The 144,179-nt window shown below is 40.4% G+C and overlaps 1 protein-coding gene across 1 annotated transcript; it reads right to left on the bottom strand.

The window, feature by feature from the left end:
* Nucleotides 1–23,782: 23,782 nt before the first annotated feature.
* On the bottom strand, nucleotides 23,783–111,930 carry ANKRD55 (ankyrin repeat domain 55). Its single transcript, XM_039244532.1, has 11 exons — nucleotides 111,873–111,930; nucleotides 88,191–88,313; nucleotides 79,799–79,929; nucleotides 76,010–76,119; nucleotides 66,193–66,253; nucleotides 55,191–55,319; nucleotides 42,261–42,445; nucleotides 38,011–38,178; nucleotides 33,952–34,604; nucleotides 26,142–26,234; nucleotides 23,783–24,207 (listed from the first exon to the last, which is right to left on the bottom strand). Exons 1-11 carry the CDS (start codon nucleotides 111,928–111,930, stop codon nucleotides 24,086–24,088), a joined length of 1,833 nt encoding a protein of 610 aa, XP_039100463.1. The 3' UTR covers nucleotides 23,783–24,085.
* Nucleotides 111,931–144,179: the final 32,249 nt, after the last annotated feature.

Raw genomic sequence — 144,179 nt, 5'->3', positions numbered from 1 at the left:
CAGCTCAAAGTGGAGAGTGCCGCTCACTGTATTCCCATAGCTGATAAGATAAAAAGGCCAGTGGCCAAAAATAAACCAATCATTCTTGGTTCTAAGACCAGACAAATGCTTTGGAGAGTCCCCTGAAATAGGACAGTGTGAAATGCTCAACAATGTGGTTGAGATCTATAGGAGATCCAATGATAAGCTCTTTCTAATAGCATCCTTCATTATAACAAATTCTACTCTGGGGAAGGGTGGGTGGTGGTGGTGGTAGTTTCTTTGAAACATTAGTGTGTGTTCATAATGTTGGAAAGTCAGAAATGTATTGCCAGTTTAGGACATTTCAATGTTTCAGTGAGAAAAAGCACTAATAAGAGTCCATCTTCTAGAAAAACAAAGTCCTGTCTTTGGAAGCCCTCATATCACTGTTCCCTTTCCCCACCAACACACACAAACACATGCGCGCGCGCGCACACACACCCACACAGACTTCTCTAAATTCTCATTCCATGGCTTGGCTAAATAAAGGAAAGATTATACTATAATAACTGTTTTTAAAATTAAAAAGAAGCCACCAATTAAGGAAACTAGGCAGTAAATTATAGTGAAAATGATTCACTCTTACATAATAATAGTAGAACCAGATTTTGTGGGTCCTGAAGCTTATACAATTCAAGGCCCTCTCTTTAAGGAACATGATATAAAATTATGAATATAAAAATTGTATGAACATAAAGACAAAATAAATCACAACAAATTACTGGTGCCGTGGAGATTTGAGTTCTTTTCTTCTGAGATTGGGCAATTTACCAGAAATGCTTACAAAGGAAAGCTTCCTGATTGCAACCTGCCCTCCCCTTCCCACCAGCAATGAGCTCCCAGGATTCACAGGGGCCTGGGCAAGTGAGGGGCCCTGCAGCCTAACCTTCATTAATTCATGACTTGATAGAAAATCTTCTGAGTTCCCGTCACTATGTCTACCCGCTTTTCGTAGAAGAGGAAGCTGCTGCTTCTCTCTTCCTTTGATAATGTGAAATTTGAACTGTAATTGACAAGACCCCAAAGAAATCAATGTCTTTATTTCTTTGAAAATGACTCCCTTATCCATCTGGAAGAATTAGTAGCTCCCAATCTTGTTCTTTTTATTTTTTTTTTAAATTTTTTTAATGTTTTATTTATTTCTAGGAGAGAGAGAGAGACAGCGTGAGCAGGGGAGGGTCAGAGAGAGAGGGAGTCACAGACTGAAACAGGCTCCAGGCTCCGAGCTGGCAGTCAGCACAGGGCCCGACGCGGGGCTCGAACCCACGAACCGCGAGATCATGACCTAAGCGAAAGTCGGACGCTTAACCGACTAAGCCACCCAGGCGCCCCCCAATCTTGTTCTTTTTAAAGTGATCGTTTGCCCTCACTCACATGTCAGGCTCTAAATATGGGGTATCCTTGGCTGTCGTGCAAAAGAATTTCCAGAAAAGTGTTTGGAGCCAAAGAGAAGGAATGTGAGATCTGTTTTCCTCTGTGAGGCAAACAGCAGGAAGTTGGGAAAGTCTGATATTTCTGAATGCATTTTCTGTACATCTTGTCCTTTAATCAAATTAGTTTTACTTCGCTTCCTTGGATGCAGAGCTGGGACAATTTTGACTCCAGCTTTGTAACAAATGAATTTGAAAGTGGAAGAGCCAAATGGAAAAATAGTCTCCAATCTATAAAGAAAAACTTAATTCTAGAAAAATATTGCATGTGACTCAGAAAAATTAGTATTATTTAAAAGTGAAACCTCAAGGACACAGGTTTTGCTGAAAGTGTTTCCCCTTTGTTTCTTGTAATTTTACTCTGGAATTTGAGCAGTGTTAGCATATTTGGTACACAATGGATTTCCTGTAGTAATAGGAAAGAGTTGTAAGTTGAGTTTAACTGAAGGAAGGCAAGTCCCTTTGATGATTAACACAAAATGTAAAGTGGTCAGATTTTTTAAAAAAGTCAACAAGTGGTTTAACAGAGCAAGATTCCCTTACATGCATGCTATGGCGCTTTTGACTAAACGAGCTCCTGGCAGTTGCTAAATGGCAGTGATTTCCTCCAGGTCCTTAGAAGGTGATGTGTGATGGGAAACTGGGTGAGTGGGAGTGCCCAGGGGGAGGCCGGGCTCTGAGCCAGGCCTGGAAAGCAAAGCCTGGGGTTTTCAGAGCTCAATATTCAACCTCTTGGCCCAGGGGGCTCTGGAGAAATTAGGGAAGCCTTTTAGAATTGATGTCTTTGCGTAGGAGGCTGTAGAGCTGCGAGTGAGAACCTATCAAGTTGATCCACAGGATCACTGCATACAGGGAAGGAATGGGAAATGATGCATAAGAAGGAAAAAAGGGCAAGAAAAGAAAGCAAATATAAGTTCAAGCCTCCAGTATGGAGAAGAAACACTGACAGACTGTTCTGAGGCATATGACTACAATAAACTCTCAGTGACTCAGAATAGTGTCGAATGGGTCTGATGTGGATGAAAAGAAACTATAATTTTTATAGTAAACATAAATTTATGATTTTAAGGCATATTCTTTCATAGTTAAATAGCTGAGGAGGCATGCAGAAATCCTCCTGAGAGTGTTTAAATGCTTAAAGGGGGGGAAATAGAGTAATTGAGTCAATTAATTGTCATTAAATAGATGCTGCTAAAATTACTTAAAGTACTTGAACATGGTTTGTTTCCTTCAGACGGCTAAACATGATTTCAGTGTTTTGCAAATCTTGTTTTTCAAAATATTGCTTTGATGGAGTTTGACCACCTCTTGAACTTATTCTGTACTCTTCAGGAGGTGAGAAAGATTGTGGGCTTATCCTGGGTGGAATATACTAGTGTAACGCAGCAATAATAATATTAGAACTTATTTTGTGTTTACTATATACCAGGCTCTCTACAGATCTCTTTCTGACTATGCTTTTTGAAATTTTCTTTTAAATTTCTTTTAAATTCATTCATTCATTCATTCATTCATTCATTCAGAGTACATGAGCAGGAGAGGGGCAGAGAGAAACTGAAAGAGAGAGATTCCCAAGCAGGCTCTGAGTGGCGAGACTCAAACTCATGAACCAAAAGATCATGACCTGAGTTGAAGTTGGACACTTAACCAACAGAGCCACTCAGGTGTCTCTGAGAATTTTTTAAATTGATAATCTCCACCCACTAAAAAATATAAAAGAAATTGAAGGGCACAGAGTGAGATGTACATAAGGTTAAGTTTCTTGTACCCTGAATGTTCAGGCCAGAATCACCACAGCTCATCAGTTTCATATGCTTGCCTTCCAAGACAGTGTGATGAGCATTTAAAACACATCACCTCATGGGGTGTCTGGGTGGCTTAATCAGTTAAGCATCCAGCTTCAGCTCAAGTCATGATCTAGCAGTTCATGAGTTCAAGCCCCACATCCGGCTCTGTGCTGACAGTTTAGAGCCTGAAGCCTACTTCAGATTCTGTGTCTCCCTCTCTCTCTGTCCCTCCCCCGCTCACACCCTATCTCTGTCTCTCTCTCTCTCTCAAAGATAAACAAACATTTAAAAAGTTTATCTTTGAGAGATAAACATAAAAAAAACCCCAAACAAACCCGACATCACCTCATTTACTCCTCACTACAACCCTCCATGGTGACTACTATTATTATCTTTGTTAACAGCTGAGGAAACTGCAGCACACAGTGTCCTTGCCCCAAATCACAAGATAATAGGAGAACCGGGATCAGAACTCACATCCGTTTTATCACTGCTGTACTTCCTTCCCATTATCCTCACTCCAGATGGCCTCCAAGTCAGGACTCTACTCTCTCCCCCATTTGCTGGTCTAAACTCGACCTGTTCTCTAGGGTCTTGCTCAGGATATTACTATTAGCATTTATTGAGTGCTTGCTGTGTGCCAGGCGCTTGTACAGTCGATCTTATTTAATCCTCATAAAAGTTCTACGAGGTATGTTGCTATTATTATCCTCATTAACAGAAGTGAAACTGAGACTTCGAAAGTCACACAGCAGAGGCAACACTCAGCCAGGACAGTCTCATGTGAGGCCCCTGCCTCCCAGCTGGGACACACCCATCCCACAAAGCCCTCCTAGCCTCCCCTCGCTCCCCATCCCCCCCCCGCCCCCCAGTTTGCAGTGATTTCACTCTTCTGGGGACAGCCTTAACATTTCTTATCACAAACCAAGATGTTATCTGTCTGCTTGCAAGTCATCATGGCAATTCAGCATTCTAGATTCTTCTCCTCCAACTTTGCTGTCACTCTCAGAGAGCAAAGACTCTATTTTTAAGGCTTGGTCCTAATGCTTCCTAACTGCTTGGCAAACATGAAGTGTGCAATAAACAATTGGCTTATTGTAAAAAAAAAAAAAAAAAAAAAAAAAATTAGCTCCATGTGAGCATTTGCAGAAATCCTAATGAGACTTTACAAATTGGAACAAGAAAATGGACTAATGAAAATCGAACTCTAAGCTTCTGTCTGGAATTATGTCATCAGGATACTTAATTTCTGAAAAATCAAATATATACGTGGTAGGAAAAACGAAAGAGGAAAAGGGGCAACTGAATGGTGTGGCGATTGTGCCTGCCACTGCTCTCCCAGCACCCTGGCCTCCATGTGGGCATGCCACTGGGTGCTGTGGGGCTTCAGTAAAGCAGGGAACCTGCATGGCTCCCCCGATAGCTGCCAGCACAGCCACATGAAGCCCCAGAGCCCATAAAACATGCTGAGGACAAACTCTTGGAACTTGGGGTTCTGAGTCTTTGTTATGGATAGCAGCAACCAGAAACCACCATTTTTAATGCAATTTAAACCCTCTCTTTCTAACTTCCATGAACTCAACAGCCTCTCAGATTCAACCCAGAAAAACAACCTATGTTCTAAGTGATGGAAGATCCAGCAGCACCAGCCCCCAACCCTCTTGCCCCAGACAGTCAGTCTGTCTCCAGACAGTAAATCATTCACACTGGCTGCTCTTGCCGGCAAATAAACAAAGTAGAAGAAAAGAAAAAAAAGGCATTTCCATTGATTCGACTGAGAAAGAGGAGGGATTCTGGCCATAGTTTCTGTCATAAAGTCTACAGGGAGTTGTCTTGGCTGAGATACTCCAGCCAATCAGCGAGGAAGAGGGGGAGCTACTTCTCATTTCAGAGGGAGGGGAAGAGGTGGGCAGCCTGGGGCAGAGAGAGAATGGAGTTGGTGGCACGTTTTGGAATGACTGCATGTTTGAATCAGAGGCCCTGAGCCAAGAGCAGTCAGAGAACATGAAAATTCCAGGCACAGAGAGGATTCCTGAAACTGTCAGTCCCTCTTTAGGCAAAGAGAGAATTGGAGAAGTAGTCATGAAAGCAGGAGGTATGAGCTAGAAATCCTGAGGGATAGTTTCCTCCAGTCGGATATGAATGTCTGTTGACTTTGGTACAATGGATTTCCATGTGTGTGTGTGTGTTTTAAACAAGGAAAAAATCTTTCCAACAACTATATTTCTAGTGGTGCAGTGGGTCTCCTTTCATTCTTCCCAAACATGGTAAAATGTCTGATAGGTAATAAAGGGGAGAAAAGAGAGGACTTTATACTTTCATACAAAATTCGTAATTTAGCGGTCAGTTAAATGTTTTTATTTTTCGTTTCTTCCTCTAAATAACTCTGTTTCCTGTTTTCCCCTTTGTCCTTGAGGTTCCCCTCCTAGCCCCTCCCCCCCTTTCCCACTACTTCCACTCTCTTTCTCTACATTTATTTCAGTGGCTGGGTAAACCAGAACGTTACTTGGTTTTGAAATAGCCACCGTAGAAGCTTATGAAATCTTTATATCCAGAGGTTTTATTAAGACAGGCGTTAGCCTCTCTTTTTTTGCAACAGCTTACAGAGAGCATGCATGTGTGCCCATGTCCATGTGCACGTGCATGCGGGGAGAGGGGCTGGTGCTGGTGACAGATCAGGAGACCTCTCAAGGACTCTCCTCCTTGTGGTACAGAAACACCTGGTCCCCAGAGTAGGGGCAGAGCACGGAAGTGGGAAAAGTTCCTCTGTTTCCTCCTCAGGATCTGGTAGGAGGCCTGGCCATTTTGGCATATAACTTGGCCATCGCTTTATTATGTGGTTGATTTGGAAGGCAGATTGCAAGGAAAGGCAGAACCTTGCCTTGAAAACTGCTTTTGAGCAAGGGCCCTCCTGATGCACACTCTGGGATGGGTCTACATCACCCAGGGGTGAATGCAGGGGTGCCTGCAGCCTTTTGGTGTCAGCTATGTGGAGTGGACAGTCTCCTTCCTGTGCAAAGCCACACTGGGTCTGAGGCAGCTTCGGCTTTCTGAGAATATATCATGAAAGCAACTAAGCAACAGGAAACAACAGCTTGGGCCGTAAAGCAGACTGGTACTTTACTGAAGCCAGTGAATACAGAAAATGGTCTAAAGAATCATAAAACTATCATCAACCTGAGAGAGAAGGGAGAGAGAAAGACAAGTGTGCATCTTCCAGTCCTGGATACACTACACTGATGGTGGTAGTCTTCAAGAGGACGGCACGTGCCCTTTCTGGACTTCTACCTTTACTCTATTTTCCTTCTCCTGGGTCTCTGCTTCTCTGAGGTCAGCCCCACTTCTTCAGTAATCCTTTCCTTGGGCTACCAGGTCCCCTTGGGCTTCACAAAACCCTCCCTTCTCTGTCCTTCTACAACTTTCTAGTGATTGGAGGCTTCCTAGCCTCACAGCAGTCACACAGGTGATTTGAGGTGGTGTCCAGGATTTGTCATAGCTGTGATGGCCCCCACAATGCTCAGTGAGCTTGGCTAAGGCCTGCCCTGACCCTACATTTGGTGCCTGGGAGTTAAAACCTACATTCTATTCTATTCTGAGACAGAGGGCCCAAGTGCGCAAGGGGCAGAGAGAGAGGGAGGGAGAGAAGCAGGGTTCACTCCAAGCAGGACTCAAGCTCACTGGATGTGGGATTCATGCTCACCCAAAGCAGAGGTCAAACTCATGACCCATGAGATCATGACCTGTGTTGAAGTCAGATGCTTAACTAACTGAACTATCCAGGCACTCCAAGGCCTACTTTTTAAAGGAAGGAAAGAGAATGACTGAATGACGAGATTTATTATGTTTTCTATTTATAAGCAAAACCACATTCAGAGAAAATTTGTGACCATAAGAGTGGCATCTATCTATCTATATGTCTGTCTATCTATCTATCTTTTTAGTCACTCTTCTGTTGGGAATTTTTTTCTTCTACTTTTTAAGAGAAAATAAAAGCCAATGGAATGAAACTCTCAAATTCTTGCCACATACCTTTCTTCTGCTCATCCTTTCTTCTGCTTCCTTCACCACAGTTGAAGAGATTGCTCACTGCCAAGGTCAATTGTAGGGCTTTCCCCTGCAGCCTGATAGACTTAGGTCCATTCTACATCCCTTTTCCTTCCTGTTGCCTCTCTCCAGGTTAGTTAACTCCTAGAGAATTAAAACAACTCACCCAGGAGTCTATCTGTCCCATGCAAACTAATCAATTCAGAGCCCATACCCTAACCACCTCTTTTCTGTGGCTCTCACAAGGCTGTTACACTTGGCCCCCTATCCTACCCTAATCACTGCAGGGCCGGGTAGCAGGCAGCTTGAGACAGGCCCTTAGCTTTCAGAGCCTGATGGAAGTATTCCTGCCAGCCAGTCCTAAACCTGCTCACGCTGGCTTGCCTTCCTGTAAAAACCAAAATAAAGTGTTCCATCCATGTTTCCCCCCATCTTCCTCAGCTTCCCACTGACCCTGGTGTTTCCCCCATATGGCCCTGTGTGGTCTGGTGTGCCTCTTCTCTACTGAATTGTAAAAAACTATGTTTTCAGTGACAGTGTTCTCCTAATCTGCGGACTCCCAATTACTGGAGTAATAATGAAACCTAATTTTAAACCATCTGCTCTCTTCCTTATTTGGTTCCCTTCGGATTCAGGCAACTATATTGAAACAGGTGTCTACACTCTTCATCACCACTTCCCTACCACCTCCAATCTGAAGTCTCCTAAAATTTGGCTTCTTTCCCAACACTCCTCTAACACTGCTTCTGTCAAGATCATGAATGATCTTGTTGCTGAAACTTAAGGTGGCTTTTCCGATATTATTTGATTTGAGATCTAAGCAACATCTCATGCTTGGTAACTCCTGTGCTTGTGAAACTGACTTCCTTGGGCTTTAGTGATATCTTTTTCACCACTATGTCTGAGAATCTTTTGTGGGATCCATTTCGGTTTATTTGTTCATTGCAGAATACATACAAAATTCAACAGTATACTTGTCATTTCCACATGGACATCCATCATCATTCTACAATGGGGACATCCTGAAATTTTTTTAAATATTTATTTTTGAGAGAGACAGACAGAGAGACACAATGCGAGTGGTGGAGGGGCAGAGAGAGACGGAGACACAGAATCTGAGGCAGGCTCCAGGCTCTGAGTTGTCAGCACAGAGCCCGAGGTGGGGCTCAAACTACAAACCGTGAGATCATGATCTGACTGGAAGTCAGGAGCTTAACCAACTGAGCCACCCAGGCTAGAACGGGACATCCTCAATCAAGATCACATCTTCACCTCAAGCTCACTCCCCTACTGTATTTTCTTTCTCAATGAATAGCACTGCCATCCATCCCTGTAGGTGCCCGAGTCAGTATCCTGATAGCGTCCCCAGCTCCTTTCTCTGCCACATTCCCCACATCCAGTCAGTAAGGCCTATAACTTTCACTACTGCTACTTATCACTTTTATTTCAAATCAATTTCTTTCTCTCTATCCCCGTTGTCCCAACATTTAGTTCAAGTTATTTTACCTCTCACTTGGCTAATCCAACAGCCTCCTAACTAGTCTCCCTGCCTCCATTTTTGTCCCCTTCTTTCCATTCTTCTCATTGCAGCCAGTGGTCTTTCTATGCATTCACATCAGAGAAAACAACTACTTTCCCCACTGTACACCCCTTTCATTGTGCCTCACTACTCTTAGGACAAACTCCAATTTTCTCCACTTGGCTTTCAAGGACTTTCATCTTGAGTTCTCTGCTTGCTTTTGTCTCTGATCATCCCTACTACCACCCCATCACACTAAAGTATTGGCAGTGTCCTATCTGTGCAATTCCATGGACTCTTTTTCCTTCTATTCTTGGCCAACTCCAGGTCATAATTATAACCTAGGTTAGAGATATGAATCCCGCATTAAAGCCTTTTATGATTTTTTAGGTGCCTTTAGAGCCAATAGAGTACCTCCCTCAAAAGTCTTAACTGTACTATAGTCAGTGCCTGTCTCCTGGTAGTTATAAGCACCTTGAGGGCAAGACCATCTTTGGTTGACAACACTGTTTCCAATGCCCTACACAGTGTTGGCCCAAATACTTGTTGAATAAATGACAGTGATCCCAACCAATGCTTGTGGGCAAGAGTGGTTCAGTGACATGGCCTGTTCTGAGCACACTAACACTATTGTCCTCATGTTCTTTTCATCATCAAGAATAACATTCATTGAGTGATCACTGTGTGTCATGCTATTTTCCAAGGGTAGGGGAAAAAGGCCAGACCACTTCCTTATTTATTCCATTGAAATGGTATTTAAATACAGTCACTTTCATTTTTCTTTTATTTCAGTGGTGATTAAAACTGAGATCATTCTTGTAGGGGGTTGGTGTATAAAAGCCCCAAGAACTAATCATTGACCTTAAGCAACAGTGACCTCAGGGGGTAGATTTCTTAGTTACCCATGATATATTTTGACCATATGCATTTAACCATTCATTAGAAGCCTAAAAATGTTTAAGGCCAAATCATTGCCACTTAAAAACATACTTGTTTAGGGACTATTTTTCAACTGGTTGAACTGGACCACATTTTTCATCTCAAATTAACTCCCATAATTAAATAATTGATACACTAAAGTCATCTTTTGGTTTGCTTGTAGAAATGCAATTGTTAAGATGATATGCTGATATTAATTGCTAATATGAGGAAAAGGAGGTCATTGTAGGGAACAATGAAGTCACTATTTCTGAATTAGTGGAATTTTTGACGATTTCCTAGAGCAAACAGATGTTTATATGTCTGACATTTTGAGCATATTTGCCAGAGGCTATAAATAATACTGTAACTTATGTATCTGACATCTGCCATTGCCATCCTCAGAGACTTTGGCCACATTTGTAATCAAACAGTTTGCAAAGCCCTAACAGGAAGAGCCAGACAGTCTAGGATTAAATGATTCCATTTCATCTTACAGAGAAAAAATTGTAGTATTTTCATCACCATTTTGTGACTGGGCAGGAAAGGTTGCCTTAGTCCACTTGGGCTGCTATACCAAGTACCATAGATTGGGTGGCTTCTATTTCTTACACGTTCTCAGTCTGAACAGACTAAGACAAATGGGTCTTGCCCAGGAGAACTTTCTACAGAGGAGACCTCAAAAGAAAGGTGGACAGTTAGTGGCATGGGGCTGGTGGGAAGGCCTAAGCTGCTGGCCAGAGAATTGTTCTCAGCAAGAGAGACCAATTTGGATAAGCGTGAAGTAGTCCCAGGGGAGAGAGGCAGCTATGCCACAGCCAGCACCCTGGGTGCAGGGGGTGGGGGAGGACGGGGGAGGTGGGGAGAGGCCAAGCACAGCACTATCAGCCTTGAGGATGCATCTTTGCTCGCTCATCCCCTCTCTCCATAGGGTAGCCCTGAGGGGTGTAACACATATACTAGGAAGTTGGAGAAGAGGTAGATCAAGGAGGAGAGAGCAAGCTAATGACACTTCATGGCAGGCTCCAAGCCTGAAGCCAATGTAATCTAGAAGTTTAGAGGAGGATTCGATTGCAGTTAAGATGTTAAACTGTTCTGCACTTTTAAAATGACAGACTGTTCTTGGGCTTGAAAAGCTATGGGACCTGCCTGAGATTTTATCTACAACCTGGAAAAATGGTCTCTGCTTACCAGGGAGTGATGGGCAACATTAAAATTGCTTTCATGCACAGTTTGTGGAGACTGACTTCTTAAAAGAAATGGGTCACATATACATTTTGCAATGTTTGCTAAAAAGAAATTCGGCTTCATACTTTATGGCTTTTTTGTGTGTATATGGGTATGTACGTACACATGTATCATACATACAGAATCATAGACTTTTACAGTTGGAAGGATACTTAAAGATGTTCTAGTCCATCATACTCATTTCACAAATGAGGAAAATTCAGTTTCTTTAAAATCACTTTCAGTTCTAAAGTTCTATGATTTTGCAATATTGACAGCTGCTCTTAGAAGATATTGAAAGTGAAGTAACCTGTGGTGTCAGAGAGGCGCCCTAAACACCATTTCGTTCATTGCTTCTGCAGGAGATACAAGGATGCTTGCTTCTTCTTCTTCTTCTTTTTTTTAATAGATGGGGGATCTGTCAGCCTAAATAACTGCAATATTTGACCAAGAGCCAAGCCTGGAAGCCCAAAAACAGAGTCCAGATCTGCCCTTGTTTTACATGAGATCATTTGTATTCGCCTTCAGAGAACCTCTGAGTCCCACCTGTCTAGAGATTTACGCTTTCAGGCTTACAAGATGTCAGTCTTTCCACAGAGCCTTGGTTCTGCCTCCCTGAGCTTTTCCCCCACCCCACCAGCAGAGGCAAAGGTAGAGGGATGTTTCAGAGATCTTCAGGCAGGAAAACAGAAGAGTAGGCAATGATCATAGTCCATTAATCTCATTCCTTCTGAGTTCTTGTACTACTCATGAACCAACCATGTGAATCTCCAGGTAGTGGCCCTGCCTCTTCGAGGACCTCAGAGTTCTCCACTGGGGCCTCTGCATCTTACTCTTGGTGAAGGAACAGAAAGAGCATGAATGGCTCTAGGAGAGGTTTTAGAGAGGTCGGACACATCACAGCCACTCATATTCAGAATCTGCCCATGCCTAACTTGCTGCAAGGGCCAGGGAAATGTAGTTTTGCTATGTGCCCAGGAAAAAAAAGGACATCATGGTGTTGATGGCCACTGGCAGTCTCAGCAGCAGCCTGATATCCCTGTGGGGGATCAGTGTGTGCAGGGATTCTGCCCTAAATGGCACGGCAGGGAGCGTGGCCCCGCGAGGTAGAGCTGTAAGGCATGGTGATGGTCCTTACCTTGTATGACTGTTGTGAGGTTACACAGGAGGACTCTCGAGAGTTCTAAATTTAGAACAATGGCTGCCCTTCGTAAACAACTGAGGAATAGTAGCTATTTTTGAATGGAAAGCACTTAGACAAGGTCTGACAAAAGAACATTAGCTGGTGTTTCTCCTTTCTCTTAATTATGGTTTCAACTAAAAATGTTATTTTCTAATGCTTGAGGTTCTTCACTGACCTCCGCCTGCTTCTCCTCTTCTTTCCTGTTGTCTTCTGTGCTTCAGCTTGGGATGGTTGTTTCCGTTCCGGATTTTTATTTCCTCCATCACACACACTCTGGCTGTAAAAGTCTCTTTTGCTTATGCTCGATCTTGTGGCCTCCAGTTCCTTCCTCAACATCAAATACCTCCTGAAAACTTCCTCTTAATGAAACCTTGTCTTTATTGCTCACTTAAAGATTCTTTCTAAATTAAGTGGCATGGTCCCTTCTGGTTTTCTGCCTTTTTTCCTGTATATTTCATCAATCCTCACGGAAATAAAACCCAGGAGAAACAGAGCTATTAGCAGTAGCGATGCCAGTAATTGGCAATCCGATTTTATGGAGTTTCTTGGATACTGATAGGACAAAGTCAGAAAACAGAACCCAAGATAATTAACAGTTTATGTCACTGCTTTACTCAGATACTCCAACCTGGAGAATTTTGGTTGGGATCCTCATCAACGATGGGCTTTAAATTTTTTAATGTTTATTTGTTTCTGAAAGAGAGAGAGAGACAGAGAGAGACAGAGCATGAGAGAGGGAGGGCAGAGAGAGAGGGAGACACAGATTCTGAAGCAGGCTCCAGGTTCTGAGCTGTCATCAGTTAGCACAGAACCTGATGCAGGGCTCGAACCCGTGAACCGCAAGACCATGTATGACTTGAGCTGAAGTCGGATGCTCAACCAACTGAGCCACCCAGGCACCCTGACAATGAGCTTTAAAAAGGAGGCATTTTGTTTTATTCATACTGTAGCTTCCTCACCCTGGAGCAATGTACAAAATGGGTATTCACACCCTTTTTTGCTTTTTTTTTTTTTTTTTTTTAATAATCTTTATCCGGAGAAGGGAAAGTTAACAGCAGAAGGTAAGTGGTAAATGAAAACAAGGGAGCATTTATTAAAGACTACTTAGTCTCTTCTGGTATTCTCTACCACAACTTTTTATGGAATTTTTAATTATAATATTAAAGCCATTATGAAGAAGTACACTTCTTAGAATCAAAAAGTATATTCTTAGTGTTTGAAGGACTAGCACACTTCAGAAAAATGCTGGTCTTAGGATCTAAGTGGCCATTATTCTTCATCACATTTTCTCTTAAAACTGTTAATAAAACACCCTGTCCAGATTCAGTTTAATTGAAAAAAGGCAATTACCTATATGTTCTTGCCAGTGAAATTTTAAGGTAATAAAAAATCTCAGGGCAAAGCACTGTGTTCTGGTAAGTTAAACCTGATTTTAAAATGGTTGGTACAGATACCTTTCAAATGTTGAAGATAAAACACACGAGAAGCTTCCTGACATTTTGTTCTAAGCTTCTTTTCTCATAAGAACCAGCATGCCGTTGAAAGCAAAGAAGAGGCAGATGATTTTTAACTTTATGCTTAATGTCTGCACGTGCACATATTTGGGTCTATGCCACTCAAAGCCAATTCTCTATCAGCGGGGGACTGCTTCGAAAGTTGACAGATCTTCCCAGGCCTCTTTCTTTCCTTCTCATTCTTCCAGAGTTCATAAGCACATCCACAGATCAGCTGAGAGGTTAAGAGAAAGGGGATCATGGAAATCGGTTTGTTTTGCTTCTTGTGAGCAGCTGTGTTGAAAAGGTTTGTGTGAACAGAGAAGGTAATAGATAATCCATTAAAAGAGCTGTGCGTAAGGAACACCAGAAACACCTCTCTACCTTTTGCTGTGTTAAGTACCTTTGATCTTGCTGTCCCTCCACCGTGAGAAACTGTCATCTTGGCCCCTGCGCTGGGCTGAGAATGGCAGGGGCTTTCTGGTGAAAGCATTAGTTTCCAAGTCCCCTCCTCCCCCACCATCTTCACACTTCCTACGGAGTTGCAGAAGTTGGCTCTCCTTTCCTGACTAGATCTACCGATGAGGAAATATGATGAAATTAGTATGAAGTATCACTTTGAGAAGGAAATACTCAGCAATACCAACACTTTTGAGAATGGGGCAGCTTTGTCAAATACGTAAATTGGTTTCTGTTTCTGCCTAACCAATAAGGTTACCACTTTATGAGAACCATTCCAGATTTCCTCATACTCTGACTCTGTACCAGCTACAAAAAGACACTGGCTTTCATCTTCAGGATCTTGAAGAGGTACAATGTCAATACCCTGGATTATCATTTCAATTTGAATTCAAGTTTGCTCATGTCTAGAGGTTTTTTTGTTTGTTTGTTTTGTCTTTTAAGTTTTGAGACTGGGATTCTGGGGACTCTGTAACAGTGTGGAAGAATAAAAGTGGCTTCAGGAGAGAGAGGGACAAGTCTGCAGAGGTTGTCCTGTGCGGTGCCCAATGACGCAGAGCTCTATTTCTAGACGCCAGTGGCCAGACCTGCTCATGTGTTCGCATTTCTCCAGGTCTGACCTGTCCCAAGATGGTGGAAAACACCGCACATTCACCTGTCACCCAAACGCCATTGTGGTTCCTAGGCTTCATCTCTCAGCTGGACTCATGAGAAGGTTGGCAGTGGTTTGCTCCTGGGTTTAACTCCAGCTGTTGATTTGGACTGTGGCCCTGTGATGGACTACTCCCTGGCTGCAGCCCTCCCTTTCCATAGTCACTGGGGCCGTGGACAAGCAGTTACTGACTATGTTTGAGAGAATGCTTTGCAGAAAGCTGCCAAAGCAGGTGTTTTGGCATTCTTGGCTTTAACCTTGGCCGGGCTTTGATATTTCAGCTATCATGGTATGGGTATCACAAAGCTATTGCCATGCTGTGGAAGCTGTGACCTTTTTAACTTAATACCTTGAGAATGGGCTGTACTGTACACCTCTTTGCCTCTGCTCTGTTAAGCCATTCAACTCACAATAAGGAGGAAATAACAGAGAAATCCACTGGTAAGATGACAAATCTCTTGTCATCACCTGGTTATTTTTAGGACTTAGTCTTTGAGGAAAAGGTTTGAGAGGAACTGTATCCAAGAAATCTGGAGAATGAGTTCCTTATTCTGGTGAGTTTATGGGGTTGACTCCCAGCTTCTCAGAAGATTCATTGCATAACTAAGCATTACATATGAGCTTTTGCCTTTTAGTTTATCAAAATTTTAAGGGGAATTCAGTCTGGTTCTACCAATACCTGATCAAACTTCTGTATTTGTCCTGGGAATGATGGCGAAAGGGAAAAACTGTTACTTTTTTAAATGTTTTTAATTTATTTTGAGGGGGAGGGAGGGAGAAGGAGAGAGAGAGAATCCCAAGCAGGCTCCGTGCTGACAGCGCAGAGCCCAATGCTTGGCATGATCTCACAAAGTGTGAGATCGTGACCCTAGCCAAAATCAAGAGTCATATGCTTAACCAAGTGAGCCACTCAGGCACCCCAAAGACTGTTACTTCTTAAGTAAAGACTTTGCAAAAATTCGTCAGTGTTCAATCTTTGAAGACTTGCCTCTCTGTTCATTCATGACCAGTAACTGATGGTTACATGTTCTATGGAAACTTTAAAAATTAGGATATCCTGGGGTGCCTGGGTGGCTCAGTCAGTTAAACATCCAACTTAGGTTCAGGGTCACAATCTCCTGATTCCTGGGTTTCAGCCTTGCATCAGTTCTGTGATAGCAGCTCAGAGCCTGGAGCCTATTTCGGATTCTGTGTCTCCCTCTCTCTGCCCTTCTCTCTCCCTGAAGGAGCTCTGTCTCTGTCTCTAAAAATTAAATAAATGTTTTTAACTAAAAATAAAAAATAAGATATACTGATATTTCACATCACTAATTTCTTTTTTTTTTATTTTTGAGAGAGAGAGGGTAGAAGTGAGGGAGGGCAGAGAGAAAGGGCACAAGTGAGCTAGGGCAGAGAGAAAGAGAGTGGGAGGGAGGGAGATAAATGGGGCTCACATTCACCCAATATGGGACTCAAAGTCATGAACTGTGAGATCATGACCTGAGCTGTAGTCAGATACTTAACTGACTGAGCTACCCAGGCACCCACACATTACTAATTTCTAATACCTGGAAAGAAGAGCCTGGAGAGCTTCTGAGTGTAGAGAAATTCCATATAGGGAAGAGGCCCTCTTGTAGATGTCTCAAAAAATTACAGATTCTACATGGAGACTTAATCCTCAAATGTATTAATTTTACTTGTCCTAAAAACTCTGTTCACAAAGAGAACATTATAAGTAATAAATATTTTTCCTACGGTGGGGATCTCTAGTGTGAAAATGTATTTTATGAAAATGAAGTTTTTTAAAACAATAAAATGCTACATAATAATAACAAAAAGAATAAAGGTAGAGAGCTAATTTAAGAGTTAACATTTGGTTTTTACTTGTGAAAATGAATAAAGGAAACTTCATTTAAAGTGTAGCCAGGAAACTCTGATGGGGAAGCTGTCACACACTATGACTTGCCCCTGTTTGCAGAGCCCACCAAGAAGCACAGCTCAAAGTTCCCAGTAGGAAGTTTACTTTACTACCCACAGTGGGTTTTAGTTTTGGCCCAGGAACAATTCAGCCAATCACTACTGCAGCAACGCAGCCAACGAGAAGTTGTCACAACCCCCAACTCTTGTCTTCTTCCAATGGACTCTGTTCCCAACAGCCCTTCCCAACACCCTTCTTTCCTCTATAAAAGGACACTCCTCTCCTTAGTTCTCTGGACTTGCCTAGTTTGCATGTCTGGAATAGCAATTCTTCTATTCCCAAATAAACTCCTTTTGCTGGTTAACTGGCTAGTTTACTTTTAAGCTTCACATAGTAAGAGATAATTTATTGGCTTCAAATTTTAAAAATGACCAAAACAGAGAGCACACAGTTTAAATGACTTTTTTCCTTCTAATAAATACAGGAAAATCCTCATAACTTAACCTCGTATAAATTTGTTGTACCCTTAGTATTTTAAACATTTTTTTTCCACTACAGGGCAGTCAAAACATGTTTGCTGAGACAATGAACGACAGCATGAAAGCATTACAATCGAATGCTTCAGATCCAGAACATGCTTAGGCAAGAATGGAGAAAGGTGCTAGAAGTGGAAATAATTTCCAGATCTGGACATTAGAACTGAATGCTTAAGAGGCCTTTCTGCCTGAGTGATGTCTGAGTTCTTGGGTCACATGATTTAAACTAACCTTTTTCTTTACAAACAAACAGTGATTGTTCTTGCAACCTGCCAAGTAATTCAGACCCATACACATCCATTTCTGTACAAAAGATGTATAATCTCCCTGCCTCATAAATACAAGGAAAATATCCCATTGATTCTAGAAGAGTTGGCCTGAGGAAAGGCATTGTCATATCCATTTCCTACCTACCATGATTAGTTTTTATCTTTTAACGAGGAGGGCAGTTAAGGGGGAAAACATACATTTCTTGAGTGTTATAGGGTGGTGGGGTAACTACAAGATTAAGCATGAAGTTACAGAGTGTGCTGCCTACATTACCACCAGGATACCTACCTTGAACAAAAAAAAAACTGATTAAACTGAGCTGTGAGCTGTTAATAGGCTCACAAGGTAACAAGGAGAAACTGTTCTTTCATGAATACACTCATTAAGGTGTGATCTGACTCATGAAGCGCTCTAAGGTGAAATCCCACTCTGAGTACAGGGCTGAGTCATGCGGACACGCATCATATGGGTTTCCTTAACCCTTGGATTATATTCTATCCCATGAAATATCACAATTTAATACAGTAAGACCTAGACATGATTCCCGTGCCCCGCACCAGTGCTTTGCAAAAGGTTATGTTTTAACAATATTGAAATCTGCTGCACAGTTTCAGTTATCTGTCTCTTGCTTCAGCAGTGTCCGGAAGGAACAGACGGACCCCAGGACGCCGCTTCCTCCAGCCTCCCACCACCCCGCAACCTCTTTTCCAGTCGCAAGCAACCTTCGGAACCACCTTCTCCGCCATCCTGTGGCTCCCCGTAGAGCCAACACCGACTTCCGCACTTCTCTCCTTTCTTGCCCACCAGCACGAGCTCCCACATTCGTCAGAATTATGCCACCCGGGGGGCGGGGGGCGGCCGTGTCCACCGCCTGGTCCCCCCGCCTCTGCGCACCTCACCTCTGGCTGGGCTGCTGTTTTCCACCCGGAGGGCGAGGCTCTGTGCGCGCAGGCTGCCTTGCGAGCTGGCTGAGAAGCTCGGGGTCCCCGGCGTCGATGGAAAGCGCCAACCAGGCCGGGCCACCGCGCTGCTTCCAGGACGTACAGAAGGCGCGCACGTGAGCGGGGTCGAACCCCGGATGCCAAGGAGGCCCTCGCGGGGGAGGAACCTGGATCCGATCCTGTGAGTCAGCCGACCCGGCGTCTGCCCACTCCCACCTGCGTCTGCTGACCATCTGCCGGAGCTTGGCCAGCGGCGCAGGTGCGGCCTCTCGGGAAGATGGACACCACCTGCTTGACCCCGTGGGCCCACCCGCCGGCGGGGCAGGGGGCATCTCCTCACCTGGCTCCCCCTCAGGCACCGCAAGGAGCCTCCTGAGCCCACCGCCTTTCTCCCAGGGGACCCCTGTCCCCTTGCTGGTGTCAGGGCTTCTGCCTGGACCTCCTCCTGAGGCCACCAGGCAGCTCTTCAACCACCCTGGAGCCCCCTCCCAAGCCATTGACCAAATGGAAACAATAAAGCTTTTTGCAGAAGATAAAATTAATTTAACGTGCTCTTAAACTGAAAGATTACCCCCCAAAATGTTATACCCAGTGGTATGGTGGTAAACCAGATCTCAAATCAAAGAAAACCCTGATTTGTAGTGTTTTCCAGTTTCCATGGTGTAAATGTTCCCATCAGGGCCAATTTCAAGCCATCGATGGTGGATGGTAAGAGCTGGCCCCAGCACATCCAAGGAAGCAAAATCTTATTTACTGTATGAGCCTTTGTTAGAATAGTACAAAGGACTTTATGGAACTTTGACTCTTCATCCTGCCCTGGTAGAGTGTGGCAAAGGCGAGGCATTGCTCTCTAATCTCCCTGCTATGGAGATCGAAAGGGCTCGCTCTCAGGAACTAGAGATTCAAAGGAGGGGAGATTCCTTAAATCTTTTCCTTTTTAATTTGCATTTCTATTTTTTCCTCCCCCAAAGTCACTTGTTCAGAGAACATTGAGGTAGATATCCTAGAGTGAGCTACTTCAACACATGAGAACATTGCCTTGGTTTTTTAAAAAAAATTTTTTTTTAAATGTTTATTTTGAGGGAGACAGACAGACAGATTGTCAGTGGGGGAGGAGCAGAGAGAGAGGGAGACACATAATCTGAAGCAGGCTCCAGGCTGTCATCACAGAGCTCAACACGGGGCTCGAACTCACAAACAGCAAGAAGACCTGAGCAGAAGTCGGATGCTTAACTGACAGACACCCATGCACCCTGAACATTGCCTTGGTTTCTACCTTTTCTTGAATTCAGAGGCTTGCTTGGCTTTGTCATAGAGATTTGAGAAAACTATGTGATACCCTCTGCCTAGCTGTAAACCACAATGCTGACTGGTCTTGTCTTCTGTTTATTGTTATTCTCTCCCATACTTTCAGAAACTTCTCATCTAGCTCTGCAGCTTGAATCAATAACTTATACTTTCAAATATGGTTAGTGTTTGGCTCAATGGTAATGCCCCTGAAGTCCATTTTAAGCTTACTTTTTAGCCTGTTGGAGCATAAAGCTTGTAGCTCTGTATTTCATTGATAGGTAGGATTCAATTAAAGCTAACTTTTGAGCCCTGATGAAGTAGAAAAGATACCATTATGTCCTGGGACATCTTGGGGCAATGTCTTAAGTGTTAGTAAGGCAAATGGGTGTCATCTTCTGAGAGTGAGGCCAGTCTTGATTTGTTTATTGCAGAGAACAATTCTTTGGGCTCTAAGATGTGGCTTTGCTTCCTCATAAACTGTCTATTTATTATCAGTAATAGTAAATATAATTGGTTTCTCTTTAAAAGCTTTTTTGGAGTACTTTTTATATATCACATTAATGGAAATGATGAAAATGATTTCCTTCCTTCATTCCTTCATGTCACTCACTGCTGTTTGCCTTCAGTGCATCAAAGATGTTGTTCATGGTCATCTGTATCTGGGCTCAGCTCTGACTTTCATTGCCAATGTGCAGCCAACTACAGTCTCCTACACTGTCCACTCCACCTTCTCACCTTACAGCTGACCACACACCTCCAAATCTCCAAACTCCAGCTTCCCCTCATTAAAGTCAACATGTTAGATTTTACCTTGTCTCCCTGAGGGAACTGGCAGTCTTTCTTTTGCTCTCATTTTTCCTAGTTGTGGACCACTAGCAGTTGCAAGGTGATTTCCATTTATTGTAAACACAATTTTTACTAGGGACTTAATAATTAACAAGCTATTTCCTGTTTTTCACACATTAGTGTGAAAATTACCTTTGTCCTTCTGATGACAGTTGTGCATGCTGACTGAAAACTTTTGAGGGTTTTTTTTTTTAAGTTTATTATTTACTTTGAGAGAGAGAGAGGGAGAGAGAGAATCCCAAGCAGGTTCCATACTGTCAGCACAGAGCCCAATGTGGGGCTCAAACTCACACTGTGAGATCATGACTTGAGCTGAAATCAAGAGTCAGATGCTTAACCAACTGAGCCACCAGGTGCCCATTGAGATTTTGATACAATTTCCTCATTGACATTTCATATTTGGCCTTTGGGGATTTCTTGGAATTCAGCTGCCTAAAAGACCAAGATTGGGCTAAAATAGAGGTCAGAATCAGAAGGCATTTTCTTTGAAAACATAATAGTTTTGATAGAAACATACCATTTGTTGACAGTCTTCATCTACCAGTATTAACGTTTCTGTGCTAATGTCTAGGAAATTGAATCTGATAGAATTTTCTGATTTTAAAAGATCGTTTTCACATAGTAAACATTTAAAAAAATATATCATTTTCCCTGAAGGCAATACGAGAGGCTCGTTACTAGATGTGAGAGCTGTTTTGTGTGTGTGTGTGTGCGCGCGTTTGAGAGACAGAGCATGAGTAGGGGAGGGGTAGAGAGAGGTTGGGGACAGAGGATCCAAAGCAGGCTCTGTGCTGATGGCAGTGAGCCCGATGTGGGGCTTGAACTCACAAACTGTGAGATCATGACCTGAGCTGAAGTCAAATGCTCAACTGACTGAGCCACCCAGGTGCCCCTTATTAGTTTAGTTTTTAACTTGAGTGTTATATTGCAAGCTAAGGTCAAATATGCTCCTTGTAATCCCTAGGGTGGATTCCAAATGGTTCTTTGCAAAAGACCACCTTTAAAATGCCAGGGTGCTTAGAGACATGCATTGGAAAATTTCAAAGAGTAAGGGCAAAAGCAAAATCAATGGTTATGTTTGTATTTCTGGGTAGCAGGCACAATATTTCTAATCAGTCATTGGGTGAGATTTTGTAAAATTGTGTATCAAGCTGTGATTTAACAGAGTTGGAAAGGATAATAAGCTGGAGTCACAGAAAGCTATATGTATTGGCTGAATTCTATGAAGACAAGAACATTAGAATTTACTGTTTCCTGGGAGAAAGAACACCTGTATTAAACCAAGTGCTTATGGAAGGGGAATAAGAAAAAATGGTAGAAAGCCTGGCTTCCAACAATTGTAATTGCTTAGCACAAATTACTTAATTGGTTTGCTCTTTCCACAAATATTAACCTTAGCCCTACTATGCCTGTACAGCATATAAGCTAAATAAGTAAATTCAGAAAGGAAGGCTTTGCCAAAGATATGTCACACCAAGGAAATTTCTGGAACAGGAAAATGATGATTTGGGAATTATGTATGTGGACTATGGGACTAGAAAGAGTTCACTGCTAAGCCCTGTTCTGCTATTAGTTGTGTGACTTTGGGCAAATTAGTTAACTTCTTTCTTTGCTTTGGATTCCTTGTCTGTACTTGGACAATATAGGTTAATTTGATGTAATGATCTTAGTGAAAGTTATGATGTTTATGTGTGTAAATAAATCTATCTTAGCAATGAAAGGAAATATAAGGAGTAAAATAAGAAAAGTCTTATTATTTGGATAATTCATAAATATACCAATTCTCCCCTTTCCTGACCCATGGAAGGATTGCATTTCCTCACTCCATTTGGAGTTAGGCATGTCTAAGACTTGATCTGGTAAATGAAATGTAAAAGGAGGTGATAAGACTCATCTCACATTTCCACTGTTTTTGTCACCAAGGAGGTGCATGTTGACATAGAATCTGTATCAGCCAACTCTGCCACCTGGTATGGGGCATGTTTTGTGAATGGGAAAAAAAAATTGTCAGCCAATGAGATTTTGGTGTTGTTTATTATTGAAGCAGAGGTGAGCCTATGCTGACTAAGCTAAGCAGGACAGGGCCAGGTGTCTGTGTCTACTGTGAATGAACACAGACTCAGAAGTAACCAGATGACACAACAGGACCCCCTAACTGATACTTAACAGAGAATGATTCTTCAAAGATGCAGCCCATAAACAAAACAAAACGGAATAGAAAACCTTTCAGATTTGATGTCCCGAGAGCTCTTCCATTTGCACCAGGATTTGCCCTCCCTATCAGCTACTGTCTAGCTTGGGTGATGGACTGGTCACAGGCTGTCTCTTATATAATCCCTAAATTCAGACTACTAACATTGTGAAAATGAGACTGTGGACATAATAACCTTTTTATTATCACTTTCTACATCTCTTGATCTTGCCACCTCCCCCTCTACATCCTGACTTCCTTCCCTTCCTTCTTTTACGAGAAAAAAAAAAAAGACTGAGTGCCTATTATGTGCCAGGCACTGTACACATTTCTGTAAGTGCAAAGCCAAAGAACTATGATTTGGCTTCACAGGAGCTTCTGTTTAGTTAGTGGCACAGTCTGACCTCTCTAAACAAATAATGCTAATATAAAATGGTAAGCATGGTACTTGAGATATTTACAGAGTAACTTGTGGGCTCAGAAATAACATGAAATGACTATGACCTTATATGGCTAGGCCTTGAGATTTAAATCAGTCTCAACAACACACAAACATCTTAGTAAGATCTACAGTTAGTAGCCTTTCAAACTTCACTAAGTCATAAGTTTGGGAACGTCTTGAGCAGGCAGAGACTGTTATTTTGAAACAGAAAAAAGAATGATTAATACATATAGTATTTGAGGAATGTATGACAAGTGCCGATTTCATTCTGTTAGGCCAGGATGTAGACCCTTCCAACTCACATGATCTTCTCACTATTAGAACAATCCCATCTGAAAGTGACAATAGGTGGAAATAATTAAATAACAAAGAAGATACATAAACACTGACAAAGGATTTGGGCTGTTGCCAGGATTAGATGTTAGAAAATATTTTACAGAAGCTTATACATTTAAAAGCCATAAACTGTGACTAACCTGTGATAAAAGGAATTTGCTAGTTTAATTTTAATTAAGTTTCATCAACCTAAGGTAGAATTGTAGTGAGTGTGAAGAAAAAATACGAGATATGCTTTTTTGTCATTTTTTTATTCAGCAAAGCATACATTTTTAAAACATAAAATCATTCAGGAAAAAAAAACCTCTGCTGATACCACAACGCAAACCAAACATAGCTAAGTTTCCCTGCTGATAACATATTCGGACTTTTCATTTTGGCATGTAGAGGTCAGAGCAACTCACAGACTTAAGATATATGTACAATCAAAGATTCCAAGTGCTTATTTGGAAAATGTCATTGGAAGAAGGAGTTGTAAAACTGGGAATGGCTTCCAGAACGCAATTTACTAAATCAGTCTTTGCTCTCTCAAATCAGAGTAATCCCATCCCTTGACAGTTGAAAATATATATAATCTCTATTTTTACAGTCAGTGAGCCACAGCTAATTCTCATCATTGGCGGGATTGGCGAAGTTTTCTCTTTCTTTGGCTGGTGTGCCGTGTCCCCTTTGGGTTGGAATAGCAGGCAGCACTCGGTTTGTCCTCAGAGGTTCTCCAGAGAGAACTGGGGGAAAAGAACAGAAGGAGAGACTTTCAAGGTTTGCTTCTCTGAGAGTCCTCGCAAGAACGGTGGCGGGAGAACAATGCTATGTCTTAAGGAGTGGAGGCGTTTCTAAAGAACTTGTCTTGGTGAGAGCCCAGCTGCAGGAGAAAGTTGTGTATCTGTATCTATTCAGGCTCACCACATGACATCAGGGCTGTCAAACACCCACAAATACAAGACAAGGCCAAGTTTGATCAAAACATGATTGGGCTGTATGTTCCTGGCAGAGCTCTCTTTTCCTGGGGTGGAGCAGCTGTTGATGGCCAAGTCAGCCCAATGCTCTAAATGAGCCCCAACACATTAGTACTGCACTTTTATGCGAGTCTCAGAAGGTTCTCAGGTTTCTGTTAGGAAAAGCACTGTGTAGCTTTCCATTTCTTTTTCACAGAGCTAAACCTGATCAAAGTCTTTATCTTCTCTTCCTTCCTTAAACTGAATTGCAAGAGCAAAGCTCCTGGGCTCCGCCAAAGAAAATTCCCTCTCTGGCTTCTCCAAGCCCCACCAGGATTCAAGGCTGACTGGCTACTTAATTAGCTGTCTTTGTGAGTACATTTCTGTTTAATGACAAGGTCAGATTTGAATTTTATCCAGTGATTGAATTCACACCATCCAAAACTCTCACTTTACACAAATCAGTAAAAGCAGAGGAATGGATTTTGGTTTCTGCTACTGATTTGTTGTGTGAATTTGGACATGTACCTCCACCTCTCCCTCTCCTCATCTGCAAAATGACAGGGTTAGGCAAAGACCCGAAGACCCTGCGGTTTACTGATTTTACCTAAGGAATCCTAGAGCTCTTGATTGGTCCCTTCCAAACAGCCTGGGGCAGAAAAGACATATTGGATATTATTTCTCTGCAAATAGTTGCCAGCGTTTTCCCTATGTTATTATTTCATGTAATCCTCCCGACAACATTACCAGGCTGGCACTACTCTTAGAGGCTAAAGGAGGAAATTGAAGGTTAAGGAACTTGTCTGAACCGGGCAGCCCCTAAATCATCCAGCCTCTGATTAAGAGGTTATGGTGGGGGGTTGAGGGGATAGCACATTGCGTGCCTGCATACACGTTATAAATGAGTGGGCTGGGATAGAAAGAAAAGGAAGAAAATTAGAATCCAGTAAGTATTGCTTGTTTTCATGATGCAGCTGACTCATTGTCCTATAGTTTTGCTCCCAGCTCTGCTACTTAATACCTAAATAATGTTGGGCAAATCATGTAACCTCTCTGAACTTGTTTTCTCACCTCTGCAGTGGGAATAATAATAGAGCCTATCTCACTGTATAGATAACGAGGATATACAAACTCAGAATTTCTGAGTGTGGGGCCCAGAAATCTACTTTAGAACAAGTACCCCAGGTAATACTTAAGTACACTCAAACTTGAAGATCACTGGCTGAATAGAATATATTTAATATTTTATACTGTGAGAAATTTTTGTACAAAATATACAACGTAAGAAGCAGTATGGGCAAACAGCATCTACTTGATTATTCCTTTCTGGTTAGGGATCCATAGCCTCTGAGTACAGAGACGATACATATTCCATCCGTTCATCACAACAGAGAAGCCAGTGTCAAGAGACCAATCTTAAGAATTTTTAAAGCACCTTCTTAAACACCTTAAATGGTACATAGCAAAATAAACTTCTGTCATTGTTTTTATAATCCAAACATAAAAATTCCTCAAGGGAGGGAAGTACTCTTTTTTTTTTTTTTTTTAAACAAGCATTACCAAGTTGGATGAAGTTTTAAAGACTGTCTCTATTCTATTTTCCTGCAATTTACAAGTTTTGGCGCCTGATGGTCCCCTGAAAAATGAAAGTAAACTGAAGTAACAGTTGTGTCTAGACATGTTAACACTTGCAAAGGAAGCTGAAGAAGACTCACAGCACTTACATTTTTGGTCTGGTAGAGGAGCTAGGTTGTTCCGGGTGAAAGGAAGATCCCTGACTTGGGGTCTGTTTGTGGAGAGATGCTGAAAATTTTGTCCTGGGGACAAACATAATTGTGTCAATAATTTGAGATGCAACCAAGTGCAAATTGTAAAATCCAATGGATATGATAATCATAAAATTGTTAGAGATTACTAAACTTAAGATGCTAATAACAACAAAAATATTAATAGTTATACTTTGCTGAGTTTTTATTATATGCCAGTCACTAGTTAAATGAAAGAAAAAGGCATCAGAAATCATTTCTCAAATAAATCAATTTAAATAAAACTTCATAAACAAGTACAGTTGACAACCCACTTGGTAAAACTTAAAAGTTTAAAAAGGCAAAATAGAGGGTATAAAGTACAACCTATCAGTCAAATCTGTGCTGAATGATACAGATAAGGAGGAGATATTCTTCTAGACCATGGTTTCTCAATTCTGGCTACACTTAACAATTGTCTGAGGAGTTTAAAAACATACTGTTGCCCCAGGCAAACCCCAGATCCGTTAGAAAAGAATCTCTGGGACTGGGAGAGGGCATCAGATTTTCATTGGTTCCCAAGGGATTCTAGTGTGTCGTAGGATTGAGTGTCACTGACCTAGGAGATGGATCTGGGTGAAGTCACCTGGGAGATTGCTGTTCTCTAATTTAGACTATAAGTAGTGTTGTGGAGGGCCCATGTGTTCTGGCTCTTGGGAACCGATGGTTAAAATTTCAGGAATTTAATGAGCTGGTTGACATCACAGTGGTGGCTCGACACTAGCCATGGTGGAAGTATTTATACCATGAAATCAGCAAGCACTGATTTTTCTCCCAGAGAGCCAGCTGTTAAACATTTATCAACACACTACTGATTATAGGAGATAGATCTAAATATCTGAAAATAGAAAGAAATACCAAGTTATTTAGGTCCTTATAAATAGTGACCAAATGAGGCAGGCTCAGACCTGTTTGCTAGCTTGGACAGAGATGCTCCCTCTCTAAAATTTCCTCATCTACAAAATGGTGAAAATAATTGTATCTTTCTTTTTCATTTGTCCTAAAAATTAAGTAGGAGAACAAATGTAAAGCATTTAGCTTACAAGGTAAACACTCAATAAACATTAGCAATTATTACATTTTTATTCTGTAGAGTGTTTAACGTGATATTTGGGAGAGTGGGGAATGTATTCATTTGATTTTTGCCTAGTAGTCTTGTAAGAATCAGAACTACAGCGCTGCTTATAGGTTTAATTCTTCTGTGTGGACCAACTCATCCTTAGATAAGGGGAAATAGAAAAAGCATTAGCCAAGATCTCCTGTCCATCTCCTTAGGTAATAAGTCCAATGGCATATTGTAGGGGCAGTAATCTGAGCACTGGCATTTGATGAAGACTTAGCAAAACTTCTAGTCTCTCTGGTGGATATTATATTTTCATTCCCTTGTATCCTAAAGGTCAAATAGCTTCAAAAGTTATTACTTAAAAAGAAAACATTCCTGAATAGAGTAACAGTAAGTAGTTACAGTAAGTAAGTACCCTTATCAACTCATACCTTATTTATATATGAATTTGAGCAAAAATTTGCAAAACCAAGAAATGAGATAATGATAATTATGGATAATGTTTATTGGGCTATTGTCAGGGACTGGGCTGAATGCTATAAGCATAATCTCATTTAATCCTGACAATCACTTTCTCTTGTGAGATAGATACTATTATCATCCCAGAGGACACTGTGGCTTGGAGAAGTTCTTGAAAGTGCTCAAGGTCATATAATGGAAAGTGACAGAGGCTGGGCTTCAACCTAGGTTTGTCTGACCTAAAACCCATCCGGCCTCCCTAACAGCCAAAGCAATTTTCGCAGGATGAGAGGAAGTGGGCAGAAATGGGGTGTGACAGTGATTTGGGAAGTGAAAAGAGAGCTCAACTTCATTCTGTGCTGGCATTTGGCTCAGTTTTGAAGGACAAGGTGGAGCTGTGCACATTCCATCTGTGCTGCAGACACTGCAGGGGGCCTCCACCCTGTGGGGACAAGGTTGAGGACCACTGTCCTAGACTTAAAAGGCAGGAGAGGCTTTCAACTAAATTCCTTTGTTTAACAACTGAGTAAATTCAGCGCTCCTCTGTTGTGTGCTCACCCATATTCCTGAGTCTAGACTACAAAGAGAAGGCAAGGTGCTCAGGAGGAGATTACAGTGTACGTTGTCAGAAAAACAGGTTAACAGATACTTTTGGAGCCCACGAGCAGTGTTGTAAGGGCATCACATAGGAAAGAGGGGTCCAGAGAGGTGGAGGTGTCTGAACTCCCACAGAGCTCACTAGAATGTCTGCTCCTCCACTTCCCACTTAGCTCTGTGACCTAGCCTAGCAGGTGGGCTAACCTCTCTATTCCTCAATTTCCTCATTTCCAGAATAGGGATTAAAGACTTCTCTTCTGCAGTGTTATCGGAGGGGAAGTACGAAGTTCAGTTTGCCGTCTGGCCCCCCAGGAGGCTCAACAAGGTGGAGTTATTCTTCTATGATTCACAGTAAGAAAGAGCCACACCTCCTGTAGAGGTCAGAGTGACTTCCAGAGAAGTTTTGAACAGATTCTTAAAAGACTGTACAAGTCTGTCAAGCACACAAGTGGAAAGAAGGTAAGAATGACACGGGCATTGACATCAGAGTGAAAGGTATGGGTTGTCAGGGAACTGAGAGATGTTCAAGGAACTGTTAAGGGGGGTGGGGGAAAGGATTAGCCTGTGAGGCACAGTAGCTCACAACAGGAAGTGAGGCGCTGCCACTCTGGGAGGATTTTGTTTACTAACTCAAGAATCTGGCCTTTGTCATGGAAAAGACGTAGCACTTGATGAGTTTAAACAGAGGGGGGTCACTGGGTCAGCCATACACAGGGAGGAGCCTGCATTGTTGCTAGGATAGTTTAGAAAATTAGGGAAAAGGAAGTTCTCTTTTGAGGGAGAAGGGAAGTGAGCGCTTTCTTGCTTTCTGTGCGAAGGCTTGTAAATAACCAGGCTGGTAGCAAACACCACAGAGCTTTCTGTTCCATTTTCTCTGAAAGCTGTTTGCAATGAATTAAGCTGATGTGCTCCAAATTTCCTCATTAGGTTAAGTGCCTCATCACCCATCTCTCTCCATCTAGCCCGCTGACAGGCCTCAATGACTGTTAAGCAATAATCGTTACAGCTAAATGTCCAGGGTTGCTGATGCAAGCACAGGTTAATGGCTGCCAGGAATTCAAACAGTGGCAGTGCTAGCTAGCCCTTATTATTTCTACTAAATCCAGGGCTGAAAAAGAGAAAATCCTATGCAAAAGGGACTATCCAAGTTCAAATCAGTGGTGCAGTGGTATGATTTACAGTATCCAACTGCTTTACTGTATTAGGCTTTCATATCTAATATGGGAGCTCAATGTAGAAATCTGCTGTTTCAACCTGCCTAGACTAACATGAAAACTGCTTAAGTGAACCTCCCTAAGTGTAGTCCAGAAGCGTCAGTAGTTCTAAAAACACTGTTTCAAATTCAGTTAAAAATGTCCACAAAAATTAAATCCATAAGGCAGGAAAATCTTTTTTTGTTTTGGGGAGGACAATATCATTTCTGAGGCAAGTATACACTGTGGGTAATTGGTGAGCTTACTACCCAACTGGACTTTGAGAGAAGTACATTGTCATGGTGATACCTTACTATTTAGGAGATCTGGGTTCAAGTACAAAAATGTCATCAATTAGTTGTAAAACTTGGGGCAAACTGTTTTAACTCTTCTAGGCCATGTGAATCATAACTGAAAAAAGCCTCATGAAGCACAGTGGTCCCAGCCTCTGGGTGAGTAAGAAACTGTGGCTCAGAGAGATGACCTGTCTTGCTTGATTAATGAGTCAGGGCTCATCCAGGAAAAAAGGGACCTGGTCTGGTCTTTGAAACAGAAGGAATTTCATAGAGAAAGTTGGTTCTATTGGTGATAGAAAAGCTAAGAGGCCAAACAGAAGAGAGGGTAGAAGGACAACCCAGAGACCAGCCACTGCAAAAAAAAAAAAAAAAAGCAACCATCTTTAGGATGGAGAGATAGGGGAAAGGATGGTATTGCCAAAGCCTCAAAGCTAGGGGGACCAGAGCTATGGAGTGAGGAGCTGTGTGGAGGGAGCAAGAGATGGTCAAATCACCGTGGAAGCTTCTAGAAGAAGCAGAGGGACAGTGTGGACAACTACACTGTTTTCCCTCCTTCTCCTGCTATTCCTCTTCAGCCAGTGCCTCCTGGTACTTGGCCTGGTACCTTCAAGCAGCTCCAAGGGACCCTAAAAGTGTCATTCCCTGAGAGACAGAACAGAGCTGGAGGGAAAACCTAGAGGTGAGAGCAAGCAGGCAGTTGACTAGCAAATGTACTGAAGTTTCATCATCTTTAAAACAAGGTCATCTCCAGCTTGTCACTAAAGCATAGTGCTTAGTATAGCGTCTGGCACATAGTTTAAAAAACAACCCAAGGGGCACCTGAGTGGCTCAGTCAGTTAAGCGTCCGACTTTGGCTCAGGTCATGATCTCACGGCTCGTGGGCTCGGGCCCCGCGTCGGACTCTGTGCTGACTGCCAGCTCGGAGCCTGGAGCCTGTTTCAGATTCTGTGTCTCCCTCTGTTTCTGACCCTCCCCTGCTCATGCTGTCTCTCTTTCTCTCTCTCAAAAGTAAATAAAACATTAAAAAATTAAAAAAATAAATAAAAATAAAAAAAACAACCCAAATACGTTTGTGTGTGTATAATACTATGTTCAAATCACTTTTCTAAATATTTTACATGTATCACTTCTTTTAATTTAATAGCAACACACAACGCTATGGTTAGGTATGGTTAGGTATTTCTTCCCATTCTTTTCAGGTGAAGAAACAAAAATCCAGAGAGATCAAGTAAGTGACAGAACCAGAGTTTGAAAGCAGATGTCTTAGCCCTTGTAGTAGTCTGCCTCTTGACAGACACTCTAACCATTTCATGAATGAATAAGGTCCTTTCCATCTCAAAACCCTATGATCTTGTATCTAAAAATAAGAAAAGTATCTTGAAGTCAGTTGCATAATCAGTTTAGCAAATCCATCTTTTCAAACTCATTTATAAACGAAGGTTCTTGGGAGATTTATCTTATCACAACTCAGTTGCCTAGAATGGCTCCTAGTTATATTTTTCAACATTGGTTGAAAAAATAAATGCTTTGATGTAGCCACAGCTAATTATTTAAGGTTCCCTTGGAGAATTTTGCTTCTTCTCTGCTATTCTGCCGCTCCAGGACTTTTCAAGTCGCTTCACTGGCAAACGAAGCGAATTTTCAAACCAGGTTTCTTGAATTTCATTTCCAATAATATAGAAAGTTTTAGATGGCACAAATGCCATATTCTACTAGTTCCTTATCCAATATCTAATCTCCCTTCTCTCTTAGAAACAAAAATCCAATTTTTGAGGGACAGCCATGTCCTGAGATAAAAGACTGCAATTCCTCATCTCCCTTGCCAATAGGTGTCACCATGTGACTAAAGTTCTGGCCAATAAGATGTAAATGGATACGTGGACTTATGGGCAATGATGTCTAAATGGGAGCTGATTCAGCTGGGAAAATAAATGTTTCCCCTCTCTCTGCTCCTTTCCTCCTTCTCGGTTAACCTTAATGGACCGTGAAATAACCTGAAGAATAGAAGTCATATGGTAAGCTGTGGAGCATGCAGAAGGAAGGAGCCTAGGTTTTTGGTGATCATGGAGCTACTGAGCACCCAGGAACTACCTACTTCAGACTTCTTTCCTATGAGAGCAATAAACTTCTATGTTGTTGAAGCCATTACTTTGGTTTCTGTTAGAGGCAGCTGAGCCCAATTCTAACTGATAGGAAAGACAGAGGCTCTCTTGGGAACAGAAAAAGAACAAGATTTTCACAAATTTCAAAAGCTTTTCAAAAGAGGAGGTATTAGCCAGGACAGGACCAACTCCAGAAAGGAGTATGGATTGAGGTCCTGTAGGCCACTCAAGTATCAAAAGAAGATGGCTAATATCTTTGCTTCCTGATCCTTCTGTAGAACAGAAGAAACAACATTACCTATGCCACTAACCACATACTTTAGTGCTTTGTGGAGGAAGTAAAATGTTGGGTGGAGTTTTTCACAGACACTAGGATGTCTGTTTCCCACACATACATGTAAATATGTATAAGGGGAGCCATACCCTACCTCATGTGTTTCAGACACCGGACACACATAAATGAGGGGGGAGAGCCAAGCCCATGCTGCATATTAAACAGGAAGGAATAGTTATCATTTCCAAATACATATATTCCTCTACTTCTTTTTTTTTAAGTTTCTTTCTTTCTTTTCAGAAAGGGAGAGAGAGAGAAAGAGAGAGAGAGAGTGAGCTATCATGAGTGGGGTAGGGGCAGAGAGGGGGGAGAGAGAGAATCCCAAGCAGGCTCTGCACTGTCAGCTCAGAGCCCCAACATGGAGCTCAAACTCACAAACCGTGAGATCATGACCTGAGCCGAAACCAAGAGTTGCATGTTCAACAGACTGAGCCACTCAGGTGCCTCATCCTTCCTCCGCTTCTTACAATACAATAGCACTCTGTCTTTCATTTTTTTCTATGTTCGACAGAAATGTGGGCTCAAGATACATCATTCTTTTTCTCTTAACCCTACTATGAGAAAAACAACAGAAACACATTGATGAAGAACACTGACACTCCTTGGAGAAATACTAGAGAGTGTTGTGGATTGGGCTGAACTAGGGACAGTGATGTCCAGCTGGTGTCCAAAGAGACTGTGGGTATTAATCTCCAGCCCATTATTACCAAGTGGAATTTGGGTTCAGTGTTGCCAGACTTTTTAATTTCTCAAGAGAAGCTAGAATTTTCTATTTTTTTATGTAATACCTCATGATTTTTAAATATTAGCAATTAATTCAGTTGAAAAGAAAGGAAAATACTGTAGCAATGAACTAATTTTGGAAGCTGTTTTCCAGCAGCTGCTTTAGAACAATGTTTTCCTTTCTCTAGTGTGCATCAGAATCTCCTGCAGTCCATTTAAAAAATAATTATATAATGCTTGTATGTGTATAAAAACAACTTCTTTAGTGAGATACATTTATTTAAAGGGGGATATATACTTATACATTGTGTGTGTGTGTGTGTGTGTGTGTGTGCGCGCACGCGCATGTGTATAAAATATCTCCGGAAGAATAAACAACAAATAATATCAGTGGCTTTGGATGAGTGGCACTGGGTGGCTGGGGGAAGAGACGGGAGGAAGAATTACAATGTAAGCTTTTGGTATGTGTGGAAACTTGAACCATTAATATGTGAATGTGTTTCCTTTCTATCTGTAGACCTAGAAGGTATTGCCATTTTCCCTCCTCCTCACCAAACTTTTGCTCCTGTAGGTCTCAAATACGGATTGAACAACTGAATTAAAGGCAAGCCATCAAACAAACAAATCAGCCCCTCACAATTGATATTGCCACTACCCCTGGTTAAGAATCTTAGCTACTGGAAATAGTACTATTTCTGCTTTAATCTGCCAGTCACTACACATATCTGCTGGGAATATAAGAAGGCACATACTTTAACTTGATGATTGCTCTCAGCAGGGAAAAGCAGAATGTTTCCATAGCCTAGAGATCTTGAGTCCAGTGGATTCAAGGAAAAATGTTGGTCCTAATCATCCACTTTGTTCTGGGCCTGGCTTCCAGGCTGTCACCCCAGTTCCCAGCCCAGAAACATTTCTTGGAGAGAACCTGTTAGGAATGAGGAAGAGGGAAGCAAGGGTAATACCTGCTGAAGGATTATGTAGATGAGGAAGATGTGGCGGCCCAAAGACCTCCTGGTGACCAGAGCCACTGGTAAGCAATCTGTCCAGCAGCTTGTCAGAAGACGCAGTCCCTGCCTTACAGAACAGCTGGTTAGAATCACCTCTCCAGGGGTTATCTGGCAACACCTGGCAACCAGTTCTGTTATGCAGTAAGTCCTGCTCACTCCGGCTTTTCTGAGATCGCTGGGCCATATGATGACCACCAGAGCTCAGGCTAGCATGGGAAGTGGGCCCCTGGGAAGCTGTCAGGAAGTGATTGCCCAGGGTGATGGGTGGGAGACTCTGCGTTCTGATTGGTGGAAGCCCCTTGGGGCCCAGAGGCTTCTTTTCTGGCAAAATGTATTTTGAATTCTCTGAGGTCCGCTTCTTAAAGTCGATCATAGCCACCTGATCGCCTGGCCCTTCTTGGCAGTTGGTATCCACGATGCTGTCAAAGGTGGTGATGATGTCATCGACTTCCGAGGTGTGTTCCCCCCTCCGCTGATCCCGATCCTTCTGATAGGCCCTCTGATCTTCTTTTTTGTTTTTGCAGAAGATTTGGTTGAGCATGTTGAATCGTCCCTCCTTCTTCTGGGGTCTACTGCTCTGGGAAGGAAGGGGTCGAGTAGGCTCTGTTCTATGGGAATATACAATAACATTGACTCTGTAAGAGGACAGGAAGTGGACACAATCCCCTAACCAAAAAACTACCTCCCTCTATTCCATCTGCTTGAGAAGGTTGTCTCAGGTAATCCACACCCCAAAGCATTTTCAAGTCAAAGGTGATGTGGAAGAACTTGCAAAAACCCTGTGTTACTCCCCTCCTTGCCATAGTTAGACTATTTCTTAGATTCTTCTTAGTCCCTCAGGAGCTGTCCTTTCAAGATTTACCTCTAGATCGTCTATTTTCAGCAAGGGATAAACTAAGCTGAAAATAGCTTAAAGCATTACTGTTCTCACTTCTCAAGCACAATCAGTAGGAGTATAAGTTTTAAGTCACAGAGATGAAGGCTGAGGGTAAGTTCAGACTTCAACTACTGGAAGCAGGGGGAGCTTGTAGAGGTGGGAGAAGAATGGTTTCAGGCTTTCTCTAAAGCAAATCTCAGAAGATCTGGGCACAGCTCGGACACTACCTACCTCAGGAAGCCTGCCCATTTTATGCTATTTGAATGTTCTTTGTTTTCCTTTAAGTTTTTACTCAATTTCATATTGAAAAATACTTTTTAAAAAAGGAAACCAAGAGAAGAAGCTTTTGTCTGGGCTACAGCTGCACAAGAGGAAGTGTGTGTCCCAGGGATCGGGTGTGGCAGCAGGAGAAAAGTGAGCAATGCCCAATGGGCAGGCAAATTCTAAAGGAAAAAAAGGTCAGCAGTTGTCCGGCTGGCTCCTCTTATGTGGAGAGTTTCCCTGAGGCATCATTCTGTTTTTGTTGCTTGGAAAATTCTGTTATTCTCTTTTGAGGCCACAATTGACTTAGTGCTTTCTGTGGTACGAGTTAATGATGAAACCTGACCCATGTGTGTGCCCTAAAAGCCAGATTGCATGAGCACTGAGTGTTATGTAGAAACTAATTTGACAATAAACTATTTGTAAAAAAAAAATAAAAAAATAAAAAAATAAAAGCCAGATTGCAACATTACTCTTTGGAGTGAGATGCTGTAATTTGTAATTTGAAAAACATCACCACTTGACTGCATATAATTAGTGTTTTTCTTTACAGGTCACACGGTATGTAATTGAATCTTTATCTCCACGATGTATTTTTATCTTCGTTCTTTCACCGTTCAATAGGCTTTGTGAACTATTGAACACACCTTCTGGACCCCTAATGTTACCCCAGGGGATTTCTAACATTCTTCCAGTTGACCTTGATTGAATATGCCCCTGTGCAAACTAATCCTACTTTAGTATCTTCTATCATCTTTCCTCCTTCTGTTACAGATTGTGATTTAGACCAGTGGGGTCTTAAAGTGTGGTCCCCTAAACCCTGCGGGTGGAATTCCCAACCATCTCCAGGGGTTCTATGAGGTTCAAACTATATTCATAATATCAACATGCCTTTTTCACTGTGGCGCTTTTGATACCAAGAGTACAATTGAGATAGTGGATCAAAGTATGGTCTCCTTGGTACAAATCAAGACGGTAGCATCGATGGACTTACATAAAAAAATTGTCATTTAACTTATTAATGTCTAGTAAAAGTTATTAATTTTATTAAATATTGACCTTTGTGGGGTGCCTGGGTGGCTCATGGTTAAGCGCTGAGTTCAGCTCAGGTTATAATCTCATGGTTTGCGAGTTCGAGCCCTGTGTTGGGCTCTGCGCTGACAGCTTGGAGCCTGGAGCCTGCTTCAGATTCTGTGTCTCCCTCACTCTGTTCCTCCCCCACTCATGCTTTCTTTCACTCTCTCTCTCTCAAAAATAAAATACACATTAAAAAAATTAGGGGAGCCTGGGTGGCTCAGTCAGTTGAGCGTCTGACTTCAGGTCAGGTCATGATCTCACAGTTCGTGGGTTTGAGCCCTGCGTCCGGCTCTGTGCTGACAGCTCAGAGCCTGGAGCCTATCTTCGGATTCTGTGTCTCCCTCTTTCTCTGACCCTCCCCTGCTCACGCTGTCTCTCTCTCTCAAAAATAAATAAAACATTTACAAAAATTAAAAAAATTAATTGACCTCTCAGTATATATGTTTTGACAAAACAGGAGGTACCCATAAGCAATTCAACTATATGATGGTCGTCTTGAGGTAAAGCACTTGTGTAAGTGTTTGACTGCCAGCTAACCTAGATACATTTTCCACGGAACACCATTTTTATGACTCACAGACAATCTATGGTTATCTGCAATTGGGCATTTGTAGAAAGTTTCTCAAAAACGAATAAAATAAGCTTGTCATTTCAAGGTAAACAATTGACAGTAATTGCTGCCAATGACAAAAGTCCAGTTTTCAAGTAAAAATTAGAATTTTGAAAAACTTGTGTGCACATTGTAAGCTTGACAGCTTCCTGATACATAAGGCTCTTCCAATAACACTGGTGGTGATATTAACAAGTGTAATTTTTTAATATTGTATAATGCAATGTGTCATTTGGAAGATATTCCTAACTAAATGAACCAATATTTCCCAAATGACCACAGCAAGATCCTATAAAATCCTGTATGGCTGTAAGCCCCTTTTAAAGTGCTGGATAGACTAATGGATTTTAATACAACAGAGTATAAAAAGTTCATCAATACACTGATAGTCCACGTTGCAACTAACATTTGTCAAGTCTGGGTGTAATAGCAAAGGAAAAGTATCCACAATTATCTGAAAATGCTACTGAAATATTCCCTTCTCCAACTGCATATTTATACAAAGCCAGATTTTTTTTGGACACTTTAATCAAAACAATGTATTGCAACAGATTGAACGCAGGAGCAGATGTGGGAATATAGCTGTATTCCATTATGCTTCTATTAAACTATCAAAGAGATTTGCAAAACTTTGCAGAACTCTGCTGTTCTCATTACAACTTTCTTTTTGGTTTCGGAGAACAGGTTATTTTTAACTACAAATATGGTATTGATGTCAACATGTAAATGTAATGGGGCTATTACTGCTTTAAATGAATAGCTACACATTTTATTAAAAATTAGTTTTAGTTTCTAATGCCATAAATACAGGTAGGTATAACTCCCATAAAGAAAAGCTCCACGGGGTTCCCAATTTTTAAAGTGGAAAAGGATCCTGAGAACAAAAAGTTTGAGAATTGCTGATTATGGAAAAAAAGAAGATGAAGAGAACATGGCATACAGGGAAGAAGAAAGGGAGAAAAAGGAAAGAAGAAATGAAGTCTAGTGGATGTTAGGCTGATGGATCTGGGCTCACTACTATTGTTTGCTCCACAGAGTAGAGAACATGTCACGATACATTAGACAACAGCAAGCACAATATTAACTTATTGCTGGCTTTGTGCATCGGCAAGTGAAAATGTTTCATCCAATTTTATAAATTTTTGAGAGGAAGAAAACAATGAGTGCCTCCCCTCCCCGCTGCACTCACCTGCTCTCTTGGGAGAGGAGTCGGACGCAGGCCGCGTGGCCACAGTACAGGGCGTAGGCCAGGGGTGTGCTCTCCTTGGTGTCTCGAAGGTTGCTGTCCATGCCCAGCTCCAGCAGCGACTGTACACAGTCTGCCTTCCCTGCAGCTGCAGCCCAGTGCAGCGGTGTCCTGGGGAACCACATGGGAAAGGCACAAGGGTCAGGGCACAGAAATGGCACAGGGTGCTTAGCTGGCGACAGCTGTTCAAAGTCTGGATGTGGCATGAAAAATGTGTAGCTATTTACAGTGTGGAAATGGTAAGTATTAGATGGGGCTTCAGGAGATGGATCCAGTCTTCCAATTGTAAGCATTCTGGGGCCTTGTACCCTTCTCTGGCCTTTCTGACAATGTCCCAGGAGAGGAAGTAGTGAGACAAAGGCTATGGGCAATTTTAAGGCTCTTTATACATAGTGCAAACTGTCTTCCAAGAACATTGACTCAATTTCTCCCCCTACTAGCTGTGCCCCATCCCTTCCCTAAACTGAGTGTTATCATCATCACCTTTAAAAACCTTTGCCAATTTGGTAGGCAAAATAACACCTCAGTGTTGTTTTCTTTTGTGTTTTTTTAATAGTGAGGTTGAAGTTTTGAAACACATTTTTATTTGTCATTTGAGTCTTCTCACTGAAATCACTCTTAATGCCTTTTGGCCATTTTTTTTTTCTGTTAGATTGTTAGTTTTTCTTACTAATTTATGTAGGTTCCTTACATATTAAAGATACCAATACTTTTGCAAACATTTTCTCTAATTTGTTACTTGACTTTGAATTTTTATAGTGATTTTCCATTAAAAAAAGTTTTAATAACCACATGTAAGTATCTCTTCACTTTTGTTTCTTTCAGAATTTTATACTTACAAAGTCCTTCATCAGCCAGAAGGTAGATACATATTCCTCAGTATTTAAGCCTTTATTAAATCGTAAAACCAGTATTTTCTTGGGGAAAAAAAAAGCAAGAGGCTAGGAGAAAATACTCTAATTTTTAAATTGCCCTGGGAAAGGCTCAATCCTGAGGTAGGAAAGGAAGGCATGGAAAACTCCTCCTTGGCTTTGTGTTGGGGCTGGAACCCTGGGCAGAATGGTGGCCAAGCAGTCTCTCAGACGTGGAGGCAGCCGAGGGGCTAGAAGGAGAAGGGCTCAGGTGGAGCTCTCTGTTAAGGTGCACGGGCCTTAGTAGCTGGGAGAGTAGCCTTGTCCCCAGTGTGGCCATGATCCCCATATGTGGACTGTGTTTTCTGTCAACCAAGCATCCTCTTCCTCAGGCTATGCTATGGCCAGCAATTTGAAAACACTTAATAGGACCGTATTTTTTTTCAATATAGTGATCAATCACCCTGCTTATTTGAATATGTGGCAGATGTGACTGATTCCATTCTACTTGAGAGAGGTTTCCAGACAATATCTATTATGACCAGGATGAGGCCCCAGCCAGATTATGCCCTCCTGTTTAGAGGATGTATCACCAATAAATTCAGTAGATGAAGGGTTGGGCATCAATCTCATCAGATTCACGGACACCTGACAACTCACTTTGGAGACATGTGAAATACTTCTTTACAACAATTGTGAAGACTGAGTGTTTTAATTCTTCTGCCACCAACGTGGAAAAAGAGGTCCAGAAGAACAGGGAGAAACATAAATTATTCTGCAGAGAAACAAGGGGAGTATATAGATTGACTCCTAATTAATACACACAGAGCCTTTGTGGGCAATCTAGTATCCAATATCAGGCTATCTAACCCGTAATTCCTTTCTTGTCTCTAAATTTCCTGCAAATACAGCACACAAACACACCCTCACACTGTGATAGCTGGAACTATCAAAATGTGAAGGTGGAGGGTCAGGTCCATGATTCAGAAGAAATTTATTAGAGGTGGTTGATGAGGTAGTGTCTGAAGGGCAGGAAATGATTGGTAGAGATGTCAGTAGTTAAGGAATGATTTATAGGACATGTAAACATTCCCTAGAGAATTCCCAGAAACATGAAAGGAGAACTTGATAAAGGACTGTCTTTCTTGAAGACAAATGGGTTGGATATTAAAGTACAGTATGACCTCATGGGTTGATGAAACTTGAGACACTTATGCTACATGAGCTACTTCTGAGTTATGTGTTCTGTGCCATCGATTTAAGGCTAATTACACCATGTTTTAAATATCATAGATCTGGGCACCTGGGTGGCTCGGTTGGTTAAGCTTCCCACTCTTGATTTCAGCTTAGGTCATAATCTCACAGTTCCTGAGATCAAGACCCAAAATAGGCTCCATCCTGATAGCACGGAGCCTGTTTGCGATTCTCTGTCTCTCTCCTCTCTCTCTCTGCCCCTGCCCTGCTCTCTCTTTTTCTCTCTCTCTCTCTCAAAATAAATAAGTAACCTTTTAAAAAATAAATAAATATTACAGACCTATAAAATACTTTAATATCTAGGAGGACTAGTGCCCGCATATTTTCCTTCTCTCTTTTAATTTTTTTATTTTTAAAATAATTTTTAGTATTTATTCATTTTGAGGGAGAGAGAGACAGAGTACAAGCAGAGGAGGGGCAGAAAGAGAGGGAGACACAGAATCAGAAGCAGGCTCCAGGCTCAGAGCCATAAGCACAGAGACCACTGCAGGGCTCAAACCCATGAACCGTGAGATTATGACCTAAGCCGAAGTCGGACACTCAACTGACTGAGCCACCCAGGTGCCCATCTCTCTTTTTAAATCACTGCCTTATTTTTTTCCCCCCTTTGCTTCAAACACTTTCTTCCCACTAGGAGAAGAAGCATAGGGAAGTCACAATTCCTACAAATGGTTAGAGCACTTATACCTATGAAACTTTTGAAAAATTCTACTACTAAAAAAGATAAGCTCACAGTTTCAGTGTGAAGACACAGCTGCAGGCTACAGAAAACAAAACAAAGCAAAACAGAGGGCAGGATTTGGCCAGTTTGGACAACATGTGAGTTGAAATTTGGAGCAGGACTAGATTCTCCTGGAGATTTTGTATCACTTTGAACTCTCATAGGATCTTATCTTTTGTACTTTTTTCCTACCCTTGGTTTTACTTTCTTTCCTGAGGCCTGGGGAACTGGATAGCCTTTGCTAAGTGTATGATAATGCAAAATGGGAAATATCCTATTTGGAACTGGTTCTGAAAATTTTGAAGGAGGCAAAATTTTCTCCAGGCCTCCTTTCTTAAATGTGTTGCTTTCTTCTTTTTTTGGCTCATTCATCTTTCCTCCTCATGTAACTTCAGTCATGCTACAGTCTTACCTGCTCAAGATCAATATCTCTCCTTGGGAAAAGGCCTACTTTCAATGATCTATACTACAATTTAATTTTATAACATAAAGTTATCATGTTAACCATCTCCAAGTCCTAAGACTCATGTGCAACTCAAGAGTTTTCCCCATGTGTTATAAGAATTTCAGGTATCAGGGAGTAGGAGGTGCTTCTTGTGGTTTATCTGAAGTCAGGATAAATAGGTGGCTAATTTTGCACTTCAGCAGAAGAGGGCAAAAAACCCATTTACAGCATGTAAGCCTTTTACTTATTTTCAATGGTCTTGTTTGTTGTTATGTTATTCTTGTATTTCCACTGAATCAATGCCTAACCAAAACAAAGATTAGATAAGCAGTGTAATTGAAAAGCTCTAATAGTTGGTTACGGATGAAAAGTTCCATGTTTGAAAGAGGAGGGTGCAAGTCTTCCTTTCATTGCTAACTACCTCTGAGATAAGTCTCTTCCCTTTTCTGGATCCTACTTCTTCTTTATCAATGTATTTTTAATGGTTGGAAAAAAAAAGTAAAACCTGAAAAAGTCACATCTAGTTCTGAATACAACACCTCATTTATGCTCTTGTCTGGATAACAAGAACTTGTAGACTTTATGACCTAATCCAGGAATGAAGAAAAAAATAAGATTTACTGTTGAGAATAAAAAGAGCATATATAGCAGGAAGCTGACATACAGAAAGCCTTCTGAGAACATTTAGCAAAAAGTGGAAAATCTGACAATACTGTACAGTCACAGCACTTCTCTCCATAACAATGATTTTTCCTGCCCTGACTAAAATAGAGCAGTTTTTATTGTCAGAAGCACATGTGTGAATATTACTGGCAGTCAAGGATATAGTCATATAGGATAACCCCTTAACAATGTTCTTTTTTTTAAGATTAACATTTGAAGATGACTGTTAGTTCCGAACACTTTAAGTTGCCACGAATACCTGTCATCCATGTCCAGAGCCTGTAGGTTGCACTCAGGCACTCTTGCCAGTTCGTTAATAATGTCGCTGAAGCCCGCTGCTGCGGCGATGTGCACACATGTCTTCCCACTCTCGTCATCATAGTTGATTATGGAGGGGCCCTGGTGGTGGCTCAGGATGACGGAACACAGAATTCTATTTCCACTCTAAAGGAGAGTCAAAGGAAGCTCATTATGTATCATCCAGTGCTCTTCCTGGCTTATGCATGTTAAGATAAAATACAAAGAAAAAAATGCAAAAAAGAAAAAGAAAACTAAAAATGGAAGTAAATACATTTTATGAAACCCTCCAACAAATTCCCACTTGCCTCTTGTCACTGGAAGGATTTTTGTTTCCCATGTGAGCTAAATTGTCTTCCATCATTAGCCAACTAAGAAGGACTTAAATTAAATACGAGTGTGATTGACATGTTGGGGAGCTATCTAGATAACTAGTTCATCAAATCTATTTGTTTTTTTCACCAACTATGGCAGAAGTTGACCCCTGAGAAACCAGAAGGGTGAAAAAATTTCTTTAACAATTATTATTATTTAATGTTTGTTTGTTTGTTTGTTTATATTGAGAGAGAGAAGGAGAGAGAATCCAAAGCAGGCTCTGCACTGTCAGCACAGAGCCCAACGCGGGGCTCAAACCCACAAACCATGAGATCATGATCTGGGCCAAGGTTGGACGCTTAACTGACTGAGCCACACAGGCACCCCAAAGTGAATTTTCATGTTAACAAAATGACCATGATGAGTACTCACTGGTGTCATAATGATGACCAAGATGATCCAGTAATGCTCAAATTGCTACAAACTGCATGAAATTTAATCTCCAAAAATCCTTCGTGAAAGGAAATGGATCACAATCAATAAGAAATCAACAAATATGAGAAAGAACTTCAGGCAACCATCTAAATTGGGTCCATCTCTCTGTGTAGATCTATAAAAAACTTTTCATTCTATCTTTGAAAGGAGGCTATTCTATACTTTTTTAAGTAACCCACCCTAGTCTTAAAAGCTACCAATTCTTCCTTGAGAGCTTACACAAATAGGTTAGTAAAATCTGTGCATATTACTGGTGTTGAATATCTTTTATTGACCTGAAAAATCAATAAAACAATACATCAATAAAAACACTGCATGATCACCTGCAATTTCAGATGATAATAAATCTTCACTGGCCAATGAAAGAGATTCTCATTTTATTTATTTACTTTTAGAATTTAACTTTTAAATTTTTTTTCTTAAATAGTTTATTGTCAAGTTGGTTTCCATGTAACACCCAGTGCTCATCCCAACAAGTGCCCTCCCCCATGCTCATCACCCCCTTTTCTCTCTCCCCCTCCCCCATCAGCCCTCAGTTTGTTCTCAGCATTCAAGAGTCTCTCCTGGTTTGCCTCCCTCCCTCTCCCCAACTATTTTTCCCCTTCTTCTCTCTCACGGTCCTCTGTTAGGTTCCTCCTAATCTACCTATATGTGCAAACATATGATATCTGTCCTTCTCTGCCTGACTTATTTCGCTTAGCATAACACCCTCAAGTTCCATCCATGTTGTTACACATGGCCAGATTTCATTCTTTCTCATTGCCAAGTAGTATTCCATTGTATAAATATGCCACATTTTCTTGGTCCATTCATCAGTTGATGGACACTTAGGTTCTTCCCATGTTTTGGCTATTGTTGAGAGTGCTAATATGAACATTGGGGTACATGTGCCCCTATGCATCAGCACTCATTTTATATCATACAATAGAGAGTCATTTCTCTCAGATTCTCCTGATATCTCTGGAAAGATTATAAAAGAATCCAAATAATTCATTAGCATTTTAATTTTATGATTAAGTCTATACACAGACCCTGTAACTCCATGCACTAGGACTTATGTGTAGAATGGAGGTCCCTAGAAGGCATGAAGAGCAGATTAAGGAAATAGGAGGGGAAAGGTGTAGTTTTGGAAGCCCAGAGCTGAACCACATGTAGGGTCAGAGACCTGGGCAAGAAATAAGAGTTGGATTTTTAAAAAGCTGCTATTTTGATATTCTTCAAATGCTGTTCAACGGCTACCTCCTGATATATTTTCCCACATAAAATTTCCTGTTGGTCTTCTTCACACTGTGTTACCCTGTTTATTTAACCTCTGGGTCAGAGTCAGTTTTCACAATTCCATGGAACAGCACTCATTCACTTCACCTTTCCTCTTCCTTTCCCTCCTTTGTCTCTACACACTCGGCGCTCCGGATTTCCCATTACTAAGCTTGTTGCTGGCTCACAACGGGCCATGACACCATTAACCCTGGAATGTGCTTCCACTGTATGAGGGACAACAGCTGACATGAGTTCTAAAACCTCTTGCAGGATAAAGGCTGGAGACCCCCACAGCTCTCAGCTTTGAGGTGCAGGAGGAGAGCTGAGTGGGTGTTAAATGCTGCAACCAGGGCCAGATTCATAATTGTGGGGCTCAGAGCAAAATGAAAATGTGGAGCCCCCTGTTTTATATGGCAGGAAAGAAGCTCAGTCCTTTCTTCTTGTTGTCTTTCTTGACACAGCACAGTGATTTTTATTTGCTATTTTGTGTTGTGTTCCTTTGGGCTGGAGAGTCTTACTACTAGAGCATACCCTCACAGGTGCCTGGGTCTTCTTCCTACAACCCAGCACATGCTTGATCCTGACTCTCCTCAGGTCTGTGTCTAGACCCTTTTTCAGGAGGCTGAGAGTTTGTCCTAGAGAGGTGGGGAAGCAGTACTGTGTGAGCCACGGTGCCAGTGTCCTATCCAACTTCACTTACAAAACAAAAATTCAAAGATAAAATTAATGAGAACTTTCAGATGGTGATCACATGGGGCTTGGGCTATACTGGTCACACGCACATAAAGTGGTCCCTACCCACAAGTTTCTTCCTTCTCTTCCTCTCGTCTTCCTTCTTATATCCTCTTGCTCCCTCCATCCTTCCTGTGTAACAACAACTTTTACATTATTTGGATCAATTGGTGAAGTTCTATGGCATGCCTGGTTACCAGAGCTGGCTATACTGAACACATCCAAGCCTTTGTGCCTGCTTTATTGACTTTTCTAAGATTCTTTCACCTGATGTTACATATTTTGTATGTTACACCTGAAAAACATATTTTGAAGGAGTCTTTGATTTAAAACAATCAAGAGCACCCCACCCCCAACACTCACACCTTTAAAAAGTACCATTTGAGGAGGAAAACAGAAGCAAAGAGTGTCAGTACAATGTATTTATTTTGTTTATAATTTCCCGGGACAGCAAAAGAATTCAGGTTGCCAAGGTGATTCAAAGGGGAAGGTGCCCTGTCACAGTTCACCCTTTGTGTGAAAGGAGGAGTGTCAAGCACGGGTAGAAAAAACAAAGCCCATCTCCTCACCCAGTGTCTTCCTCTCTCTTTGCCTGGCTCTCAGAGCTGCCATTTTTGGAAGTGACCCTGAAGCCTGGGCTGCTTCCCAGGACTCTGCGCCAGCTTCTTCTGGACCCCAACCAGCCAGGCCCAGTTGGAAGTGCCCCCGATGGCTGAAGTATCACACAGCTTCTCTAGATGAGAACTCCAACCTCTTATCCATTTCCTCCAAAATGTCTTCTATCCTGAATTTTCCAGGCAACTCCTTTCCCTCTATACCTAGCTCTCCCTTCTACAACATTGTCACTGTATTTCCTCTTCTTTGAGAAGGTACTCTCAGGAATAAGGGTGATAGCTTTACTGATAGACATTGTGTGCCTGGCACTGTTCTAAGCATTGACATGTGCCAGCTCATTTAATCCTGATAAGAACCCCATAAGGTAGGTACTCCTATGATCCCCATATTATAGAGCAGAATATGGAGGTGCAAGGGGTCAAGCAACTTGCCCAGGTTGACAGCCAAGAAGGGACATGGCCGGATGGATAGCCTGTCTGCAGAGCCCTTGCACTTCACCACTACACCACTCTGTCTCTGCGAAAAGGAACGGTCTGTTTACTTGATCCTGCATGTTCATACTAGGGAAACAAAAGTAAAAACGCCTGTTTAGACTGCAACGTCAGTAGCGATGATGTTTGCCTGGCCAAATGAGACCTTTTACAGAGTGAAATATGAGGTGCTTTAAAAGCCTCTGCTCAGAGGGTTGCCATGGTGCACCCTCACAGGAATTTGAGGGGCCCAAGAGAGCACTAGTCTTTGAGCTGAGGCCTCCGGCTCAGTAGTTTCCTGGTAACAGCATTTCATTCTTGGCAAGCTGGCCATGTCAGCCAAAGGTAGGCTTCAGGCCTGGGAGGCCAGAGAGGGTCAGAGCTACCAAGAAGCACCAGGATAGAATGAATGGGGTGGTGCTTAGAAGAGCCCTCAGGAAGAATGGAGAGCGGGAGAAATGTCATTAAGCAGGGGAAGTAACAAAACTGCACAGATCCTATTCTTGGGGAGTTCTGGAATTCTGCATTCAGTAGCCAGATGTGGACTGTAGATTTGTTTGTTTTCTGTTGTATTTGTTTTCTTTCTGTCCATAGATAATCCATACAGTTGCCTTCATGTTCTCTGAAAACTGCTGGGAACTACTGAGTGCTAGTCATTTTCACTTTACACCTCGTGAGGGAGGGGTCCTAAGAGGCTTCATGTGATATAATGACTTATAAGAAATGTAACATAATCATTCAGATGAGCAAAATATATTTCTCAGATTCCTGAGAATGCTTCAGAGACATAAAAGTGAAATGGTGTCTTGTTAGTAATGAAGGTGAATTTTGGACCCCACCCAAGGGTGGGGCTAGTTGCCAGGAGGACCAACCATGTGATTAGAGGGTTGAAACTGTCAGTATCCCACCCTAAAACCTCCAGAGAGGGGAGAGGGGCTAGAAGTTGAATCGGCTGATGGCCCATGACTCAGTTAATTATGACAATGTAATAAAGCCTCCATAAAAACCCAAGAGGGAAATTTTTTAGTTCTTTTTCAGAGAGTGTCCATGCTCAGGGAAACAGAAGGTTTCCATGTGCTACCAAGCCAGGCCTCAAGGTCAATGAGGACAGAAGCTCCTTTCTTTGGGCCCTCACCCTATGTATCCCTTCAACTGGCTATCAATTCTTGTGCTTTATCATATCCTTTAATAAAATGATAAATGTTAATGTTTCCTTGAGTTCTGTGAGCTGCTCTAGCAAATTAATCAAATGAGGAGGTCAGTGGAACTTCCAATCTGTAGCTGGTAGGTCAGAAGCACAGGTAGCAGCCTGGGGCTTGAGATTGGCATATAAAATGGGGAGTGAGGGGCAGCCTTGTGGGACTGAACACTTAACCTGTGGAGTCTGATACTATCTCCAGAGAGACAGTGTCAGAATTGAGCTGTATCCTCAAACAGCCTTAAACACCTTGCCACAAAGGAAGTTAAGTTAATGTATAATACTTTTGCTATAGGCCGGGGCTGGGTGGCTCAGTCATTTAAGCTTCCGACTTTGGCTCAGGCCGTGATCTTGTGGTTCATGGGTTCAAGCCCTGAGTCAGGGTCTGTGTTGACAGCCTAGAGCCAAGAATCTGCTTCAGATTCTAGTCTCCCTTTCTCTCTCTTCCCTTCCATTGCTCACATGCTCTCTCATTCAAAAATAAACATTAAGAAAAGAATTTTACTATAGAAAGATTGCTAAAACCATTATAATATTCTGACTATAGACCCTTTTTATTCTAGGTGACCTTCCAAAGAGTCTTAGTGGGACATTTAGAACTAGTTGGTTATTTGTTAACACGTGTCTGGGGAATTAGCTGTATAGTGGCTTCTTCTTGGAGGGCACTCCAACCTCCTTTCTTCTTTTGGAAGCAGTGGCCTGATTGCATCACTTGTGTCATGATGGTGATTAGATCAATGGGAGGTTAGGGTTGTAGATCACACAGCCCTCTTAAAGTGAGAAGAATGAGCCCATCAATTAAGCTAGAGCCAGATGCTTCAGACTGGGAATGAAGCTCCAAGGAAAAATCTACTTATCTACACTCTCCCCTGGAGAGCTAGCACAACACAGAGATTGTAGGCATGGGGCAGAAGGCATGGTGACCCTCAGCTGCTGAACTACTTCATTTCATAGGTTTTCTTTTTTTTCTTTTTATTTTTTTTTCCTTTTCCTTTTCTTTTTTCTTTTTTTTTTTACAAATAGTTTATTGTCAAATTAGTTTCCACATAACACTCAGTGCTCATCCCCATAAGTGTCCTCCTCTATGCCCATCCCCCCCCCCACATCCATCAGTCCTCAGTTTTTGTCAGCATTCAAGAGTCTCTCATGGTTTGCCTCTCTCCCTTTCCCCCACCATTTCCCCCCTTCTTCTCTCCCTTGGTCCTCCGTCAAGTTCCTCCTAATCCTCCTATACATGCAAACATATGATATTTGTCCTTCTCTGCCTGACTTATGTCGCTCAGCATAACACCCTCAAGGTCCATCCATGTTGCTACACATGGCCAGATTTCACTGTTTCTCATTGCCACATTTCATAGGTTTTCTAATACTTTGGAAAACAATCAAAAAACAAAACAAAACAAAACAAAAACTATAGGAAAACAAACTACTATAGTTTAGGAAATAAAGAAACAAACAAAAAACAAAAACAAAAACTCCTTTATTGCTCTGTTAGTGTGTAGAAAGGGATTAAATACCACTTTTGGTTGTCTGACAAGCTGAAGGTCTCCAGGATATCTCTACTGTGTCCTTGCTGAATGTTATGACTGGGAATCTTTCTGCTGAAATGAACCCTAGCAGAGAGTAATACTCAATAAATATTTACTGAGCAACAAATAAACAGATGAGTAAAATAAGCCTTATAAACTATAAGCAAAGCCAAACAGAATACCCATCCTTTTTAGTTTCTCTCTCTTTTCCTCATTATCTTCCTCCTTTTACTCTTTTCACTTCTTTTTCTACTTCTGTTTACTCCTAGGTAAGTCCCTATCATTTTCTCCTTTTACTGCATCCCTTCATGTCTTTACTCGAGCACTGGGGAGCTGACACATGTGGCCACTTAAACTTAGGTTGCCCTTCAAGACTGCAGTTTCCTAAGCAGGTTGGCCTTTGCTCCCAGAGAGATGGATTTTGCAATTTCTTTCTTTGTTTACTTTGGGCTTAGTGACTTTGTAAGTCTTCCTGGGAGTCATATGGCCTGGGTACCTATGTAGGCATTGGGTATATCTGGTCAAATGACAACCTCCTTGTGTCACTAGTTTCTTTACCTGTGAACTGAATAGTGAGACTACATGATTTACTGTGGTCCTTTGCAACTCCAATATTCTTTCACCTTATGGTGGTCACTGGTATATGACACTTATCCATTGTTATTCTGAATATATTTAGGGTAAAAGTATATTTATAAGACTTTGACATAATCCAGAAGGTTGATCACAGATCTTCACCACAGGAAGGACGAGAATTCCATATTGGATCACCTGGACCAAACCAGTCTCAAGCACTAGAGGCTTAAAGGTTATATTAAAGAGCTATTAGGGTGTGTGTGTGTGTGTGTGTGTGCGCGTGTGTTTAATTTCCTTAACCACATAACCACATACTGAATGAACAAACATGAAATACTTTTTAATTACTGTAATTCTTTTCTTTCTAATCTCCCTTGAAAAATGTACTGAAAGAAAAGTATTTCTGAGGAAGATTCCAAACAAACATATCTTCTAGTAAGCAGAGGAGAGAGCTAGGGGCAAGATTTGAGGGGCAGTAGATACTTGGCCCCTTCACTGACCTGCCATCATATCTATCCTAGATCCTACCATTAGAAAAACATCCCTGGGTATTAAGACTTTTACACTCCTACAAGGCACAGTTAAGCTAACAAATGGTGTTCTAAATAAAGAACTCAATAAGCCATTAATCTCATTGATTTGAGATGGGTAAATTTATTGGACTGGATTCAGTGAACACTTCTTGGAGGACCTAAGATTCACAAAGATCTGTTTTGGGTCTTGAGAGACATCTACCTGAATAAGGCACATTGCCTTTAAGCACACTAGATGTGCCACTTAGAGGGAACAATTTTGAAAAGGAGCCTAACAAAGAAGGTGGCATTTAGTTGTGCCTTCAGGAATAAGAAAGAATATGCAGAAATTCTTCATGTGGAAGGGATGATGTGGGGAGTGCAAGAAGAAGGGTTTCACCAAGAGAAGAATGTGATTAAGGAGGAGACAGAATGAATCTCTAAGGTAAAGAGATTGCTCATATTTCAGTGTGACTGGAGTAAAGTCTATATGGGCTGAAGAAGAGAGGTCAGGGAGTGGGTGGAGGTTGAGGAGTGGTTGTTCACAACAGTAGGTGCTAGCCCAGGGAGTTTGTTCTGTATGAAAAAATGGAACTCACTGAAGGTTTTTAAACCAAGGACCAATAGTGACCGTAACTGTTTGGGTGGAAGAACAGTTGTATTTGTACATTCCTTTGGAATTTGTAGAAAGAGCACTTGGTGGCAATGTGAGAACAGAATGGAGAAGAAAAAGGCTGAAAGTAGGAATACAAATAGTGAAACTGTTGAGGTGAGAGATGGTAGAAACCTGAGCTAAGGAAGCGATGGCAGGTGTACAAAATTGTCTCCATTTGCTCTTCCAGGCTTACCCTCCTATGTTTTTCCATCCTGCTCTTTACTTTTTAGTCTGTATAAGTTGCATCAAATGGACTTTCTTGTCCTCCTGTTAGGTTTGGCCAGTGCGTGGCACTTACAGGAGATGGGTATAGGAGGACAGAGATTGGGGCGTTTATCATTTAGTTCTCTCCCTGCCAGGCCACAGTTTGTTCATTCCATCAAAGGCTACCTGTACTGTCCTGGACCCTCTGGTACAGCTCTAGCTTTCTCTGTCTTAGTAACCACTCCCTCCCACGCCCTCTCAGGCCCAGATGTCCTAAATGGCAATGTGCTGTGGTATGGAAATAGCCTCTTCATGAATCTCTGCCAATTTATACAATGTGAATGGGGTATGTTTCCTAGTACAACCATGACCTGTACAGTGGGGATAGAAAGGAGATAACAGAGATGTGAGAATGGAGGGGGTAGAATTGAGGGGTCTTAATAATGAACTAGACAGTGAAGGGAAATAAGGAAGGATTCATGGATCATGCAGAGGCCTTTTAGCTTGGGCTACTGGAAGATAGGAGTGTGGTGTGAGAGATATTGGGTTAAATTTGGACATGTCCAGTTTGAAGTGTCTGGGAAATGATGTGGAGAGGCTCAGGAGAGCTAGAAATATGAGTCTAGAGTACAAGAGATAGTTCAGATGGAACTCATTGAAGGTTTTTAAGCCAAGAACCAACAGTGACCATAACTGTTTGGGTGGAATAGCAGTTGTATTCATACATTCCTTTGGGATTTGTAGAAAGAGCACCTGGTGGCAACATGAGAACAGAATGGAAAAGAAAAGGGCTAAAAGTAGGAATACAAATACTGAACCTGATGAGAACCTTCTGGTGGGAATGATAGCTGAAGTGACAGGATTTCTGAGGAAAAAAGTGAGAAAGAGACTGGGAACTGAATTTCTGCCTTGTGGAGGAAAGACACCCATGTGGACTCCTGATAAACCGGTGTCCTCACAGATAGGCAACAACATGCCCTGAAGGGACTGAGCTGCCATCAAGGGAGATTGGATGGGATCAGGGCTCTGCTCAGTGTTGACCCGGACAGAGCCAAGTGGCAGGGTTTCCTGGGAAGACAGGGGAGGTGAATGAGGACAGTGGGCCCACAGGAAGGTACCACCAGTTACCAAGGGACCTGAGAGATGAGGCAGAAGCCCAACTCCAGATCACTTCATGAGCCTGATGTTTCCAATCTTTCCTGCCTTGGATATCTGGGTTGAATACAGGAGCTTTATTATTCCAAAGTGCTATAGCTTTAAATGTGATCTCATATGGTCCAAGAGAAGAGCAGCAAGTTCAGGGAAAGGAATTAATGACAAAGGGAAATAGACTCATTCCTGTGGAAAAACTATAAAAGGAGCACAATGCTGGTCCTATACTATAAATGAATGAGAAATGTAAAGGAGGCAAGTGTAATTGTGGTTCAGCTGACCTTAGCCTTCTTTGCAGAGTAAAGGCCAGGACACACCACTTCTGAATTTCACTGCTAACCACAAGGAGACAGAGCGTGCATGGTTCTCCCACAACAGTGATTCTTAACCTTTTGGGGTGTAGTTACTGATCCTCACTGAGGAAGTGAAGAAACTCATGGATGCCTTCCTTAGAAAAAAGTATGCTAACATACTCCCACACTCACACAGGGCATATTTCATACAGTTGTAGGGGTTTTAGAAGGAACTTGCTTTGTTAAGCTTTTGACACTCAATGCCAGATACACAGTAGGTACTCAAGAAATATATATTAAGCAATTAGTAAATAAATGAGTGACACAAGATGCTTATATAAAATCATGGTCAAAAATTCAAATATCTTAGGTAGAGGTAAATAAGGTTTTAGTGCCCATTAATATGAATTCATTTATCATAGTGTTTTTGATGGGGTTTTGGAGTGATGGGGGTCTGGAGCTGATGACCAAGAAAGAATTCTTTAGGTGTCTTCGGTGCAAAAAAGTGATTTTATTACAGCACAGGGACAGGACCAATGGGCAGAAAGAGCTGAACTGGGGTTGTGAAGAGTGACTCCATATGCCATGGAGGTGGGAGAGATAAAGTCAAGAGGAAGTTTCTTAAAGGGATTTCCAAGTGCTAAAGAAGACTCACAGGATACTGGAGGCCTCGCTATTGTCAGGCTATTGTTGTTTTTCCCTCTAGCAAATCATTATAATTAATAGTAGGGAGTTCCTGGAGATTAGGCTATTGATAAGATAGCCTTTTTCTTGTAATTTACAAAGATTTGGAAACTGATGGAGACTGAGGTCCTCTGATCTCTATCAGTTCAACCATTTGTTCTCAGTCCTTTCCTTTGTTCTTGGGCAGCCAGCAGTGCCTGAGGAATATCACACATATCCTACCCATGTGGGGTAGAGGGTAGGAGGTGGTTTGTGAGGCATCAGTTTGCTTTATGCTCCCTCATTGGTTTTCAGCCCTAGGTGCATATCATAGTCCCCTGAGATGAAGGGAAGCTTTAAAAATATGGATGCCTGGGCTCTACGCCAGAACAACTGACTGAAAATCTAAGGATATGGGGCTTCAGTATCCAATATCGCTTAAAAGCTCGTCAGATGATTTTAAAGTGCAGACAGGACTGAAATCAATGTAGCAGATATTAAAAGTGATATCATCTAGTAGGGAGAAAGATGATGATGTGGGTATCATAACTAAGCTGTTGTGGAAAAAATTGGGAAACATAATGAAAATGGCTATCTATTCTAATTACCTAGCACATTACAAAGTGCTGTCATGTGCACAATCTCACTCATATCCCAAAGATCCACTGATTGTTAATCCAAGAAGGTATTGGTGATTTTCCTCAGATCAAAACTACGTCTGTCAATACAAACAGATTTTCTAACTTTTCATTTTGCCAAACTGCCTCCTTGAGGGTAAGAGCAAGGGTTCCCACCCCTGAAGAGAGTCCAAATTAGGTGTGAAGTGGGCTCTGGGGACCTATCATTTTCCAAGCACTGCTGATGATTCCATTGCATGTGCAGGACTGGAGCAGCAGCTCTAAATTGGGGGAGGGGTGGAGGAAGTGGGAGCAGAGATGTGAGCCCCATCAGAAATCCGTGGGGTTAAAAGGCAAGGGTGATGAGGGTGAATATAGGAAATGGCTTGATTTGGATACCACTGTCACATCAGCACCAGCACAGCCAAGGGACAGCGCCTCAGGGGCAGGGTGGGAGATTAGATACTGAAAGTATGTAGGAGGATGCTATGGGCGGGTAGGGATGACAAAATAAGTTTTGCTCAATTCACAGTTTTGCTCAGGGCTGGTCCTTGTACAGAGTAACTGACACCAGAGTTGGAGGGACAAAACCAGAGCAGTTTCCAAATCACTTCTGTTTGCCTCTTCCCTCAGGCCTGAAAGTGCCAGGTGCCCATCTCTTGTATGACTGGCACGTGAAACAACTGAATGAAACCACCACCACTAAGGAAGGCAGAAACCCCTCTTACAAGGATGCTGGCAGCAGTATGGCAAGGGTGCCTTCCTGAGTTGATGAAGATAAACAGTGGAGGTGTCTATGTTTGGCTATCATAAGATAGAAAAGGTTAAGTTTGTTGAAATGATGCATAATATCGCTCTCCTCTGAAGGATGGAGAAGACTCTTAGTTAACCATTCTTCTTGCAAATAGAAAACATGTCAATAAATGCTAGCTATGATCATTCTTTCACCCTATTCTCTCTTTCCCCCTCAATAGATTTTGTGGGCCTATTCTGCTTTCTTTGGTCATGTGTACTGATAAAGTCTCCCTTTGTGATCGTGGTATAGCATTATGAGGCATGATTTTCAGTCCTCAGCACAGAATTCAGGATCATCTGGAATAACTCTGCTTTCGGAGATTTGGAAGGAAGAAGAGAGTTACAGTCCAAAGACTTTGAAGAGATTTTGCTAGTAAATCTTTGAAAGTTTTTCCTGGTGTGCTGTGAGCTACTAAGCAAGCATGCAGATGGAGAGAGTGAGAGAGCAAGTGAGAGAGGTGTTATGTGTCTGTTTATGTGTATGTGTGCATGTGTGTATGTGTGTGTGTGTGTGTGTGTGTGTAACACTCAAAGCAGGCTTTCTTCCTCCTCTGTATCTTGGTGGGGTTTCTTCTCCACAACTGATGCACTCCCATCCTCCAAATGGACAGGTTTGCTATTGCCTCTCTGGATATGAAGGACAGGAGAAGGGCGGAGAATCTTACTTGCCCTAGCACACAAACAACCTCCATTTCATGGCAGTGGCTGCACCTTTGATAATTCCATCTTTCAGGTCCAACATACTCAGAGAACTGTTAACATTGTTTTACACCATCTAAACTTGAGACAAGTTTGCTGACCAATTTCTCACCTGGACTGCCCAGTGCAGAGCTGTTTTAAAGTCTTTATCCACAAGAGTGGGGTCTGCTCCTTTCTTCAGCAGCATTTGGGTATGTTGAGGCCGGTTGTGGAAAGCTGCCCAGTGAAGCGGTGTCATTCCCTACAAAACCACAGTCAGAAAGGGGAGAGGTGAGCAGAGGCTATCAGGAAGGAAAATGCAACTCAGACTTTTTCTCCAGGCCCAAGTGCCATCAGCACATAAAATGATTGCTGCCTGTCAGTTCATTCCTTAAGTCATTCAATCAACAGGTATTTGCTGAGTTTCTGCTTTGTGCCAGCAAAGTAAGTGTTGAAGATACTGTAGTGAATTAGATAAAAAAGATCCTTGCCCTCATGGGAACTGCAGTGTGGTAGAGGAAGATGGATAGCAAATGCAAATGGGCAAAAGGATTTTCCAGATTGTGCAATGCTATAAAGACTGCAAGTGGGGTGCTGTGAGAGAGTAACTATGGAGTTAGTGACTATTATACATGGGCCTCTATGAGTTAGGCTTGGAGGAGCAGAACAGCAAGCGCCAAGCCACAGAAGCAACCACTTGTAACTGGGGTCACGCTAACCTGCCATATCCCACCACGAGGGATTTTACTGCAGTATCCCCAGTGGCTACAACAGAGACTAGATAAATAGCTGTTGAATAAAAGAAGAAATGGAGTGGGAGAGATAGCCATGTGAGTTGAGTCTTGAGAGGGAGATAAGGCTGATCCTGGGAATGTGGGGTGGGGATCCTAACTCTGAATAAAGCATTCAGAGTTTATTCTAAAGTCATTGGAAAGACAGTGAAGGGTTTTAAAATGATGTTGAGGGGCGCCTGAGTGGCTTAGTCGATTAAGCGTCCGACTTTCGCTTAGGTCATGATCTTGAGGTTTGTGGGTTCGAGCCCCGCGTCGGGCTCTGTGCTGACTGCCAGCTCAGAGCCTGGAGACTGTTTTGGTCTGTGACTCCTTCTCTCTCTGACCCTCCCCTGCTCACGCTGTCTCTCTCTCTCCTAGAAATAAATAAAACATTAAAAATAAATAAATAAAATGATGTTGACATGATCTGATTTACTTTCTTTAGAAGAACTCACTCTGTGGTAGCTTGGATGAGTCCATTTGGTGAATCTCAGCTTATTTTAGGGTTCAAGGTTACACACTTTAGGCATCATTTAATAATAAAATGAGCTTATGCTGGAAGATGGTAACCAAAAGGAACCACTATTGTCTGGGCATGTACTATAAAAAGATGGCCTCTTCCCCTTCCCCACATCTTTCAATTACACAAAATATATCTAAAATGACTCTCGATTAAGATGCCTGGTAAAGGAGGTAAGGGATATGGGCAGCTTTAAAGGTTTTTTTTAAAGTCATCTAGGCAGATAACATAAAGATACAAGTCTAACATTTTTTGATCCAAAGATCTTTACGAGTTCTTATGTATATTATTTCACTTAATTAACAACATTCTGAACTAAGTACCATGGCAAAGTCTGCTGTATGGTCACCAAACTCTATTTTGTCTCCCTCCAGGGCACACTGAGTACATTCCCCAGCCTCCCAGCAGATATATATGGCCATCAGACTGTGTCCTGATCATTGCAATGTGGACAAAAGGGGTGGAAGCCCCTACCGGGCCTGCATAGAAAACAAAACCCATATGGTCTTACATACCTTCTCTCTTTCCTCATCCAAAAAAATGAATGCAGAGAATAAGACTGGAGAAGATGCTAGAACCATGTTTAATTATGAAGCCCAGGACCCTAACTGTTGAGGGAGAATAAGCCTATCTTATTGACCAGTATTGGACTATGATTCTAAAGAAATAAGCTTTTGTGGCAACTGAGTGGCTCAGTTGGTTAAGTGCTCAACTTCAGCTCAGGTAATGATCTCTCACATGAGCCCCACGTGGGACTGTCTGCTGTCAGCACAGAGAATGCTTCATATCCTCTATTCCCCCCTCTCTGTCCCTGCCCACTCATTCTCTTTCTCTCCCTCTCAATATAAATAAATAGGCTTAAAAACAGAAAAGAAGTAAGCTTTTACTGTGTTAGGCCACTGAATTTTTGAGTTAATTGCTATAGCAGTTGACAAACTTTGACAGGTACCACCATCCTTCTCATTTTATAGAAGAGGAAGCTGAGTTCTAGAGAAGTTCTCAAGTCTGTGAACTTCGCCAGTCCTGTGAGCACAGAACTGAATCTAGGGTTAGAGGTTTGTGGGTTGCTGCGATTAAAATGTTAATCTCCTGAGAAGTTTTAAAATTCTAAATCATTATATTACAGTCTGCTTTCAAGTTATAGGAGACATATAAGTGAGCCTCCAGGTATATTCTTGAGGATAATTCAAGAAGCAATTGGTTTCATATGGAAAAGAATGCAGATAACTAAAGCAGAGGAACTTCTTGTTCTTATTCTGACAGCTGAATATTTGCTTGGGATTCAGAATAATTTGATGCATTTCAAAAAGTCTTCTTCATTATAAAATCTGGACTCAAGGGAATCAGATTATTTTTATTATGCATGGATTTCCCTTTCCCAGTGCTGATTCCCATTTGCTTCAGAGTCATTGGCTTCATCATGAAGGGCTATGAGTATCCAGAGTTAAAGACATCAAAGAAAATTTGAAGTCAATGGAGTGTAAACTTCATGAGGGTAGGCCCTTATCTACTGTTTGATTCCCTGGAGTTTAGAACAGTGTCAGGAACGTCATAGGTAGTAAATAGTAAGCAATTATTTAAAATGAATGTCTTCACTGTCCTTGATTGAACTTTTTGCTTTTGTAAAATCTAGCTATGCTTTTAAAAATTATATACATTTAAAAAAAGGCAAAACATGACTTCTCCTTTATAGAAAAATCAATTTTTCTGATATGGTCATTGTTACCAACTTTTCAACTGAAACCTGGTAGAATTTTTGATGAGCTGTCCAAATAGGTAGATGGCAATCACTGTATGTATAGATATGATTTAGTTATATGAGAACTCAGTGTGAAAATGTGGTTATGATTTTAAATTGTGATCATGCACTGCTAGTCATTATCTCCTAAACAGAACTGTTAAACTTCAGGAGTTATTTCCTTAAAACAACCCCAACCCCCTGCCAAAAAAAAACCTTAAAAGCCCAACTTCTGCATGTTTTGGTAAAGTGGCAGGGTGGGGAGGAACACTACCATTTTTTGTATATATACTTCCTGTCAAGAAATGTATATATACTACCTCATTGAATATTTACATACATACACAATCATAAGGGGTAGGTATGTTTAGGTCCATTTTACAGGTGAGGAACCCAAAATACAGGTTAAGTAATTTGTTCAAGGCCATGGGTACATGCCACAGCTGGGATTCAATTCCAGATCTCTCCCACACTGGAGAATAACATTCTCTCCCCACATCATGGTGGTAGGCTTTCATTTTGGAAATGAGCTCAAGTGTTGGAAATTATTTTCTTTGTGATTTTAACATGATTCAGGGTCTTCTAATTTTCTGGAATGATGGTTTTCATTAGAGTAAGTGTTGGCATCCTATATTATTATTTGCTTCATTTGGCATTGCCTCTAGGCTCTTACTAAATACACAGCTGGCAAGTATTTATTTTGGTAAGGTACTGAACTATATATTTTCTCCCCCCAGCCCTAGAATTTGGGTGTACTGGTCATCATCTGAATGACCCTAAATCAAGACTTGAATTATTCTATTCCTTCTTGAAATAATAATAATTACACACACACACACACACACACACTCAGTTTATATTATACTATATAACTATATAACAGGTTGCAAATACTCAGTCAAGTCAAGGGAACTTTTCTGTTGCTATTTTTTTCAATTGGGCTAATGAGAAATAAAAATAAATCCTCTTATAGTAATATGAAAACCAAAACTTTCAAAATCAGCTTTAGTGCAGCTCGTGGCACTGCACAACATACTTTGTTCAAGAAAATATACTTTTTTCTTACAACTGCCTCCTTCTCTTTCCTCCAGCTTCTGTTCAGCCAGCAGGCATCACAGTTGTGTTAAGACTGGTGGCCATTTAAGGGGTTGACTTCATGCTCAGAGACTGGTGTCTGCACTGAGTGGTGACAGGTCACGCTTCAGCTGTGATGCATTTAAAGGCAGAGGCCTTGCCTTATTTGATGTGGTATGCCCACAGCACTGAGCACACAGTAAGTGTTCAAGAAATATTCACAGGAAGAATCAGAGGATTATTGGTTATCAAGGCTCCCCTGGACTCATGGAGAGCATAAAATACCAGTTTGTTGAATGTAAACCAGCCATCTGTTTCCAAACTATGGAGAACTTTTCTACCAGCTGCTCTCTGGAATTTCACTGAGGACTCAGTTGGGCCTTGGAAGCATCTAGGAGCTGAAAAGCTAGGAGTCATTTGCAGACATGTTGCAACAAACACCCAGATGGCCCTGGTGACAGGAGAACCCCACTCCTTTGAAAAACAGAAAATTTTGGCTCAACAGCTGAAAAGTAACTCACATTCAGTTAAGAGCACAGCTCTCCAGAATGCTTTGAAGGGAAATGTCAAGTTTTAGTTGGCTTAGAATCCATTCTGAGACTGCTGATAGGGGTGAATGAATGTCCTAACTGTTGGATGGGTATCAGGGTTGCTTTGGAGCAGCACTCCTATGCAGAGGGGTAAATCTGTGCCTGGAGCCTGTACCACTGTGATTTTGTTTAAGGGCTTACAAGTCCTATCAGTGTCTTAGAACTTTTTGGTTTTTGTTTTTTTTCTAAAACCACTGTAACTTCTGTGTTTTCTGAACCAGAAATCTGAGTAAGTGTTCAGGGTTGCACCTTTAGACTGGCTCTAGCAGACACTAAAAGGCACAGAGAGAGAAATGTATGATGTGGCCCGGTGTTTGCCATATCCTTCATCTTGGTGCCTCAGAGCTTGGGGGTGGTGTAAAATTATAGCAAGGGCTGAAGAGTCAGCCAAACAATTCTAGATCCTTCAGAAGATCTAGATTTTCTAAAGGATCTAGAAGTTCACAGAAATCCAGCTTGGCTCTGGCTGACATTTAAAAATTCATGTACTATTAATATCTCAGTCACATATGACTACTCCTCACAAAAGTTGTCTCCTGTAGACAAACAATAGGAATAAACGCACACTCATTCCTACTTTTTGTCTACAGGACACAATAATAACTTTTGTGTGCTTTAGAAGATTAAAAAAATAGACAGTTATAAGTGCAGGAATGAAAGCCATTTTCTCCGATTTGTATTTTGAAAACATTTTATAAACTATAGATCACAAAGATTAGTAAATTTATTTTATTATCTTTGTTTTAGTGTTTTCTTTAAAAAAATTTTTTTAATGTTTGTTTATTTTTGAGAGAGAGAGAGAAAGACAAAGCATGAATGGGGGAGAGGCGGAGAGAGAGGGAGACACAGAATCTGAAGCAGGCTCTAGGGCTCTTAGCTGTCAGCACAGAGCCTGATGCAAGACTCGAACTCACAAACTATGGGATCATGACCTGAGCCAAAGTCCAACTCTTAACCGACTGAGCCACTCAGGCACCCCCTAGAGTTTTCTCATCTGGATAAGCAATTCACATCACAATAACCACAGATTATAATTGATAACTAAAAATAATAAGATGTTGGGTTTTAGGACAGTAGGAATGACTACTAATAATGATATTCTTCAAAAACGCTCAGCTCACTTTCTCTCTATTATAATGACAAAAACAATGTTTCCAACAAAAATATGAAAACCTTTAGGATGGAGATTTTTATAATTTAAATGAGGCATTAACACAAGCAATACAGATTAACTTAAGTCATGGAAGTGAAAGCGCAAATTCCAATGAGAACAAACTTATAAAACAAAGCCCTTAGAACAGAGACCTAAGTTGTTATATATATATTTCAACTAACCAGACCATCTACATTCTGCACTAAATTGTGAACTCTTAGAGCAGGAATCAAGCCTACGTGAGACAAGGTAGCTACTTAAATATTTTTGAGCAAATAAAACGACCATTAAATGACCATTGTCCCATTCCAAGCAGATCCCCTTGGGAGGCCTACAATTATTCTACTTGTTGGAATAATTTTTGGGAGTAAACCAAAGTTTTGGAATAAACGTTTTTGGGAGATCTTTTTCTGGAATTACCACCACAACAGAGGTTCTAGCCATGGACAGGACTCAGGCTTTGTGTGAGCTTAGATCAGAGAAATAAATTACATCTTCACTGTCATTAACTTCAAATTGAAATTCAGCATCTTTTTAAAATATGAATATAGGCAACAAACCACAGTACTGTTAATAATATCTGTGACTTTGCCAAATATATAAATCACAGATACTTTTGCATTGCATTAGTTAGTTCAGATATGTCAAAATGTGTTTTGTATGTATGACTAGTACAGTAGTTATTGGTCCCACCACTAAATCTTAATAAATGCATTAACAAGCAAGCTTACATAGTACTATTACAGATTTGATCTTTAATATTTTAGCAACTTTTTCAATATAATTGGTTTCTTTTGTAATCCTATGTATTTTATTTTATGTAATTTAACACATTTTTCTAAGGCGGGATCCAAAGGCTTCACCATCACACCGGCACACATGAACAAGGACTCCTGGCCTAGAGTCTAGAGTAAATTTCTTGAAGATCCTAAAGGATATAAAATCTTTTTTTGAGAGTAGATTTTGGAAATAATTAAAAGTCACCCGGAGAGTCAAGTCTGGTAAATAAAATGGGTAACTGCATTGGGTCAACAAAACGAAAAGAAAGGGCCAATAAAATAAAATATGACTTTCCCTTAAATTGAATAATTCAGTATCTATAATACATATGTACATATATACATAAATATATATTTGGGGTGGAGGCCCTACTATGTGCAAGTTCCTGAGCTAGATTCTAGAGATCCAATGATAAAAAAGACATGGCCTGTCTTTAGACTCTTAAGGGGAAAGGGTAATGTGATGGTTTGTAAATAGCAGTGATTCTACTCTTATTTTTATAAGCAGTTCATTTTTAGATAAAATTCTAGATAAATAAAATAAATAAAAATTCTAGAGCATTTTAAAAAATTTATTATTTTACCTTTTACTAACTGTAAAGTAAAATGATTTCTAGAATCAGGCACTGGTTTTTATTTTTTATTTTGCCTTTATAATGCACAGTCTCTGCTTATGATTATGCCTTAGGAATGCTGTAAGTGAATTTAGTTCTAAGAATTATATCCAAAGGTTCACATCTGTTTTTGCAACTTGGAATTATTTTCTCAGAGTACGGTTATAATGGAAGTTTGGATTGTCTGGCCCCTCACAAAAATCTACTTAGATCAGAATTTGAATTCAATATAGGATCAACAATGGATCCTAAATACAATGCAAAACAGTCCTTCTCTGGATAAATGCATTTAAAGCTCTAACCCAGACGCCATTAGTTCATAGCCCCTTTTAATGGTGTGTTCTTCTTGTCAAAGCTAAAATGAGAGCAAGAGGGATTAGATTCCTGGAGTTTAGCAACTTGTCAGCTTCCTATAACTTCAATAGACAGTTTCTCTCTACATCAATGATTCCTCTGAGGTCCAGAAGGACAAAGGCACAAAGGACAATCTGGCCCATTTTACCCTTCCTACAGTGTGAAACTCCATACTGTGGAGAGCTTCTAAATAAGTTACTTTACAATTAAGCTCTGTGGTTAATGAAAAACAAACAGACCATTAGCACAGGACAATTAAAAGAAAAGTTAGCATAATGTAGTTATGTCTTGTGGGGTTAGGGCCTTGTAGGGTTTAGGGGTTATGTCTTGAGAGCCTTCTTTAAAAATACATCAAAAACAAAAGCAGTAACGAACAAGAATGATCACTTTGATTATATCATACTTTAAAATTTCTGTACTAGAAAAGACATCACAGTTCTAAAATGAGCAACAGGTTATGAAAAACTATTTGCAATTCAACAGCAGATAAAGGATTGATGTTCAGAATAAAAAATGAACTATGAATCCATACAGAAATGACAAAGTAAATCAACAGATGAATGGGCAAAAGATCTAAATAGGCAAGTCACAAAAAAAGATATAAAAAGGACCATTATACATTTGAAATGGTACCCAATCTCATTAGTTATCAGGGAAATGCAAACTAAGACAAGAAAAACGTGACAAGGATCCTATTACGCTGTAGGTGGAACGATAAAATGACACAGCCATCTTGGCGAAGCACCAGGCATGTGTATTAAAAATAAAAATGTACACCCTAGTGCCCAACAATTATTCTCCTACAGAAATGATTGTGTAAAATACTCAAGGAGGCTTGTACAAGAACTCTCTAGAAGAGTGTTTGTTATGGTGAAAAATTGGAGACAACCCAAGTATACATTCATAGGGAAGTAGCAAAATAAACAGAGGTATTTTCCTAGTGTGGAACATCATGAAGCCATTAAAAGGAATGAGACAGATCTGTATATATCAACATGGAGAGAGCTCTTGGGTGAAGGAAACAAAGTTGTAGAACAACATACAGAGTGTGATACTCTTCATGTTACAGTCCACTTCCGTGAATATATAGAACACATTGGGAAAGAGACACATCAGTGATTACCTGGAGACTAAGACAGTAGGGTGGAAGTAATCACGGACTTCCTATCATTACCTGTAATATTTAAATTTTACAAATGCAAATGTGTCCATATATTACTTACCCAAGTAAAAACTAATAATATAAAAAATGGTTTTCAGTCACTGAGCTCAGATCAGGACAGCTGCTAAGGAGATAATCACTTCCCTGATATAAAGTACTATCATGTTTTGTTTTACTGGAACAGTTATAGGAGAGAGGCTTTCTTTCTTCCTCTCTCTGTTCTTTAGCTTCAGTTTATAATCTAAATTACCTCTTAATGAAGTTAGATTTCTACTAATTGATTCTTCAATCTTTAATCATTTATTTGATAAGCTTGGGGATCCTACAGTTATTCTTGGAAAATAACTTCATTTGGACTCTGTAGAAGTATGCTTTGCTCTTTTCTCTTGTATTAGAAAACCATAATGCTTCACTAGCAGCATTAACTTACCTTTTCTCTTATTTGTTTTTTCCTTCAATCTTTTTTTTCCTTCCTGTTATTTAGCAGATGTAGGGCATGTATGTGCCTACACTTTCATAGTTATCCCCTCAAATATAATGAAGACTGCATTGGGCTTGGAACTCACTGGCAAAGTGATTGAAGGAGAGGAAGAGCAGGCCACTGCTTGTTCAGAGCGCTGAGAAGCCAAGGCAGGAAATCTACCAAGGTAATCTTCTTTCCATTTCTGAACTGTCCTTATTTCCCAGTGGTAAAGAGCTTCTAGACCTTATAAATTTATATGGATTGACCATATTCACAAAAAAACACAGGCAAGCAATAGCAGTTAGCTTAAATGGATTTCAGACATGCTGTGACATGGTCCAAAGAGGAAGCTGCAACACTGGATGGTAGTGTCCTCTATGAGGTCCCTTCTCTTTGCACAGAAAAGCCACTGAGTCACAATGCTGGTGTAACAGTGGGAGGAATCTCCTCTGAGAGGTCACTTTGTATGAGAAGGAACTGGAGGCATTTCAATATTTAGCAGACATTATCCACAAAGTGTAACAATTACTGATGTTGGAAGGAGTTGGGTCTACTTTAACTGTCCCCACCAGCCAAGGGGCCTCCCAGGCTAGGGAAGAATGGACAGAGGTGAAGGCCTATAAGAGGAATTAAATGTTAGGGTATGAATGATTGAATTTGCCCCCTTTTTAAGAAGCCCCAGTTTTGGTGACTGAGGGTAGGAGCTGTAGGTGGGGGAAGTGGTTGTCAATGTTCCCAAGCTCTAGAAGTTCTGATCAGCCGACATAAATTGCACCACTCAAGCTCCCTGCTCTCACACCATGGGCAGAGTGATCAAAGTGTGCTTTCTAATCTCTGGTTCTCATTTTAAAAGCAGAAGTTTAAAACAGTACAATCTTCCTTCTCTTAGGGTTTTGCTTTAAACCCCTAAAAACATGGAGGGTGAAAGTGGCGTGTGACCACTGAGTCAGGGTGGTGTCCAAACTCAGAACTAGGTTGTGAAGCAGGGGCTTTTTGGTGTGGTCATTAATGGCAAGCCAGCTGGGAAGAAGCCTGTAATCAGAAAGTTCAAGAAAGACAAGGGGCCCAGCTCCTGTTAGGACACTTCCTCCCACACTGCTGTCTATGGCCACCTGGCTTCCTTTAAAACAGTGTAATTTGGTATTTGAAGCCATATGCATTTTCAGTGCTATCAGACTTTCTTAAACTTATCAGATATTCTAAGTAAAGTACAGCCAAACGAAGGATATATTATATTAAAGAAAAAGAAAATAAAAACCAGATATTTAAATCAGTTTAAAGAAGCGTGTTAAAGAAACCAGGCTGGGTAATGAAAAATCAGTCCTGCTTTTTAAAAGAGTTAAGCAGTTAGAATAAGATCCTAAGCTCCTCTGGGGGCAGCTCTGCCTGGTGTCTGGTAACACTCCTGCAGGAATTTTGCTTGAGAGTGCTGTATTGTCTTCTTGGAAGCCTTATGTTGCCTCTGCAACATAAAGGAAACATCAACAGTGATCACTGGCATTAATAACGTGGCCTCCGGAGCCTGGAATTATCATCTATCTGTCATCTTTCACTCAAAGAGAGAAAACTGGCAGTCACAGCTTGCCATTTAAATTTCTGGGACTCAAGAAGACAGGAAAGACTGATATTTATTTTTCCGTGTCCAGAGGGAAATTACAAAATTTCAGTGGTATGAAAATGCTTAAGTACTTAATGCAAGAAATTCTTCCCCAGCGGAAGGTATGCCCATAGTGGTGATAAATTTTTGCCTGAGGGTTAATAGTAAAGACACAAGCTCCCCTCTCAGGGGAGGCTCAAAAGAATGTGCTCCATCCCCTCCTTGAACCTTTATGATAGGAAGCACTGGATCAGAAAAGCCCTTTCTGCAATCCTAAAATGTGCGACGGCCAACTGTTCCTTGTGAGGGCAGGCTCACCTCATTGTCCTGGTGATTAATCTCGCTGAGATTTGACTGTTGCACCAAGACCGTTAGGAGCCTGTGAAAAAAACCAGAAGAGGCTCAAAAGAACAGAATATGTGTGAGAACATAACATTACAAGTACAGTCCATTGAAGGCCTCCAAGTAAAGACGAGTTATATAGGGGGGGAGATCCATAGAAAAGAAGACAGTGTGATCAGTAAGAAGGCACCTGAGGTGATTCCTCTGTCTCTTCTCATCCCACCTCCTCCCCATCCTGGTGCCTCTGGAGAGGCAGACAGGGACCAAGGGAATGGAGAAAGTAAATCTTCAGGCTCATCTTATTCACCAGACCTGTGTCCTTATGCGTGCACTTTAAGAACTAAATTCCTCTAGCATTTATTCTTCATTCTTTTACATAAACGTATTCAGTGGTTTCAAATCGCTTCACCACTTGGTACACGTGTTATGCCTTTTAAATGTACAGATCATGTTAGGAGACAGGCAGCATTTACAACTTTGCTTAGTTTTTGTAAAGCATGCAAATATCTAAGCATGAAATGACAGTAATCAGTGTGAAACAACGATCAGTGATTCTCAGGTTCAAGTTTTTATCTAACTTGGGTCCCACACTTGGCTGACAGAGGTCAACACTGTGGGAAAGAAGCAGTTGATAGTAGTGGGTAGGGACCCAGAGTCTGGAGCCAGACTGCCTGGCTTCATATCGCAGCCCTGCTTCTGACCAGCTTTATGAACGAAGGCAAGAAGGCAAGTAACTTAACCTCTCTGTGCCTAAGCTTCCTCGTCTGTAAAATGGGGATAATAAAAAGTGCCTACCTTATACCTCATTGTGAAGATTAAATGAGATAATACACACAGCATTAATAGCATGACTGGAACACAGCAAGTGTTATTTCTAGAACATTTAACCCTAGAAGTTTTAAACCCTGGCTCAATCTCAGAATCCCCAGGGGAAATTTTTTAAAACCACAAACACCTGGATTCTGTATTCAGTGTCTCTGATTCAGTAGGTCTGGAGAGAAGTTCAGCTTTCACAGTTAAAAGGGTTGTTCAGGAAATTCTGGTAAATGGGTCTGAAAACCACTGAGAAAGGTACTTAATAAATTAACCAATTGATACTCATTGCGATGAAGTGAATTGTGTTCTTCCCGTCCCCAAATTCATTCGGCTTTAACCTCCAGTGCCTCAGAACGTGACTATATTTGGAGATTGAGGCTTTAAGGAGGTAATTAAATTAAAATGTAGCCATTAGGGCAGGCCCTAATCTAATATGACTGATGTTCTCAGAAGAAGAGATGAGGGCCCACCAGTGGCATGGCTTGCAGAGAAGAGACCACATATAAGGCAGCCAAGGGGGTGGCCATCTGCCGACGAACGACACAGCCTCAGAAGAAACCACCTGCTGCCCCCTTGCTTGTGAACTTCCACCCTTCAGAAATTCGAAAAAATACATTTCTGTTGCTTAAGCCATCCAGTCTGTGGGTATTTTGTTATGGCAGCCCTAGCAAACTAACACACTCATAAAGATGATAAAAGACTGTCTATGGGGAGATAGGAAAGGAAATCCAGAAATAAGTTTTGGAAGAATTATTTGAAAAAATGAAATGGCTTAGCCTTCTTTCTCCCCAGTCAGATTTTCATTGTCTCTCATTTTAGACAACACTTAGTCCTTAGTCTTAAATTGCTACCTACAACTGAATAAAACAAAGTGGAACTGATCATGTTGCATTACTGGTAAATGCAACACAGAGGATGCGTTTCTGGTTATTTGCTGTGGAGGTGAAATAGCCAAGAAGCCAGGTTTAAATCTAGTCTTATCTCTTTTGGAGAGCCAGGATAATGCTGTGATTTAATTTAATTCTGTTCTCACTGCTGCATGTCCTCTCTGAGCTTTTGTATCCTCACGTTTATCATCAGGATAATAACAGTGGTGATGGTAAGGACTGAATAACATAATAGGCATAAAGCTTCTAGTAAACAGACTTTAAAAGAACCGTGGCATTGAATGCAAGCTTCTGAATTCTAAAATTTCTAAAATTTCTCCACCTAGTGGGAAGAGGCTATAATAATAATTGCACTTTTGGATAACACTTTCTATCTTTGTAACTATATTTCACTACTAGATTTTTCCCTTATAATTGCTTTAGAAGACTGGAGGGCAACTGGTGACTGACTTTCTTCTGTCTCTCATTACTGGCCATTGTTTAATCTCTAGGGTTCATTTGGTCTGAGGTGCAGGGAGAGAGTGGGAAAGTAAGGCAAGAGCTCAGCTGTGGTCCAATCAGGTTATCCTTGGCCAACCCTGAGCAGCCTGAGATCATACATAGCCAGGCAGGATCTTCTGGGACTGCTCCAGAGCAGTGTTCACACTGAAGGAAGTCAGGTTTTGACTTGATGGGAATGAGGGAGGGAAGAGCATGACCTCTTGTCACCTCCTGCTGGTGGTGGGGGTGCTCCAAAGTGAAGAACCAAACCAGCGCCATGACAGGCTTCAGAAGGCCCCAGAGATTAGAAGACCCAAGTCTCTGAGGCCTGACTCAGCAGGCTTGAGCCACCGCCCTTCCCTGTGTCCGAACCAGTCACTGGAGGTTGGGAGGTACCGGACATTCCGGCCACTATTCTGGCCCACCTTGCTCTAAACTCACCAATCCCTCTGCGCTGTAACAACCTCTGCCGTCACCTTGTCCGATCACGTTGTAGTCCCTGTCCATCACCCCTTTCCCGCCCTAGAATTAATAAAAACCCTACTCCTCCTTTGTTCAGGGCTCTCAGCACGGATCCATTGCATTGGTGAGGTGTGGGAGCCCTAGCTTAAGCCTGAATAAATGCCCTTTGTTCTTGCATACGTGACTCGGACTCCTTGGTGGTCTTGGGATTTTGGGGAGATCACGATCTGGGCATAGCACAAAGGTCATGGGATGAATCCTCTACCTGGATATTTTTCTATTTGCCTCTCAAATCCATTTGCTGCCCTGCAATGTCCTGCTCTGAGGTTGGCTTGCAATAACTTTATCGTCCGAGTTCCCTTGCCCTCTGACTTCTGAATGGGTTTGGCCAGGAAAACTGACTGGAGAAAGGGGAGAAGCCACTTTCCTTTCTGACAATGACTTTTCCTCCTTACCAAAGGCCACAGCTCCTGCCCGGTGGTCTTCTTCTACAGCCAGAGCCCAGCAGGTTCCAGTAACATCTCCCTTCCTTGATCCTTTTGACCTAGTGGTGGAACATTTTCCTGCTTTTTTTGGGGAAGTGGTGGTGGGGAATTATGTCACCCTCTCTTGTTAATTTTAAATAGCCTTCCATTAAACTTTCTTGAGTTACCTTTTAATATTCTATGACTTCTCTGTTCAGACCCTGATTGATACATGCCAACCTACATTGCTTGATTCCATATGAGTCCTAAGTGTCTCAGATTCTTTGGTCTCCAAAGATGGAAACAAATTTATAGATAAGTATTCTCTCTCTCTCTCTCTCTGCTTTTGTGAGAGCAAATGTTCTTGCTTGCAGGACCATCATACATTGTCTTGGTGGTGAGCCAGACTGGACTAGAAAGCAGACATTTGGTTTCCAGCCTGGGGCTTCCTTGTTGTTCCACAGTACAGGGTAATCTGCCAAGTGCTTGTCCCACATCTGTCTTAATTACCAGAGGACTTGAAGACCCCTTAATTTTGTTTTCTCAGAGCCCTTGTTCTGTGCTAAGGTATTTCAGAAGTATTCTTCCCAAGACCCCAGCCCAGTGTCGCATTAGCACCAGCTCTGTCTGTCCTCAGCTCTCTAAGAAGCTGGACAGGTAGCAGGATACCACATAGCAGGGTACCAGGCACAGACGCCCAGCAGGAGCGTTCTCAGGCAGCATGGTGAGTGGTAAGACAAGAGATGCTGGGGTTAGACTGCCTCCATCAGAATCCCGGCTCCATTACCAACCAGCCAGTAAACTTACACAGGTTATGAAAGTCTCAGTACCCATATTTTCTTATCTGTGAAACAGAAATGATATTAACACCTCCTTCTTAAGGATCTGTTGTAGTTTTAAATGAGTAAATACATATGAAGCACTTAAATGACATTTACATGCCATTGAATGTTCTGTCTCTATAATTTAATAATGTTTTAAAAGCTCCTACTCTTTATACTTTTGGATCCCCTGATCTCCATGAGGTGACTGGTAAGCCAGAGAGAGATCAGCTAGATGTATGCTGTGGGGCAGCTTGTTTCTGTGGGCTTCTCTGTTTTGCTGGCCCTTTGGGCTCACAGCCCTGGATCTGGCCAGCACAGTGATGGTTGGGGAAAAGGGTCCCTAAGCCAGCCGTATGGTCTCCTGTTCCTGAAGCTGCTGTGTTAAGAGTATCCTGTAATATATCATCCCCCCACAGGTTAGAATGCATCACCTGGTAATGAGAGAGCAGGATCCCAAAGAAATAATTTCCTTCCTCCCTCTATTTGTCATCAAGAGCCATGAAAAGAGGCAGAGCTGCTGGCACTCTGGCAGGGAAAAAAAAAAAAAAAGACTCTGCCAGTAACCATGGAGACCATGAAAAAGACCTCCAGAGAGCCCTGTGGCTGCTTTCAGAGGAAATCACTGCTTGCCTTCTAATGCTAGCATGTGCAGCATTGTACAAACACAACTCCTTTCTCTTTGGAGCTTCGTCTTAATGATCATGCCCCCTCTTTCACACTGGCGCCCTCTGAATGTCCTAGCCAAGGGAGCAAGAAAAGCCATAGGGGGCTGAAAGGGAAAAAGCTTGGACCTGCTGAGAAGCTCAGGGTTCAAAGCAGGAAAAGGGAATCGTGAGATGAAACCTGCATTCTTTTGCTTTTGCCCATCCAACTTGCTATCGTGTCTATAATTATAAATTCATTATTCTTGCATCAGCTTAAATCTCCACTGAGCTCAGCTTAGCTAAGGCTGTACATTGAAACTGGCTGATTTGTTCATGAGTTGTTTGCATCATAGAATCTTGCTGGAGGGCTAACTGAGGTGTCCCCTTGGCTTGTTTACAAGAAGCTACAGTTTGAGATTTCATTCTAAATAACCTCTAGTTGAGCACTGAGTGGAAGGAGTATGCTTAGATTTGGAAATCTAAGAGTTAGTAGATTTTAAAGTGAATATGAATACCTAAGTACATGGACACAATGTGGCCCATATATATGTTTAATATTAGGGGACAAATAGAGATGAATGTGTACTAGCAAAGGTAAGGAAGGGAATTTCAGGGGAGCTGAATGGTTGAAATTGATGCTCACTGGATTCTTAAGTCTAGTAATGCTCTTATAGGAGCTAAAGGCAGGTCACCCTAAGATGGGCCACTTTGGCATGGACATCATTTTAAGTTAAATGCAATCAAACCCTAGTAGATTTAGGGGTACCTGGGTAGCTGAGTTGGTTAAGCATCTGACTTCAGCTCAGGTCATGACTCAATGTTCGTGGGTTCGAGCTCCACATTGGACTCTGTGTTGACAGCTCAAAGCCTAGAGCCTGGTTCAGATCCTGTGTCTCCCTCTCTCTGCCCCTCTCCTGCTCGTGCTCTGTCTCTTTCTCAAACTTAAATTTTTTTAAAAAATTAAAAAAAAAAAACCCAACCAATAGATTCAGAGAAAACTCTTTAGCTCCCCGTCCAACTGCTTGCCTGTACCAGGAAGACTGCTATTAATAGAGATTCCCTTTTACTTATGGAACTTAACTGCATAATAGGGCAATCTTTGTTTTCTAAACATTTCCTCTTAACTTCCTTCTAAATGCCTTCCTCCCCTTTGTATCCTCTGACCCCCACACCTTTCCTTAGCTCATGCAAGCCTCATGTTGCCTGACTGTCTCTGGAATTTCCATGTCTGTATGGATTTCCTGTACATAAGCTACTAAATTCGATTTTTTTCTGTTAATCTGTCTCATGTCAATTTGATTCTCAGTTCCGTTAGAAAGACCTTGAAGGATAGAGGAAATTCCTCCACCCCAAAACACCTGTATGTGAACATATTTTTTGTGGACCTGTGTGTGCTAAGGTGAAGAAGGCTGGAGTGAGAGCTGGTGGGGTGGCACTAGCAGGGACTCATTCTTTAGCACAGATCTATGGTTTTTCTTTATTTCTATCTCTCTCCCATCGTGATCATCACCACTGTCATCACAATCACCAACACTTACTGCACACTGATGACTGACAGCGTTCAGTGGTTTTCACATATTTTCTCATTTACTTCTGCCTATTAACCATGAGATAAATACTGTGTTATTCCTACTTTCTAAGAAAGAAAGCTAGCTGAGTCTTGACAAGTTAACTTTGTCCAAGATAATATGATCTAAGAGATGGACCAGATTCAAACCTGGTCAGTTTGACTCCAGAGCTGGCAGTCCTGGGCATCCTTTACCTCAATCCATAAAGGATGTTAGGTGGTTTTTAGATACATATAGTAAAACAAGATTACAAGTGAAGAAACTAGGCAAAGAGAAAACAAGGGCAGGGTAAAGAAGATACAGTTATGGTCCCACATGTGTGTCAGAGGTAGGACGCAAACTTGAGTTTTTTAAACATACAGAGAGAAAAACATAATCATAAGTCAGTGTCCACAGAGTAAAAATAAATAATTTATCAGGAGAAGCACAGCAATTCTTCTTTTAGTAGAATTTTTTTTGGGGTTTCTCATTTTTTAGATGCTGTAACAAAGTATTTCCTGACAATGAGACAATAAGGAGTTTTGTAAAGCTTCTTAGGGTAGGGCTTAATGACAGACTGTGGCCATTTAAATACATGCTACAGGGTCCACAGCAGTGGATCCTAGGAGCACAGTAGACAAATAGGCAGGTTACTTAGCCTCACACATATGCTAGGCAATTAATTATCTTCTTAGTGCCTCTGCTTTCTTATCTATAAAATGGGGAAAGAAATATTACCTATCACATAAAGGTATGTGGTTAAGATTAGATGAGATAGTACAAGGAAAGCACTCAGAACTTTGCTCAGAACATGGTAAATAATCAGTGCTGCTTGTCTTCGTTTTCCTCATCATTCTAAATGTAGACCTATAGACTTTAGTGGTTGGTTAGCCAAACTCGTGTACAGTTGTGTCCAATTGGACAAATTAAGCAAAAAGGTTTGCATGGCCTACTGGAAGGTCACTCCTGCATTACGGCTGTGGGATTAGGAAGTACCCGCAAGCCAGATCAATATATATATATATATATATATTTTTTTTTTTTCAGAAAACAATTATGAGTTCATGCTGATACACAAACAAATGGATGATAGAAGGCCAACTTTTGTGCCAAAGGACATGGCTTGGCTACTTACTACTTGAAGCACTGAATGCAGATGCTATCAAACACTGCCATGGCCATAAAATTTCTTATAAAACAATGATAAAATATCTAATTTTAAGCAATGTAATGTTGCAGGAAATTTTTTAAGGCAAGCTAGTTTCTAAATGTTCTCTAGGTAACAAAGCCAGTTGCTTTGCTATATGGGTTGTTGAGGTTTCACCCAATTCAATTTTGGAGAACGTTTACCAGAAATGCTGATTTTGGTTTTGGAATAGTTAATCTTAATCTGTGGGTTTTCCTAGTTACCACGGCTAGTATTATAACTAAAGTAGGATTTTATCTTCTAGAATCAGCTAAATGTCCATTTAGGACAATAAAACCATATCATCAGCACACAGAAGGATATTTATTTTTCTGGCTTTAGCTTTTCCGAAGGTGGTGGCTGCGTCATTAGTTATAATTTCAAGAAAAAGGGGAAACCACAACTCTGTGCTATCTCATTTATAGTGATGTAATGTAGATCCTAGAGAGTCTAGGGACACTGCTGGTCATAATAAGAAATAGACTAATATGTCCATAAAAGAGGAAGTACAATTGGATTGTTTTTTAATTTACTACCGTAGTCATTTGAGATGATGAGCCCAATTGACTGACCAAATTAACGCTGAGCAGTAATTTTGAGTGACAAGTCTTAGTTCATTCTTCAGGTGCAATGGCCTGGTGACAGAGACAGCTTTTCACCAAAATTCATGAACCCCTTTCTTAGACTGGAGTCATGGTTGGGAGGTGGATTCTATATTCCTAAGTGCTCCTTATATATAGGGGTGGTACATGACCAGTGTGGTAAATGAACAGTCCTTATTAAAAGAATGTGAGAAGTGAATTGAATCAAAAGCTGAGATTTTAAGGAAATAAGGTGGGGGAACTTCTTCACATGCTCTTTCCCCATCCCCAGGCTGAACAAAGAGGATCCATAAGATGAAAGAAACTTAAGTCTCTGAGATACCATATGGAGGGGAGCCACCCCCAATCCAGGAACATCTAACTGGGACAAGGCTTTTATTGTGTTAAAACACTGAAGCTTTGGGTTCCATTTGTTACAAAAGTTATAATTACCATAACAAAAGCAGGCATTTATCTTCCAGAATCAGGCAGATTTTGAAATGACCAGTCAGTGAGGTTGGTAAACCAAGTAGAGGAAATCAAGGTAGAAGTTTTGAAAGTACATTTTAAACATATTTTTGAAAGATTCTTCTTGGGAAAACAGTATGATTTTGTGACTAAATTTTTTTGTGGGTTGTCCAGAAAAGTCATTCTTTCTTTTTCCCAATTCATCAAAGGGGAGTCATCTCTTTATGATGTCTATTGATTGTTAGCTCTGAGCTTGCTGTTTCTTCTCTAAACTTCCTTGTTTTGTTGGGCTTTGAGTAAATCCTAGTTTTCTATTATTCCTGGATATAATCCAATGGTAATAAGAGGCATTGCTTGGTTGGGAATAGTTCTGGAATTTCCCAAACGCTTTTGGTGTAAAACAGAATGAAATGAAGAAATCCTGTTACCTCTCAACTTGGAAGAGGTCTTGGTCTCATGAATTGCCACAAAGCCTTCATTTTAGTTCTGAATGCATGGTCTAGGGGATGAGGCTCCCAGAGACTGAGGCACCCCCTGTGGTGCTGGCCTAGCACTGGGGAATGCTAAATCCCTGTCAGAGGCATGCTCTGTGCGATGGAGATTAAGGAAGTGCCCAGAATGTTGCTGATTCCACAATGGGAAATGCTATTATCAGCTGCTCCAAGGGGCTTTCAAAAGATAGGACACCAAAGCCTTTTAGACATTGAGGATTGGGGAAGCTACACTTGGTCTGTACAAAACTTTTTCCTTTGTTGCTCAATTGTCTTACAAAAATGTGACCCTCTGGATCATCCAACTTACTTCTGTATACTTCTTCACACAGCTCCCAAAAGCTCACAGGCCTGGTTTTCCTTCTAACCCAGTGGTCTTCCTATCTCTCTCCTTTGCTGAGTCCCTTGCTTCCTTCCAACCCATAAATATTGGCGTGACTCTAACTTGAGACATTAACCTTTCTGCCCAGTCAGTGCTCTTCCACTCCCCTCCCCACTATTTGAAATTATGCTCTTTATTTTGAAATTACCCCGTTTATTTGTTTACTCCTTCAGTAGAATGTAAGCTCAGTGAGGTCAGAGATGCTGTCGTGCTTACTGGCAACCACTAGGCCTAGAATAGCACTTGGTCCGTGATAAGCACTCAACAGTTATTGAATCAATAAGTGACTGAATGGATGAATATGTGAATTCAGATGATGAAAAATAGCATTTCTTAAATCAGAGTGTAGGAGAAAAGGGTTTTATTGAAGTAGGAGAGGAATGAGATTAGTGTTTAACATTCTTCCAGAATATTTTTTTCACTGAGATGAGGTCCTGTCTGCCACAACTTAAAAAAATGGATGGGCTTTGTCTTTATTTACCTCAGAGGGTTGATTAGGTGCCCTTCTAATCCAAAGTAAGTTCCTCCAAATGTGAGGATGGTGCAAACCTGGCTACTTACCTAACATCGGGCTCAGCAGTGGCAGCATGCAGTGGCAGACGGCCATTTTTATCGGGTATATTGTGCTTGGCACCATTTCTGAGCAGACTCACACAACCTTCTAGCCAACCCTGAAATACAAGAGCAACTGTGTCATTATATAACACAGCCTGGTATAACAGACCAACAAACTTTCTCCAGTTTTCTTTCTCTTTCTTCTTTGGTGTGGATAAAACTATGTTTTGTTTGATTTGAAGTAGTTAAGAATCACAATCTCAATTTAGGCACTTCATCAGAAAGCTGAAGGCCTTGAGGTGTGGATTCCTGGGTATCCTGGAGGAACTTTAACCCAACAGGTATAGATGGATTCCTAGACTCTCTCTTCTGTCTTCCATTCCCCAATTTTTACTTGCTAGTATTCCACTTTTATATGCAGTTCCTAGGGCTAAATGTGGCATGTGGTAGTTCTAACCTCTCATTCTGTAGGCTTAGTTCCAAATCATGCTTGTCAATGGTCTGACCTGGGTGCCATGGTCCAATTCCAAAAATTGGACTCCTATATCATTCTTGAGTCCCAGCCTCCACTCTGTGCCTCTATATCTGTATCTATGTCTATATCTATGTATATATCTGACAAACAGGCTTTGGTCCTCTTTTCCAAGTTCCCTCTCTAGTAACAACAAGGATAATATTTTGCTTATTCTAGTCAGTCTCCCTTTCCCAATGTCTAGAATCCTAACCTGAGCCATAATCCAATGGCTGGGACCTTGCCATCTTGTTGACTGATGTGTTTGATGCTGAATATGGGGTATCACCAGGACCCTTTAAGGGTTCCCTATGGCTGGGTTTTACCCACTATGAATTCCCCAAGAAACTTTGTGTGAACTCCCTGCTGTTCACTAATTCTTCAGACTGAGAGCAATATTGCTACATCTCATGCTTGTTGCCTTCTTGCTTAGCACTTACAGCTGGGTCATTTCCCCACTATCTCTCCTTTCAAAGGGCAGATATAATTGCAGGCTAGCTCTACCTCCCTTTCTGTTATACACTCCTTTAACTGACCCAACCCTACTCATAATCAAGTCTGGCCAAGGAGAATGCTTCCTACATTCATCCAGAACCATTGGGGTTACTCCTTCAATTATAAGTAGATGAAACAATTATTACAAAGAATAGTATATATGATAACTGTCTTTCCTGCCTTCCTCCATTCCTTTATAGCTAAACTTCAAGACCACCCCGTCAGAAGAGAAAAATGACTGGAGATTTTCTCTCACAATACTGGAAGCAATGAAAATAAAAATGTTACTAAATGAATGGAGAATAAAGATAATAAGAAAAGAACTTTTTGGTTCTAGAAAGTCTGGAAAAAATCTTTTAATAAAAGCACATTCAAAGGTTATAATATTGAATATGGTTTTGAATTGACCAGTAATATATGTCTTAAGTAGAAGCAAATGTTTTTCAGTCTTAAGTTATAATTTACTAATGTATTAAATCTGGTTTTAGTTTCTAATGTCCAAGTCATCAAGATCTCTGATTAAAAGGAAAAAATATGACAAGGAAACAAAAAAGAAAGGCATGCTGGACAAATTTTAGAGTTGCCTAAGTTTTACAGTTATTGAAAAATCTTCTCATGGGGGAAGGTTTGAAACATTTTTATCATCTTGCAACATTTCCTGGAACTATGTGTATGTGGTTTTCTTTTTTTCTTCAGAAAAGAAATCAGAAAATCACTGGATACACTTGAAACCAGTGGTCACTCTTCAGAACCAATAAGTACATTTTTATCTACTATGTGTTGGATGGCTCTGCATATGTTTCTTTTCCAATCATAATTGAAATGTAGGATATTATTTTCAGTACATTTTACAAATGAGGAAGGAGGGCAAAACGGTGAAGTGATTTGTCTAAGGTTACACATCCCTGGTAAGTATATTTGTATACTGAGTTTGGAGTTGTGATGGACACTTAATTGCTAAGTACACGCTTTGCCAAGTTTCTTTTTAATACTTGAATTCAAACATTGCCAGAAGGGGTTGGTGGGCTCCACAGTGCAATCCCCAGGATCACCCATCCCCTTCTCAGGGAGCCTCAGAAAGACTAGGGAGGGGTCCTTCCTTGGGCTACCACAAAGAAGAGGGGGCATCATTAAGAGGGTGATGCCACATGCTGTCATGCAGGCATATTTCCTTCATGTGGCTCCCCTGAATGCATTCCTAGAAAGTGTTGTCTGCAAAAGTGGCACCTCTCTAGGCTCACTATCCACTATGATCTATAGGATACCTCCTGTAAAAATCCATAGCAGGAGCAATTATTAAGACATGTGCTAGAAGGGAAGGGGCCTGGGAGGGCATTCCTGTGTCTCTCTGAGATATGACACTTCATCTACTACTCATAGACCAATGGTTTTCAAACTTGAGTGGGTATAAAAATTGCCAAGGAGGTTTGTCTGCATAGACATCTCTTTCCCACCCACTACCCTGTCTGTTCTCAGTGTCTGACTCAGGAGGTCTACAGTGTACTCCTGGAAAGTAGATTTGAAACAAGTATTCCAACACTTTAAAATAGTCTTTCCAGTTTCATGTCTAAGTCCTAGAGAAAGAGGGCATGCACACAGAAAAAAAAGTAGTTGCTAGAGAAAATCTTTGTGATAATTGGGCAATGCCTCATGCAATCTATGTTAGACTGTGGCAGGAAGGTGTGGTATTTGGGAAAGAGAAGAGTCCTACTTCAGCTAGGCAGTTTCAGGACACCATGGGGCTTGCCCAGGGTGAATCCACCACTATCAGTGGGCACCAACAGCAAATCCAAGAATCTGCTTTGGCTGCAACAGTAGTTATGGTGAAGATTTCCTAGGAGCCTCATTAGAAGTGAAAGAGAATGATGACCAACATGTAGCACTAAGAAGAACTTGCTTGACATAGACTCAAGGTAGCTCTTGGGTTTCCTAGAAGGAATGCAGGGAGGATTTGAAAAGAGAGAGGCTTGAAGGTTTTCAGTAAGGTTTACCAAGCTTACCTAATATTGGAAAATGCTAAACTGAAATCTCTCAATGAGGACTGGTGCTATACAATTTTTAAATTGAGTGCTGATGATTGTGGGTTGAGTCCTATGCTTGGTATTGCCCCTTAATAGCCTGGTATTTCTCTGCTACTACTATCCCCGACTTTTCCTGGTTCATAGTGTTTCCTGTATTCCTCATTCTCTAGCTTCCACTTAACTGTTCCTACCCCACAATGGTACCTGCAGCTTCAAGTGCTACCATCCACTCAGGGTATTAATGGAATGTGTTCTTAAAAAGAGTAACAAGTATGTCCAGAAATTCCCCAAGGCAAATTCTGATGTGGTTAAAATGGAAAATAATATTTTTATTTTTTAAATGTTTATTTTGAGAGAGATAGGGGGAGAAAGAATGGGGGGCAGAGAGAGAGGAGAGAGAGAATCCCAAGCAGACTCTGCGATGTCAGCTTGGAGCCAGATGTGAGGCTTGATCCCATGAACTGTGAAATCTTGACCTGAGCTGAAATCAAAAGTCAGACACCTAACTGACTAGGTCACTCAGGTACCTCAATATTTTTCTAATGACAAAATCACCTCTAACTTGGAGGACTGTTAGGAAGATCCAAAATGACTTAGATCCACAAAACCAGCTCTTAGTGGTCTATAAATGTCAGAGATGATTGGAGGAAAGCTTCAAGCTTTATTTCCACTGGCATAAATCCAAGAATATTCTTCTGCAAGGGGACCTCATAACAAAACACTAAGCCCTCCCCACTCCTTGACAGCCACCACAGACATAATCAGTACCAGATATGTTGCCAGGCATAGACTTGTGCGGCCATAAGCATCCTGCATGTTAATATTGGCCCCCATCTTCAACAACAGCTTCACTGTGTCCACTTGACGTCCAGAAACTGCATGCATCAAGGGGGTACATCCTGGAATGAGACATTTCAACAGCCTTTAAAAATATTTGACTTGTGAAATTTATGAGCAGACTTCGCCTGTTCACTTCTTATGCTCTTTGCAAATAAATGAACTGCTCACAACACAAACTCAGCTGTTGAACTATATGAGACTGAAGAGAAATGAAGATGATTGTTGCTACATTTATGTAAACTATGTATTTTTTTCTGGCTCTATTAAATCTTCTGTAATTTTGCAGTAATTGATTGATTAAAACAATTTGTGCCAATGATTAAAAATTCCTCATTACTACCATGAGAATCAGCACTGTTTGGGACATGACAGGCAGGTTCTTCCTAACTTGGCTTAAACAATATAGAATCTGGAAGTTGTCTGGAAGGCAACTCCAGCCACAGGTCCAGAATACTTTTAGTAGAGGTGGTAAATGATAAAGGGCAGTGATGGTTGCCTAGCCTTGGGTTACACACATTCTTAAGAAAAGGGTCCACCTTTATTGAAATACTTCTCTGTTTTGGTTAGTAATATAGGCCAAGACATCTGGTTCTTTATGGGTTTTCTTTCTGAAGAAAACCAGAGATGAAATTACACATTCTGATTAACTTGTAGTCCGGTTGGAACAAGCCAGCCTGGTAAGCCAGAATCCAAGTGCTTCGGACTCTTCAGGTGAAGAAAACAAATCTCAGACACAATCTCTTGCCAAGCTGAGATTTGTTTAAGTGTTTTTCATTGGCGACGTCTTCTTGGGGTATGCTGCAAGCTATGACCCTAGGACATGCCTAAAAAATGGACAAATTGCGGGGTTGCTGTTCTCATTGCAAGATTGCAGCTGGCAACCCAGTTTCTCTACAAATCTCTCTCTTCTAATACTCTGGGTAAAAGCAGCAATGAAGCACTATGTCTTAAATAGTGGTAACAGTTCCTTCTTTATTTCTTCCTCTCTTCCTTCCTCTCTTCCTTCCTTCCTTCCTTCCTTCCTTCCTTCCTTCCTTCCTTCCTTCCTTCCTTCCTTCCTTCCTTCCTTCCTTCCTTCTCTCCCTCCCTCCCTCCCTCCCTCTCACTGTTTTTCTTTGTTTATGGGTGTTAAATTGCTCTGGCACCATTTGTTGAAGAGGCTTTCTTCTACTGAACTACATTTGCACCTCTGTCAAAGATCAGTTGCGTATATTTGTGTGAGTCTATTTCTGAATTCTTTGTTCTTTTCCATTAATCTATGTGTCTGTCCCTCAGCCGTTACTACATACTCATGATTTCTGTAGCCACAAAATAGGTCTTGAATTTTGGAAAACTGATTCCTCCCAGCTTATTCTTTTTTTTTTTTTTTTAATGTTTTTAATTCCAGTTAGTTAAAATACAGTGTAATAATAGTTTCAACTGTGTAATACAGTGATTCAACACTCTCATACATGACCCGGTGCTCATCACGAGGAGTGTACTCCTTAATCCACATCTCCAGAATTGTGATGCCCCCAGCTTTGCTTTTCTTTTTAAAGATTGCTTTGGTTATTTAGGGTCTTTTGTGGCTCCATACAAATTTTACAATTGTTTGTTCTAGTTCTCTAAAAAATGCTGTTGGAGTTTTGATAGGGATTGCATTAAATATGTCGATTACCTTGGGTATCGACATTTTAACAATGTTTGTTCTTCCAGTCCATGAACATGGAATGTCTTTCCCTGTCTTTGTGCCATTTTCAATTTCTTTAATCAGTGTTTTATAATTTTCAGAGTATAGGTCTTCCACCTCTTTGGTTAGGTGTATTCCTAGGTATCTTATGGCTTTTAGTGCAATTGTAAGTGGGACTGCTATCTTAATTTCTCTTTCTGCTGTTTCATTATTGGTGTAGAGAAAGTCAACAGATTTCTGCACATTGATTTTGTACCCTGTGACTTTATTGAATCATGTATCAGTTCTAGAAGTTTTTTGGTGGAGTCTTTTGGGTTTTCTCTCTATATATGTACCACTGTGTCATCTGCAAATAATAAAAGTTTTACTTCTTTCTTACTGATTTGGATACCTTATTTCTTTTTCTCTGCTAATCACTGTAGCTGGGACTTTCAGTAGTATGTTGAATAGAAGAGGTGAGAATAGACATCCTTGTCTTATTCCTGACCTTAGGGGAAAAGCTCCCAGTTCTTCCCCATTAAGGATAATGTTAGTTGTAGGTTTTTCATAGATGGCCTTCATTATGTTGAGGTATGTTCCCTCTAAATATACTTTGTTGAGGATTTTTATCATGAATGGGTATTGTACTTTGTCAAATGCTTTCCCTGCATCTTATTGAAATGATCATGTGGTTCTTACCCTTTCTCTTACTGGATGTGATATGTCATGTTGATTGATTTGTGAATATTGAACCATCCTTGCAACCCAGGAATAAATTTACTTGATTGTGGATGGTTTTTTTAAATCGTATTATTGAATTAGGTTTGCTAGCATTTTATTAAGGATTTTTGCATCTATGTTCATGAGGGATATTGGCCTGTAGTTCTCTATTTTAATGGTGTCTTTTCAGTTTTGGTATCAGGATAATGCTGGCTTCATAGAATGAATTTGGAAGTTTTATTTCCTTTACTTCTTTTGGAATATTCCTTATTTGAGAAGAATAGGTATTAACTTTTCTTTAAATGTTTGGTAGAAGTCGCCTGTGAAGCCATGTGGTCCTAGATTTTTGTTTGTTGGAAAAATTTTGATTACTGATTCAATTTCTTTGCTGGTTATTGGTTTGTTCAAATTTTCTGTTTCTTTCTGTTACAGTTTTGGTAATTTATATGTTTCTAAGAATTTATCTCATTTTTTCTGTGTTGTTCACTTTGTTGGCATATAGTTTTTCATAACATTCTCTTACAATTGTTCATATTTCTGTGGTGTTTGTTATTTCTCCTAACCTCTCCCATTTATGATTTTATTTGACTATTTTCTCATTTTTTCTTGATAAGTCTGGCTAGAGGTTTATCAATCTTATTGATTTTATTTTCAAAGAGTCAGCTCCTGGTTTTATTGATTTGTTCTATTTTTTTAAAATTTCTATATCATTTATTTCTTCTCTAATCTTTATTATTGTCTCCTCCTTCCTTCTAGTGGCTTTAGGTTTTGTTTGTTATTCTTTATCTAGCTCCTTTAGGTGCAGGCTTAGGTTGTTTATTTGAGATTTTTTTTTTGCTTCTTGAGGTTGCTACCATTTTTTGCTGCATCCCAAAGGTTTTGGACCATTGTGTTTTCATTTTCATTTGTTTCCATGTACTTTTTAATTTCTTCTCATATTTCCTGGTTGGCCCATTCATTGTTTAATAGCATGTTATTTATTGTTTTAAATATCATGTTATTTAATCTTCATGTATTTCTGGTCCTTCCAGATTTTTTTCTTGTGGTTGATTTCTAGTTTCAAAGCACTCTGCAGTCAGCAAATACACATGGTATGACTTTGATTTTCTTAAATTTGTTAAGACTTGTTTTCTGGCCTAATATATGATCTATTCTGGAGAATGTTATATGTGTGTTTGAAAAGAATGGGTATTCTGCTATTTTAGAATGTCATGTTCTTAATTTACCTATTAGATGCATCTGGTCCAGTGTGGCATTCAAAGCCATTATTTCCTATTTTCTGTTTAGATGATCTGTCCATTGATGTAAGAGGGGTTAACATCCCCTACTATTATTGTATTATTATCAATCAGTTCCCTTCTGTTTGTTATTAATTGTTTTATGTGTTTGGGTGCTCCCATGTTGGGTAAGTATATACTTATAATTGTTTTATCTTCTTGTTGGATTTTCCCTTTTATTATCATTGTGTCCTTCTTTACCTGTTGTTACAATCTTTGACTTATTTAATTAATTAATTTTTATTTATTTTTTAACATTTATTTCTCAGAGACAGAGAGAGAGAGAGAGAGACAGTGTGTGAGTGGGGGAGGGGCAGAGAGAGAAGGAGACACAGAATGCAAAGCAGGCTCTACGCCCTGAGCTGTCAGCACAGAGCCCAGTGTGGGGCTCGAACCCATGAATTTTGAGATCATGATCTGAGCCAAAGCTGGATGCTCAACTGACTGAGCCACCCAGGTGCCCCAATGGTTGTTTTAAAGTCTGGTTTGTCTGATATGTGTATTGCTACTCTAGCTTTCTTTTGACATCCATTTGCATGATAGATGCTTCTCCATCCCCTTATTTTTCACTCTGCAGGTATCTTTAGGTCTGAAAGGAGCCTCTTGTAGACAGCATATAGATGGGTCTTGGTTTTTTTTTTTTTTTTTTTTTTTTTTTTTTTTTTTTTGGGTTTTTTTTTTTTTTTTTTTTTTTTTTTTTTTTTTTATCCATTCTATTGCCCTATGTCTTTTGATTGAAGTGTTATTCCAACACTTTGAATTTACATTCAAAGTAATTACTGGTAGATATCTATTTATTGCCTTTTTATTTCTTGTTTTGTGGTTGTTCCTGAAGATTTTCTCTGATCTTTTCTTGTTTTTCTCTCATGTTTTGCTGATTTTCTTTGGGGATATATTTGGATTTCTTTCTCTTTATCCTTTGCATGTTTATTAGTGGCTTTTGATATGTGGTTTCATATATAGATTTGTATATAACCTCTTCTGCATATCATATAGTAGTCTATATTAATTTGATGGTCATTTAACTTTGAACCCACTATTTTCTTCTCTCCTTGCCCTTTTTAGATATATGTTACTATATTTTATATCCTTTTTTGTGAGTTTCTTGACTATTTTTTTAGAGAAGTATTTATTTTTACTTCTTTTGTGTTTCCTGCCTTTATACTGTCACTTTTGGTCTCTCTTTTCCATTCAGAGTCACCTTAAATATTTATTGCAGGATGGTTTAGTGATCATAAAAGTTTTGTTTGTATGGGAAACACTTTATCTCTTCTTCTATTCTGAATGATAGCCTTGCTGGATAAAGTTTTGTTGGCTGCATATTTTCCCCATTCAGCAATTTGATAATATTATGCTATACCCTCTGTATTGCAAAGTTTCTGTTGAGAAATCTTCCATGAACCTTTTGGGCTTTTCTTTGTAAGTCACTGACTTGTTTTGTCTTGCTGTTTTTAAGATTTTTGTCTTTATCACTATATTTTGTAAATTTAGTTATAATACATCTTGGTTTGTTGATTTTGATGGGAATTCTCTGTGCCTCCTAGATCTAGATATCTCTTTCCTTCACAGATTAGGAAAGTTTTCAGCTACTATTTCTTCAAAGAAAAATTCTGCCCCCTTCTCTCTCTTCTTCTGTTGGGACTCCTGTAATACAAATGTTACTATGTTTAATGGAGTCACTGAGTTTTGTAAGCCTATCTCATTTCGTGTAATTCTTTTTTCTCTCTTTTATTCAGCTTGATTACTTTCCATTACTCTGTCTTCTAGGCCATTAATCCACTCTTCTGTTTCTTCCATCCTGCTATTCATTCCATCAAGAGTGTTTCTCATTTTGTTTATTGATTCCTTTATCTCTGCTATGTTATTCCCAATGTTATCTCCCTAGGGAGACCTAAGGGTCTCAGTTATCCTTATCTTAAGGGTCTCAGTCATGTCTTACACTGTTTTCTCAAGTTCAGTGATTATTCTTATGATCATTGCTTTAAATTCTTTATTAGGCATTGTTACTTAAATATGTTTCATTTAGATCTCTGGCTCTGGCCTTGTTCTGTTCTTTCAGTTGGGATGAATTTCTCTGTTTCCTCATTTTGTCTGCCTCTCTGTGTCTGTTTCTGTGTCTTAAGAATATCAGCTATGTCTCTTTTTATTGAAAGTAATGACTTTATGAAAAGGAGGTCCTGGAGTGCCCTGCAGTGTTGTGTCCTCTGTTCATCAGGACCTGGCACTTCAGGAGAGTATTCTGTGTGCTGCTTATGCCTTGCTGTTGCATCTGAGTCATTTTTCCTTTCAGTGCAGTTGTCTGTACTGACTCTGCCTGTTGTGAACTGTGCTAGCTCTCTTTGGTGATAGTGGACCCAGGCAGAGCAGCTCTGAGGGTTCAAGCCCCCTGGGGAACTTGGGAGCAGGGTGGCAGTATTAGCAAAATTTGTGTTGGGCCACTAGGCCTACACTGGATCACCTGAACTGCTATGGTGGCTGGAAGCTGCGCCCTACATGGCAGGGAACATGTGGCTGGGTGCTGTGCTGTGGCTGGGCAGGCCTCAAGATAACAGTTGTTCACCTGGTGGCTGGGTGGGGCATGTGTGTACCTTGAACAAAATTTGTTCTGAGCCCTGGGCCAAGGCTATAAATGTCTGTGCAGCCCCACCTCCCCCAGGTGACTCTGTGTTTATGCTAAGGGGTAGGTAGGAGGAAAATGGTGTCTGCCAGTTCCCTCATTTTCAGAGAAGTCCCCCAACATGCTCAGAAATCAGTCTGAACAGATCTGTCTTCCATGTGTCCTGGCGTTAGGTAAATTCCCAGTTTTTTGTTGTCTTTCTATGTAGTCTGCTACCTCTTTAAGGGCAGTGACCTCCCAGCTCACCCAGAGATGAGTCAGCTGACTTTTAAAGCTACAGGCTCCAAGTCCCACTGTTTTAAAAAACTCAGTGAATTCAGGCCCTCTGGTTTTTGAAGAAAAGACATTAAGGGGATATGTCTTCTTCATGTGATCACCTTGACGCAAGGGCCTGTTTCTCTGCCCTTTCCGGGCACAACTCCCTCCCTCCTGCAGCTTCCTTCTCCCTTGCTGACCTTTCAGAGCCAGCTTTGGACCCTCTGTCTCCCTCTCTCTCGGCCCCTTCCCCACTTGCACTGGCCCCTTCCCCACTTGCACTCTCTCTCAAAAATAAATAAACATTAAAAAAAAAAAAAAACCTTTTGTTAGAGTCCCACAAGTCCCTGGTGCTTTTTTTTTTTAGCCTATTTTCTTTCAGTTCAGACTGGCTCATTTCTATCGTTCTATTTTTAAGTTTGTTGATTCTTTCCCTCTGCTTCCTCGTTCTCCTGCTGAGTTTAATCTATGGAGATCTTAATTGTGATTGTTGTATTTTTCAGTTTAAATTTTTTCCATTTAGTATTTCTTTATACCCGCTATTTTTGCTGAGGCTTCCTGTTTTTTCATTTGTTTCAAGCATGTTTGTAATTGCTCATTGAAGTATTTTTTTTTATGGCCTCTTCAAAATCTGTCAGGTAATTCTAACATCTATTATTTCAGTTTTGTATCTACTGATTCTGTTTCATTCAATTTGCGGTATTTCTGTTTCTTGATATGACAAATTGATTTTTATTGAAATCTGGACATTTGGGATATTGTGTTGAGTTGTCTAATCTTACTTAAACCCTCTACTTTAGCTGGCTTTCCCTGACACTGCTCCAAATGGGGAGAAGGTGCATGTGTGTGACCTCAGTACTGCCAGATGGAATTAGAAGTCCAAATTCCCTATTTAGCTTCCATTGACATTTAGGGGAGAAGACTCTTCATTGCTGGGTAGGGGGATCCTCACTAGTTGGGCTGGAGGTCCAAGATCTCTAATTGGTCTTTGCTGGAATAGTGGGTCTGAGGCCACAGGTTTTCATTTGTCTGTTTTTTGTGTGATGTTTGGTTGAAGTAGACTCATTATTATCTACAACTTTTCTGTCTTGCTATTTGGTCCCTTTCCTGTTTCTTTGGCTAGAGGGCAGGCTTTTGTTGGGGCTTTTTTTGTTTGTTTGTTTGTTTTTTGGTCTCTGACTGTTGGCCTGTCTGAGCTGTTGGAATCTTCAACTCCAAGTCTGAGATACAAGGGGCAAAAAAAAAAACCCAAGAAACTTATCATGATGTTATTCCCTGGGTTGCATGGTCCCAGCTAGTCTGTCATTTTTCTCTCCACCTTCTGGAATGTTCTTATGTTTGTATTATATACAACATCCAGAATTTTTAGTTATATTTAGCAGGAGGAATAGAGAAAAAAGTATATCTACTCCATCTTCTGAGAAGTGGGTCTTTGCTTCTGGCCTGAATAGTCATACTTTCCCAACATCCAGTGCTACCAAAAATAGCCCTCTTTCCATATTCCTCTTTTTAACTACTTGGCCTATGTCCTTTAGTCATTCATATAAAGAAGTTGAAAATAAATCTGAACCAACTGGATTCATTACACAAAGCAGTGTAAAAGAAACAATGGGAAGATATGCATCCAAGACCATCATTTAAAGAACTACTAAGGGACCTGTAGCCACAGGCAGGATACTCCTTGTCTCTCCAGTATCAAATGTCCTATTAGATGTAATTTTATTAACACTGCTCACCTCTGAAGACCATCTCTAAAAGAATGGAGAACATTCTGCAGGATTCAAAAATGCATAAATAGCTCACCTTCACTGTCACAGCATTCTAGGATAGATGGGTCTTCCCGAATTACTGAAGTCAGAGCATTAACATCTCCATTAGAAGCCGCCTGATAAACCATGGTCAGGTCAACTTCCTCAGATGAATCACCTTCATGAATCAAAAAGAGATACACTTAGTGTGTATTCACTGAAAGAATAACAACATCCACAACATCACACATAATGAATCCAGGCAGGAGGCTGAGTCATCCTCCTCACAAGTACCTTCAATGCTTCTGAAGAAAGGTGGACCCCTGTGGGTCATGTTGTAACATCACCATATATTGGGAAAAAGTCTGAGGGATTAGATGTCCTCTGAGATTTTGACTCTTTTTAGGCCTTCAGGCTTCTCAAAATCAATGAGACTAGAGAGGAAAATAGGACCCTCAAGTTGGTTCTAGGTTCCCCTCTTTGATCTGAAACATGTTAAACTTGTTAAACTCAATGACTCAGTTTACCCACCTCTCACAGAGATATTGTATTATTTTCTGTACTTCTATCATATGCTCCACTCTATTCCCCCCAGCTGTGTTCTCCAAGGGCTGACACTTGCTGACTAAGTCACCCAGGAACCCTCCCTCTCTGGCTTGCCCACAGGAGACACTGGCAAGAGACTGGTAGGGAGAAGAGAAAGAGGTAGGGAATTTCTTTCTGCCTTTACCTGGTGTAATGTCTAATTGTAGCTGCTGCACTCCCACCAGGAACTTCCTCCTCCCCAGAACCAGCTCTTACTGGGTTCCCTTTAGTAATAAACACCATTCTCCCTACCCTGCCACGTCTGTATGTAGTTTCTTCATGAAACTCCTTTATTTGAATCAGCTGGGGTTACATGACATGCTGTTTCCAGAAAGAAGAGACCTGTATGCAACTCCTTTGAATTTGGTAGCCACCTGTACTCTACCTTTGTGTAAGATTGAACCAGTTGAACCAGCTAATAGTACTGCCAAAGTTGACAACAGAACTGAGGGTCAGATGACCCTAGGGGAGTACAGTAAGGGCTGGGAGCTTTAGTGAGGTGCTGTGCAGAGAACTTTTACAATTTCCCCCCATACATAGTCATTATTCAGAGAAAATATGCGTGTGTAAGAAAAGTTTTTAAAATTGCATATTTTCTATAAATATGGACATTACACCAGAAACACTTTACACTTCTAATATGTATTTAGTTGGCAGTGATCCTAATCTATTGGCAGACTTTCTCTGACCCATACTTCTGGGAAGTGATTAGTGATTTTTTTTAACCAGTTAACCTGTCCCAGATGGAGCTTGTTATTGAAAATGGTTCACTTACGACAACAAGCTGCTTTGTAAAGTGAGTGGTTCCCTAATACATCTACAGTAAATTTGTTGTTGCTGGTGATGTTTTCAAAGCAGGGTCACCTGTGCATTTGCCTAGGCGCTGGAAATAAGAGGTGAGAGATGTCCCCTCTGTCATAAGGACTCTGGAGCCACATAGCTTGCATTCAAGTGCTGGTCTATACTAACTAGCTCTGTGAATTTGAGAAATTACCCTCTCTGGGCCTGTTTCCTTGTTTCTAAAATGGAGATGATGATGATGATGATGACGACAATTACAACAATCACCTATGTCATAGAGTTGTTTTCTGGAATAAATGAATTAATATTTAATCCTATGTGCTTTTAGAACATAGATTAGCATGTAGTAGACACTATATATACTTTGCTACTACTTCTGTTATTTTGTGTGTGTGTGTGTGTGTGTTTAGGAAATATGAGAAATGTGGAACACATAGAGAAGAAGGCCTTTTTTTGATGATGGCTATATAAAGAATCTGTATATTGCATAGAACATTCACTCTGCCAGAAGTCCTCCTAGCAGTCTAGAATTTTTTTAAAGGTTGATGATATCTTTGGGCCCTAAAATAGGTCTCACATTTAAGGACAAAGATGGGCCTGGTATCTGGTTATATGACCACATCCAAAGATGCTGGTAATGTCACCTCAGAAAGAAGATTTTGGTGTTTGTACGATATAAACAATATGTTTATGGGACACATACAACATGATTATAATCTGTTCAATACTGAGTGCAATCAAACCTGTAAGGTACATTCATCACACTGTTGAGCATATAGAGTTGAGAGAAACGAGGAATTCACTGCTTGATAGAATTAGAATTCCCTCAAATAACTTTCCAAGAGGATTCTAATAAGATTCTATTTAATAGAGATAAACAGAGGGCAAGGTATCCTAGTTTTAAAACACCCAGTTGGATTTATTAAAGGTGGCTGAACTCACAGTTATTGTTGCTCAAAACCACCTCACCACACAGGTGACAGTAATCTGAGCATTCTTTAGGGACCAGCTCTTCTCCACTTTAGCTGATTCAGTGGAATTGACAACAGCCCTGGTCAGGGGCAGAACATGTAGCCTGGAAATAAGCCACTCAGCCCCAGCATTATTCTGGCCACAATCAGAGACCGTGATTGGCAATAAACTTTGATCAGAATTGCTGGGAGCAATACTGTTACTTTATTCCACTACTCATGAACTTGGGAGAGACTGGGAGGCATCTTCTGGGTGTAGAAACTGTCTAAGAATAAAGAAAGAAATAAAGAAAGAATAAAGAAAACACAAGGAGCAAAGCAGAGTATGACAAAAAGAGGGAAATAATTGAGACCTGGAGACATCATTTGAACTCCTGAATCAAGCCACACTTCAAGTCCCTACCATTAAATTTAAATGTACCAATAAATTCCTTTTGTGTCAGTTTGCATAGTCTGTGTATTTGTTTTTCCTTTTAATCACTGATAGAGTTCTAACAGCTAAAAGGTTTTAGCAGTGGCACATCAGTAAAGAACTTAGGGTTTTAGCTTCACAGTTTGCTTTGTAGGAATGAACAGTGTGACTAACTAGTAGAAACTTTAGCTGGAACTTTAGTTTACTAATAATCGTTTAGTAAACAGATTGAAGGAGATGATAAGCTTTTCTGTTCTTAACTGGTCAGTGTCATGTTGAGGTCTATCAGTTGATTTATATGTATGGGATTAGTTTTAGACTCACAGTTCTGTTCCATAGATCTATATGCCTAACTTTGTCAGTACTATAGGTTTTGATTACTATAGATTTGTAGTATATTTTGAAGTCTGAAAGTGTTGAAATCTCCAACTTTGTTTTTCTTTAATAAGGTCATTGTGGCTGTTTGGGACTCCCTGAGAGAAATTCCAGAATTCACACAGAGGGGGGATAGGTTGAAAGTAGATAAAATGGAAAAGAGGCAAATAGGAAGAAATAAGCATGTGAATAGATGTAGATTATGTTTTATAAAAATGTTATTGATGTATATGTGTAAACATGAAATATGGAAGATTAAAAGAACATACATCCAAAAGTTAACAGAGATCATCTCTTGGATGTTCTTTAGAACTTTTATATTTTCCAAATTCTCTATGATGAATTTGTATTTTTAGAAATCATTGAAGTAAACCAAGATTTTTCCTTAAATGCTGAGTTTACATTAATGTGCTACTACTGGGGCACCTGGATGGCTCAATCGGTTAAGCATCCGACTTTGGCTCAGGTCATGATCTCACTGCTTATGAATTCGAGCTCTGTGTTGGGCTCTGTGCTGACAGCTGGCAGCTCACAGCCTGCTTTGGATTCTGTCTCTCTGCCCCTCTCCCACTCGCCTGCTCATCCGGTCTCTCTCTCAAATATAAACAAACGTTAAAAAATATTTTAATAATGTGATACTACTAAATGGGTAAATAGAGCCTAGTATGTCTATAACTGAGAAAACAAGTCCTGGATATTCGACAAAGTTCTGAAAAAGAAAAATTTTCTAATTCTGACCTTTACAAAAGCCCTAGATTAAAAACACGGGTATAGGGGTACCGATTAAAAACACAGGTATAGGAGTGCCTGGGTGACTCAGTTGGTTAAGTGTCTGAATTTGGCTCAGGTCATGATATCATAGTTTGTGAGTTTGGGCACCACATCGGGCTCTATACTGGCAGTGTGGATCCTGCTTAGGATTCTTGTTCTCTCTCTCTGCCCTTCCCCTGCTTGTGCTCTCTCTCTCTCTCTCTATAAACTTAAAAAAAAAATGGATACATATTTTAAAATTGTATTAATTTTTACCTAAAAATTGGAAGGATAGGCATTCTTATAATCATCTATTTCCCTAATTTTTCATGGTTAAAAACCCTGAAAGTTTTCTGGAGGTATCATAAATTGTCTACCTAATCTCTTGTGTCTATCTCTTTAATAGTGGGATTTCAGACATATGACAGGCTACTAGAAATGTGTGGGATTAGAGGAACTTCCTCAGAATTTCTCAGGTTTCACACAAATGTAGGCCCCTTTCCTACAACTTCTCACAATAGTTCTGTCCTTGAGTTATTATTGTGGAGTTTCTTGGGAAAGCCATTGCCTGCATCAGTTACTGGCCTATTTTCTAGAAATTTACCCAGAGGTCAGCTTGACACTTGTTCTGCTTAACAAGTCAAGTCAATGTGGAGATAGACTAGGTAATGCAGTTTCAAGAGTCCAGAGCAGAATGGTCTTGAGAGGCTTTCTTTAGTTCATTCTATTCTGAAGATCCTTGGATCACCCACCCTAGAATCACCATGAAGTCTGGATTAATTTTGGCTAACAACAGAGGACTTTGCACATCTTTATTAGACTGTTCCTTGCAGTGGAACTGATTGCCTGTGAGGAACCGAAGTTTAATCATTCATCCATTTACTCAACATCTACCCTAGGCTGGTGAAATTGTTGCGACAAAGGTTGTAGAGTCTCTGTGTTTAAGAAAGTCACACCCTAGTGGGAAGACATGAGTGCAATTGACAACAGAGATATACCAGGGATATGGCAAGGTGGAAGAAGAATCACTTATATGAATAGTTTACTGGGCATTCTCCTAATTCAGATCCTCCCTCCTCCTGCAGGATTATCCTGGGTGTTTCAGGGATAGTAGAGAAATTGCATTTTGGGAGCTGCCTGGAATGACTTATCCATAAGGTGGTGAGGCCTTTCTAATTTTAGGAATGATGCCAGGTCTACCATTGTACCCTGAGGGCTCCATGTGACAATATTGCCACCCACTGGTGATGAAGAGTCTCTGTGGGCCTTGACCTGGTCCCTGAACCAGGATGGTGCCAGTTCTGCTGGAAGGAATTAAAAGCCAGTCTGGAAGTCTTGGCAGGACAGAAACAAGTTTAAAGTCACTGATAAATGGCATTGAAACAAAAGTAATTTCATACAACTGATCATATATATTATGTGACACACTGTATACATACTTGGAGGCAATGTAGAAAAACTGTAAGGGCACAGACCCAACTTCCAGAGTTTGAACCCTGGCACTGCCGCTTACCTGCTGGCTCTGTGACCTTGGGTGGATTGCTTAACCTCTCTGTTCCTATTCTTCCCATGTCAAATGGGATAAGAATACTAATTACCTGGTAGGACTGTTTGGAGAGCTAAATGAGTTAATCCATATAAAGGTGCTTAGAGCAACACCTGCATAGAGTAAGCATTCAGACCGTGTCAATTATTATTAATATTACTTCTTTGGTGTAGATAGGACTCTCTGTCTTTTTTGTCCTTAATGACACCTTATGCATTGCTGAGCAGGCTACAGAGATCTTGTGAGCTAAAACATTTTGCTGTTTCTGTTGTTTTTTCCTCCAGTCCCTCAGGGTGTATTGGCTGAAGATTTTAAGAATTTTTTAAAAGTACCAGTCATATGGGAGGAGGAAAAAGAGTTTCTTTTTAACATTTTAAAGAGAAAAATAGCTCCAAGCTTTCTGCATATGCCAGCTGAGAGAATAAGTACTCAAAGCAACTTTTCATGCCCTGGGAGTGGAAAAAGAGATTTCATTCTGTGCGGAGAAGTCTTGCAACAATATTATCTCAAGGGTAAATATCTGGCCATAATCAGACCTTTCTTAATAACTGGACTTGTGACGTAGCACATGTTGTGTTTCTTTGAATCTCAGCAGCACTGTGTTCCTCGGGATGCTTCTCCTGACCTGTGAATGCTATTCCACAGTTGGCATCTCTACTAGACCTGGGGGGGGGGGGGGGTGTTGGAAATGGAATTTGCTATTTTAAGAAGCATGTCTGTGTTGAACTTCAGTAATGATGCCTCTCTAGAATGTATTTTCATAGAAGGAACCTTCATTTTAATAATACTAATTCTTTTTTCTTCCTTAAATAGTTTATTGTCAAGTTGGTTTACATATAACACCCAGTGCTCATCCCAACAAGTGCCCTCCTCCATGCCCATCACCCACCTATCCCCCTCCCCCACCCGCCTTGGTCCTCAGTTTGTTCTCATCATTTAATAATACTAATTCTTAAGAAGTGAGATCTCAATTTTCAGTGCATAGTACTTTGAGTACATGTGCAATAAATGGATGGATTGAGTGCGTTAGCATGCATTTTCAATTGGTTTCCTCAGCCATTGGAGTCTTGTGGACATCTTGATGTTAAAATATTTTGTCAATAAATTCTCTGGCAATTAGGAAGGTATAAATTTTAAATGAATTTTATGGACTGTGCTAGCTTAGTTGGCCTTTGGAAATTGCAAAGGAAGCCAAATGTTGTTTCAACCACCCTTCCTCCAATCTCCCTAACTCTTTCCTGGATCAGATATACCACTCAACCTACCTTTTTCATTTTCAAAAAAAATGGAAGGAGTCTACATCAACTATTTGTCATTTTACCCGGGGACTCTGGGAGGTGAGGAATAGAGTAAAAAGGCAGGGCTTGTTATCTGGAAGAAGACACTACCACTGTCTTCCAATACTGGAAAACTGGAAGAGGATTTATATTTGTTTTCTGTAGATGCAGAGGGAGAACGAGTGGTGGGTCGTTCCCGGTTGGGTAGAAATTAAACTAATTGAGACTTTAAATAACTAGAGCTATTCAAAACTATAAGAGCTTATCTTGCAAGCTAGTGTGCTTCTAATCACTCCCCATGTTTAAGTGGGCTCCAAGCAATATAGCTCGGGATGCTGTTGATTAGATACCTGTGCTGAATAGAAGGGTGACCTCTATGGTTCCTTTCATGATTGAGGTTCTATATGTCTTTCTTACATCTGTGGAGAGCCAAATAACAAATCACCTATTGTTGATGCATAATGACTACTGAGCTGGAAAGGGTTTGGAGAAGGAAGTCTTCCTTGGGTCTTCTAAAAGACATCTTCCAAGTGGCCCTCTACTGTGGCCATGTAAAATATGTTCCTGGTGCCTTGATCTTCTGAAAACAGTTTAAGAAAACAAATTTAGTTTGGTCCTGTGTCAGAGATTGAACAAGTCCGTCACTCTGTAGTCCCTTTGCTTTGCGTTGCTCCTGGAGCCTTGTTGCAGACACATGCTGTCATCTGGCCTTCCATGGCTGTCCTTGTTGTTGTCCTGACTTTGCTTTTTGCCTCTTTATCAATCATTAATTCCCAGACTGGATATGAACTCTTACTTATTTAAATTTTCTTTAAATTTGCACTGACCCTGAAAATGTCTATACCTGCTTTCTGCCCATAGTCACAGACTGACAGTAAGTTCCTGAACAGCTGTCTCATGTGTTTTGAAAGATGTCTATGCTTTCTATATGGTTTCACTGCTATGTTATAAAAGGCAGAGAATAAAGCCAAACCTAGTGAATAATCACTCTTCATATGATTGGACTAGAATTTTGGCAGTATAGTTTTGCCTTTATTACAGGAAAAAAACCTCTAACATTAGATAGTAGAAGCTGGAATAGTGTTGGATATATTGTAGATATTTGATAATTATGTGTTTATTGATTGCATTAGCATATTCTTTTCTTTCTTTAAATTTTTTTTTAATGTTTATTTATTCTTGAGAGAGAGACAGAGTGTGAGTGGGGGAGAGACAGAGAGAGAGGGAGACACAGAATCTGAGGCAGGCTCCAGGCTCTGAGCTGTCTGCACAGAGCCCAACACGGGGTCTGAACCCACGAACCATGAGATTGTGACCTGAGCCGAAGTCAGACACTTAACCAACTGAGCCACCCAGGTGCCCCAGCATATTCTTTTCCAATTGGCAAGTTGAAGAGAGTGGATATAAGAATTGAAGTCTCATTTTTCATAATTCTTGGGATGAGAGTTAGGAAAAGTGGTGGAAGAAGGAGTCTTCTGCTCCTTTAAACAATTTTAGAAGGCTTTCCCCTATGATTTTAAGTGGAGTTGAATTAACAGCTTCCATCAACTATCATATATTATGGATATATGCTTAAAGTAAGGCTGGTTTACGCTGGATTATCAGAGTTTTACACATTTAATATTATGAGATCTAAGTAGCAGTTCTGAGTAGCAACAGAAATGACTTCTCAGTAACTAAGAGATTTGACTTCCCATTTAAATCTGAGTCTCATAAACAATCTTCTTTTTGAACAATGAGCATATTAGCCAAGAGTGTTACTGTGAACCTATCTGGGTTCAGCTGCCTGTTTTGTAAAATGAGAGATTGACTATATCCCTGGATCTCAACACTGGCTAAACATTAGAGTCACCTCAGGAGCTTAAAAAAATTGATGTCCAAATGCTATCCCCAGATATTTTGATTCAACTGATCTATGATTTTGTGTTATTTTATTTATAATATTCTAATGCTTTATAAAAATTAAAGAAATACAGATAAAAAGAAGAAAATACATCCTCAGAGATAATCACTGTTAAGCTATCGATGTGTTGTATGTGGTTGATTTATGTGGCACAATGGGTTTCCTTCCCACCTCTTCCTTCCTGGAGCCTCTGTTCCTCTACCAGCCTGTATAATGTAATGAGGGAGTATGGAGAAACACTAGCAGGAGCAGAAGGATCTGGTTGCTTCAGAATGAGCACTTGTGAGCCTCTGCTCTTTCCATCTTCTCCTTCAAAATCTCAACTGTCTCTTGCTCCTCATTCTGCACTCAAAATGGGTATGACTGAAAATGAGTGGTAACCCAACTCACAGGCTATATAAATAAGAAAGCAGGTTCCTGAGGAGCAAGCAAAGCAAAAAACTGTGAGGCCAGGAGGCAAAAAAACCCAGAAGGGACAAAGTCCTAGAAGGTATTACAGCACCCTGAGGTACTAAGCCTCAGAGATTAGGACAGTGACTTCACGCCTGTGGCTGCTGGCAGGACAGAACTAGCTAATCAAGCTAGCGATGCAAATCGTTAATCTCTCACACTGTGATCTTCCCATGGTTGGAATACAAACAATGATAGAACCTGAAAAAAATGACTAAAAGATTTTCTAAGATAGTGTGAGTTTGGCTAACAGTAGGCACGTTTTGTTGTTTATTTACTAAGTGAATCTCTGTCTCCCCCTCCCCACCCCAATTTCCCCTTCTGCAATAAGGGACCAGGTCAAGGGTCTATTTTAAGAGGTCTATATTAAGAGGATCTAACAACTGGCTTATCAGAGCCTCTATCAGAATGGAAGCAGGCCTAACAGCTGCAGTGGGATCTATAACTTTTCAGCTGCTAAATTGTGGGTAATGTGTATATGTTCCTGGGGAATAACTGGTACAGAGGGATGGATGGTCCCTATTGATCAGAGGGTATAGAGATATTTTAATATTGTAAAAATCAATGACTAACAGTTCTGAGCATAGTGCTGCAGTTACACGTATCTATTTATTCATTACAAATTGAGATTATGCTATACATGTAATTTTTATTTTTGCCCATTTTCATTTAATATTGATCATAACTGTTTTCCCATGTACTAAGGTTAAGATTTTAAAATGTTACTTATATAATGTGGCATAAATCCCATTGACTGAACTCAGCATAATTATTTTGATCCTTTTCTTATTATAGGACATTTAAATTATTTTCTTTTTGGAGAATCCTAAGTTTTGTAGCTATTCTAAATAATGCCATAATATTCTTGCATATATATCTTTTTCCACATTTTTGCTTATTTTCTGTGGACATATTCCTAGAAGTGAACATGGGAGTCAATTCATTTGACTCTATTAAACTGACCTCCAGAAAGGTTAAACCAACATACTCTCTGCAAGCAGGGCTTGAGAGCACACCACTTCATCTTTCCTAATGATAGTGTACGTTATTATTTTTTAAAAATGAATATTGACGTGAAATATGGAAAATAATATATAATTTTCAATGGCAATTTGTTTTTCCTGAGAGAAAAGTTTTTTTTGATATGTTTATGGTCACTTTATGAATTATTTAACGGTGTCCTTAAATCTTATTATTTAAAGACATTTATCTTTATCTAATTAATTTGCAATATATTTATATAGAGTAAGGACACTAGCTTTTCACCTTTTATCTATGCTTCAGTTTTCCCTGTTTGCCACTTAAGTTCTCAGGTGCTTTGTTGGTTTTTGAAAAATACATCTTCAAAATTCATGGATATTGGGGCGCCTGGGTGGCTTGGTCGGTTGGGCGTCCGACTTTCGCTTGGGTCATGATCTCGCGGTTCGTGGGTTCGAGCCCCGCGTCGGGCTCTGTGCTGACTGCCGGCTCGGAGCCTGGAGCCTGTTTCGGTCTGTGACTCCCTCTCTCTCTGACCCTCCCCTGCTCACGCTGTCTCTCTCTCTCCTAGAAATAAATAAAAAAAAAACAAAACAAAAAAAAAATTCATGGATATTGCATTTTAAAAATTAATTTCATCGCTTTCATGATTCAAGAGGTCAGAAGTTGTGGGACCTTAGACTTATTTATATGTTAACAGTTAACACTTAACTATAATTAATATGGAATTTATAAACCTTATTTATTTTTTTTTTAAAGCAATGGGACTGTTATTTTATTTTATTTTATTTATTTATTTATTTTTATTTATTTCTAGGAGAGAGAGAGAGAGAGACAGCGCGAGCAGGGGAGGGTCAGAGAGAGAGGGAGTCACAGACTGAAACAGGCTCCAGGCTCTGAGCTGGCAGTCAGCACAGAGCCCGACGCGGGGCTCGAACCCACGAACCGCGAGATCATGACCTAAGCGAAAGTCGGACGCTCAACCGACTAAGCCACCCAGGCGCCCCTATAAACCTTATTTTTATATGCTACAATGTTTTTCCCAAATAGTCAATTATTGGATAATTTTCCATTTCCTTGCTAATTTGTAATGGCAACCTTATCGTATACTAAATCCTTATTGGCTCCTTACAGGAGGCTCTTCCTACCTTCCTTTCACTGGAACTGTGGCTTGGAAAGCAGGACCTCAGAACTGCCTTCTCTGCAGTGGTGCACACATGGACTTGGGGAGATAGCCAAAGTGCACCTCAGGCACATTCCATAGAGTCCTGTGGTCGGTTTGTAGCCAAGGTTCTTAGATTTTTTTTATGTTTCTAGCAGAGTTTTGAATTCTAGAATTTTTGGTAGCTTATTGGAAGGAATTGAAAAACTTAGAACAACTGTAGAGTTAGTGAAAACTATTATACGATCACTTCTACAGCACAACGATGTCTCCAGTTACTATGACAGTATCCACTGTCACTGTGCTCTTCATGTCTCTGTCACTGTCTGAAGAACAATCATAATGATAGTTAATAGCAACATCATGCTTATTATGCACCAGGCACTGTACTAAAACCTTTCTGTAAATCAGTTAATTTAATTTTCACCGTATGAACTACGTACTACAAATTATTCCCGTTTTACAGATGGAGAAACCAAGGCATAGGGCAGGAAAGGTATTTACCCAAAGTCACATAGGTAGCTGGTGAAACTCAGAAAAGGCTTCAGACTGTCAGGCCTCAGATTCCACCCTCTGACCCATGTGCACTATTGTATATAACTGTCCTTTTACACTTAGGAGGCAAAGCTCTCACATATTTGAGTGAACTTGTGACCTTTCTTTGGTGCTGGATGGTCATTCCACATCCCATTCTCTCTAACAGAGCCTGTGCCTGGCTCTCCACTCTGCTACACAAGCTGTGTGGCTCAGCATTCTGCCTGACAGATATCACCCTTCTGGAGTTTATATTCATTTGTAGCAAAAATACAACTTACACATTTGCTGAAAATTGGAAATGTTATCTATAAAGAGTTGTTTGTACACCAGGGAGAGAACTAAAGTTAGTGGCAATAGTGTAAAGATTTAAAGTGAGGTTGACTGAATTTTTTAAATGTATTAAGATAAATATGACAAAGGAACAAATAATTCTCATAGTGAAACACAGAAAAGTGACGGAAAGTTGTCTAATTTATTTTCTTTTTTTAGAAACATTTAATTTTTAAGTAGTCTCTACACTCAACATGGGGCTCAAACTTACAACCCCAAGATCAAGAGTTGGATGCTCTGTCAACTGGACCAGCCAGGTACCGCCCTAATTTATTTTTTAAGGCCAGCATAAACTTGTAAAACACACACACACACACACACACACACACATACACACAGAGGTACCTACAGAATAATTTAATTTGTGAGTACATAATTCTAGGTTTTAAATTCTACCAAATCAAATTCAACTGGATATTTAAAGAATAATACACCACGATCAGTTTATCACTTATAAAGATGTTTTGATTTTTGTTGTCAATTAATAAAATGTATCACACCACTAGAACAAAAAGGAAATACATGATAATGTGAGGAAAGAATAGAAAGGCATTCGATAAAATTTGATATCTGTTGCTAAAAAAATGCTTAATATCTAAGAGTAAAACTTTACATTCTAAATTAAGTACATTTATTTTGAATCAACTCCAAATCTCACAACAGAGAAGAAAGAAGACAAATTTTACCTAATGCAAAAAGTATGAAACAAAAAAAGATACAATAGTCACAAAGGGAGAACAAAATAATCATAATTTTAGTAGTAGCTAACTTTTACAAATGACTAATGTTCCATGTATTGTTCTAAGAGTTTCTTTTTTTAAAAAATATTTAAATGTTTATTTAATTTTGAGAGAGAGACTGAGAGAGAATGAGTGAGGGAGGGAGGGGCAGGGAGAAAGAGAGACAGAATCCAAAGCAGGCTCCAGGCTCTGAGCTGTCAGTACAGAGTGTGACGCGGTGCTAAAACCATGAACTGCAAGATCATGAGCTGAGCTGAGGTCAGACGCTTAACCGACTGAGCCACCCAGGCACCCCTACTGTCCTAAGAGTTTCATTTGAATTCAGCTATTTATTTGCTTCAACAATTCTATGAAGGAGATAGTATCTTTATCCCAATTTACAGATGAGGAAATTGAAGCATAGAGAAGTTTAATAATTTCCCCACAGTTGCAAAGGTGTTAAGTGGCAGAGCAGGATTTGAAAACAGTCCATCATGTTTCATCCTCTGCACAGGATGGCACAAGAAAATTAACGACACAACAACAGAAGTAATAAGTTGATTAAGTACGTCCGATTTTAAAATAAATACATAGCTAGTTATTTGTAATAATATAACCAGGAAAATCACTCCTCCTTACACTGAAAATAACTCATTACACTGAAAACAAAAAGTGCCCAGGAGTAAATATTCAGAAGCTAATTGAGGGAAACTATAGAATTTTGTTGAGTGATATAACAGAAGAGTTGAATTGATGGAGATACATGCCATATTCCCAGAAAGGACAATAAATAGTATAATAAATTTTAATTATTACACAGATTCATTTGTAAGTTTAAAGTCATTTCAGTAAAAGTTTCAATAGTTTTTTGGGGATACCTGGGTGTCTCAGTCAGTTAAGCATCCAACTCTTAGTTTCGGTTCAGGTCATGATCTTACGGCTTTGTGGGTTTGAGCCCCGCATCAGGCTCTGTGCTGGTAGTGTGGCAGTCTGCTTGGGATTCTCTTTCTCTCTCTCTCTCTAAGCCCCTCCCCCAATTGTACTGTCTCTGTCTCTCTCAAAATAAATAAATAAACTCCAAAATTTTTTTTTAAAGTTTCAATAGGTTTTTAGAGGGTGGGTTCAGGGAAATACTACTACTTTTCATTTGTGAAAACAAATGGATTAAGTTTATGCTTTAAAGAAGAAAAAAAAAATACCTTTAACTATTTGCTTATGTATACATAGACTCTCTCTGGAAGAATACATAAGAAACTGCTTACATTGATTTGCTTCCAGCAAGGCAAATTGGATGGCTAAAGAGTTTGGCAGGGGTGGGAGATAACTCACTGGATATTGTTTTACACCTTGAACATGTATGAATGTAATATTTCCAAATGCAAAAACAATAAAAGACACAAAGGAGCACCTGGGTGGCTCAGTCAGTTAAGTGTCCAACTCTCGATTATGGCTCATGTCATGATCTCACGGTTCATGAGATCCAGCCCTGCATCTGGCTGTGTGCTGACAACAGGGAGCCAGCTTGCGATTCTCTCTATCCCACTCTCCCTGCCCCCAGCTCTCTCAATAAATAAATAAATAAATATTTTTTAAAAGGCAACAAAAAATGAGTAAGAATATCCAATAAAATTGAAAAAAAGAAGAATACCAAGGGAATTTTGCTGTATCATAGGGCAAAACATTATGAAACTATTGAATTAAACAAATGAAGCTCTGCCTCAAAACCAGATAGATTTTCTAGAACCACGCAGAAAGCCCAGAAAATGCCTGGCACCAGCATGAGTGAAAGCTGAAAGGCTTTTGAGCAAAGAGAAGAGTTTTATCTGGAAGGCAAGTCTTAGAGATATAACACCAGAAACAGAGGACAGGGAAAGTAGAAGTATTCCAAGTTATGTGAGCTTTCCTGGAGAATTCATTTCCTTCTTGGTTTTTCTGCCCAAGAAAATCCTGTCTCTTCCAGTTTCCACAAAAAACAGTGGTGCTATGCCACATATTCATTACCAAGGAGTAGTCAACCTGAAGGGTAAGATGTTCTCTTGACCTGGGAAGACCAGTTGTCCATGTGATCTTATGTGAGTCATCTATCAAGAACCATTAGCACTCACAGAGTGATTACTCTGGGCCATGCATAGTTCCACTTGCTTTGTATGTATTACTTCATTAAATCTTTATAACAATCCTTGTAATCATCTTTATAACAGTCCTATAACTAACACTAGCACTCACTGAATGATTACTGTGAGCTAGGCATGGTTGGAGGTGCTTTGTACAGATTCATTAATTCAATCTATATAGGTAATCCTCTGTAGTAGCTTCATCTTAGTTTATAAGACAGGAAAGTGAGCTGTAGAGATGTTAAACAGCTGGGTCACACAGTAAGTGGTGGCAATGGCCTTGAACTGTTCAGTTTGGCTCCAATGGCCATTAATAACTGTAATAATAATAACTGTATCCCCATCAATACCTCTATGTCTCAGTCTTCATATACAAAAAGTGAAGGAGTTAGATTACACACTCACTGAGGTTCCAAAAGTACTACTATTCTCAGCCAAAACACTTCCAGGATCCATCCTGGAATTGGTTTCTGCTCTGACTACCTGAAACCAGATGCCTGTGAGCTTATCTCTACTCCTCTCTATATTCGGGGGTCAGGCTGAATTAGCCAACTTGTGGCCAAAACTCTAGAACACCATTTTTGAATAGCACTAAGTAATCAGAAGGATAAAAGTGTTAATTCAGATGAATTTCAGGTGTCCCTTTCACATTTCTTAAAAATAAGATTTTTTTTTTTTTTAAACAGCAGACTGGGGGCACCCGGGTGGTTCAGTCAAGCGTCCAACTCTTGATTTCGGTTCAGGTCATGATCTCATGGTTACTGAGATCTGAGCTCTGCGTTGACAATATGAAGCCTGTTTGGGAGTCTCTCTCTTTCTACCACTCTTCCTCCCCCTCCTCTGCTCTCTCAAAATAAATAATAAACTTAAAAAAAATAAAACCAGAGACTTTCTTTTTTTTTTTTAAATTTTTTAATGTTTTATTTATTTCTAGGAGAGAGAGAGAGAGAGAGACAGCGTGAGCAGGGGAGGGTCAGAGAGAGAGGGAGTCACAGACTCTGAAACAGGCTCCAGGCTCTGAGCTGGCAGTCAGCACAGAGCCCGACGCGGGGCTCGAACCCACGAACCACGAGATCATGACCTAAGCGAAAGTCGGACGCTTAATCGACTAAGCCACCCAGGCGCCCCAAAACCAGAGACTTTCTTTTGATTTACTGTGGTAAGTTAGAGAACAAAGAAATGGTCTCAAGGTTATTATCATAGCATAGGATAGCAATGTTAAAATAATTCTTTTTTTCTTTTTGTCAAATGCTGTTTATGTGTCACTTGTTTATAGGGCTGGTCTCCCTGAACTGTCTTTTGGAGAAACATCAACAGGTTGCTGCATGTAATAAATGTGCTGAATAGGGAATATGATAAAGAACCTGGCTTCTGAGGCTTCTGTGATGGAACCCAAGCCCTGACTTTGCAGATACCCAGCTGCTATCACATTAGGTCACATTCTGGTGTAACCCCAACCTTTTAGCCACTGACCCCTCCTCCTAGGATGCTGGTGCCCTTCTCTCCTCCAAAGGAAGGCTGCCATGGAGACTGGTCTATTACTGTCCTGGAAGAGGTCAGGCTGTCACAGAGAGTAAATCCCACCGGGCCGAGTTCATTGCAACTGGAAGTTCAGGCTGGAGAGCCACCTCAGTGGCTGTCAGCTCCCAGCAGCCCTGCTTGAGGGGCCATTACCTTTCTTTTCCTTCTTGTGGTAGGAGTCACAAAAGGGTAGATGGGGTTGGTTATCAGAACCCACAAAGTATAACTTCACAGTGAAGGGGAGCGTGAGGAAGGCTTGGATGTCAGAAGCTAGAGTTTTGCCCTTGTCCTGTGTGGCCTTAGACAAGTCATGTGACCTCAGACAGACTAGAGATAGAACATATCTCATAGGCTGTGTTGAGGATCAAGTGACATAATAGGAGTGACAAGTTTAGCACAGTGCCTGGCATGTGGGAGCTGGTTAATAAACCAGTTACTGCTCTTCTTCTGATTAGGGATACTGGTTAATATTCTTGGCCTGATCTCCTCTATCTCCCTTTGAAATCTACTCCCCAGCCCTGGCATGGAGGGAGTTACTATGAGTCCATCTTGGTGGCTGAGAAGCTGGGGACAGGCTGGGCTCACATACTGAAGAACAGAGACGTTTGCTAGTGATATAACACTCGTATACACTTTCTATGCTCAAATCCTTTTTGTATTGCTTGACTATTTTGAAAAAGGTGGTATTAATTTTACAATAAGAAAAAAACAGTATGTTAAAAAAACATTGTAAGAACTGGTTGATATCTAATAATGCAACACGGTTCACCTCAAATTACCATTTGAAAAGACTTAAATGATATTGTGATAACCTGAGATGAAGACATCACCCACGTGGTACTCTAGCTGGGAATGCACATAGTCTAAATCTAGTCATGAAGGAGCAACAGACAAACCCGAAAGGAGGAACTCGGTATTAAAAGAGACAGAGAGAGACTGTAATTTCAAAATGTCAGTGCCATAAAAGACATAGAAAGTGTGCAGAAACATTCCAGAAGAAAGGAGAATAAAGATATATGACAACTAAATATAATATCTCATCCTAGACTGGATCAAGTACTGGCATAAATGCGATGGAAGATGTTACTAGCTCACTAGACTAAATCAGAATGCAGACAGATTAGGTAAAAGTACACACACACACACACATGCATATATAAACATATACACATTGAGTCTCAGAATCAGCAAACATTTTGCACTGACTGATTGACAGGCTTCCTTCCTGATAGTTACTAGTGCTAAACGTGACTCGTGTTTCGATGGGGTCTTTCTGCAAGATGGGATATATCCCTAGTCATCTTTTACACCAGTCTTGCATGTAAGACCCTCTAGACCCTCTTCTCACCTTGTTTCATATTTGGGGATGGGTAATATGTTTGTTTCATATTTGTTGGGTAATAAAAATAGTAAATAAAATAGTAAATAAAAATGTTTAGTAAATTTTCTCTCAGATTCCACTAAAATATCCTTGCATCCAAATAGTTGCATCAAAGAGAAAATACTGAATATCATTACCCAACACAGTTGCTTAATAATTGCTAAGGAAATGTGGAGTTAATGGACAGAGATGGTAGGAAAAGCTCAATGTGGTGACCCAGCTGACTTTCGGACTAGCTGCCGAAAACAGAGTTTGCCTCCTGAAGTTGATCTGGCTAAGCTGTGGGGCATCAACATCAGCGTTGATGCAGGAGACCTGAGGGACCAGTGTATCTTCATTCCCCCTGGCTCCCACTCCTGGATCCTCCCTCTTGGGATGTATACTAGGGCAAAGAGGCCCCATTCTCCAGGACAGTAGGGCTGTCCTGTGGTAGAGAATACTGACAAGGATACCACTCTCCTAATCCCCAACCCACTGAATCACTTGCATTTTTGTGGCTCTCTAAGGCTGTGAATGGTAATTGTTTGGGTAAGATTAGTCAAGGGCTCCCCTCTCGCTAGGCTCACAAGAGGAGCCAGGAGTGAATGGGTCTGTCACAACATTTCCCAGGAGCTGGATGACTGAGGAAGTTTCCTGTGCCAAATAGACAGCAACGAGGCAGAGAAGGGTGAGGGGCAGGCCTCCAGAAAATTTGGTCTTGAGTGGGCAATAAGGCCGGAAAAAGAATTCTCTCATCTCTTTTTCCCTCTGCTCCTCTTTCTGCACCAAATAAGGGAGAAGGCTAAGCATTTCCCAGAGGCAACAGTAGTCTGCTTCTAAGCCTGTGGATTGGTGATTTGCCAGCTAATCTTCCTTTATCTGGATGATTAATCTGAAAATTAATCACAGAATTCTCCTCAGTGTTCCTGGGTTTCATTCTAGGTACCCACTTAGGTGTTTGGCCCTAAGATCATCAATTGAGCCCAAATCATCCCCTCTCTGTCTTGTCTCCTTTGCCTGCCTTTCTCTGCTCTTTTCCCAAACCTCTTTAAAAATGTGCTTATTCTTCCTTTGGAAGCATCTGGTTGTCATGCAGAATTTTCATTTTTGCTTTTTCAGCAAAGTGCAAATTTGTTACATTCTAAATTCCTTATGTTTAGTGCTCCCATTTTGGATGAAATGTTGGAAATTAAAGCCCTCACATCTGTGTGTGGGAGCTTTAAAAATCCACAACATAGTGGAAGAACAGCTTGATTGTTAAAATACACACTTCATTAATTTGAATTTTTAAAGTTTATTTACTTATTTTGAGAGAGAGAGCACATAAGCTGGGAAGGGGCAGAGAGAGAGAGGGAGAGAGAGAGAATCCCCGGCAGGATCCACACTGTCAGTGCAGAGCCCAATGTGGGGCTGGAACCCATGAACTGTGAGATCATGACCTGAGCTGAAGTCAAGAGCCAGATGCTTAACTGACTAAGCCACCTAGGTGCCCCATTAATTTGAATTTTCACTAATCTCTTACTTTTTCATTAAAATTTATGGTTTCTGAAGGAAGATTACTGTTGTAGATAAAACATGGGTTTTGAAGTCAAGCAGCTTGAATCTCAGCATTGCCATTTCATAGATGGTAACCTTGGGTCAGTCATAATGTTTTAAAATTCCCTCACTGGTATAAGGGGGGAATATGAGAGTGAGACAGATGTGAGGATCAAATGAGCTAGTCTATTACAGTCCATGGCACGGAGCCGGCTTTGCTAAGTGGTCAATAGCATTTGTTCTCATCAAATGTAATCCATGTAAAGTGCCTGCACAGAGTCTGCACCAAATAGATGACCTTTCCATCTTGCCTTCCAAAGGCCAAATTTCCCTCTAGCTTCAATAAGAATGGGGTTTTCCAAAACTCCAGTTACAATACTTTTTCTAATGAGGGACCTGAGATTTGATATCTGTTCATGCCATGTAACAGGCTGAATGGTGGCCCTGAAGATACAGCCATGTTGTAAATCCCTGGAGCCTATGTATACCAAAAGGGTGGAGATCACCTTATATGTCAAAAGGTGTGACCATCAAGTTAAAGGATGTTGAGAGTAGAGGTTCACCCTGGATTATGTGGGTACTCCATGCATTGTAACTATGAGAGAGAGGCACAGGGATTTCTGGGACAGACACACACAAAAGAGATGCACACAGAGGACAAGGCAGTGTGAAGACTGGGGCACAGAGTGAGTGGAGGCCACAACCAGCTAGAAGAGGCAAGGAAGGATTCTTCCCTGCAAAGCCCAGAAGGATTAGGTGCCAGCATTCTGATTTCATACTTCTGGCCTCCAGAAGTGTGACACAAAACATTTCTGTTGTTTTAAGCACCCAGTTTATGGTACATCGGCATGTAGCCGTAGGACACTACTGCAGTGATTCAATCTGCACTGGAGGGCTTGGCTCTCCTCTTATTCTTTCAACAACTCTACCAGTAAACAGCCTGCCAGGTGGGCTGCACTCCTCTCAGGTGCCCACAAACACACTGCTCATGACACACATTTCTGTCCAGACCCTGGGCAGGGCGGGGTGTGGGCGAGACCCTTGGGACCACTCAACTAGCTCCCATCCTCTCTGAGGCCTTAAGGTTCCTCTTTTGGGTAGAGCGAACCTTTTCTTTCCACAATTAGAGACAGAGATTAAAATGCAAGTATCTTCCATTATATAATATCTCCACTGCAGTAGAAACCTTTGTGTGCTGTAGTAAATGATTTTACTACAGGTCCTTTGCTGCGTGTGGGCTCTGAGAGGGAACACAGCCAGGAGGAGCATGTGGGACCAGAAACAGTGTTGCTATGGTGAAAGCAAAAAGCACAAAGCTGGAGTGGAGAGCTCTGAAGACCCAGGCTTCCTGCGTCACCATTTCAGAAAACAAGCCAGAAACACGGCTCTCGTTCTCGTGGCCAGTCAGATAACTGGGTGTTGAAGCCGCCCAGCAACCCTGCACATTTCACAGACAAGGAGATTGGTTTGCCCAGGTTCATGCAAATGGGAAGAAAACTGAAACAGAATATGAGCAAGCACCATGTGTCCCTGAGCGCCTGGCATAAGGATGCCTTGATACCTCTACTAAAGAGAAATCTAAAAAATGCCACTGTAGGGATTCCGACTTAACACATCCACATCATTCAAGCCCTGAAGGTCATTCTGTGTCATATTTTTTTCAAGTGCACAATGCTAACCATTCCCTGGGAAACCATAAACCAGAGCTGCTTGAGCCTTACCACCATTCCATAGTAGCTACAGTGGCCAGAGACCACCCATGAACACAAGTTTCTCATTGTTCCATTGTCTGAATAGAGAATACCTGAGTCTCAGGCCCCTATGTTACTCACTAGCTGGGTGTTATTAGTACAAACAGGCCCCATCTTTTCACCTCTCTGTGCTTCACTCTTCCCATCTGAGATGTTAGGGGGATGGGTTGGATGAATTGTTCTCATTCCTTATTGTTCGTGAGATCTTCCTGGGGAGCTTTAGTCAGGCCTCCCTCCACACCAGTTATACTGGAGATCTAGGCATCAGCAATTTCGAAAGCTGTTCATGTGATTCTTATGTGTGGCTGAGTTTGAGAACCGGTGGATTACATGACTTTTGAGATCCTTTCAGGTATCATTTCTTTTCTCAACATCTCCACAGAAAGCCAGTGGCTACTAGAATTTTGATTCCCCAACTATTCAGAATTCATGGAAAGCCCTGGAATAAAGCTCATGTTCAACTTTTGGAGAGAAAATCATTCTGCCGTGGTTTGCCCAACAATACCATATTGGCATTTAAAAGCCATATAATGGTCTAAACTATTATGGCATTTCATGCTTTTAAGGGGGTGGAAAGGTTAATGTGATAATAGAACTACTCAGGTATCATTTAATTAATTATTATGCTAGGAGATTGCTCTAACTGGTACCCTGGAGTTCTGAAAAAAAAAAATTAATGTTTTCTAGTCAACTAGTATTACCTAAGCTCTTGTTTGTTCCGAGGACTGCTAAATTCAAGCTGGAGATAGAGAAGGGAAGAGCCTTTCACATTTGAGGAACTCACAGTCCAAGGTAGCAATTAAAACAGGAATAACAAAAGCAGCCACAATTTTAAAGTACTTATGGCACATTAGGCAATGTGACTGGTGCTCTTTATATATTATTTTATTTTCTCAAAACAACCTTGCTAGGCAAACATTATTTCCTCCATTTTATTGCTGAGGAAAATAAGGCCCAGAGAGGTTAGGTAACTTTCTAAGGTCACACAGCTAAGAAATAGATCTGCCATTCCAACCTATGCTATTTCGACCACACCTTAGCACCTCTAGAAAGAAAGAACTGAAAAATAGAGCTAGAGACGGCAGTGAGAAGGTGAACTTCCATGAGGGAGGGTCAGATGTGGGGTGGAGGAAATGCTATGAACTGCTCACATGAAAGGTGATATAGGAAAATAAATTTGACAAATTAATATGTTAACTAGTTAACTCTGCTTTGGGCTCAGGCCTATAAGGGGACACGACACTGGAACAGAGGAATTCATTATGAAGGGCTACCTTCTCACAGTCAATTCCAGCTTCCTTAGATTAGTCTAAAAAAATAAACTCATTGTGTTCCTCCTTGGATTGCATAGCATAACAATGTCATTTTTTAGCCAGTGTGAGGTCTTTGGATTTAGGCAGACTTTCACTTTTGCTGATGGTCTTCAGTGATGCAAAATGTACCAAGGGGTGGGGTTGGAGGTAGGCACAGCTTTAACAATCACTTTCCCTATGGTGTTCATCATCAAACGCAGTGTGAACCAGCATATTCTGAAGGGACACACACATGCAATTCAAAATGAGTTAAGAAGTGGAGATCTCTCTCCCTTTATATATACAATCGTACATACAGTTACTCAGAGATCCAGAAATAAATCTAGTATTTGAGAAAGCACTGAGCTAAAATAATTCACCCATGAAATCAGATACAGCTTGAAGGGTAGTAAACACACTATGGCCTACAGCAGGAAAAGGGAAAAAGAAAGAAGGAATGACTTTTCTTACTGAGGCTTTTACAAATCACCTTTCATGTTGGAGCCAACACTAGCAAATGACCAAAGGACTTTAGGGTCCTGAAGAATATTCACAGACTACAGAAAGTGGTTTAGATATCAGATATATTTTAAAGATATTCTAAAAAATATTTATTACATTTACAGAGTGGAAATTTCCTGTGCATACAGAGAAAAAGATGCATAATTACACAAAGGTATTATATATGTGTATACAGTTCATACGCAAAATGTATACACACAAACTATGGCTGAATACATGCTTTTCATGAGGATGGGCTGGTTCCAAAGCAAATTTTTCATGTGGAAAATGACCTCCACTCTGTAAATTATGAGTAGGAAAGATATATCCTGTCATTACAAATAACATAGTGATAAGTCACACCACAGCTCCGGCTGAGACATTCTATCAACTATAGTATAAATCTAGGTAACATCTATTCCTAAAAGGAAATAAAAAAGTATTTATGAAATTGTAGCAATGAGATATTGAGTTAATAGTGTGAAAAGAGACATGTGATTTATTCTTTTTATATTAGTTACTATATTTTTTAAAGATTTGAAAAAAAAACTAATGAGAATAAAGAAGATCGTATCTGAAATAGCTGGTTGTGCTTGAAACCCAATTTCTAAAATTTGTAGATAGGAATACTTTAACAAGACAAACAGACCATAAGCTAATTTTTCCCTTCCAAATGCTTATCAAATAAGCGAACATTTAGAACAGGTTTGTTTTCTGTATGAAATCCTCTTTTCATATTATACACACACACACACACACACACACACACACACACACATTACTCTTTTCCCCTTAGAATCACAGAATCCCTACCACTGAACTAAAGATAGGAAGAACCAAAGGAGGTATTAGAGCAGCATTTTTACCTTTTTGCTGATCAAACACAGATGGAGTGCTGAAATCCATGGTTGCCTGTCTCATCATTTACCATCAGAATGGCAAAAAGCATCCAGGTTTCTAGAGAAAAAAAAAAAACACCATTTCACATGTTACAGTCAACACATCAGTCAGATACAGCATCACTCACCAAGACCCCTGTTTGAGAATTAAATGTGCATTACAGCTGCAGGTTGTTGTTGAGGCAAATGATGGAAGTAGGTAAATGTTATTCTTGTGATACCTGCCAGGAAAAGAGTTACTTCTTCTGGCTTCATTCATCAGCTATGCTTGTGCGTAATTATTATACACCTTCCAGCCCCCAGGAAAAAAAACAAAAAAGCTCAAACTCTAAAAAAATATTATTTGCAGGGAGCCACCTGCCTTGAATCTGAGCCAGGAAAACACTGGAGGTCAACGGAGCTTCAGCAGCTGGAATGTTGCTTTAAACCAAAAGAAATCTCAATGGGTGAGTGAGGATTCACAGGGCCAGACGGAGCATGTGCAGAGCTGCCAATGCAGTTGGATTCAGCTGTGTTCTTGGTGGAGTGAGAGCTGCATTTGGGTCATGTGAGCGGAGAGTGCCATCTCAATGGAATAGGATGTAAATAGTGTAGCAGGAAGCTGCTGGCCATGTGCTGTATGGAGTGGTTATCGGCTTTCATAGCTCATCTGCAGTCTCTTTTCGGCTTCGTTCTCCAAATGACAGGGAGGATAAAGGGAAGCAAGTGGCATTTAAGGTGAGATTTCAAGTCTCATATATCCATGACAGTAAAATTAAAACAGTCTGCAATCACAAGGGTGTTCAGTGTAGTATTGTATGTGGTAGAAAAAACCTTGAAAATACCAGAATATACATCATTTGAGGAATAGTTGAATGGCTGTAAATTCATACTCTAGATATAAAAATGTGAGAAAAATCTCTCTATATATTCATCTGGTATGAGGTCTCTAATCCATTATAAAATGAGGAAAAAGGTAATATGTTTCATTTGTTCACATTTTTTTCTTTGTCTTTTTTCTTTTTTTAAATAGTTTGTTGTCAAGTTGGTTTCCATATAACACCCAGTGCTCATCCCAACAAGTGCCCTCCTCCATGCCCATCACCCCCCTTCTCCTCTCCCTGCTCCCCCATCAACCCTCAGTTTGTTCTCAGCATTCAAGAGTCTCTCATGGTTTGCCTCCCTCCCTCTCCCTACTATTTTTCCCCTTCTTCTCCTCTGTGGTCTTCTGTTAAGTTCCTCCTAATCCTCCTATACATGCAAACATATGGTATCTGTTCTTCTCTGCCTGACTTATTTCGCTCAGCATAACACCCTCAAGGTCCATCTATGTTGCTACACATGGCCAGATGTGTTCACATTTTTATAAATACAATAACTACCCACTGTATATGTAAATATATATGTTCTAGGGAACATCAAGGAAGATATAAAAAGATACACAACAAACCATTACTTCAGGGGATTTCAGGGGATTTCAATTAAAGTAGTAGGTTGCTAATTCCATCTACCTTTGTATTTTTAGTCATATTATACTAAATGTCTGTTATTTTATATTTGTCATTATCAATTTGATATAATTCAAAGCAAACTAACAAAGCTCTGCACTCAATCAGATTTTGGGGGAAGTGACACAGTCATATAACAGATGCTCTCATCAATGCTGTTTAAAATGGTACTGTTTTCTTTTTAACCTTGTGTGAATGTGGAAATGAAAATAGAAGCCATTTTTCTTCATATATGACCACAGTTTGTTTTGATAAGGACTGATATAATTTATGATATCAGCTTTTGATTAAAAAGTTTCTTTCTTTTTGTTTCTTTTTAAAATGTTTATTTATTGGGCAGAAGACATGAACAGACACTTCTCCAAAGAGGACATCCAGATGGCCAACAGACACATGAAACGATGCTCAGCATCCCTCCTCATCAGGGAAATACAAATCAAAACCACACTGAGATACCACCTCACGCCAGTCAGAGTGGCTAAAATGAGCAAATCAGAGAACGCTAGATGCTGGCGAGGATGTGGAGAAACGGGCACCCTCCTACACTGTTGGTGGGAATGTAGACTGGTACAGCCCCTCTGGAAAACAGTGTGGAGGTTCCTCAGGAAACTAACAATAGAACTCCCTTATGACCCAGCAATAGCACTGCTAGGAATTTACCCAAGGGATACAGAAATGCTGAGGCATAGGAGCACATGTACCCCAATGTTCATAGCAGCACTCTCCACAATAGTTAAAACATGGAAAGAGCCTAAGTGTCCATCAACAGATGAATGGATCAAGAAGATGTGGTTTATCTATACCATGGAATACTACATGGCAATGAGAAACAATGAAATCTGGCCATGTGTAGCAACATGGATGGACCTTGAGGGTGTTATGCTGAGCGAAATAAGTCAGGCAGAGAAGGACAAATACCATGTTTGCACGTATAGGAGGATTAGGAGGAACTTGACGGAGGAACAAGGGGGAGAAGAAGGGCGGAAATGGTGGGGGAAAGGGAGAGAGGCAAACCATGAGAGACTCTTGAATGCTGACAAAAACTGAGGACTGATGGATGTGGGGGGGAGGGGGGGATGGGCATGGAGGAGGGCACTTTGGGGATGAACACTGAGTGTTATGTAGAAACTAATTTGACAATAAAATATTTGTAAAAAAAAAATGTTTATTTATTTATTTTTGAGAGATAACACAGGGGCAGGGGGAGAAGCAGACAGAGGGAGTAAGAGAATCCCAAGTAAGCACGGAGTCATTACACAAGGCTCAATCCCACGAACTGTGAGATCATGACCTGAGCTGAAATCAAGAGTTGGACACTTAACTGACTGAGCCACCCAAGCACTTCGATAGAAAAGTTTCTTTCTTATCTCTTCCTTCTCATAGCTGCTCACTGCCTCATCATTTATTTTCCATTAAACACATTGTCTGGTCTCAATTCCCTGTGACAATATCACTACTCATTTACCTTTCCCATATCAGCCCCTCTCCCCAAGATGCCCTGTGTTCTTTTTATTTAAAACACAGGCAGAAACTATTTCTTATAAATCATTATGAAAAATGTGCTCGATAGGTAAGTCTCTTAAATTTCCCAATGTTGTTGTTGTTGTTGTTGTTGTTGTTTTTGCATTAGCCATGAAAGCCAAAGGTAGAAGACTCAGTGGATTGGTGAAGAAAGTGACTCACACTAGCTAAGGAAAGCAGGCTCAAGCTTGCCCAGATGACCTACCTGAGATTTACATTAACTTCCTTTTTGTTCATTTGCTCATTGATTCATCAATTTCTATGGAAGGATTACTGCACTCCAGTCATCTCTGTAGGCTCTGATGATGCAGGCATGAGCAAGGTACGCACACTCAATGAACCCAACACTCTTGGGCACAACTTCTGCTCCTGATCATGCTGGAGTCACAGGGACTGGATTTACCTCCTGGGTAAATAACTAGAAAACTGGACAAATTTCTTAAACTATCATTTTCAAATAGCAGGCAGTGATCCCTGGAAGAAGAGAAACAGACAAGCTGAGCCCAATGAGTCCCCAGCTGACCACCTAGAGTTTCCAGGCTGAAGCACAGGGAGGGTGTAGTGGGCTCCGTGGTAGTCCCCCAAAGGAGGTGGCTGACTCAGAATCTGGGACGGTGACCTTATTTGGAAAAGAGGCTTTTGCATATGTAATAGAGTTAATGGATCTTAAGTAGAAATCATCCTAGATTATCTGAGTGGGCCCTAAATCCAATGACAAGGGTCCTTATAAGAAACACACAAAGAGAAGTGGAGGTCATGGGACCTAAACCAGAGACGGGAATGACGTAGCCACAAGGCAGGTACACTTGGAGCCACTAGGCAAGCCAGGTACACTTGCCTGTAAGAGGCAAGAAACAGATTATTTCCTGGAGGCTTCAGAGGGAGTGAAACACATCTGCCACCTTAATTTTGAACTTCTGGTCTCCAGAAACCATGGGGGAATAATTTCTCTGTTTTCATCCAAGTTTGTGCTAATTTGTCACAGCAGCTTCAAGATATTAACACAGGGAGGGTACTCTCAAAATAAATGCAAAATCTCTACAATTGTTACATTTATGTGCCCATTTATAACACTACCAAAACCAAATTAAAAGATAGAAAATTTTATGTTTGTAAAAGGGCTGTTTGGGGCTCATTTTGAAGAAAGGCAGTCAAACAGAGTGGAAAGGATATGGGCTTGAGTTTGTTTCTCATGAGCTGTGAAGTTACAAAACTTTTTGAGCCTAAGGGTCTTAATCTGTGACAAGAAAACTCGACTCTCTAACTTCTTGTGAAAGTTATCATTTTTTAAAAGTTTACTTATTTTGAGAGAGACAGGGAGAATGCGAGTGGGGGAGGGCAGAGAAAGAGGGAGACTCTCAAGTAGGTTCCAAGCTGTCAGCACAGAGCCCGTGTGGGGCTCAAACTCAGGTCTTGACCTGAGTCAAAACCAAGAGTCAGACGTTTAACCCACTGAGCCACTCAGGCCCCTGAAGAGTTATCATTGTTCATCTGCTTCCTGGGCTTTGAACACAGAATTCTTGTTCTACAACTAAAACTAGGTGTAAAATAACATTTGGTTTTTTATTCAAATACATTTTGAATAAGGCCCTCATTCAGACATATGGGGCGGGGGGGTTCTGTGGTTCATTAACTCTTACCTGTAATGTAGAAGGGGAAGAGAGGTGAGGTCTCTGTGATTACAAACCTGGCTTTTGGCTTCTGCTGCAGCTAATCTCTCACCTCCATCCCCAATCCTCACATTTAGCCACACTGCTCTCGCTTCTGTTCCCTGAACAGGCCATGCCCGCTCCCAACCCCATCAAACTTTGCTGCTCTGTCCCTCCATTTGGAATGTCTTTCTCCAGTTCACATGTCATCATTTCAGAGAGGTTTTCCCTGACCACATTATCTGAAACAGTCCTCCAGTCCCTCACCCCACTAGTCACTTCCTTCTCTGGAATGTCACTTAGTGGATTTACAATGAGACATACCACTGTCAGGGAGATGGGGCCTCTGCCTATGTGGTGACACTTGTGTTTCTCAGGTTATCTGTTGCAAAAGACCAAGTTTTAAAATTGCCAAAATACCATGGACTGACACATTAATAAAATATGATGAAAATTAATAATAGAAAAATAAAAAAGTTTACAGAATGTAAGCCCCAATTTTTATTATTAGATTCAGCAGACATTAAGTTATAGGTCAATAAAAATAATCAAAACATAGAATACAAAAAAGAATTATATAAAATATACACATTGTTCATTGAAAGTACATTTACGCATTAATATGCTGCACTGTCCAACATGTAGTCCCTAGCCACATGTGGCTATGTAAATTTAATTAGAATTAAAATTAAAAATTTATTTCCTCAGTTACAGTGGTCACGGTGATTATGTTTTGTCATAATTAAAAACTTTCACTCTTACAGAAATGCTTGTAAGAAAATGAAAGACAAACCAGACAGGGAGAAAATATTTGTAAAATATATCTGATAAGGGACTTGCAGCCAGAATATACAAAGAATTCTCAAAACCGAGTAATAAAAAATAAACAACCCCATTTTAAAAAGGGCAAAAATTTAAACAGACATTTCACTAAAGAAGATCTAGATGGAAAATAAGTACATGACAAGGTGCTCAGCATTATAAATCATTAGAAAATTATTTTTTTTAGTGTAAATTAAAATCACACTGAAATAGCACCACGTACCTATTGGAACAGGTTTAAAAAAAGATGACAACAGGGGCGCCTGGGTGACTCAGTGAATCAAGCATCTGACTCAGTTTCCGCTCAGGTCATGATCCCAGGGTCAAGAGATGAAGCCCTGCATTGGGCTCAGTGCTGGGCATAGAGCCTGCCTAACATTTTCTCTAGTTCTCTGCTCCCCCCACCCCCACCCCCTTGCTTGTGCTGGTAAGGATGGGGAATCTTTGACAGATTGCTGATAGCCATTGACACAGCTATTTAGGAAAATAGTTCAGCAGTTTATTAGCCAGTTAAACATAAATATGGCCCAGTGATCCAACTCCCTAGCATTTACTTTAAAAAAATGAAAACAGGGAGCCTGGATGGCTCAGTTGGTTAAGTGTACACATCTTAATTTCAGCACAGGTCCTGAGATCAAGACACATATCGGCTCCCTGATGGGTGTGGAGTCTGCTTGAGATTCTCCATCTCTCAATCTCTCTCTCCTCCCACCCCCTCCCTGACTTGCACTTTCTCTAAAAAAAAAAAAAAAAAAAGGAATGAAAACATCTGTGTTCATAAATATATATGAATATTTATAGCAGGTTTATTACCACCCAGAACTGGAAACAGCCCAAATGTCCATCAACTGGTGAATGAACAAATTGTGGTACACATGATGATGGAATTTTCCTCAGCAAGAAGAAGGAAAGAAGTACTGATATAGGCAACACATGGATGAATCTTAAATGCATTACGCTGAGGGAAAGAAGCCAGACACAAAAGGCTACACACTGCATGACTCCATTTATAAGACATTCTGGCAAAAATTAGAGAGACAGAAATCAGAAGCATGCTTTCCAGGGGAAGGGAAGGGACACAAAGGGTATGGAGAGAATTTTTAGAGTGATAGAGATGCTCTTCATCTTGATCATGGTGATGGTTACATGCCTGGTATTCACTTGTCAAATTCCTATAACCAAACATCTCAAAAGGGTGATGATGTAAATCGTATCTCCATAAAATGGCAAGAGTCAAGAGTACACATTTTACCTCTTTAACTAATAATGTTATCCTAACTTTAAGACACATGTGTGAAAAAGTGAACTGAAAATAGCAAGTTTTGAAAAGAAATAAGTGCTTATATCAGACTTTTATTCATTTTTAGGTTATAGTTGACAAACTAACCTTAAAACATCACATAAGAAAAATCAGTGTCTCAAAACAAACATGGTTAAAACTTTAAGTGAACAATTTTGGTTCCATACCACAAACTTGCCAAATTCTGTAGTTTCTTGTAACAAATAAAGTGTTATAAAATCAAAATTCCTTGATTGTTTTAAAACAAAACTTGGAATATTCTATCTCTTTCCCCCATTACGAAGCAGGCTCAACTTTATAATGCCAATATGATACCTATGTGTACATTAAGATTAAATTTTATATAATTGACACATAATTTTTTTTGAAACTTGTTATTTTAAAGTCTACTTAGAGGCCAAAACTAACCAGCCCTTTGCATTTTCAAAGTACTTTCTTTTATAATTCATGACGTGTAATTTCAATTATAATTTTAATTAATACTGACTTAAATAATTCAAGTTTCTTTCATAATTATTTCCACAGTGCTCATTGTAGATGAATATTTATTTTAGCACCAAATTCATGTGTTAAAACCTAATGCTCAACATGATAGCATTTGGAAGATGGCATTTGGATCACAGTTAGGGTGTGATTAGGTCATGAGAGTGGAGCCATTAGGAATAGGATTAGCACTCCTATAAAGACTTTTTTTTTGAGACTTTAATGGGATCCTCATAAGTGGTCATTTCAGAGCTTCTAGAGTTGCAGTGTTCAATATGGTAACCATAAGCTAATATATGTGGCTATTCAGTATTCAAAATGTGGCTAGTCCAAACTGAGACGTGTTAGAAGCATAAAACACATACATACTGGATTTTGAAGACTTATATGAAAAAGATAATATGAAATATCCCCTTAATAATTTTTCTATTAATTATATATTGTGATGTTTTAGATATACTGAATTAAATATATCATTAAAATTAATTTCTCCTGTTTCTTTTTACTTACTTTTGAATATGCCTACCAGAAAAGTTAATATTACATATATGGTTTGCCTTTTATTTCTTACTAGACACTGCTATTTTTTAGGACTCTGCATAATCTTTATTTATTTTTAATTTTTTAATGTTTATTTATTTTTGAGAGAGACAGAAAGACAGAGGATGAGCAAGGGAGGGGCAGGGAGAGAGGTGGACACAGAATCTGAAGTAAGCTCCAGGCTCTGAACTGTCAGCACAAAGTCCAACAGGGAGCTTGAACTCACAAACCATGAGATCATAACCTGAGCTGAAGTCAGACGCTTAACTGATTGAACCATGCAGCACCCCTAGGACTCTGCATAATCTTAAGGAAAGGCTGTTTATCTGTTTATCAGCCATATCACTGATTTCCAGCAGGGCTGATAGGGCAGTTTGAAAGGGGATAGAAGAGGAAAGGAAACATGGGTACATTGAAGAACATGGAACACCGAAGAGCCCCAAGAAACCATAATCATTTTCATTATTACCATTATCATTGTATAACACAAGAGTCAATCACCCACCCTTCAAGCATCGCCTTCCTATTGGATCAGTCTAGAGGCTGCTTTAGCTTATGTCCTTGTGGAACTGGAGTTGCTTCTTGGGATGTGTGTTTCTCTTTACCACCCCCAGATGCTTCTGTGATCCTCAGCCCTTTCCATCTCATACCACTTCTCTCCTTGATGTGACTCCCCTACGGGACCCTTGATTAGGTGTTTCTATGAACGAGCACGTTGGGGATGAAGAAGCAGTGGCTGCTCAAGAATATTCTCAGCTGTGGAAAAGAACTTTGGGCACAGGACAAAAGAGTTCTTGCTGCTATACCTGGAGTCAAGGGATTTCTAAACTACTTATAAAATTGGGGGATACTGTCTATAAGCTTATTTGAACCTTTCCTAAGGTTAGTCCATACACCTAAGAGTTGCCAGTGTTTACTCAGAAATATATTCTTGTCTGAAATTCTGGAAGAATTGAAAATTGATGCTCTCTGTCACTTCAGATCTCCAACTATTTATTTACATTGTATCCACTCATTTCATAAAGCCACAATATGAATTTTCTCCCTATAAAATATGGTGTATACTTTATACATATACACATTATTCTTAAAACAGTTTTCGTGTTGCTTTGATCTTATAACTTGTACCTTTTAACACTCATTCACTTACACAAACAAACATTTAATGCTGACTGTGTGCAAGAGACTCTTAGAGCTTAAAATAGATTTCTTTTCATAAAGATGTCTGACCATTTAACATTCAATACCCTATCTGGTACTTACTCACAAATTACTGATAGTTTGCATTGTGTTTTTAAAATTTTTGTTATATAATCATGTTAGACTTACATTTGCTTAAACTAAATTCTAAGTTCCCAAAAGATTTAAGTTGAATGATAAGTCTTTTGTCTCCCATAGTGCCAAAACAGATTTGTTAAATGCTAAATGTTAAATGCCCAAATGGACAAATGCAACTTTTGGTAAAATGATGAATTAGATGATGGAGCCTTTCTACTCCACAATGGGTGCTCCTCTTCTCCCCTTCCCAGTCTGCACAATCCCATTCCTACTTAGTGCAGACACCCCCACTTCTGATTTTGCCCTATGTTTTCTGGGCTACTGTAAACTTTTACCTTCATCCATATCATGGTGGGAACTTGGTCACTCTTTATTGGGTATTTCTAACATGTTGACGTTAATCTGGAGCAATGGCTTTACATCCATCCATCCATCACATGATAAATATTTAATGAACATTAATTATGTACCAGGCAATGGTGTTGGTGTGGGGGCATGGTGGCGACCAAACTAGGTATATGGATCCCATTCATAAGAAGCTTTCCATTTAGGGATGATTTAGGAGACTACCTTTTGTGACCTCCTGGCACCTCAGAGTCCTTGGATCACTAGAAGCTTGAAGAAATATCTCTGAATGACCACCTTCTCTAAAACCACAGTACCCCGGCCCATACCTGAGCAGACAGGTTCTTCCTTCTATCCTTCTGTGCTGTTGAATAATGCTGCTCTTATGCTCTCTAGTAGGCAGGTTTGGTATCCTACTTTGGCCATATGAAAAATGCTAAGGGATTTTTCACCCTGCCTCTCACCCTGAGCACTAACATTAAAAGATGTCCACAGAATAGAATAATTTTGGCCTTGATTTTAAAATCCCAAATAGATACTTTTAAAATTTTTCTTCCTCTGAGTTGTATTTATTTCATTTCTAGATTTCCATCTCAACTGGAAAGTGTGGGGATTTACCTTCAACTGCGTTTGGGTTGTGGCCATTTCCTCAGTAACCTGATGGTTTGGGAAAATACAGAAAACAAAACATAATAGAAACCCATCCATAATGCTTTTTAAATGTCTGTGTGGATGGTGAATTTACTGAACATCTCAAAAGTATTTTTAAAAGTTCTAACTTTGGCCACAGATCCTTTCCTTCTATTTTCAACTCAGGAATGATTGGCCAAGTTCAAATGAAGTCCTGTGGTTTGAATTAAGTTAGCATGTCAGAGAGGTCTGGCTCCAGCAAGTTCACTCCTTCCTGCCACTTCCTGACAGACTCTCAAGTGTTTAGAACTTATTTTTCTTTGCATTAATTTTTCTGAGAGGAAATCCTTGTGAGGAATCTAGTTGGAATTGGCTCTCCAAAGTTTCTTGTAGAATTAGAAAAACAAAATTTGAGGTTACGAAGCAGGTTAGTAGAAGAGAAGGCTGTGGCTATTTGCTCAGAATAGTTGCCAATGAGGCCAAATCTCACTCTGTAGAGTTGCTGTGTTTTGTGACCACAGACTGTACCACTATCAGCTATAAAGAGGATGAGATATTATAGAGTATATTGTATCAGTGCCAGTTACTGCCAAATGCAAAAACAATATACAACATGACACATTCTTGGCACATGAGAGCCCCAATATGATTGTTGGAGGCTAAAGCAATGCTTCTTAAATTTTAATGGGCATACCTATCACCTTGGGATCATCTTACAGGGCAGCTTCTGATTTAGTAGTTCTGGGTAAGAAAGATTCTAGATTTCTACCAAGTTCTCAGACGATGCTGGTAGTTGGTCCATTCTTTATGTAGCAAGGGGTCAGAATATTTTTCAAATACTCAGTAAAATATACACGTATCAGGCTTTTACACCAAGGTTCTCTATGGAATAGTAAAGATCTAGAAATATTAACTAAGTCTTCAAGGGGCCATAGAAAATGTATCTGTAACAGAAGTGAGCCAGAGGTGGGAAGTGGTTAATAATTGGCAACCATTACCACCTTGAATATCTGTGACTGTTTTTAGGTTAAAGAAGGAGTAGAGGCCTATAGCTGGATGTTATTAGGGTCATATAGCCTGATCTTCCCTCAGAGCTCTGTCCCCATTCTACTACTGTGCATTTGGGTAAATTCATTTTCTCCTAATATGCACACTGGATATAATGGTGGTCCTCACCTTAAAAGGCAGCTGTGAGGATGAAAGGGATAAGAAAATAGTGGTGTACTGAAGGTAGCACCTACTGCCTCTCTAGACCTGACTGTTAAATATTGAGGAATTTTGTGAGGTGGCTGGTAGCTTGAAACTAGCAATGGTGAGAATCTTTACACTATGGAAAACAGCAAATGCTACTGGTAAGGGCTCTTTCTTGGTGTGTGTGTGTGTGTGTGTGTGTGTGTGTGTGTGTTTTGAGGGTTGATTTACCAGCATACCACTTTGTGTAAAGTACCTAGTGCCTAAAGAGTTTGTGAATACTACCTTAGCTACCTTATCTGAATTCTTCCAGCACTTGTGGTTTCAAACACATCATTTAGCACTGGAAATTTTATAGCATCTTCCTTTTCAATAAATTCTATAATAAAGTTCTTCTCAAAGGTGGGTCTTTGAAACTGGAGGCTGCAGAGGTATGACCATATTCTGCCATATTCCATGATTGATCAATGCCTTGCTTTTTGACCTCTCCAAGGAGACGACTGAGCATATTTTCAGAATTTTTGGAGTCCATTGCTCCAAAAGCTCTGATTCCCTTCACAGAAGAATCAGAGTCCAACCTGTATGATCTCAGGACAGATCCCAAGATATTAATATCTCTCCAAAGTTTTTTCAATGATAATGTGAAGACTGGAACAGGAAGAAAGAGAATATATAAAAGTGCTATAAGATAGGTCTTCGTCCCAGTCATAAATTTTCACACATTTGTCAAAACAATTGTACTTGGTAGATTATTTTGGAAATGGTACCCAACACAGCAGGTAGGGAGGTAATGTCCTTCTATGTACTTGTGCGGACAACTAGATCTAAGAATCAGCGTAGCCATCCAATGTGAACGCCCTCAGCTTTATTCTCCTTTTCCTCTAAATTTCTCGGTTCCTTCCCCTAGCTTCAATCCCTGCTGCTGCAAAGAAAGAAGTGTCTTTTCTCCTTGAGAATGCTAGGCCACCATTAGTTCATCTCATTCTACACAGAAATTTGTCCCAGTGAGGCAGATTTGCACAACCATTAAGAACAATGACTGGAGCCTGACTGGCTAGGTTCAAACCGCAGTCTTGCAAGCTGATGCTATTTAAATTATGCTTTATTTTCTCAGTTGGAAAGTGAGAATCATATTAGTGACTTCCCCTAAGGTTTTTCAGTGCATTAAACTGATTTAAATACGTCAAGCTCATAAAAGCAATGCCTTATACAGAGTTAATTCTTATACACATTTACTATTACTAGCATCAATTATTCCATCTCTTTTGCAACTTCATCCTATTTCCTCAAGATCCTTTTCCTTAGCCTACGTGTATGCTCACATCTTTCAATCCTTAAAAAACAAACGAAAACAATATAAAACAAAATTGTGATGTTTCTTCAGACAAGTTTGCTTTTCCTTTCGCAGCATGCTTTTGTGGGAGAAAAAAGTCTACATTTGCTCCTTGTTTCTTGACCACCCGATCTTTTCCTGGTCCATCACAATTTCAATTCAGCTGCTCAGTAGGGGCACTATTATGCAGTACTCTGATGAACATCTGTTCTGATGGAACTGTTAGGATTCATTACACGTATGGCTGGTGGAGTTGATTGGTAATGCCTGCTATGAAAAGGCTCAAATAATACTTTCCACACATCTCAGGGCTTCTACCACCAGAGCATCCAGTATTATTTGGGGGATAGAGGTGAGCCCTTGGCATTCTAGCCTAGGCAATGTGGTATTGTGCAGAAAAATGGTGAACTTTGTTATCACAAGACCTGGGCTCAGGTTCTCATTCTGTTCTATACATTGTAGGTCATTGCAGTGAATGACTTGTTTAACTGCAGTGAATTATTTCTCAGCAAATCACACAGGACTCTTGCCTTCTTATTTATTATTATTTTTTTATTTCTAGGAGATACAGAGAGAGACAGCATGAGCAGGGGAGGGTCAGAGAGATGGAGTCACAGACTGAAACAGGCTCCAGGCTCTGAGCTGGCAGTCAGCACAGAGCCCGATGTGGATTCGTGAGATCATGACCTAAGCGAAAGTCAGATGCTTGACCGACTAAGCCACCCAGGCGCCCCTTGCCTTCTTATTTTTATGCTAATGTATCAGTTAGCCAGGTTGAGACTGACTCTGGCAGAGCATGGATGGAGGTTATGTTTCTGAGCCTATAACTTAGGCCCTTACACCAAAGAGTGAAGAAACCCAAGGGCTTTGAAAGGATTTTCTCTCTGAAGGAAGATTAAGGCAGGAAGAAGAAACTGGTCACAGGACTCAGACCTGACACTTTGAATAAAGAAATGGGGCTCAGATGAAATCCTCTCCTGCTTGAAGTCAAGTCTGGTTTTTTTCTGGTATCATCTATAATATATGTTATCCCTTTTTAGTTCTGTCTCTAATCTCTTTTTCCTCTGAAGAGAATCTTAACCCCTGAAGTCCTCCTGTCATATGTGTTGAAAAAAATTACCAATGTTCAGAGAATCATAAAACATATTAGAGCAAAAAGTTATCTAAACCACCCTTATTTTACAAACAGACCCAGAGAGTTGATAACTAAACCAATACTCATCAGAGAAAATAATTTTCTTTCATTTGTAGGAAGAAAAATAAGGAAGTTTGGATTATTGCTCAGCAGGTTGAGGTGACACTCCCATTGCATGAATACAGCATCAATAATTTGATGACATCAAGAGGCTGAGGATTTCCTTTACACGTCGTCCAAAAGGATGTTTTCATATGAGCCAGAAATGTTATCTTAGGCAGATAAGAGTTCTGAAATACTGAGTGACATCCAGAAATCCCGTATTTGATTTTCCAATATTTTTATAAGATACAATTTAAACATATCTATTTTCTTCTCCACTGAAAGTGGTATTGGAGGAAACAGATTTATATTAAGCTTACAAAGTGAAAAATTAAAATTTAACCAAACTGTCATGCATCTTATTAGGTCTAAATTACACTAAACAACTGGTTTGGTAGGCTTTGAGTTCCTAAAGCAACCGTCTTTTTGGTATCATATAGAACTAGGCTGCAAATTTCTGGGTGAAACAATGCTTGAATCCTTCTTTGGCCTAATTTGTCCTATTTGTCAATGAGAAATGTGCTGAAGAAGTTACACATGCAGCTATATACCAGCCTTTAGGCAACTTTTGCTTGATGGAACATTTTAGCTATTTGTAGAATTTAAGCTTCCAGAGCTTATATTCTGATATTTCTCCTTCTTTCTCTCAGGGGAAGAAATTCTATGGAAATCCAATTGAGAAATAGGGGGCGGGGGAAGAGATCTTAATTTGCAGCCTGAGACTTTCGGCATGATAAGGTTTAAGGAAACGAAAACCTGAATTAATCTCTGTATCTCCAGTAATAAGCATAAGCTTTCCTTCATCCAGCTAAACAAACAAACTGAAATTCTATGGGCAGAGGAATATAGCTGTCATTTGATTATAATATTCTCTTTGTTATAATTTAAGATACAAAGAACATACAGGGAAAGACTTTAGCTATTTGCTGGATAAACTGAGATGTGACAGAAGTGATTGTCATTATCAGGCAATTAAGAATTGATGGGAAAAGATGATGCTTTCTGAATCCTCTTCTGGTAATGATAGACTCCATGAAAGGAAATCAGCCTGTTGAAATACTATTCGTGTAATTCTGTTTGCATGGAACATATTCCTGTGTATTACATTCTATGCTTACCATGCACATATGGAGATCCAAATCTGAATCCTTCATTTTTCTGAGCAAAAAACCAAATAGCTGAGATAGAATGATGCATTAGAGGAGATCACTCATTGACAACTGATGAAGAAATGAGTACTACATACTCATTGAGTATCTGGACTAATGTTGGGTTTCACTATCCCAACATGCTTCATAAATCAGCTATCTATTCTCAGATCTACTGTACCGCCAGTAATCACAAAGGAGAAGTATGTTTTAGTCCAATTTTCTCTGCACAGATAGATATAAACTAAGTATATATCATGTCTCTTCTGCTGGCTCATGAGTCTTACATTATAACCCCCCACCCCAGACCACTTTGAAGATCAAATCCTTTGTGTTCAGAACCTTTCCTGTCCCTTGGTTAGTTATACTTACTCTTCAAGGCTAGTGTCTGTGAGTCAGGTGCCAGTGGTAAGTATTCTAAGACCCAGCTCCATGGTTACAACATAATCACCATCTCAAATAAGCAGATTCCTTTAGACATCCTGACATCAGGAGGACATCCAGTCCAGCACCCTGATTTTACAAAGGAGAAAACCAAGGCCACAGATGTGTGTTGTCCCAGGCCAGTACTTTCTCCACTGCTGACTCTTGCTCTGAGTGAAAATCAACATCGGTTTACTGTCGTCTTCTGGGGATGATCTCCTAAACAAGGACCTGCAACTTTGAGAACTGGGCAACGTGAGGAGCAGGAATAATTTATCACATTTTTCAACAAAAAGGTGTTTACTACTAGCTATGAGTCAGCCCTTTTAGCCTTGATTACCCCATTGGGCCGCTAAGTCTGAATTCACTCTGAAGGAGCTAACCTGAAGTTTTGTCTCTTCCCCCACCTTTTCAATCCCCTTTAACTCCCATGATCCCTAGTTGCTATCTGACCACAATATTTCACTGAAAACTTCCATGGATAATAATATGTTCATAAATAAGAGATGATGTGCATTAAGAGTTTATTATGGGGCTGATGCTATGCCAGGCTCTTTATGTGTATTTTTTCTCATTTAATTCTCACAGGAGCCCTATGAGAGCAGTAATAATAGCTCCACTTGCAGATAAGAAAATTAAGGTTTGGAGACGGTAAGTCACTTGCCAAGGTCCCTGAGCTAGATTTTTGAATAGAAGTAGTCTAACTTCAGGCCTAAGCAGTGACTCATACTATTAATAAACCAACAAAATACACTTTGAGCAGTGACCATATGGAAGCCATTCAGAAAGGCTCTTTGAAAGATGGGGCTTCTAGCCTAGATGAGGTGTCTTGACATCTGAAGACACGTTTAGCAACACATTATGGAATAGCACATGATAAATAATAAGTTAATAATAGGCTAGGGTGGGGAGCTTAATCTTTTTGTGTGTGTGCATGTATGGCAGGGACTTCTCTGGCAGTCTGGTAAAACCTATGGACTCCTTATCAGGATAAATGCATAAAATAAAAAGCATGGAATTGCAAAGGAAACCACTTACATAGCAACATAGTAATTTTTTAAAATGTTGTGATATAATGGTATATAAGCTTTTATATTAACACATCATAAACATCACCATTTTGAGAACCAGGGACATCGAGAGGAAGAGCAGAGGGTACTGAGGGACCAGAGCTATGGGAAACCAAGTGGATCTGGACCGTAAACTGCTTCTCATGTCTCCCCAGCTCACCCAACCCTATGCTTCATTCCTAGAAACTGTAAACTGTATACGTATTGTTTCATCGTGCTGTGCATTTCCACATACTTGTTTTTTTCATCATTCTGTAATAAATTGGTTTTCTCATGGCTCACTTAAATAGACACATTCTTGCACTGCTATCACATTTCTTGACACTAGATTCCCACATCTCAGAGAGGGAACTTTTTTTTCAAAAAAATTTTTAACATTTATTATTTTTGAGAGAGGGAAGGACAGAGCACGAGCAGGGGAGGGGCAGACAGAGAAGGAGACACAGAATCCGAAGTAGGCTCCAGTCTCCGAGCTGTCAATGCAGAGCTCGACACAGGGTTCAAACTCATGAACCATGAGATCATGACCTGAACCGAAGTCAGACGTTCAACCAACTGAGCCACCCAGGCACCCTTAGAAAGGGATATTAAAAGATCACACAGCCAGGTTTGTCCAAAGTTTCTTCATCACAAAGCAACATTAAAACCACAGTTTTAAATACCAAGAAATGACTTTGGATAGATTTCTATAATTGCAAACAGTGAAGTTTAATTCCAAGAGTGAAGTTTCTGTTACAGCTTTTCCCTTTTTGTACTAAGGTGGCAAGAGTTTCTTATGTAATTACAATGGGGAATTAAAATTCATTTCACTGCAACTTACTTTTACCAGAAACCTCATTCTGAATTAAACTAGGCTGTTTATAATTATTGACACCTATTTTAATTCACTTTCTGGTATTCAGGGCTGTGGTTTTGCAATCATTTTCTCAAGGAGAAACAGTGGTGTTTCTGGACTATGAGCAACATATGGTATCAAGATGTGGTTTTAATTTGCATTTTCCTCATGAGTAATGATGCTAAGCACTTTTTCATTTGCTATTTGACCATTTTGATAACCTCTTTTGCGAAGTGCTTGCTCAGGATTCTTGTCCGGTTTTAAAAGTTGTGCTTTTAAATCTGTGTTTTCTTACAGATTTAGAGAATTTTTAAAAAGATATGCTTGATATAAATCCTTTCTAGGTGTGTGTGTGTGCGCGTGCATGCATGTCAGCCTGTTTGCTTTTCCATTCTCTTAATAGTGTAATTTATTACACGGAATTTCTTAATTTAATTAAATGGAAATTATCAGTATTGCTTTTGTCCTGTTTAAAAAAGTATGGCCTTTGGGGCACCTGGGTGGCTCAGTTGGTTGAACATCTTACTTCAGCTCAGGTCATGATCTTGCAATTCATGGGTTCGAGGCCAACATTGGGCTCTGGGCTGATAGCTAGCTCAGAGCCTGGAAACTGTCTTTAGATTCTGTGTCTCCCTCTCTCTCTGTCCCTCCCCTGCTCACACTCTCTCTCTTTCTCTCTCAAAAAATATTAAAAAAAATAAAATAAAACATAAAAATTTTAAAAAAAGGTGCGGCCTTCCGTGAAGTCCTGAAGATACTTCCCATGTTTCTTCTAAACATTTTGTCATTTTACTTGCACCTTTGGGTGTATGAGCCATCTTGCATTAATTTTTGTGTATTGTTGGAGGTAAAGGCAAACCTTCCTTTTTTTCCCATTTGATCCAGTACTATTTATTGAAAAGACTGTCCATCCTTCTTCCATTGAATTGCTGTGGTGTCATTGTCATGAATGAACTGACTCTATTCTACTAAACTCTATTCTACTATTCTTTTCCATTATCTACTGTCTATTCTTATATTAATACCACCTGTTTTAATTACTGCAGCTTTGATATCTGGTTTTATTTTTCTCCTTCAAGATTGCCTTGCTTACTCTAGATCCTTTGTATTTCTGTATACATAATACAAATAACTTGTCAATTTTCACGAATTAAAAATTCTGCTAAGATTTTTATTGGGATTGCACTGAGTCTAGAGATGAAGGTGGAGAGAACTTATATCATAACAATGTTACATCCTTGAATCCCATGTTCATTGTATAGTCTTTCATTTATTTAGGTCTTCTTTTACTTTTCTCAGTGTATTTCTGGGTTTTTTTTTTTTTAAATTTTGTAACATTTATCTGTGAGAAACAGAGAGAAACAGAGTGCCAGCAGAGGAGGGGCAGAGAGAGAGGGAGACAAAGAATCCAAAGCAGGCTTCAGGCTCTGAGCTGTCAGCACAGAGCCTGACACGGGGCTCAAACCTACAAACCATGAGATCAAGACCTGAGGTGAAGTCAGATGTCCCACCGACTGAGCCATTCAAGCGCCCCCATTTCTGTGGTTTTAAGTGTAGAAGTATTGTGTATCTTTCATTAGATCTATTTTACATAATTGATGTTTTTGGTGCTTTTAAAATTTTACTATCTAATTGCTGGCTTCTTTTTAAAAATATATTATTTCTTTGTTGAAATTATCCAACTTCTATTCTGGCTACCATTTCCTACATTTTCTTGAACATATTAATCATGATTATTTAAAACTACCCGTGGGTTAATGTCAGTATCTGAATCACCTATAAATCTTCTCCTATTACCCATATTTTTCACTTGGATTTCAGTACTTAGATCCTCTTTAGTTTTTTGGTTAAATGCCACCATAATTTTTGGTTAAATGCCAGATGTCATCAATGAAAAATCATGAAGACTTGAGATGATGTTATCTTCTTCCAAGGTTAAGTTTTCTTTTGCAATTCGGTAGTCAAGATCTTGAGAAAAGTTGATTTTATGCTTTTTCCAGGCTAGTCTATTTAGGTTTTATCTTATTCTTATGGATTAGTCCTTATTCCTACGGTATGGCTCTTATTCTTAAGGCATGAGCCTAAGGTTTCAGTTCAAAGCCTGGGATTTGTACCAAGCTTTCTCTACCTTAGTAAGTCTTTAATTATGACTTCTGCCTCCCCAGTACTACTGAATTGTCTCATCAGTACTTTAGCTACCCAGCTTAGGAAAATGTGTATGCAGAATTTCAGTCTCCTTCTCTGCTGGCCTTCCTCCACTGGGACTTTGCTCCCCAAGTAGCCAGCTTCAAGCTATTCCAAACTCTGACTTCTGCCTCTTTAGCTCAATAAGACTCTTGTTGTATATCCTTGTTTCACAATTTGTAAATGTCTTTAGAAAGTTATTTGGGAAGAATGTGGAATTCATGTCATGGGCTTTTCTTCAAGTCTGGTCTGTATTTGTTGTCTCCAGTGCCTTTGAACAATTGCTTTAGGTATTTTGTGCAATATTTAGGTTGTTTTCAAAGACAGTGTTAGAATGATGCCGACTATTCCATGGTGGCTGGGTCATGCAGAACTGTTTTTGTGGGAAAACAAAACAAAACTTGTGCTAAGTTTCACAGATGGCATCAACTCATCTAGGATCAGAGGTCAGGGTGGGATGTAAGGAGAAACAAGAAAAGATCAATCATTATTTATGGAGAATGAACTGTGATGGAAAATGGGGCTTAGACAATGCATAAATGACTACCTAACCTTTGAAAATGATTAAAATTTCATGGTGAAAATTATACTTAAAAGATTAACCCTGGTAACTTAATGAATCAAAAATGCTGATTCATACTCATTTTTGAAGGAAAAAAGATAAAACCATATATGGCTCCACAACTTCCCTCTGAAAATTGTTTTTAAAAATAAGTTTGTCATGTTTTCAGTTGGGCATATCTGCAGTGTTTAACACTGGTCAAAAGTAAAAGCATTTGTAACCATAACTGTCCTATCATTTTGTGATAAAAGTAGTTTAGAGTAGTCAACTCTTAAGAATTCATGGCAAGAAATTTTTTTAATGTTTATTTATTTTTGAGAGAGAGAAAGAGAGTGGCTGAAGGGCAGAAAGAGAGAGGGCGACACAGAATCTGAAGCAGGCTCTAGGCTCTGAGCTGTTAGTACAGAGCCCAACATGGGGCTCAAACTTGGGAATGGTGAGATCATGACCTGAGCTGACATCAGATGCTTAACTGGCTGAGCCACCTAAGCATCCCATGACAAGAATTTTTTTTTTTTTTGTGACAGAAGATAGCATTTATTTAATATACTTACAATGTGCCAGATATTATTTGATATACTTTATATATAATAATGCATGTTAATCATTACAATAATCCAGTCAGTTAGTTGGATCCAAAGTGGTACGTAGCTTCCCCAAAGTTGCCCAAATATGTAGCAAGACAGGTTCGAATCCAAGTCGTCTGGCTCCAGAATATGTGTTCCTTTTTTTTTTTTTTTAAATAGATTATTGTCAAGTTGGTTTCCATATAACACCCAGTGCTCATCCCAAAAAGTGCTCTCCTCCATGTACGTCAGTCCCCTTTCCCTCTCCCCCACCCCTATCAGCCTTCAGTTTGTTCTCAGTATTCAAGTCTCTTATGGTTTGCCTCCCTCCCTCTCCCCAACTATTTTCTCCCCTTCTCCTCCCCCATAGTCCTCTGTTAAGTTACTCCTGTTCTACTTATAAGTGAAAACATATGGTATCTGTCCTTCTCTGCCTGACTTATTTCGCTCAGCATAACACCCTCGAGTACCATCCATGTTGCTACACAAGGCCAGATTTCATTCTTTCTCTTTGCCATGTAGTATTCCACTGTATAGATAAACCACATCTTCCTGATCCATTCATCAGTTGAGGGACATTTATGCTCTTTCCATGATTTGGCTTGTTAAAAGTGCTGCTATGAACACTGGGGTACATGTGCATCAGCACACCTGTATCCCTTGGGTAAATTCCTAGCAGTGCTATTGCTGGGTCATAGTGGAGTTCTATTGTTAATTTTTTGAGGAACCTCCACACTGTTTTCCAGAGGGGCTGCATAAGTTTGCATTCCCACCAACAGTGTAGGAGGGTGCATGGCAAGAAATTTTTAAAGGCAATGTGAAGCATTGTGAAGGGTGAAGCAGAGAGGAAAAGACTAGATAGTATATTCTTAAGGAGGTGGCTCTCTCAGATCCAGAAAAGCACTGGTATAAGGAACAGGAAGGCTACATGAGTCATCCCAGGGATGATCCAGTCCAGTTTTCTGTGTCTCTTCCCCTTCTAGTCAGTGACTCTTCAGAGGCACCAGAGTCCTGAGGCTGCTCCTGCGCTCCCAGGCATGTCCAAAGGACCTCATCTGGGGGTGGGGAAATTAAGACGTAGATCTGCTATTTGCTGGATGTGTGAATTTCACCAAGTTACTTAATACCTCTGTTAAGAAGCTTTTGATTCCAAGTAATAGAAACTAAACCTCAAAGACTTAAAAAGAATAATTCATCATCTCAAATCTACCTTAGAGTCTGAGGTAGAACTTCTTTAGGATTGGTAAATTCAATAGCTTGATAACATCACCAAGAATCTAGGTTCTTTCCATCTTTCTACTCTTCCATCTTATGTACTGATATTGTCTTTAGCTATCTGGTTTCCTGAGTCATATCCAGACACAATACCTGAAGGAAGAAACCTTATCTCATGATTTATTGAACATAACTAGGTCCCTTGTTCCTGCCTAAGCCAATCTCCAGCAAGGAGAATGAGATTCCTGTGACCAACCTCCTGAATCTGTATATAAGCCAGAGCCACTTGGGGAGAGATGTGCATTTGAATAAAAGTGAACTCTGCCCACAAGGAAGGAAGGTTATTAGGTGGATAACCAATGGTGTCTACTACACTTGAATTTGCTGAGCCTTATTTTCTTTATCTGCCATAAGAAGAAATAATAGTATTTGGCTTATAAGATTGTTATAAAGGATTAAATGGAAGAACCCATTGGTTATTCCTCCAAAAATTCCTGTTAGGCTTGTATTCCTATAAAACTTCTGAAACCGTGTCCCAAACGGTTAAAGATTGAGACTAACAGAAAATTTAAAGCTTGTTTTTCAGAGATTTGTTTCTCCCTAATCAGTTATTGTTTGTTTTTGGTGCCCACAAGCAAATGTGCTATCTGTCTCCAAAGAGGCCTGGACTGACACACATGAAGATCACTGAAACGATTCTAGCCTATGAATAAGCTAGGCTCTGCATTCCTTCCCAGAGATAAGGAGCCTGAGACCCCATCCAGTTTATACCAACTTTTAGAAGATGTACATAGTCCTCTCTTTGTCTAACAGATCACCTCTTGATGTCAGGGGCCAAATTTTGCCTCATTTTAATGTTAAGTCTCCAATCCAAAGTGACCATGGGATGTATGTTACATGTATGTTTGCTCAGTGAAGATCCTCTATCTTTTCTGACGAATAATCTTAAATTTCCACACCCTTTGTATATAATACCAACCCCTATAATTGTAAAACTTTTTCTAATTTTAGTCAGGGGAGGTGGATTTTGAGGCCTGCCCTTCCATCTTCTCATTCAGTTGCCTCTCAGATAAACTCTTTCTTTGCTCATACATGTCTCAGTGATTGGCTTTGCTGCATGTCAGGCATACTAACTTGGGTTTGGTTACACTTCCGTTCTATTGATAATTCCTCACAGCTACCATTTATTTTTGTCTTTTTAAAAAAAATGCTTTATATTTATAAGTAAAAATAAATTTATCATGAATTTAAAAAAGAATATATATATATATATATTCTATATATATATATATATAGAGAGAGAGAGAGCTGTCAGCAGACTCTGACGTGGGGCTCACATCAGCTGTAAGATCATGAACTGTAATATCATGACCTGAGCTGAAGTCGGATGCTTAACTGACTGAGCCACTTAGGCACCCTTGCTTTTATTTATTTATTTTTTAAAGAGAGAGAGAGAGTGGGGGGTGGGGTGGGGAGGAGAACAAGGGAGGTACAGAGAGAGAGGGAGAGAGAAAATCCCAAGCAGACTTTGTATGGTCAGTACAGAGCCCAATGCAGGGCTCAATCTCATGAACCATGAGGTCATGACCTGTGCTGAAACCAAGAGTTGGATGCTTAACCAACTGAGCCACCCAGGCACCCCTATTTAATCTTGATGTGATATGCTACAATAAGTGCCATATATCATTTCTAAACCAACCACCAAAAATGTATTCATGCATTCTCTTCATTCATCCAACATATATTTGATTGCCAGTAATCTTACTTTACAGACAATGAAACAGGTTTAGAGAGGGTGACTAATATCTTTAAAGTGACATAGCAATTGAGTGGCCAAGTCAGGATCCCATTTCTGCAAGCTTAACCCATTAAAAAAGGGTGGTTGGGAGCAACTAACTGCAGGGTGTCAACTCACACTCTAAGGCCCAAAGAAAAAGAGAGTCTTGTGAGATCCCACACCAGCTGCTTCCCTGGAGCTTGGGGTAATTCTGTTTGACTCCAGCAGGTGGCAGGTTGGTATCAGTCAGCACTTGCCTCCTCTACTACAAAAGCAACTGAAGTGAGAATGACTTTCTTGGCAAACTGTAAAAATCAGTCTTCTTAATTTTGGTACCACTCTCTAGGAAGGGCTGCTGGCTCTTGTCAGCTACTCTCGTGCATGAAGTGAGACATAAAATAAACTACATGTGAATCAACTTTTTACTTGTAAAAAGTGCACTCATTTTTATATGCACATTCATCCCACTTACAAATGTTGAGATGCTTACAATAGACTTTTTCACCTATCATTATCAACTGTATTGTTTTATTCACTTAAATGCTGTGAGCTCCCTAAAGTGGTGGGTAGTGTTACTTATCTTTGGACATCCAACATCAGACACACAGGTGTATAGTGACTATTCAGTCACCATTAGCAGCGTATGTTTGTGAATGCCTTGGTGTGGGATGATCTGGGTTTAAGCTTTTTGGGATGTGCTTAGTAAGTCATGTGCTCTCTGAGCCTCAGTTTTCTGATCAGTAACATGATGGTGATGATGATGATGATAGTGGTGGTGATGATGATGATAATTCCTAAGCCTACTTGTTGTGACAGTGACAGGTATATGAAAAGGGCTTAATAAAGTACCTGCTAGAGATAGTTTTTGTTTTTTAGGTAATATGCTAAAGTTACAAAATATAGTGGTTGACTCTCCCTGATAGGAGTTAGAACATGAAATGCCTGGGGCCAGAATTTAGCCAGATCCCACTGGGGACATCTCATCTCTGGTTGTCATTTCCTGCCCACAGCTCAAGTATTACCTTTATCATCTCATATGGAGAATCACTGAAGGGCTCTACTTATTGTCTGTCTTGACTCCAATGCTACCTTTTTCAACACTAGTTTCTAAAAGTGTTATTCAAGGAGGTCCTTCCATGACCTGCCTTCAATCTGCTTTTCTCAAGCAATCATTTTCCACTCATTCATGTACATGCACAAAGTATCCACAGCAGGCAGCAGATTCATTCCTAGAAGCCCAAACTGTCTTGAGCACCTTCAGTTCTCTGCCTGTGTGCATGCTCTCACTCCCTCTCCTTCTCTATGTAACCTCCTGAACCACACTCATCCCTCGACCCTTCTTCCCAAGAAGGCCTCCTCTCGCCCACACTGATCTCCTACCTTAGAGCCCCCATTGCTCTCATGAGACAGTATAGATCACTGGATATCAGAGGGCATGGTCGTAGGTATCAGACAGCCTGGACTCAAATCTGGGCAAGTTATTTAAATTTTATGTGCCTCAGTTTCTTTATTCTTAAAATGAAAATAATAATAGTACCTACCTCAGAAAGATGTTTTGGGGATTTAATGAGAAAATGTATACAAAGCATTTAGCACAGTGATTAGAAAAATGTAAGCACTCAATATATAGTATTTTATTATTATTACCGCTATTACCATTAAATACATTACTTGGTATTCTTTATTACATTTTTCGATCATGCCACCTCTTCCTAGTAGGGCAGTCAGCCTCTTCTATTCAAGGACCATATTTTGTGTTTATCTGTAACCCTTGCATTGTCCTGTGACCTCCCTGAACATGATAAATACACTACAGCTTTTTGTTGCTCAGTTTTACCTAGTGTTGAGAAATAAAACTGACCCTCAAGTTAATTTTTAGCAAAGCCACAAAGACACTGGTTGAAGATGCTAGTGAAACATGCCAGGAATCTTTACAAAGTTTTCTGATCATTAGAAATTGGCCATTCAAAATTCACAGAGTAGTACGTATGGCTATAATACACATTTTATTAAATCAAAGAGATTACTTTTTTCAGGGAGAAAGAGAGAGTGAATGTATGCACATGCATGCAAGGAATGAACAGAGGCAGAGGGAAAGAGAATATTTCTTTTTTTTTATTAAGTTTTTTAAAAATGTTTATTTGATTTTGAGAGACACAGAGAGACAGAGGGTGAGCAGAGGAGGGGCAGAGAGAGAGGGAGACACAGAATCTGAAGGAGGCTCCAGGCCTGTCAGCACAGAGCTCAATGTGGGGCTCAAACCCACACACCACAAGATCATGACCTGAGCCAAAGTCAGACGCTTAACCGACTGAGCCACTCAGGTGCCCCAAGATTACTTTTTATACAGTTTGGGGATTATCTATAGGATGGGAAGAAACAGAACAGGAAAAAAATGGGACAGGTGACAAAACAATATCCATGAATAATAAAACATTTATAAAGCTTATCAACCACAATAAGCTTGAGCCAGTCCCTGATATCCTGAATATCTCTGCTCTACACCCCAACTATCAGTTGTGTGATGATGATGATGAGTAATGGCCCAAGTCCAGGATTCTGCTGCTTTCTCCTTTCATTTTTATGATTCTCAAAAGAAGGGCTAACCTGCTTTCTCTCTCCTTGCCAGAGGTGGATGTCATTGCAAAGCTCTTCTCAGTCCCAAATAAGGATTATTTTACCTGTGGTCCCAGGAGATTTAGCTCTATTTTTCAAGCCTTTTGTGTGTGTGTGCTGGGAAACCCTCAGGTGAAATGTCACTTCTCTGGAGAGTTAGGGGATCTTTCACCACTTTAGAGAAGCCTAACCCCACACTGGGTGTGAGCCTTACCCAGGGGCCCTCTGCTGGTGGTGAGAAACAAAAGCAAAAAGCAGTTTTTCAGGACAAGGAACCCTGAATTTTGTCTTTGAAAATAATACACAGAGAGCCAAGAATTTTCCTGTTCAGCAGGGCTGTCAAACTTGAGTTATGCTATAAAATGCGGAGAGAAGACTAAGCTAGAAATAGCAATACAAATCTCCTTCTAAAAAGAGGATTAACAACTAGATTCAAGTCTCAGTTCAAAAACTGAAATTAATTTAATATACAGCACCAAAAAATATCTCCTATAGGGAACACATGTAATGTACCATTGTTTTGTTTTCAGTGCAGGGTCAGAAATTAGTAGAGGTAGCTAAATTGACTTGAGCAAACCCAATGGAAAGCATGTTCCTTACCCAATAACACTCTGTCTTTCGCTGGGCTTGTTTTAACTCATGCACCAGATTACCAAGGTATCATGGTGAGAGATGCCATAGAAATACCAAAATGAATGGATGGAATTGGACATTCAAATATGCACAATAGGCAGGGCTTTCTGATTATAGACTGGGCTTTGTGGCCCACTGGCCCAAGGTTTCATTAACAGCCCTTGCCCTGGCTCCCTACAGAGATTCGCGGCCTGGCCTGTGCCTGTCTTGTTGCTCTGGCCAGTGTTTCGCTCTACCACAGGGACCACAAGAGAACTTGGGCCCAGGTGCTGACCCAGCTGAAGGGCTTCTCATAAACAAAGAAGCAACACCTGGTGTTTGTCACCCAAAGGGCCAGAGCAAGAGAAACCAAAACCAACCGCAAACGTGACAACCTCAAACCTTCTCTTGGCTCATTTTCTGATCAAATGAAATAAAATTCATATACAGAGTAATGATAGTAGACATACCCAAAACTCCAGAGAAAAAGTAGATAAACGGTTAAAAAGTTTGAAGAAAACCAGTGAGATATAGATGTGACCATGTAGGGAACACTGACAACACAGCAGAAAATAAATCAGGCAGGCAAACCCTGAGGAGTCATGTGTACTTAGGGACAGGACAGTGTCTGGGAGAGCCCTGGCCATCCCCAAGGTGCAACACATGCCAGCAACCAGTGGGGGTCAGAGGTACTCTATGTCTGAGAGAGAGTCCAGGCTGAGTCGTCTACTGCTTGACACCTTTAACCTCAAGATCGACAAATCCTGCTAATAGGAACTCAGCAGGAGCTCCCTGTGAGTCCACACTTCTCTTCAGTAAGAGAAGAACCATGAAAACATAGGAGGCAGCTGATTTCAGATGCTTTACCATAAAGATTAATTCTGACTTCAAAGCAATTGGCTTATTTTCTATTTTCTTGCAAGAACCCTCTGCTGGTTAGTAGACACAGGGCGGTCATCTTTCTCAGAGTCAAGCATGTAAACACACTGAAGCAAGGACTCTAGTCTACAACCCTCACCCTTATCTATTCAGAGCATAGGACTTCCCTTCTAATAGCTTTTCCTTGTAAGTCAGTGGCAGTTTGAAGACAGTGCTCCAGTGGTTGGGTAGGTCTAACTGGTTTGTAGGTTTCACAGGCATCCTGGCTGGAGGTGATTACGCAAACTCAGGAGAGCCAATTGTATATATACCTCTTCTACCGCCTAGTTAAGTGGTGTTGTGCTGGTAGCTTAACATGGTCATGGTGAGAGTATTTACAGAAATGAGCAAATGCTGCAAGTCAGGGCTCTTTCTCCTAGAAAGCTGACTTTGTTCAAAATGTAAGCACACCAATGATTCCAGGGCAGGTTTAAGAGTAAATCATTTAGCACTATCATCTATCATGCACAGACCAGAATGCATCTACTAAAGAGAAAAAGGAACAATATCTGATCAGCCTAGAGGATATTCCAGTATGAACCATTCCTGAAACCACAGTCAATAATTCCATAAAGATATTTTTTGTATTGAGGACTAACAGGAAATTAAATAAGTTATTCCTAAATAATTTTTAACTGTTAAATTGCAATGCCAAGAGGCCCACCCACGACCTCATATATGCTTTTTCCATTTCTAACTTTGGGCCTTGGGGAAAATGTGAGCCTTCTTAGAAGGTCTGTAACATCCATTTTATTGTTTCAATTTGGAAGAAACCAGGGATCACATTTCTCTTTTGTGGCACACCAGGAGACATTGAAAAATGGCTCATGTTATACATTTGTTGTACAACTCATAGATTTAAACCCACAAAGTAGTTAGCTTTTCTTAGAGAAAACACTCTTTCACAGGCATGGACTAACTTTCACCTTCACCAATCATCAAAATTCCCTGAAGAAACACATTCAAAATCTGTTATACCATAATTTTTGTAGCATTTTCTACAAAAGACATGTGTCCAGGCTATTAGTTCATAGTCTGTATTTTTATCATTGTAATCAAATGTCTAAATGAAAGTATTGGCTTGATAGGGTCCTGGCAACCTAATGAAGATGGCCTAACAGGGGTGGCAGCTCATTGGATTAGGGAGATAGATTAAAAGCAGAGGATAAAGAGGATTTTAGAAAATAAGTAAATGTAACAAAGCAATGAGAACCAAGTTCCTCAGTATAAAAGGGAGTAATAAATGTAGAAAGGGAGGAACCTGGAATGAGTCATGTGGCATAGAGTTAGAATTGGAGGTTCAGTATAAACTTAGAGTTATCAATATGTAGAGTTCTCAATATGTAGAGAGAAATAGTGATGTACATTTTTGTGTATGTATGCAAACACATCTATCTATATCTTCATATGGATGCATATGCATGCATGTGTATTCCACATGTATAAATACATATATTTCCTAACAGTATCCCTGAGAGAGCTTGGGGGTAGCAAAACCCTATAATGAGTATATACCTAGAGACCAGATCCTGGTTTCTAAACACCAGTCTCCATTAAAAGGGAACAGTCCTGATTCCAGGGCTGGAACAGGAAAAATATGACATGTTTAGAACATCTCATAATTCCAGAAGATAATCAAAGAGTGATGGAGACATGTCCAAGGGACACAGAAGACAGTGCAAATGGGAGCCAAATGGTCCAATTTGGAGTGATTTGATATAAATGAAATCATAACATCAGATTACATCCCATTAACTAAAATGGATAGTCATTAGAGTTTCCCAATATTAATATGTAAATGAACATGTAAGGGGAAAAGCATAATCTTCCCTATAGCATAACACCCACTAATAAATGTTCAAGAACTATGAAATTAGGAAAGCACAGTTTGGGACCCATAGTGATCATTATTTTAGGCAAAAATTATCAAAAGATTCCAAAACCAGTGGGTAAAAATTGGGTAAAGAATGGAGCACTTACATAGCTTCAAAATATTTCCCCACAAAACCCTTATTAATTGCAAAGGAAAGAAGAGTAGTCTTATAGTGGAGAATCCCAGTAGACATCATGCTACACAAGAGCTCAAAGTTTACTTCACCAGTAATAGGATAAACCAAGATCATGTGCAATATTATGGGATGCCATGAAAATACATCAACACATCTGTGATATTTCTTCCCCAAATGGATAATCTCACTTTAATTTAATCATGAGGAAACAGCAAACAAAGACAAATTGAGCCATTTCCTTGAAACAAATCTCCTTAGAGGGTGCTTGTGCATGCAGGTGCCCATGAGCGTGCGCGCGCGCGCGCGCGCACACACACACACACACACACACACACTGTTAGTTCTGTTACCTGGGTTGCTTAGTTGGTTAAGTGTCCGACTGTTGGTTTCGGCTCAGGTCATGATCTTACGGTTCGTGGGTGTAAGCCCCCCATTGGGCTCTGTGCTGATAGTTTAGAGCCTGCTGTGGATTCTCTCTCTCCCTTTCTCTCTACCACTTCCCTGTTCTTTCTCTCTCTCAAGGTAAATAAATAAACATTAAAGAATGAAATTATTTATCTCTCCACTCCATATTCCTGATCCCCTGACCCCACTCTATCTTCTCCCATAGCAATGTCACTTTTTACATACTGTGTTACTATTATGTTTATTTTCTATCTCCCTTCTCCAGTATATAAACTTCACAATGGCAGGTGCTGTGGGACAAGTTCCCTGGGAAAAAACTCTGATGTGGGGATTTATGCACAGGATGCTTATGGGGGTGGGTAATGCTTCCAAGAACAGAAGCCATAAGGGACTGAGGAAACAGGGCTGGGCAGAGAGTGGAGTATAGTTGAACACAAGTCTCAGCTGATCCCAAGGGGGGCTCTGAAGTTAGGGTAGTGCCTCGGCTTGTTCTGAACTGAGACAAAGGGGTTGGGCCCTTGTATCCCCACAGCAGCCAGTCACTGGATGCAGGGTGCATCAGGGAAGAGGCATTGCCTTGGGTAACACAGCTCCTTGTGGCCAAGGGCAGTTCCCAGGAGGAGTCAGTCATGGGTCAGCAGCCAGCAACACTCCTGACAGCTGGGAAACGAGCAGAGTGATTCTGAATGGGGGATCTGGGTGGTGCACCCCTGCAGCAGCCACTAGAGCAGGATCTTTGTCTCTTTCTGTGTCTCCAGCCCCCAGAAAAGGGCCAGAATTGTTGACTGGATGGGTGGGTATACGAATGAATGAACAAAAGAATGAATGAATTCCTCTCCCAAAAGGTCAGCATGCATAGAAAGGATGTGGCCACCAGTCTCAGTTGACAAGCAAAATGACAAGAAGGTAAAAATAGAAAATAGGCCAATGTGAACAGAGAAACCTTTAAGATAGTCAAATATAAAACAAAAAGCAGCAAATGAGAGAAGAGTCAGGGGGCTTTTGGAAAGAGTGGCAAGGTTTGAGATGGCATTGAAACCTTCATGTTTCAAGGAGTTTCCAAGTCTTCCATGTATTCTGAGCTGTTTATTGTAGGACCAGGGTATGCTGTTGCAGGCCTGAGGGTCCTGGGGTTAAAGAAAGCATCATGCTAACACAAGGAGCAACTGGCTCCCGTGACAGAACTTTTAACAAGCCTTTTCTCATATCTGTTGACTTAACGCAGGCCAGGGAATTCTTTGAAAGGCAACATGGCTATAAATCAGCAAGTCCTGTAATGCACATTCCAGGAACTTGGAGGAAAAGTCTGCACACAAAGGCACCTCTTCTAAGTCTTTAGGAATGCCGTGGTGAGTGGCTCTGGGAGCCTTGGGGTTACACTGGGGCTGGGAATGGAGAACATCTTAAAGGGAGGAGCAGGGAAGCATCAGCGACAGTAGCACAGCATATTTCCACTAAAACCTTGGGCACCCAGCACCCAGCTCAGTGTCTAATACTAGTGGATAATCAGCACTCAAGGAATTTCTGTTGAATGACTCACTAAATCATAGTCAGTTGTCTTGGTTCTGGCCTGGTTCTGTCATTCACTGTGTAACCCTGAGGAACTTCCTTCCTTGAATTTTGGTCACCTAGTGCACTAACTGTTAGGCATGAATACAAATGGAATCTCCAGGAGTGAATGACCCATCAGTTCCTAAGTCCTAAAGAGTATTCAAAGAGTTGCCTGAAGATGTAAAAAGGAGAAAAATACAAAAAGCCCACTTGGCAGAGAACACCGAGCCTACATGACCACCTGAGATGGTCAGAACCTGCTAAAGGAAGTAAACAATTCCTGCCATGGCTGCCCCTCCCACCCCATCCCCACCCCAGGGGGATCTCTGGGGGCAGCAGGAGACTGTTGTGTCCACCACTCGAGGGGAAGTGCCTGTTCCACAGCTGCCTAAAATACAGCAGATGCCCCAAAACACAAAAAATCTCCTCAGGGGCAGCCTTGCCAGGCCAAGGGGTAAGAGGAAAATACTTCTGATGCCCATTGCGACTTCCATTATTATCTGGGCCATCTCCAAAAGGCCCCAAGGCAGGCAGAATCAAATTCAGTCAATTGTCTGCTCACTCCCA

The sequence above is a fragment of the Hyaena hyaena genome, unplaced genomic scaffold (genome assembly GCF_003009895.1).
Source record: "Hyaena hyaena isolate Hyena2069 unplaced genomic scaffold, ASM300989v1 scaffold_241, whole genome shotgun sequence".
NCBI lineage: Eukaryota > Metazoa > Chordata > Mammalia > Carnivora > Hyaenidae > Hyaena > Hyaena hyaena.
The sequence above is the reverse complement of the archived record's forward strand: the minus strand, read 5'-3'. Positions and strand labels throughout refer to the sequence as shown.

What these genes read in the sequence shown, in the direction of transcription:
- ANKRD55 (XM_039244532.1), bottom strand. Translation starts at nt 111,930, where the DNA reads ATGATGAGACAGGCAACCATGGATTTCAGCACTCCATCTGTGTTTGAT. An exon ending in AGAATGCTGTGACAGTGAAG is followed by an intron (nt 79,930 to 88,190) that starts GTGAGCTATTTA and finishes GTCTCATTCCAG; the next exon opens with GATGTACCCCCTTGATGCAT. An exon ending in TATGCCTGGCAACATATCTG is followed by an intron (nt 76,120 to 79,798) that starts GTACTGATTATG and finishes CTTGTATTTCAG; the next exon opens with GGTTGGCTAGAAGGTTGTGT.